Source organism: Haliotis rufescens, unplaced genomic scaffold, assembly GCF_023055435.1.
Source record: "Haliotis rufescens isolate VD_foot unplaced genomic scaffold, xgHalRufe1.0.p SCAF_14, whole genome shotgun sequence".
Taxonomy (NCBI): domain Eukaryota; kingdom Metazoa; phylum Mollusca; class Gastropoda; order Lepetellida; family Haliotidae; genus Haliotis; species Haliotis rufescens.
The window spans coordinates 2,655,332-2,799,510 of record NW_025963824.1 but is presented as its reverse complement, the minus strand read 5'-3'; the positions used below and the strand labels follow the sequence as shown (position 1 = coordinate 2,799,510).

The window sequence follows — 144,179 nt, the reverse complement described above, 5'->3', positions numbered from 1 at the left end:
CCAACAACTATCATCACCTCATCAGCAGCTACAGAAACATCCATCATCTTCATGCTGATAGTGATATCACCGTCGAAACATTCCTTGTCGCTGTCAAGGCGGCAGGAAAAGTCAACCATCGACTAATACCGACAATCTACCAAGGAGAACTAAACAGTAAGTTCTTAAACTGAATGTATTCTATTTCACAATATAGCGCAAAAGCGAATATATAAATAATACTTTTCTGTAATAAGTATATTTAGTTTACTGTCCTCCATTTGCAGGTTTTCATATCGTCTAAATGTATTTATAATGTTTACCCCTTGATAGTAACCATAAGGCTGAAATATTGAAGAGGACTTTAAATTTTACCTTACTCACTCATACCTCATTTTACCTCATTAATAAATAATTAATATAAATAAATCAACAAATTATATGTCTAATGTATAATAATAATATAATAGTTTTCAGTTAGACGATATAAAATGAGTACATGTTATTGATTATCATCTTAATTGTAGAACTACAATCCACCAAGGCAGATGTCCAAACCGACACTGTACAGCTTTCATGTCATTCTGTAACTGATTCTGAACAAGGATCTGCTACCACTACCGCATCAACGACATCTACAACAAAACAACAGACAGGGAAGGCTTCCTTCACCGTTTCGAAGACGAGAACAGACTGTTTACTATTTCTGCTTTGATCTGGAGCGGTCAGGTACCTAGTTGTAAAAGCGTTAGCTCGTAATGCCAAATAGCTGGATTTCCCTCGGGTACAATGTGTGAAGCTTATTTCTGATGTCCCCTCCAGTGATATTGCTGGCATATTCCTAAAAAACGGCATGAGACAGTGCTCACTCATTCTACTAAGATCTTGTTTTCACTGATTTTGAGATGGCAGCACAGAGCCGAGTTTCAGTGCCTGTCCAAGGGCCGTATGTTCCACTAACGACAGTCCATATAGAAAGGTGGCAATAGCTGTGGTCCCTCAACACTGCATTCCAAGACAACCAGCACCGCGTCCGTGGTCTAATGGTAAAGCGTCCGCCCTGAGAGCGGAAGGTCGTTAAAAGAAGACGTTAAAAGGTGGTACTTGTTGTCTGGCGCAAGGCATTAAGGGGCTAGAGGCTCGGAGTTAGTATACTATGTCTGAGTGGGGTATTCATGTTAATCTGGTATCTCAGTGGGCTAACAATCTAAATCAGCATCAGTCCGGACTAGTACAAGCAGCCACGCACAAGTGCATGCACCGTGCTATATAAGTGCAATTATCTTGGACATGACGTTGAACCCCATTTCACCTCACCAAGACAACCCAAACATCAACCATTTGGTTGCCCATGTTGCAGCTCTTTCACAATACAAGTCGGTAATATTGGAGACTCCTGTAATCTGAATTAATAAACTGGGTGGCAAAAGAAAGTATAGGTCGAGTTCCATTATCGATTAAAAAAAAACAAGAAGAGGTTTTGGTGTGAATTATTATATAATCTAGGGAGGGATAACAAATGATTGATCAACCACAGTTTGAATGAAATTGTGCAATCACAGGTAATGTAGGCTCAAGGTAAACAATGGTGGGGTAAGAAATTTCATTTTCAAAAGTCTGAAATTTCACAAAACAATTGTCAGACACACTACAAGTTCATTGTCGACACAGTTGCCTTCAATACCGTGTATGACCTCCAGCTGCCTCAATGCATGCATGCTCATCAATGACGTCGGTCTTCTAATGAGGTGAACTGGAATCCGTTGCCACTCGTCTCTCAGGGCCTGCTGCAATTCTTGTCTGTTGACGTGCTGATGGCGTGCTCTAATCTGTCTGTCAAAGATGGTCCCACAGATGTTCAATAGGATTCACATCGGGTGAGCGGGCAGGCCAGGGCAAAATGTCAACTTTCTGCTGGTTTAGAAAATTACGAGTCAGTATTGCATTTTGGGGCCTGGCATTGTCGTGTTGAAACAATGTCCCCTGCTGTTGGTTTTGCAACACTTGGTCTCTGTACTGCTCAGCGTTCAGGTTTCCCTGTATAATCACCAAATCAGTCTTCTGATCTCCACAAATACCGCCCCACACCATTACACCTCCCCCTGCCGAATGGTTGGACCTCTCGAAAACACGCCGGAGCCAAAAGTCCTCTCTGCGTCGATAAACTCGTTCTCTGCCATCATTTCGAATCAAGTTAAACCGACTTTAATCAGTAAACATCACTCGACGCCAATTTCTCACCTGCCAACATGGAACCTGCCTCGCCCATCGCAGTCTCAGGCTGTTGCTGCCGTCGCCGTCGCCGTTACGAATCTGTTTCGCATGTTAATGAGCCGTATCTGACCGTCTTCCAGTGGTGTTGTCACTCGGGGTTGTCCGGTTCTAGGCCTGTCCTGTGTCCTCCCTGTCTGCCTGTACCGTTGAATCAGCCTGGCTACTGTCAATGGTGTACAACAAAACCTTCTGGCAATTTGGACCTGTGTTGCCCCCATTTCGGCCATACCGATCTCTCTCTCTCTCTCTCTCTCTCTCTCTCTCTCTCTCTCTCTCTCTCTCTCTCTCTCTCTCTCTCTCTCTCTCTCTCTGCTCCTGTGACAGTCGTGGCATTTCTTTGTGTGCTTTCATCACGTGTGGTTATACCCTGCAGACGAACGCATTTAAACAGCTAACATGCACGTGCAGTTTATGCCATAGGCGGGAAACCTGTTTCACCATGTTTTTGTCACCGTCAAAGGTGTCACGCCGTCAAAATGGCGCGTTCGGGTGGGGTGTTTTTTGGTACCTGTTCCTGGACAGTCATATTGTCAATACCCACTTTCAACTAGTCATCTCTGTTATTAGGAAAATTACAAATTGCCAACCTATACTTTCCTTTGCTGCTTAGTTTATGTCATTTTATAAAATGAATAAATTGAATGTTTAAATATACATTATTTGTGTTACAGTTACAGGTATTGTTACATAGGTGAGTTCAGAAGTCCAGATTTTGTCCTTGTGTCTTGAATGAGGCACGTGTTTCATTCTTGAATCCAGGAAACAATTTTGTGAGCAGGCAGAAAAGTATCCCCTCTGCATTGGGCAAATCGATAACTCACAAGTCAGGCCACAGAAGGCCTCGAATCGGCCTCGTCTCGTTCTTAGGTGAGAAGTCTAAAAAATGTACTGAATGCAATTATACAAATATTGTAAAATCATGTAAGTATTGGCGAACAGCAGAATCATTTTGTAAACTTGTTGACCCTGTTGCTATGGATGTCATGGATAAGTAATTGGATGGCATATCTAACTTGGTGTTTCTTATTTCAGAAGGGGATATAATACTGGTTATATCATCTCTGTGTATCCGTATGGTATACTAGCTCTAACTGAGTTAGCCACGCAAGAGTCACCATCGCAGCACCCCTACAGACCTGTTACTGTATCATTTTACAGAAGAAGTTGACTCCGGTACCTCCCCGGATGTAAAGCATGTAGTATCCCAGTGGCTATACTAATCATAATAATTCCATTTTAATTATCAGTATTTTCTGAAAATGAATTGAATTTGTTATTGAGAACAGTCTCCATGTGTGGACGGATAATTTTGATAAATTTTAGGATGGGTTTAGAAACGGTTATTCATTGATGGATAACCGTACTGCAGTTATTCAGTCACATCTACATAAGACAAATGGTAAGCTTTATGTGGCGTTTAAAAGGTTTCTGACACGATGGGTTTTTCAATCCTGTTGTCGACCCGTGAAGATTCCGGGGTAGAATAGGTCTTCAGCAACCCGTGCTTGTCGTAAAAGGTGACTATGCTTGTCGTAAAAGGCGACTAATGGGATCGGGTGGTCAGGCTCGTTGATTTGGTTGATGCATGTCATCGATCCTAATTACGTGGATCGATGCTCATGATATTAATCACTGGATTGTCTGGTCCAGACTCGATTATTTACAGACCGCCGTCATATAGCTGGCATATTGCTGAGTGCGGCATTAAACAACAAACCAACCAACCAATCCTGTTGTCTCAGCAGGGTGCTCACTGTCCTCCTTGTTATGGGGCATGGGTTAACCCTGCAGAGTTGCGTCCTTTGGGCACGTCAGGAACCTATGTTTGTGGGTTCCAATCCAGGTTCGCCAGCACCATACCCGTGCTCGTCGGTTTCATGAAAGTGGTAAACGTCTGAGACCTGCATCACTTCAGGCTTTCCTCCCACATGAAGCTGACACGCCGTGATATAACTGGAATACTGTTTATAGCGGCGTTAAACCCAACGCACTCACTCACTCACTTTTAATAGTTTCTACAAGCAGAAACTGTAACCTATACCTGACCTTGTGAAAAGATGTTAGACACTCAAAGGGCGGTGAAGTGTTAAGCAGAAGTTCATGTTATGTTAATTAGTTGTTAAGTGTATAGTGTCGTTAACCGGAAGTCTTTTTACGTGTATTGTACCTCGTTTTCACTTGTTTATCAAATGTCCAGCTGGGAGTGTCGTATGGTATCTTTGTTCATTGATGTCATAGTCCCGTCTTTCGTCCAGTATGGTCGCGTATTGTCCAAATAATGAATACATTAATCTAAACACTACAGATAGAGAAATTCAATAATTCCGGAAATTCTCGTTGCTTCTTAGTGTTAAGAGGTTGGAGAATTTGTATGCTGCAATTGGAAACAATATAATTGTTTTGTTTGTTCCCTGATCTGAAAGTTCAAGTAAGCCTATGTCATTATTCAATGTCGCTCGCCTGTCCATCAGTCAACAGTAAATCTTCATGTTTGATGAAGCTGAAACTCTGCATGGGTGTCCCAATGATTATCTTCTATGACAAAGCATGAACGATTGCTGATTTGACTTGAAACATGGCCACCCGGACAACTAAGCTGTTGAAATGTTGAATTTCACCATGTTGAAATATGTGGTATGTACAACATCATATAAAATGCGTGCGGGTTTTCTTTCTATTTCACTCTAATCCGGGTGTTGTTCCAAAAAAATGGCTGCAACAGAATTCCGATCCATTCTTAACATGTCCATCCGGCGGTGAAAGTGATAATCCCTTTTCTGCATTAATATCTAAGAGTAATTATATGAATAGTCTCCGTCGCATCAGCAAATTCTCGTCCTAGAAAACACTTGATTAGTGAAATAATGCCTTACTTACAGAATATGTCCTAATAGTGGTATGAATTATTCTTATTGTAACACTAACACGTTCACAATGATTAGTCCGAGTGCGATGTCTGATCTCCGTTTGACCACGATTTGACGGATCACAATATCACCGCAAAAGTCAACAAGGCCCATTCCATAATCATAAGCAACATCTGAGTCGATTGTACGATTCCTGTATCTCATGAGCAGGTGTTTATAAATCAGTATCACATAGAGCCGATACCAGATGTTCACGAAATGGTGAGCTTATTCTGCCCCACCGGTGGCAGCCATCACAAACACATGCAAAGGCCAGTCAACTGTTCACCTAAAAAAACATGAACGTATGGTACAAGTCCACATAAACATTTGCATACGACATCATGTTTTGTCACTTAAGCATCAAATTGCACCCCCATTCTCTAGGTCTACCATAAATCTTTTTAAAAGCTTTACTAAGGCCTTCAATGTTGTAACCTTGATCAAACAACTTTTGAGCAGGAGATGTATGACGCTGTTTCAAGTATTCATAGACGGAGCATGCTCGAGACGCTTCTTTCACAAACCTAAGCCAAGTAGAAATACCGATTTGATTTTTTTTAAGTTGCAAGTTCTAGATTAAGTAAGACCAGTATTACCACATAATACAGAAAACTCGTACTGTGACGTTATATCTGACAAACCAGAATCACCTCTGTCAGATTCTAGGGCTCTACAAAGTCACACTATATCATAAGGAGGGGAGAGGAGAAAACAATAAAGATGCACAGCTAGAGCATCAAAAGAATGAATGTGTTAGACTGTCAGAGGATCACACTGCGTATTTCACAATGAAATATTTCCTTCCTGAATAATTTGCAGAAACTAAACAAGACTCACCCGACTCGTTACTCAGACACTAAAAATACAGACCTTTTGCTACTTACTTTGAATTAATTTCGACATTAAAGCTTAAAACTGAGGTAGTCCTTTAGTTTAGGTCTGGGTATGACAGACATGAAACTTTACAAATACCACTCGAGAGGAAATGTTCACACAGTGCTGTGGAGGTCACGATGATGCGTTCCTGTTCACGCATCGCCAACAGATCAAACTGTTTGACTACAGACCACAGGGCAAGGGACGAAACAGAAACCAGCCAACGAATTTCAACTATGTTTGAGGAAATCGTTCTTTTATGAATTTGTCAATAAAAGTTTTTTGGGACTGTACATTCCTGTTGTGTTTTCATCTTCCTCTTGTCTTTGTTAAACTGTTATAATCATGCAGTAAACAGACAGCTCGAGTCCCGTGTTCTTGTTCACAGAGCACTTTGAGGTTGTAGTGTACGTCTATACAGAGTCACAATCTGCCCTGTGTTTTGTTCATCTCCTTTGTATACTACACACACATAATTAAGCAGCAAGACGTTGTACCTCCCACGCGGTGAGTGCATGCAAATACCCTATACGTTGCACTTCAATGTACACCATACAAACCCCCCACACTGAAATGACAATAGCCACTGCGGTGATCATACAAGAATCAGTCCCGTGTTCTTGTTCACAGAGCACTTTGAGGTTGTAGTGTACTTCTATACAGAGTCACAATCTGCCCTGTGTTTTGTTCATCTCCTTTATATCCTACTAACATATAATTAAGCAGCCAGACGTTGCGTGCATGCACATATCCTAACGTTGCACTTCAATGCACACCAGAATTAACAGATATCTTTAAACTCTTCGTGCGCACCATACAAACCCCCCACGCTGAAATAACAACTGCCACTGTGCGATGATCATACAAGAAAGATTCAGTCACGTGTATGCAAGCCGGGCGCGATTAAAAGTGTGAAATGAAGTGCTTATTTCTTTGCAGGAGGACGTGTAACTTTAGGGAGCATCCATTTAATTTCTAGGGGAGGGTTTGTGTTTTGGCTTGGTTTGGTTGGTTTGTTGTTTAACGCCGCACTCAGCAATATTCCAGGCATAGGGCGGCGGTCTGTAAATAATTGAGTCTGGGCCAAACAATCCAGTGATTAATATCATGTGCATCGATCCACCCAACTTGGATCCATGACATGCATCAACCAAGTCAGCGAGTCTGACCACCCGATCCAATTAGTCGCCTCTTACAACAAGCATAGTCGCCTGTTATGGTAAGCATGGGTTGCTGAAGACCTATTCTACCCCGGATCTTCGCGGGTGAGGGGAGTGTTTACATGAATAGTTCAGCAATAAGTCCAAAATGAACAGTTTCTTGGCAGGGGTGAAAAACATTAATAGTTTGTCAAAACTTTTGTGTTGATGTGGAGATGAGGGAGTGAGTGAATGAGTTGGGTTTATCGCCGCTTTTAACAGTATTCCAGTTATATAGCGGCGTGTCAGCTTAATGTGGGAAAAAAGCCCGAAGTGATGCAGGTCTCAGACGTTTACCACTTTGGTGAAACCCATGAGCACGGGTATGGTGCTGACAAACCTAGAAACATAATCGGGGCGAACCGGGATTCGAACCCACAATCATAGGTTTCTGGCGTGCCCAAGGGACGCAACTCTGCACAGCGAATCGCGGCGCCTTAGAGGACTGGGCCACCCGTGCCCCCCATGTGGAGATGAAAGGATCGTGCTCAGTAAATACATATTTTGTTGGATACAACCAGGAAAAAATACATTGTTTAAATAAAGTCATCCCACCATAGTCAATTCAGCAGTAAGCCATATATTCAAGCTGTTACATGTAGCGTGGCGTTGTACCGGGGTGGTGTAGGTCGTTGCTCATAATATCAATCACTGGTCTGTTTGATCTAGATTCCATTATTTAAAATGTACTCCTCCCAACCTGTCATAAAAATAAGACTGTGGTCACTTGTTATTTGATGTGATATGATATACTAGTGGATTTTCAAAAGTTCCAAGGCTTTGATTGAATGTTTGCAATCTCAGAAAAGAACTTCAATTCCACACAAGAAACTCGAGGAAATACTATCAATATAAACTAAGCGGCAAAAGAAAGTATAGGTTGGCAATTTGTAATTTTCCTAACAACAGCGATAACTAGTGGAAACAACAGTGTTGGGACATCCCATCAGTCAACGTACAGTACTACGACGACTTCGTGCTGCTGGAATCCGAGCGTATCGTCCTTTCCGAGGAATGGTACTGACTGCTCAACATCGACGCCTGAGACTGCGATGGGCGAGGCATGTTCGACGCTGGCAAGTGAGAAATTGGCGTCGAATGCTGTTTACTGATTAAAGGCGGTTTAACTTGTTTCGAAATGACGGCAGAGAACGAGTTTGGAACGTTTGGCTCCGGCGTGTATTCGAGAGGTCCATCAAATCGGCGGGGGAGGTGTCATGGTGTGGGGCGGTATTTGTAGAGATCATAAGACTGATATACTGGTGAGCTATTTTTTTCTTGAGGCCTGAGTCCAAATGAACATCACACGCTACATACTAACTTAAGTCAGTAAGGTGCATAGTTTTATGGAAGACATGTGAAATACATTTCAAAATTTGACACATCTGGGAAATGCAATTTCCCATTTTGACTTGTACCATATGTTCCCGTGGTTTGTTTTCAGGTAAATAGCCGCCTCCGTGGTCTAGTGGTAGAGCGTCCGCCCGGAGAGCGGAAGGTCCGGGGTTCGATCTCCGGCCGCGTCATACCAAAAGACGTTAAAAGATGGTACTTGTTGTTACCCTGTCTGGCGCTCGACATTAAGGGGCTAAAACAAGGACTGGTCGGCTCGGAGTCAGTATACTGTGTCTGAGTGGGGTATTCATATTAAACTGCGGCATGGTATCTCAGTGAGCTAGCACTATAAATCGGCATCAGTCCGGACTAGTACAAGCAGCCACACACACACACGTGCACGCACGTCGCTATATAAGTGCAATAATCTTGGACGCGACGTTAAACCCAATTTCACCTCACGTCGCCTCAGGTAAATAATTGACTTTGCATTTGCCAGCGGTAGGGCAGGAAACGTTCCCCTATTCGCGGACACCTGGTATCGTCCCATTTTAATTGGGATTCAGAAACACAATGCTTATTATAGTGTCGAAATCGTACAATGTACTCATGGAAGCCACTATTCTCAAATACATCATCTGTGAGCAAGGCACGTATTACTCAGGTACGATGAAAGACTGTGGACCAGATAGAGACAGTCGAGAATACATAGATTTCACAGAGAAACTATACATTGTGTGATGGAATGTGCATCCAAGGCTGTTGATATATATATATATGGACCCGTGATGATCCGGTATCATTGTGTATTCAATGTCCTGAAATACGTTTTAAACCGTTAGTGTTACCCTGAAATCGTAAGGCTTTCTTGGCATCGCTGCTAGGCAACAGGCATCTGAACAATCTAGACTGTTAAGTACTGATACCAAGGAGACGTCTTCTTCCCGAGGCAAGGGAGATAACTGACTATAAAAGTTCAGTTTCCACCCTTGCCAAACTAGACTGGAAGTTCATGGCTCGATCGTAGCGTCTCCAGTGGCTACAACGAGTTATGTCCCTTCTATGTTCCTCCTATAGACCAATTAGATTCCATCTATCACATCACTTGCATTTGCTTCAAACAAAATGGCAGCGCCCAGTCAAGACGATCTGCTCAGTAATCAAGATCTATATTGTAATAAAACCGGTCTAACCCTGCGAAGTGCATCACATCACATAAGCACCTTGATTAAAAAGCATGGAAGAGATTTGCAAAATATCTGTCAACGCCCAGTTGGCGGTAAACATGCTTTGCAAATTCTGCAGTCGACCGAAATCTGCACTGGAAATCCATTTTATTTAGGTTTTTGATCGGGCTGTGCACAGACTCGTTAGTCCAGCCAAATTGTAACTCCATAATTGCAGCCTAGTTCGGCAAGGGTGGAAACTGGACTTTTATAGTCAGTTAACTGCCTTGCCTCGGGAAGATGAGGAGACGTATGCCATGACATTATGTTACTACATTGTAACATTCAGCACCACGCAGCCAAAGGAAACCCGCCAAAAGCAGAGTCAAAGGCACGATTCTACCATAGCACAAGAATGCGTCCTCTCCACCACACAGCAACGACAACCAGGCACCCGTCATAAACACACCCATCCGCCCCTCTGACGAGACACTCAAGAACACATGACACATGCCGAAACGTGGCACTGCACGGGACTATGCTTCTGCCTCTGACGCGCCACGAAAAGTAGTCCCCACACGCCCCCTCAAAACTCCCCGAATGTAGACTAACGCAACAGGTAGAGTGAGTGAGTGAGTGAGTGAGTGAGTATGGTTTAACACTGCTTTTAGCAATATTACAGCAATATCACGACGGGGGACACCAGAAATGGGATTCACACATTGAACCGATGTCGGGAATCGAACCCGGGTCTTCGGCGTGACGAGCGAACGCTTTAACCACTAGGCTACCCGACCGCCCCACACACACATTAGACCTGACATTAACTTAACCAAAGAAATCTGAAACATATCAACTTATTCATCAACAAAAAAATATAATGGATTATGATACACGTACTTACAAATCACTGTCATTGGATCAAGGACTATCTCATCCAGATTACGGGGCGGTCGGGTAGACCAGTGGTTAAAGTGCCCGCTCGTCACGCCAAAGACCCGGGTTCGATTCCCGACATGGGTACAATGTGTGAAGCCCATTTCTGGTGTCCTCCGCCGTGATATTGCTGGAATATTGCTAAAACCATACTCACTCACTCACTCACTCACTCATCCAGATTACCTGATTACCGCTCTGTTTTCACAACAGGAGTTAATGACATAGTATCGTCTCTAAAATATATCAGAAGTTTGTAATAGTCTCTTTGGTGCCACTTTTAATCGAAATTGTTGAACTGGATAATATTGCTACAGACCAATACGACATCATCAACTTGCTACTGGCCAATACATCATCTTTTGTTGGTTACCCTGCCATACTGGAATCACTGGTAACACAGTGGCTGATGCTACAGCTAACAAGTCCGTGACACCCCTTCTAATCCCATACGGGGCGGTCGGGTAGCCTAGTGGTCAAGGCGTTCGCTCGTCACGCCGAAGACCCGGGTTCGATTCCCGACATGGGTACAATGTGTGAAGCAAATTTCTGGTGTCCTCCGCCGTGATATTGTTGGAATATTGCTAAAAGCGGCGTAAAACCGTACTCAGTCAGTCAGTCTAATCCAATACATCCATATCAAACCTGTAATTATCTGTGTCACGTAGGTATGAATAAATGACATCAAATCAAACCAACTATCGGTTACGCCTATTTGGGTCGTCAGTCCAGATTCAAAGAGGTCATGTTACGACGATGCCATATTGGCCATTCTCGTTACACCAATGAGTATTTGTTGAAATGTGAGGATCCTCCGTTCTGCATCCCTTGTGATGAGAGAATCACAGTCAAGCATGTCATGCTTGACTGCTTTCATTTGTTCATTACAAGGAATAACTATTTCAAATCATCACCTCTTAAGGATCTATTTAATAGTATTAGTTCTCATTTATTTTAATTTTTTAAAGAGCGACGTTCGTGCTCGGGCGCCATTTTGTGGACTGAGGCGGTGAGGTGGTTCAAACCATGTAGGGATCTTTTAAATAGTATTAGTTCTCATTTATTTATATTTTTTTAAAGCGTCGACGCTCGTGCTCGGGCGTCATTTTGTGGACTGAGGCGGTGAGGTGGTTCAAACAATGTATTCTCTGTACAAGATATTGATCTTCAGATATTGATGTTCAGTCGAGGGAGCGAGAACGCCTTCCCTCGGTTGTGGCGTGACCAAAAGTGTCATGTGAAAGTGTTCACGTCACACAGGCCGCCTCCGTGATCTAGTGGCAGAGCGTCCGTCCGGAGACCGCCTCAGTGGTCTAGTGATAGAGCGTCCGCCCGGAGACCGCCTCCGTGGTCTGGTGATAGAGCGTCCGCCCGGAGACCGCCTCCGTTGTCTAGTGATAGAGCGTCCGCCCGGAGACCGCCTCCGTGGTCTGGTGATAGAGCGTCCGCCCGGAGACCGCCTCCGTGGTCTAGTGATAGAGCGTCCGCCCGGAGACCGCCTCCGTGGTCTGGTGATAGAGCGTCCGCCCGGAGACCGCCTCCGTGGTCTAGTGGTAGAGCGTCCGCCCGGAGAGCGGAAGGTCCGGGGTTCGATCCCCGGCCGCGTCATACCAAAAGACGTTAAAAGATGGTACTTGTTGTTACCCTGTCTGGCGCTCGACATTAAGGGGCTAAAACAAGGACTGGTCGGCTCGGAGTCAGTATACTGTGTCTGAGTAGGGTATTCATGTTAAACTGCGGCATGGTATCTCAGTGAGCTAGCACTATAAATCGACATCAGTCCGGACTAGTACAAACACACACACGTACATGCACGTCGCTATATAAGCGCAATAATCTTGGACGCGACGTTAAACCCAATTTCACCTCACCTCACCACGTCACACCCCTAGGTGTGTGACTGCACGAGATACCGCTGGAAGTCAACCAGGTGTAAGAGTGGGAGATGAAGCGCACGTAATAGGAAACAAAGATAACTCGTGAAATAGTAAAACATTTTAGTGAATGAGTGAGTGAGTTGGGTTTAACGCCGCTTTTAACAGTATTCCAGTTATATAGCGGCGTGTCAGCTTAATGTGGAGGAAAGCCCGAAGTGATGCAGGTCTTAGACGTTTACCACTTCGGTGAAACCCACGAGCACGGGTATGGTGCTGACAAACCTAGAAACATAATCGGAGCGAACCGGGATTCGAACCCACAATCATAGGTTTCTGGCGTGCCCAAGGGGCGCAACTCTGCACAGCGAATTGCGGCGCCTTAGACGACTGGGCCACCCGTGCCCCCTAAAACATTTTAAATATATCCGTCGACAAGAGAAATTCAAATTATTGATCATTTACTTTTTTTTTAAAGCATCGGTAGTCTTCAATATGTAACTTAGATGGTTAGTGGCTGTATCCTCAAAGGGGGTTAAAATAGTGTAAAATTTACCTCCTGACAGGATATGTCGGACCACATCATTCAAAGTACGTTTAACCTACCACAGCTTTAAAACATAGTATATTTGTGAATTTTAATTGATGGTTAAATTGCGTACCATCGCAAGGAGCAAAACGGATGACCGGCCAGCTTATCAGTAAACCTGACATTAAGTACACGCATCTGTCTTCGTCCAACGTTACGATGCTGATCAATGCTTGTAGAGGAGGCTCACTAGCGTAGGGTGTATCGGAAAACAAACGATCACATAATTAAATTTAAGGGATACTTAATGTAAGGCTTCCTTCTCAGAAAAAGAGATTCAACAAAGAAACAAACTATTCCTGGAAAAGACCTGTGAAGATTCGGGGTAGAATGGGTCTTCAGCAACCCATGCTTGCCCTAAAAGGCAACTATGCTTGTCGTAAGAGGCGACTGACGGGATCGGGTGGTCAGGCTCGCTAACCTGGTTAATGCATGACATGGATCCCAGTTGGGTGGATCGATGTGAGTCGAGGTATCCCGACTGCAGTGGGATCTGCTCCGTGTTCCCGGGCGTCGAATGCAGACTACAGGATGCGTACGTAGAATATCTGCATTGTCCCTTTCCCCATCCCGTCTGCCTACTTCCTGCTGGCGGGGAATATCGCGCGACTCCCCTATCCTTGCGTCACAGTATGTTTATTTGTTGTTTGTTGTTTTATGCTGCACTTAACAATATGTCGACAGTCTGAATCGAGTCTGGGCCAGACAATCCAGTGACTGACATCATGAGCATCGATCTACGCAAATAGGATACAGCGACATCAACCAAGTCGGCGAGCCAGAACACCCGATCCTGTTAGTCGTATCCTACGATAATCATAGGTTGCTGAAGACCAATTCTAACCCGGATCTTCACAGTTAACTAGGTTTACAAATCAAGGCTCGCTAAATACAATGTTTATTCCTAATGCAGGATATTTACCATCCCAAAACACACTCGCGTGATAACCTCTTTATCATATAATGTAATTCTATAATTCTGTGCTTGAAAATCGCTTTCCCTCTCTCACAAACATTACCTAAACATTGCGAGTTTTCCTGGAATGCGCGCATTAATATGTATTACGTCACAGGGTAAGTGATATGTCAGTCGGACAGTGACAGTACTCAATATAGTACCAACTGAAATCTGTTTCTTATACAGTGGCGAAGAAACATATACGCAAAACAACAATTGTTTTTACTTGCATTTCGCGGCAATCCATCGGTCTGTCAAAGGGAAGCTACTCTTACCCTAGTCTATGGGACGCCACGGCCACGGTCAGACGTTGTTGACAATCGGTCTGTCCTGTCATTACGTTAAGAAGTGCAATCGGATGTACACACATTCAAACATATTTCGGCCAAATCCAACTATTTTAATTTGTGGAAAAGGTTTCAAGCCGCAGAGGTCCTCAAGCACCGATATGGCTACAAATCCCGCTTGGCTAGGCCTATAGTTCCCTCGCAAAATTGTTTCGAAATTTATATTTCCAAAATTGCCAAAACTTATAAAATGCCTTAGCGACGTTAGACACTGATTTTAAGTATATTAGACTGTTCTTTTAATGTTGATGGCAATTATCTCTGTAGTTTATCCAGAATCCCGATAGTTAATTCTGACCCTACTTGACCTTTGATTTTTGCATATCTATCCGCATATGACCCCGACGGATATCGTTTTTATCCGTAGGCTTTATCCTGCCAAGAAACCTACCCATTATATGATAAATACACATTACCGCACAGCAATTACACTTGCAGTACACAATAGAGTGGCAGTGCAATTTTCCATGGCAGTATAAAATGTGAGAGCAGTGGAAATGACAAACAGTGGTCAGTCAAGCTTCCGAGATGGGCCTAGGCTAGGAATCCAGGGTGAAAAGTGATTTTCACACGAAAGCAGGTCTCGATGTAATGTGAGATGAAATGTGAGACAGGAACGCACCCTAATCAGCTTCCGTCACTTTCTACACAGTGCCAGGGTCCCGTTTCACAAAGCAATCGTAGCACTACGACAGTCTTGTAGTGGAGTTACGATCGTCTTAAAAGCTTAGCGCTACAATCGCTTTGTGGAACGGGGCCCAGGCCAGTCCAGTGTCATTTGAACATCACCTATATTGTCATGGACAAAGGCTCAAACATGTTTAGCAGCACAAGCGAGAAAAGCAGTATTCTCAATTAACAACTACCAGAAACGTTTTGGATATATTCGTCACAATGATCTTTTAACATTTTTTATGTGATCACAATTCTGGGCTGTGGATCTGAGATATGGGGAACCGCTTACCGTCACATCATCGAGAGTGTGCACACGAAGTTCTGTAAATCATTTCTGAGAGTAAACAAGAATACCAATAACAACATGGTCCTGGGAGGGTGTGGCAGAGTCTCACTGCAATACCATTACCGTATTCGACTTAATAAACGCCCAGGGCGCTCTCAAAATTAGACAAAGGGGGCTCTTATCAGAATATTATTAAAAGATAAATTTGGTTGTTTTATGCTGACAGCCTGAAATGTTTATGTACGACAGATATATTTTTCCAGAATTTAATTGCCAATAATTAAGGGTGCATGTAACACACGAGTGCGAATTATTCGCGAAAAAATAAGTCTTGTGTACATTGATCAATCGGAAGAGGCGCCAATTGGGATCGTTCACTAGCCAATATATTAGCAAATACCGCCGTGGGCGCTTATTAGAGCGGGGTGCTTATTACGTCGAATACGGTATACATGTACATCCAGGACAGTTAAGTCCTGGTGCAGACTGACCATAGTACCACAGCATAGACGACCAGAAGGAGGTCAACCAAGAGGTAATGGCTATCCAACGTATAGAGAATATAAAGCTTCAAAATCAGAGTTCCGGGCACAGATGCGAATAGCTAGTAAACAACACGTAACACAGACATTCCATGACCTGGAACAGTCTCATGAAATGAATATAAAAACATTCTGGAACAGAGTGTGATCATCAACGAGTACATCAAAATCAAAACTCAGCCCCATTATATCTAACGGATATGTACAATGTGAACCTGAATCAATACTAGACGCTTGGGCAAATCACTTTGAACACGTATACTCTTCTGTTGGCAACGAAAACTACAAAGCCGGTGGAGCCGACTCTATTGTGTATGAACATATCAAATAGGTGGGAAGACCCTGATGTTTCATTTATCATCCTTGTTCAACATCATCCTAGAAACTGGATATATCCCTGAAGCCTGGCGGGAAAGCATAATCGTCCCTCTGTTCAAAGGTGGGACTAAATCCATGAATGATCCGAACTCCTATCGGGTATATCCCTGTCGCCTGTACTGAGCAAGGTCTTTGAAACGCTGCTATTACCAAGGTTGGTTAGATCAATCTGACAAATCTCCCGACCCTAAACAAATGGCGTACCAGATCGGATTGCCTGCCCTTCACACATCATTCAACTTACAAGAGACCATCCACCACTATCATGAGCAGAATGAAGATGTCCATGTTGCCTTCTTAGATACGTGTAAGGCATTTGACACGGTGTGGCATGGTGGTCTTAAGTACAAGATATTCGAGTTTGGAATCAAGGGGTCTCTGTGGCTAGTGCTTAACAACATGTACACAGAGATGGTTAGCCGTGTGTGTGTGGACTCAATGTGCTCTAGACCCGTATCCATGAAACAGGGAATAAGACAAGGTGGTGTGTTGTCGGGGAAGTTGTACCTCTTGTACATTGACGCCCTCCTCCAGAAACTATCGAAGTCGAGACTTGGTGCTGTGGTTATGGATTTGAATACCTGTTCTCCGACGCAAGCCGATGATGTAGCCCTTGTTTCTACAAGAGTGTCAACATTGAAATTAATGTTCAAAACGGCTGAGGACTATAGCTGTGACAGGCGATACATATTGTCATCTTCCAAAAGTGAGATTGTATCATTCCCCTGCCGCAAGGGGACTCAACACATATCTGAACTGAAGCTGTACAGTGAACCCATTCCATGGACGAACACCATCAGACATGTTAGTTTGATACTCTCTGGCAACATGTCATCCCTTGAACATGTTACTCAAGCTTCAGTCAACCTCAGGTCAGGGGTAAGAATGCTGATTTCACGAGGTTTTCATCCTAGGTTCCTGAATCCTATAACCAGCTTGATTGTGGTAAATAATATGTACCTCCCAAAAACTCTGTATGGATCTGAACTGTGGTCAAATCTATCAAAGGTAGAATTGCTGATGCTGGACAGGTCGTTCAGATATGTCATAAAATCAATCCAAGACCTGCCGCGACTGACCCGTACTGATGTCTGCTTGCGTCTTCTTGGTGTTCTACCCATTGAATACCATATAGATCAAAGAAAGTTGTATTTCCTGGAGCGCATGATCAACATGAACCCGAAGTTCCTGCCTCATCAGCTGTTGCATTCACCAACTGACAACCTCATCATCAGGATTTGTTCCAGACGTCATCAGATTGTTATCCAAATACAATCTCATGGATCCTCTGCTGTCGTTCTTGCGGAATGGTATCTTCATAGGGAAACAGAGATGGAAACGATTAGTGAGTAAAGCACTAAAATCTCACCACGTCTCAGCCTGGAGGCAGAGACTTGCTGCTGATCCAGAACTCCAGATGTTTAGTCGAATCCATCGACTATATGATGTCCATCCAGCCTGGCAGATCTCCTTAGACGACCCAACTCTGAGACTGAACTCTAACTTTGTGATAAGGACGTGTGCCACCGCAAAGGACATGTCTGATACAGGACTGTGCCACAAATGTGGTCTTGTGTATCGTGATCCAGTGACACATACAGTTGTTGAGTGTGAATGTACATGTGATATTCGGGATCAGCTCTGGATGGAGTTGATCAATATCGGTGATGTTGACTTTGGCTGCTACCTGCATGGTATGGACTCAGCAAGGCTCACTGAATGCATGTTGTCTTGTAGAACAGATTACAGACTATGTGACAAAGATGCTGATGACTTTGCACGAGTGAGTGTTAAATATGTCAAGCCAATGTATAAAATGGTGTTCAACTTACTCTCAATACATCAGCATTACCATTCTGCATATTTAATGCAAAATAATATGTTGTTCTGATAAATGTTCATCTATTATTTTCTGCTTTTTTTGTACTCTTCTTTACGGGGGAATAAAAGGTTATTTATATATATATTAGCAAATATCGCCGTGGGCGCTTATTAGAGCGGGGTGCTTATTACGTCGAATACGGTATACATGTACATCCAGGACAGTTAAGTCCTGGTGCAGACTGACCATAGTACCACAGCATAGACTTCCCGATCAGGCATATAAAAGGATTAAAACTCTTGATGATAATGGTAAAATACTTGGGCATCTCATGTGAGAAATATTTTATTTCGATTTGGTTTTGGATATGGCTGTCCCATGACTATGGTTGCATATCTTCATTTATGGTAATTTTCAAACAGAGATTTGATGACTGCTTCTTTCAACATTGGCATCACTCCCTCCTAATTGTAATAAGTATTCTCAGTTTAAATCTTTACTCAATGTAGAAACCTATTTAACTTGTGATCTTCTCTCTTAACATATTAACCATGTGTCGATATAATCACATCAGACTTGCCGTTGAATGTGGCCGCCATACAAAGACTCCATATTGACCTTTCTCACACTTCGCTACTTCCGGTTTGAAAGGGAGGCTTGGAGAGCAGAAGGTGAAGGCTGGATAGCAAATGAAACACATGGAGATGTCAAAAGGCACCAAATCGGGACAAACTTTGAAAATTTAACCACTCCGGTACTATCACGGCAACATTTATCGTAAGTATTGAATATTATTCTTATTCTTATCATTGACAAAATATTCTACTTTTATCTGGTCTCCTTACTGATAAAAATTTAGCAAATGAGTCTGGCCGTTCTGTTGTGATTTCAATTTCAAATATCCATGACCACCCGGTAACTCTCAGTGCAGTTTCTGGTAGCTGAACAGACTTAATACAAATCCTACTGAGATCTGGTAAAGAATCATTCATTGTTTACACACCATTAACCTAAACTTCTTATTTATTTGTTTTACTCAAGGATGAAGGCTTGAGTTTGAATAACTTTGCGTGTTGTATTTGAAGTCGAGTAGAAAATATTGACCTTTTGACATATCCAGATAGATGTCAGAAACTAACTAAATTGATACGTTGATTCTATTTATCTTATTGCAACCTATTGAGCATTTACAATCATAAACAAAACAGCATTTTGCATCAGTTGTGTGTTTGATGTATATTGTAATGGACTCAAAAACATTCAAATAACATATTAGACCTCTAGATCTACTAGTACCGCAGTGATTGTTGAGAAATTAGATAGCATGAGGTTTGATATTTCAACTGAATTATTACATAAAGGGTGTGTACTAGGGCTGTTACGATTCAATCGCGTATTCCGTGAATCGAACCGTAACCATTCATGAATTGAATTCGTTATTCATGGCCACTAGAATCAAATATTTATGAATATGCTTTCATGTATATTTACATACCCTGTTCCTAAAAATATCCATAACAACATATTATATGCATAGATTTCTTTCAATGACAACACTCTAATAATATTTAATTTGAAAGTATTGTTTTCACTGGTCATTGTCGCATTTGAGCAGATACTAGTACCTGGATAAGTGCAGTATATAAATGTATAATTTATTAATAATTAACAAAACATGTCAAATAGATTATGTTGTTTTTGTTTCATTGAATATAATAAATAATACATAAACTGCTGACTTGATATTGTAATTGTGAATTAATATTCGTATTCGTTACCGTATATTCCTGATATGAATCGTATTCGCCTCATAGTGTATTCGTTGCAGCCCTAGTGTGTACACATTTAAAGTGAAGTACAGTTTGATCTGCAATTGTGTAAATAATATTTCTACCAAAATGATATTTACTTTTCTGTACCAAATTAATCATGTCATGAAATGAACAAAACCCCAACTAATTCATGGCCAGTAAATGTTCAATCTACATGTGATCTTTATGTAATGTACAGAAACAGATAAATCTTTTTACAGTCTGTTTTCAAATATTTCAAATTCATAAATTGAGATTGAGTGTGCAATAATTATATTGCCATGATGTAATATTTTGCTATAGTTAATTATTTTTTATGAATGTTGTGTAACTCCCATGGGTGTTGCAATCATAACTCTTTGTTTTTCCATTTGTTTAATTTTGAAATCCATCTGGTTTTATGTACACAAACATTTTTAGAAACTTTCAAAACAAAATAATTTCTTTTGTGCAAGCAAATGCCATGTAATGTATTATTGATTATTAATTATACTAATTTATTTATAAGATGATAATTGTGCTCTAATATTTTGCTATCTTAATACCCGTTAGAACTTCAGGTTTTTTTTATCAAGACGAGAAGTAAAAATAAGTATAAATTCATAGAGGAAATTTTTTTCCTTGTCAAATAGCAGTGATAGCTTGAGTCTATCGCGTCTTGTGATCTAAGATCTATGAAGTCTTATTCATATTATATTTTCTTTGTGATCTTCATAACCGCACTCAGAAAACCATAGTGTCAATGAGGCAGGCTGATTCTACATGGGACAAAACGTGATATTTCACCTGATTTTTATTATACAAATATGAAAACCTGTTTAAGTAAAAGAAGAGTGAATTTCTGTGTAACATTGATATAAAGAACCGTAGTACACTCTGTCATTAAAGTGATGCATCTGTTGGGTTTACACAGAATGTACTGTTTGAGTTTTAGACATATCAGATGAATTGATACCTTCAAGATTGTTCTAAAGTAGCATGTCATGGTATTCACTGTGATTAATTTTACTAAAATTTCTCTTTTTCAGAAGCAATATTTTGAGAAAAAGTGAATATTCATTGTTTTTAAAATAAAATCGTAGAAGTAAAAATATTATTACAATATTATTGAATTATTTATTTCAGGCTTTGTTTCCAGAGAGTCAACAATGAAGTCAACAATAAAGTATCCGGTGACGGATGTCTGGAGGACAGTAACACACTGGTTACGATGTGCTTCCTGTCACATTTCACTTAAATATAGGACGAGGAAGTGAAAAGCCATATTCACTCACTCAACAACATAGCCAATATTTATCTGACTTGTGATGTTTGAATAAAACTATTCTAAAAAAACACATTGAGCCATTTGTTTACAAGCAAGAAAATCATTTTCTCCTGGAATTTTATTAGGTTCTTTTGACTGACAAAGACACCCAGGCCATGTTAAGTTTTGAAAAGTCTGAATAACTGAAGTGGACGATAAACATGCTTATATTGTGAGAAATAAAGACATGACAAACTTGGTTTGATTTTCTTTGTAAAATATGTGAAATCCAGATTGTTAAATATGAGGGATCCAGATGATTTTAGATAGCTGCATATCAGGCTCTCACTAATATCCAACTATAAGATAAATCAGAATTATTTAATTGAATCAACACATTTTATTTGCCTGTTTTAGATATAAGAAATTGATTATAATTATTTGGTTTCCAGGTTGTCCAAAATGGAATAATAGCAATTCGTTAACTATATTGTTGGGTTTTGCAAACATGGAAAAAATAACAATGTTTGGGGATGAAATGACAGAGAGTTATTTCCCCGACCCACTTTGACATTTTATTACTGACTGAACAGACTGTGGGAACATAAGTAAAATGAATTCTTTTTCAATTTGTGGGGTAAAACTTGAGGATGGTATGTTCTTAGTTAAAATAAAACACCATTTTCATGTTTGCTTGCAGATAATATTATCATATTTTGGTAATATCTGGAAAAAACTAAACACCATGAACATGATGGATATATTTTAAGCATGTTGAACTTTTTGTGAGATATCTCAATGATTTAATAATTAAAATCATATTACAAGGACATAATTTCAATACTTCATTCGAAACTCAGATTTTCTTATCATTAATCTTGATAATCTACATGTATGATTTGGTATATAAATTATAATCAGTTTTGGATAATTCATAAGCAATGTAACATCCATTATTATCCAGCTTTCAAGATAGATTGAAAATAGACTGTACATATATATTGGTATATCTATTTTTGAAACTTTATGAAAAGAATACTTTGATATTTTTGTTTGGTCATAAGTATTATAAAATCATACATTTATCTGCATGAATGTCATTATTTAGACCAGAGACACTTACTGGTACATTTGAAAACCTATTTCTCTAACTCTCATCCTGGAGGTTGCCAAATGAAGTTTTGGTTAGTAGATTTGGTGTATGAATAGTTTGGTAGCCAGTGGTGTCATGACCAGAGTCAAAGAAAGAATACAGAAAAGTTTGAAAGAAGACAAGTTATATCTTTGTATGCAATTCCATATCATCATATAGGATCAGGTCAGGGTGTTCAAGAAGTTGATGGTGTATCAATTCTAATATTTCTTTTATTTCATGCAATATTTACATTTATTAATTTTAAGTTTCATTTTAACTTATTTTAAACATTTCATACATTATTACTTTTGACGTGCACGGTGCAATCTCGCCAATAATATATTAAATCAGGTAAAGTTCCATCTGTCATTGTACACACTAAATAGAGTTATCGCCCCTTCTGAATATTTATTTTGACACACGAGTTATTTTGTGAACTAATTTCATTTACATCGTAATATGTTTGGATGAAAATCATGGCAGACAAAGTGTCTTATGTCATCTGGACTCGTGACAAAACGATAGTGAGTGAGTGAGTGAGTGAGTATGGTTTTACGCCGCTTTTAGCAATATTCCAGCCATATCACGGTGGGGGACACAGGAAAATGGGCTTCACATTGTACCCATGTGGGTCTCCGGCGTGACGAGCCAACGCATTAACCACTAGGCTACCCCACCGCCCCTCAAGACGATAGTGCGTGGTGCAGCAAACACCATAATGAAACGTGAAGTACATGATCAACGATCTCGAGTTCGCCAAGCCACGCGTTGACTGAGCAAACCAGCAAAATACTGACGTGTTTCATGTTTCGCAGTTCATTTTAGATCCTAAACTTCTGCCATTGAGTAAACTATCACATTCTACCTATATTCCGACGAGGTTATGAAAAAAACAATCTATTTCGGAAATACGTATCTCGATGTGCACTTTTCGATTCACTTTCGGGATCCTGACAGCAAAATGCGAGTTCCAGAATATTACATGTATATTTTAGTTGGACCTCAGCTATGAGATACAGAGGATATCATTTTTTGTTTGAAATGTCCATCAGTAAAAGGCTATCAGCGGATGGGACTCACACTGCGTGGAGCTATGCTCTCCAAGCCTCGATTTCGATCCAAGATGGCGAAAGTGTGTTAAAGGTCAATAACCAACGCTTCTTTTTATTCTGCCATGCTAGATGTTCTGATTGTGTTGAGGATAAGAAGCACATCACCTATTCCTGTAACATAAATTGTACTTTCCTCCAGCCGTTTATTCAGCATGTACATTTATTTTTTTTATCCATACAGGGCCTAAAGTACTGAATAAAGTCTGTCTGTCTGTCCGTCTAAACATCACAGAATATTCCAAATGTTTGTATAACGCTTGGTATCAATCCATGCTATTACGGAGGTTACCAGATAATTCGAGCATCTGTGTATAATAACTTCCTCACCACTGCCTACATTAAATAGTACTACACTCCTGACAACAAATACAATGCATTGAACGTCTAATAAATCTTGGGCCAGTCGTCTAAGGCGCCGCGATTCGCTGTGATGAGTTGCGTCCCTTGGGCACGCCAGAAACCTATGATTGTGGCTTTGAATCCCGGTTCGCCCCCATTATGTTTCTAGGTTTGTCAGCACCATACCCGTGCTCGTGGGTTTCACCGCAGTGGTAAACGTCTGAGACCTGCATCACTTCGGGCTTTCCTCCCACATTAAGCTGACACGCCGCTGACACGCATATAACTGGAATACTGTTAAAAGAGGCCTTAAACACAACTCACTCACTCACTCTAATGATTCTCAACAGAAACAATGTGATATAGTTACAGTCATTGTTTAACAATAAATTACACTGCCATATAACAAAACTACTTAAAACAAGTTTAAGAAAATCCGATTCTTTACTATTACTATAATTAATCTGTCCAGCCATACCATTAACTATAGTGATTGGAGAGTATCGGGTGTTCATAAAGTTCTTGAGTACTATCAATGCAGCGTATTCCTTTTGTGAAAAGCTAGGGCTTCAATGTTTCACATATACAATATAAAAATAGGGTGTTTTTCACATTTAGAAGTAACGTTTGAAACTGGGATGATTACCAACAAATGTTCTGCTGCTGAGATAAGTATGTTTACGTCACAGGACATGTTTAAATACAACGCGTGACGGGTCGCCTCCATGGTCTGGTGGCTAGAGCGTCTGTCTGGAGAGCAGAAGGTCGGTGGTTCGATCCCCGAGCGTCATACCAAAAAACGTTAAAATATGGTACTTGTCGTTACCCTGCCTGGCACTCGGCTTTAATGGTCTAAAACAAGGACTCAGGGTCATTATACTGTGTCTGAGTAGGGTATTCATGTTAATCTGCGGCATGGTATCTCAGTGTGCTAGCACTATAAACCCAGCATTATTCCGACCAAGTACAAGCAGTCACGCACACATGCATGCATCGTTATATAAGTGCAATCATTTTGAACACGACGTTAAACCCTATTTCACCTTGTCACGTGTAGATTCTCAAATTGAAATCATATGTTAATACAGAAATCTGTACTGCTGTGAAACCAACCAACAAATCAACAAATGTATCACCAAATTCACTAGATTACAAATCAATACAAGATAGTGCACACCAATTACAATGACAGTACACAATAGAGTGGTAGTACAACATTCAATAGCAGTATATAATATGATGGCAGTGGTCAGTATCAAACACAAAATACAGTGATAATAATAATGTATATTCACCAAGCGGCGACAGCGGTCAGGCTTCCGAGAAAAGAATAGGCAGGAAATCAGTTGTGATGAGTGATCCTCACACGAAAGCTTGTCTTGATGTAACGAAATGTGTGAGAGATGCGAAAGTAATGCTCTTTTTCCCTCATATAGTCTAACTAGCTTCCTGAAATCTGCCATTTAAAAACCATGCATGGGAAGATATCGACGTGGCTGCTTCCCACGTGTAGCAAGTGTATTCATACGTTTGGCATTTATTGCATGTAGTATTTAAGTTTAAACCCACCCAAGCTTCTTGATTCCTACTCCGATATCCAACTCAGTGTGGTCCTGTTTGTTTACTATCCAGTCTTGTGATTCAGTCATATAGTCATATCTGGTGTCGGCCATACTCTACATTCACGGACTAGAGGCACGTCCATGCAACAATTTTAATCTGTTTTTGAAATAGGTCGACATAATAATATTCCACGCGAGAAAAACGCCTGAGAATAAATAGTACTGCAATTGAGGAGGGACATCACCCAGTCAATGTTGCCATACAGACTTATCCCGGAGGAAGGGTTAGGGTTAGGGTTAGGGTTAGGTTAGGGTTAGGGTTAGGGTTAGGGTTAGGGTTAGGTTAGGTTAGGTTAGGTTAGGTTAGGTTAGGTTAGGGTTAGGGTTAGGGTTAGGGTTAGGTTAGGGTTAGGGTTAGGGTTAGGGTTAGGTTAGGTTAGGTTAGGTTAGGTTAGGTTAGGGTTAGGGTTAGGGTTAGGGTTAGGTTAGGGTTAGGGTTAGGGTTAGGGTTAGGATAGGTTAGGTTAGGTTAGGTTAGGTTAGGTTAGGTTAGGTTAGGTTAGGTTAGGTTAGGGTTAGGTTAGGGTTACTATATTGAGCCTATGTAACAAATGTTATATTTGGGATAACACTTTCTGGCTTCTCGTACCTTTTTGGGTTGAGTCCCAAATATAACACTTGTTACATTTGACCACTTTCTAAATGGCATTGTGTGTTCATAGTTCTCGGTCATTGGAGCAGTGCCAGTTTACACTTGCCAGAGGGGTACATAAAGAACGTGATCTAGACTACCAGTTGTCGGACTTTCATTTTGTGGAAGAATCGTTAGCTGAGTGGGTTAGATCGCTGACTTTGTGTCTGACGTTTAGGTGCCTCACTCTGGCAGTGTGGGTTCAAATCCCAGACAGGACTAAACCCATACAATTACGAGAATCTATGCTTTACTCAGAAAGCTTATTCCAAATATAACATTTGTTACATTTGACCACTTTCTAAATGGCATTGTATGTTCGTATATTGAGCTTTATTAAATTATCATATTCCAACAATTGACAAATTTAAAAAGCTGCTACAGATAAAAGAAAAGATAAAAAAGAAAAAATGTCTGAGTGTAAACATGAAGTCACAAATAGAATGGGGGAACAGATCTAGGCCTACATCCTTTGGGGTAAGAAATTGTTATAAGAAATTATAAGAATTGACTTTCACTTTGTGTGAGTTCATTGGAGTATGAACCTTCACAGAGTGAGGGCCAAACTGTTTGAACGTCGGAGCTTGGGAACTCACATATAGTGAATGTCAATTCTTAAATATTCTCTCGAATAATCCGACATTCTCTGATCCTCCTCGACTGACAATGCAGCGTGTGCCCCAGTACAGGAGGGAAGTAGTATTCGTTGACGGATACACTTATCTCCTGTGTGTCTCCCACTTGTACGTTGTAGTGAGCAGTTCAGGGAAGTAGGAAGGGGGTGCGTACATGTAACGGCCATAAAATTTCCGAGTCCCGTGATGGGATTCGAACCACAGACCTTCTGATCACAGGTCGGACGCCTTGTCCACATGACCAAAGAGGTTAACCCCGTCAGCAAGCTGACAAGGTAAGGATGTCATCTGTGGGATGACTCCACGCCCTGCTACATACACATGCTGAAGATGACAGACATCACACAAATAGTCGGTGTTGGCGGGATGCTTTTCTGCTCTTTTGGAATTCTTTGAAAGTAACGACAATTCTATATATTTAAAACTGTCTTGGTTTTAAATCTAAAGCTGAATGAACGCCGTGCAGTGTGCATTAGTGTTGTTTTCCGAGAATTCTATTTTCTACAGTATCGATACGACAATTTCTAATGCTGCGTTTGCTCTTAGGTTTCCCGTCTCCTGTTATCTTAACGCTAACTTGATGTCACGGATAGGTTCCGTTGCCTGACACACGCAGGTGATTACCTCCTATCTTAAAATATCAATATTTGTCGGTTAAATGTGCACATGTGTCGAGATAAGATAACAGCTGCATCGCTAGAGATATATAACCTCGAGAGTGATATACAGGGTAGGGAATTTACCTGACATTTATACACCAGGGACATCACGTAGGGATATATAACATTGAGAATGATATACAGAGTAGTGAATTTACCTAACATAAATTCACCAGGGACATCACGTGGGGATATATAACATAGAGAATGATATACAGGGTAGTGAATTTACCTGACATATATACACCAGGGACATCTCTTGGGGATATATAACCTCGAGAATGATATACAGGGTAGTGAATGTACCTGACATATATACACCAGGGACATCACATGGGGATATATAACATCGAGAATGATATACAGGGTAGTGAATGTACCTGACATATATACACCAGGGTCATCACGTGGGGATATATAACCTCGATAATGATATACAGAGTAGTGACTTTACCTGTCATATATACACCAGGGACATCACATGGGGATATATAACCTCGATAATGATATACAGAGTAGTGAATTTACCTGACATATATACACCAGGGACATCACATGGGGATATATAACCTCGGGAATGATATACAGGGTAGTGAATGTACCTGACATATATACACCGGGGACATCACGTGGGGATATATAACCTCGATAATGATATACAGAGTAGTGTATGTACCTGACATATATACACCAGGGACATCACGTGGGGATATATAACCTCGGGAATGATATACAGGGTAGTGAATGTACCTGACATATATACACCAGGGACATCACGTGGGGATATATAACCTCGGGAATGATATACAGGGTAGTGAATGTACCTGACATATATACACCAGGAACATCACGTTGGGATATATAACCTCGGGAATGATATACAGAGTAGTGAATTTACCTGACATATATACACCAGGGACATCACATGGGGATATATAACCTCGATAATGATATACAGAGTAGTGAATTTACCTTACATATATACACCAGGGACATTACGTGGGGATATATAACCTCGGGAATGATATACAGGGTAGTGAATGTACCTGACATATATACACCAGGGACATCACGTGGGGATATATAACCTCGATAATGATATACAGAGTAGTGAATTTACCTGACATATATACACCAGGGACATCACATGGGGATATATAACCTCGGGAATGATATACAGGGTAGTGAATGTACCTGACATATATACACCGGGGACATCACGTGGGGATATATAACCTCGATAATGATATACAGAGTAGTGTATGTACCTGACATATATACACCAGGGACATCACGTGGGGATATATAACCTCGGGAATGATATACAGGGTAGTGAATGTACCTGACATATATACACCAGGGACATCACGTGGGGATATATAACCTCGGGAATGATATACAGGGTAGTGAATGTACCTGACATATATACACCAGGGACATCACATGGGGATATATAACCTCGGGAATGATATACAGGGTAGTGAATTTACCTGACATTTATACACCAGGAACATCACGTTGGGATATATAACCTCGATAATGATATACAGAGTAGTGTATGTACCTGACATATATACACCAGGGACATCACGTGGGGATATATAACCTCGGGAATGATATACAGGGTAGTGAATGTACCTGACATATATACACCAGGGACATCACGTGGGGATATATAACCTCGGGAATGATATACAGGGTAGTGAATGTACCTGACATATATACACCAGGGACATCACATGGGGATATATAACCTCGGGAATGATATACAGGGTAGTGAATGTACCTGACATATATACACCAGGAACATCACGTTGGGATATATAACCTCGGGAATGATATACAGAGTAGTGAATTTACCTGACATTTATACACCAGGGACATCACATGGGGATATATAACCTCGATAATGATATACAGAGTAGTGAATTTACCTTACATATATACACCAGGGACATTACGTGGGGATATATAACCTCGGGAATGATATACAGGGTAGTGAATTTACCTGACATATATACACCGGGGACATCACGTGGGGATATATAACCTCGATAATGATATACAGAGTAGTGTATGTACCTGACATATATACACCAGGGACATCACGTGGGGATATATAACCTCGGGAATGATATACAGGGTAGTGAATGTACCTGACATATATACACCAGGGACATCACATGGGGATATATAACCTCGGGAATGATATACAGAGTAGTGTATGTACCTGACATATATACACCAGGGACATCACGTGGGGATATATAACATCGAGAATGATATACAGGGTAGTGAATGTACCTGACATATATACACCAGGGACATCACGTGGGGATATATAACCTCGGGAATGATATACAGGGTAGTGAATGTACCTGACATATATACACCAGGGACATCACATGGGGATATATAACCTCAGGAATGATATACAGGGTAGTGAATGTACCTGACATATATACACCAGGGACATCACATGGGGATATATAACCTCGGGAATGATATACAGGGTAGTGAATGTACCTGACATATATACACCAGGGACATCACATGGGGATATATAACCTCGGGAATGATATACAGGGTAGTGAATGTACCTGACATATATACACCAGGGACATCACATGGGGATATATAACCTCGGGAATGATATACAGGGTAGTGAATGTACCTGACATATATACACCAGGGACATCACATGGGGATATATAACCTCGGGAATGATATACAGGGTAGTGAATGTACCTGACATATATACACCAGGGACATCACATGGGGATATATAACCTCGGGAATGATATACAGGGTAGTGAATTTACCTGACATTTATACACCAGGGACATCACGTGGGGATATATAACCTCGGGAATGATATACAGGGTAGTGAATGTACCTGACATTTATACACCAGGGACATCACATGGGGATATATAACCTCGGGAATGATATACAGGGTAGTGAATGTACCTGACATATATACACCAGGAACATCACGTTGGGATATATAACCTCGGGAATGATATACAGAGTAGTGAATTTACCTGACATTTATACACCAGGGACATCACATGGGGATATATAACCTCGATAATGATATACAGAGTAGTGAATTTACCTTACATATATACACCAGGGACATTACGTGGGGATATATAACCTCGGGAATGATATACAGGGTAGTGAATTTACCTGACATATATACACCAGGGACATCACGTGGGGATATATACCCTCCGAAATGATATACAGAGTAGTGAATGTACTTCTCTTATGTAAATCTAGGAGATCATGCGGAGGATATATAACCAGCCATGGCAACAAGGGATTTCCACATCTTTCCTAAAGTAAAAGAACACCTGTATGGAAAGCGCTATAACGACAACGATGACCTCAAAGCTGCAATTATTAATTTTTTTACAGGGTAGTTTCAGAAAACCTCTTCCTGACTGGAATTGAAAAGCTTCACTATCGATATGAGAAGTGTATTGAAAAGCGGGGAGATAATGTTGAAAAAGAAAATTAAAAATACTTTCACAATTGCTAGTTTTGTTGAGAACCTTTTTGAACAGCCCTCGTATGTCGATATTTCCAAAAGCTATAGGTGTCAGTTTTCAATGTATGAAAATAAAGAATGGGTGATGCTTAACATTTTTCTAACAGCATATATATACCTCTCGTCAACTATTACCCATCGGGTGGTCAGACTCGCTGACTTGGTTGATGCATATCGTATCCCAATTGTGTAAATCGACGCTCATGATGTCAATCACTGGATTGTCCGGTCCAGACTCGATTATTTACAGACCGCCGTCATATAGCTGGAATATTGTTGAGTGCGGCGTTAAACAAACAAACAAAAAACAACAAACAAACAAAAATAACATTACCCATTGGGATTCCATTTAAGAATATACGTCGCGTGCATCAAGCCATGCTTGTGAGAGTCGCTAGATGGATCGGGTGTCAGACTCGCGGGGAATCGTTTCATTTCATGTCACGTGAGACCGCCTCCGTGGTCTAGTGGTAGAGCATCCGCCCGGAGAGCGGAAGGTCCGGGGTTCGATCCCCGGCAGCGTCATACCAAAAGACGTTAAACGATGAAACTTGTTGTTGCCCTGTCTGGCGCTCGGCGTTAAGGGGCTAAAACAAGGACTGTTCGGCTCGGAGTCAGTATACTAAATTAAGTCCGAGTGGGGTATCTATGTTAAACTGCGGCATGGTATCTCAGTGGGCTAGCACTATAAATCGGCATCAGTCCGGACTAGTACAAGCAGCCACACAAACACACACATGTGCATGCACGTCGCTATATAAGGGCAATAATCTTGGACGCGATGTTAAACCCCATTTCACCTCACCTCACCATTTGAATCGATGCTCATGGTGTCAATCACTGGAATGACTGGTCCAGAGTCGATTATTTACAGATCACCGTTATATAGCTGGAATATTGCTGAGTGCGGCGTAAAACAACAACCCACCAGATATACAGTAAATCTCACCAGAGCGTCTTTTGATGTCATGCCGGGAAGTTTATTTTGCTCTTAACGACGCGTGCTGATATTAGGAATGAAAAGACATGAGAATTATTTTTTGTATTATATTGTATTATTGCATTTTGTATTAATTATGCAATTCTGAAGCAATAACTATGTTTGACAAGTTTACAATTTGTAAAGAAGTTTATGTTTCGCCCGAAAATGACCATTGATTGTGGATTTTTTGGAATTTCAAGTACAGCTATATTGGATAACGCATCAAATATATCACTGAAAATAGGGACGGTGTCCCGGTCATAATGAATTTATATCTTAGCATATTTTATTTGGTAACTGTACCTTCCATCCTAAAATAATTATAAGACATATATCACACCAAACAAATTTGAATGAAATGACTTTTTGTAACAAATACATGTACGGTTACTGTTGTAACTGAATTCAGAAATCTTATTAATCCTCGCAAACATTCGGTTTTAACACTAACTACGTAAAAGGGGCGGTCGGGTAGCCTAGTGGTTAAAGCGTTCGCTCGTCACGGCGAAGACCCAGGTTCGATTCCCGACATGGATACAATGTGTAAGCCCATTTCTGGTGTCCCCCGCCGTGATATTGCTGGAATATTGCTAAAAGCGGCGTAAAACCATACTCACTCACTCACTCACTAACTACGTAAAAACGGTCAACATATCCACGCGCGCCTCCAGCTCAGGCTGTCCGTTATACTCTGATTTAAGATCTAAAATATATTCCTTAATACAGGCTACGATTTGAAAATGGTATCAGTGTAATATCAGTGGCTAGAATATCATGGTGCAACCAAGTTTCTGTTAAACACCCCCACACATACAAGTAACTAAATGTATATTTAGATAAATATATAGCCCAGAAAAAATAAAGGAGAGAAAAAAATAAATAAAAAAGTACATAAACAAATAAACATTAAAACCTTGAGGAATATGAAAAATATGTGTAATGCTAATTATAAAGCACGAAGACACGATAAACTGTACCAACATTACAATGTTCCCCGATATGCATGTTTTACCTGGGTTACATACGGGTGATCTAAGTTAGAAATATATGACTGATCTAAATTCTTTAAACACGGTAATATCGCATATGCTTGGATTATTTTTAAACTTTTTTTTCAAATGTGCTCCATTCAAGAAAATTATATAGAATTATGTATTTACTCTCCCCCATGTATTTTTCTCATTTATGTAAAAGCTTTTTACACCTTACACATTTTAATTACAGATTCCTTTGTTCTGATTTTAATGCAAACAACCCAAGCTCTACAATGTATTTTGTTTCCACAGTTTTTTATATATAAATATATGAATGGGGATTGACAAACAAGCTTTACTGGCTTATGTAGGGGGATATTCAATATTCTGGGGGAGATTTTATTTCGTAGGGTGGGGGAGAGTTTATTTCGAGAGGGGCGAACTGTACCTGTATAAATTCGCCGGGGGGGAGATTTTATTCTGGGGGCGAATATATTTCGTGACAAATAATGTAATTTATTTACTGCTTTGCATGCAGAGAAGTACGTTAGTGTAAGAAATAAGATAGTGTCTATTCAACATTCTATTCCAAGCAACATGCACGCTCTTCAATAAAAACTTTACAATACATTCTGATTCGGGAATAATCATAATTCGTATGTATACAATAAGAGTTACGTTTTGTATCCAACCCTATAATGCACGAATTGGTGACGCGGCATTGCAGGTGCACAACAACAGATCGAGTGACGTACTTCACACCCCAGAAAAGCGGAAGTATTATGGCATCTTGTAACGTGATGGAGATATGAGACTAGGATATGTTGTTCATTCTGATACCGTGTGACTAGCGCCCTATGGATTTCATTCAGTAGAGTGTCGGCTCAACGAAAGGTAAGAAGAATATATCCTTCACGTGCTGAAGCAACAGTTGGACGAGAAGCCTGTCAGTGCACCCATCTCATTCAACAGGCGATCTGCCGGAGGCCTTTGACAGATCGTGGGCATTTCTCTACTGATTTTATCAAATATGATTTACGATTGTTATTTTATTCCTATGTTGTTGTGGGAGTAAAGGAGATAGTTGGGGCAGCTGAAAGTTAGGTCACGATACAGGTGTATTAAATAGATGTCCAATGAATGTTTTGAGAGTTGAAAATAAATTATTGTGAAATGAATAGATAAGATATTGACATTTCTGAATCAAGAGGTCAGCTGAAATAATATGCCGTCAAATTGTAATTTATTATGCTCGCAATAAATTTAAAGTGTGATATAATTTAGGTGTAAACAATAATCATTGTAAACACAAGCTGTACTTGTTTAAGTGCAGTGCACCTGGTGCATGAATATCTATCATTATTTCGTACAGTGCTCATGACTCAACGAAAAAAACACAATACACACGTTGTATATACTTTGTGAGTTGAAATAACTTGTTGCCATGGTGTATGTTCTTTTACAGTTGGCAATGTTACATCATGGCATCCCATATCATTGTAATAATATGTTTTCGGACATCTTGTGTTTTTGGACTGCCATGTTTATCGCAAGTACTCCTGCTACAACGAGGGTTATGGCGCCACACAAACATTGTAAATACTCAGATCATGGCTGGATTTTAAGATAAAGTTGTCTTAAATAACTAGTGAGAAAGTGTGATGAGTGTGAAAACTACGAAACTTTCTTAGGTGTTCAAAAACCCATAACACAGGGATGATATATACCCAGCAGGCATTACGATGAACAAACATCACCCTTCAGCGTTGAAACAACATTGCAAATTGGTTTCATATGAAAATTGAACTGATGTTGACACTTCAAATTTGAATTGGCAGGCTAACTGATCATGCTTGGGTTTCAACGCAGTGTTAAAACAGGTGAAACGGAGTGGAAAAGTAGGGTGATTTGTCGATATTCCTATAGGCGCACATCAAATTGAAATGATGTGCGTACGTCTTAAATTCAACATTGTTGTGACGTCAGTATCACAACCATGGCTCAACGTTTAAGATTTAGCATTGATACAGCGTTGCATTTTGGTTGATCAACGTCACAACCTAAAAGCAGCCAATTTTAAACGTTGATCCAACGTTGCGTGCCTGCTGTGATAATCTTGCCCATGTAGGCAAACAGTGTTTGAAAATATTGGTGTGTGATGACTGTCGTCATGTATAATGTCCCCCCCCCCCCCCCCCCCCCCAGTATTGAGAACACTGATCAGTATATTCATATCCTTGCATTAAGTATCCCATCTTCCAAAGGCAAGAGACTTAACTGACTATAAAAGTCCACTTTCCACCCTTGCCGAACTGGGCTGGCATTCCTGGGCTCGATCGTAGCGCAACCAGTGGCTATTACCAGTCATTGGTGGTTGAGAGGGGGTGGTGGCACAGAGGGGGTGGTGGCAGAGAGGGGGTGGTGGCACAGAGGGGGTGGAGGCTGAGAGTGGTAGGTGGCACAGAGGGGTAGGTGGCAGAGAGGGGGTGGTGGCACAGAGGGGTAGGTGGCACAGAGGGGGTGGTGGCACAGAGGGGTAGGTGGCACAGAGGGGGTGGAGGCAGAAAGGTGGTGGTTGCAGTGAGTGGATGGAGGACGAAACGGGGTGGAGGCCGTGATGGGGTGGTGGCAGATAAGGGGGGGAGGCCGAGAGGGGGTGGATGTCGAGAGTGGGAGGTGGTTGAGAGGGGATGGAGGCCGAAAGTGGGATGGTGGCAGAGAGGGGATGGAGGTCAAGAGGGGGAGGTGGTTGAGAAAGGATGGAGGTTAAGAAGGGGAGAGGGGGAGGTGGTTGAGAGGGGATGGAGGTCAAAAGGGGGAGGTGGTTGAGAGGGGTTTGAGGTCAAGAGGGGGAGGTGGTTGAGAAGGGAGGGGGGGGATGGTTGAGAGGGGATGGAGGTCAAGAGGGGGAGGTGGTTGAGAAAGGATGGAGGTTAAGAAGGGGAGAGGGGGAGGTGGTTGAGAGGGGATGGAGGTCAAAAGGGGGAGGTGGTTGAGAGGGGTTTGAGGTCAAGAGGGGGAGGTGGTTGAGAAGGGAGGGGGGGGATGGTTGAGAGGGGATGGAGGTCAAGAGGGGGAGGTGGTTGAGAAAGGATGGAGGTTAAGAAGGGGAGAGGGGGAGGTGGTTGAGAGGGGATGGAGGTCAAAAGGGGGAGGTGGTTGAGAGGGGTTTGAGGTCAAGAGGGGGAGGTGGTTGAGAAGGGAGGGGGGGGATGGTTGAGAGGGGATGGAGGTCAAGAGGGGGAGGTGGTTGAGAAAGGATGGAGGTTAAGAAGGGGAGAGGGGGAGGTGGTGGAGATGGGATGGAGGTCAAGAGGAGGGGGGGTTGAGAAAGGATGGAGGGTTAGAGGGGGGGAGATCAAGAGGGGGAGGGGGTGGAGAAGGGATGGAGGTCAAGAGGGGGGGTTGAGAGGGGGTGGAGGCCGAAAGTGGGATGGTGGCAGAGAGGGGGAGGTGGTTGAGAGGGGATGGAGGTCAAAAGGGGGAGGTGGTTGAGAGGGGTTTGAGGTCAAGAGGGGATGGAGGTCAAAAGGGGGAGGTGGTTGAGAAGGGATGGAGGTCAAGAAGGGGGGGGGGAAGGGGTTGAGAGGGAGTGGAGGCCGAAAGTGGGATGGTGGCAGAGAGGGGATAGAGGTCAAGAGGGGGAGGTGGGCTGGAGGTCAAGAGGGGGAGGAAATCTACACACCGTGAATTCACTGAAATTAATTCAAACTCACTGACGCAGATAGCCATGTAGTGGATCTATGTCACGCTTCAAAATCACTGCACGCACGCACATGGACATCACTAAATAAGTGCGATAATCTTGAACAAGACTTGAAACCCCATTTCACCCTCACCACACCTCACCTAACTTGTCCATATACATTGGGGACACTTGATAATGGGAAATTTTGGCGGGTCCTTGGGTAACCATGGTAACCACTGTAAATAATAAACAAAATATGTTAGATATACCCATAACCGGCCCTTGCTGACCGAACCCGCATCAGGTACCATCTGTAGGTCTCAAGCGTTGGGTACGGAATGTCTGATTATGAATTGCTTTACCGGAGCAGAAGGAATGTGTGTGTAGTGACTACACTAGTTGGAAAGAAATGCGAACATTATTGACTTGTGGCGTACACATTGATTCATAGTGATTTTTTGTCCTTAAACATTGTATCACATGACTTACTATGGGTCCGGGTAGTCCTGTGGGTACTGGGGTCCCACTCAGTACCCACCCGACCTGCGTTACCATGGTTACCCGTCCCAAACCTAATGCACTACGCTGATGATAAAAAGGTATTTTGCATCAAAACATAGCGATTGTTTGAAAAATATATTTCATAGACTCTCCAAAAATTGATTTTATCATACAGCATGTACAATGGACAACTTTATTGATGTTATAAACCAGTCTGTTGAACCAGATGATTACCAGTACCCCCTAATTTTTGCCAGTCCCAACTTCAACAATTAAAAAGACGTATGAAAATTATTTGGTTTTAATTCTTTCAACATCATGTTCAGTGCAAAGATGTCATCTCTGAAGTAACTTAGTTAGATCTATATGTCATTCACTCCAACTTCACTCACAATTTTCTCTTTCTCTGTTTTAATATTTCGAGACGAAGTCGCTACAAATGAATATTTAACCAAGTGATAGACAAGGGGAAACCCTGATGATAACAGACTGACTTTGTTCGAAAAATGTACTTATATGAATATCACCGATGTTTTGTTCAACATAGATTTATAAGGTACTTTATTTGCCGGTCGGTCCACAGAGACTGGCAGTCACATGAATTACCGGCCCAAGCCTAATTTTACTGGTAAACTGGTAATTAGAGGTAAAAAACTGGCAATTACTGGAAACGGGAACGCTGTGTGATAATACAATTTTATTGCTAGTATGTGATAATACAATTGGATTGCTAGTATGTGATAATACAATTGTATTGCTAGTATGTGATAATACAATTGTATTGCTAGTATGTGATAATACAATTGTGTTGCTAGTATGCGATAATACAATTGTATTGCTTTAAGTGATAATTCAATTGTATTGCTAGTATGTGATAATACAATTGTATTGCTAGTATGCGATAATACTATCGTATTGCTAGTATGTGATAATACAATTGTATTGCTAGTATGCGATAATACAATTGTATTGCTAGTATGCGATAATACTATCGTATTGCTAGTATGTGATAATACAATTGTATTGCTAGTATGCGATAATACAATTGTTTTGCTAGTATGTGATAATACTATTGTATTGCTAGTAAGTGATATTACAATTGTATTGCTAGTATGCGATAATACAATTGTATTGCTAGTATGTGATAATACTATTGTATTGCTAGTAAGTGATATTACAATTGTATTGCTAGTATGCGATAATACAATTGTATTTCTAGTATGTGATAATACTATTGTATTGCTAGTAAGTGATATTACAATTGTATTGCTAGTATGCGATAATACTATTGTATTGCTAGTAAGTGATATTACAATTGTATTGCTAGTATGCGATAATACAATTGTATTTCTAGTATGTGATAATACAATGGTATTGCTAGTAAGTGATTATACAGTTGTATTGCTAGTATGTGATATTTATGCCATGGAAGCACACTCAACTGATAATCTCTATATATTTATCAGGACAACTAGTAGATATCAGATACATGCTTCATTGTGGGTGTAAGACCTTCAGGGTAGAGTCTCTCACAAGGTCCTGCTCGCACCCATCTTGTTGTAGCGGCCATAAAATTTCCGAGTCCCGTGATGGGATTCGAACCACAGACCTTCTGATCAGAGGTCGGACGCCTTGTCCACATGACCAAAGAGGTTAACCCCGTAAGCAAGCTGACAAGGTGAGGATGTCATCTGTGGGATGACTCCATGCCCTGCTACATACTCCCCCGTCAACAGAAGGCACGTCCCGGGCCGCATAGTAGGGTACTGAGGCTTGTTTTGCTCAAATCTAATATGAACGTGCTCAGCCCCACGTTGGGCGCCAATGTAGCTGCCATAAAATTTCCGAGTCCTGTGATGGGATTCGAACCACAGACCTTCTGCTCAGAGGTCATTTGCCTTGTCCACATGACCAAAGTGGTTGACCCCGTCAGCAAGCTGACAAGGTAAGGATGTCATCTGTGGGATGACTCCACGCCCTGTATAGATGTGTCTGATCTGTTTCAGTTTCCCGATGGGGTTCGGCAGTGACCTTTAGGGGAGGGTGTCCCACGAGGGTCCTGCTTGCACCCATCTTGTCATGTATAGATGTGTCTGACCTGTTTCAGTTTCCCGATGGGGTTCGGCAGTGACCTCCAGGGGAGGGTATCCCACAGGGTCCTGCTTGCACCCATCTTGTCATGTATAGATGTGTCTGACCTGTTTCAGTTTCCCGATGGGGTTCGGCAGTGACCTCCAGGGGAGGGTATCCCACAGGGTCCTGCTTGCACCCATCTTGTCATGTATAGATGTGTCTGACCTGTTTCAGTTTCCCGATGGGGTTCGGCAGTGACCTCCAGGGAAGGGTGTCCCACAGGGTCTTGCTTGCACCCATCTTGTCATATATAGACGTGTCTGATCTGTTTCAGTTTCCCGATGGGGTTCGGCAGTGACCTCCAGGGGAGGGTTTGCTTGCACCCATCTTGTCATGTATAGACGTGTCTGATCTGTTTCAGTTTCCCGATGGGGTTCGGCAGTGACCTCCAGGGGAGGGTGTCCCATGAGGGTTTGCTTGGGATCCAGGATGCCGAGATTCGCCTGCTGGAGAACTTCAGGAAGTGCCTCATCTCGCGGTACGAAGCTGACCGGCAGTACGCCTCGTCACTCAACAAGTTCCTGCTGCAGGCGCAGAAGCTGGATCTCCGCGAAATGCTCGACTTCTCCGCATATTACGAGGTGAGCAGGGATTATTAACTTCCATACACAAGATAGGTAGAGATTATGTCGCTAACTTCCATACATAAGATAGGTAGAATTATCTCGCTAACTTCCATACGCAAGATGGGTAGAGATTATGTCACTTACTTCCATACGCAAGATAGGTAGAATTATCTCTCTAACTTCCATACATAAGATAGGTAGAATTATCTCGCTAACTTCCATACGCAAGATAGGTAGAATTATCTCTCTAACTTCCATACATAAGATAGGTAGAGATTATCTCGCTAACTTCCATACGCAAGATAGGTAGAGATTATCTCGCTAACTTCCATACGCAAGATAGGTAGAGATTATGTCGCTTACTTCCATACATAAGATAGGTAGAGATTATGTCGCTAACTTCCATACATAAGATAGGTAGAGATTATGTCGCTAACTTCCATACATAAGATAGGTAGAGATTATGTCGCTAACTTCCATACATAAGATAGGTAGAGATTATCTCACTAACTTCCATACGCAAGATAGGTAGAGATTATGTCGCTAACTTCCATACATAAGATAGGTAGAGATTATGTCGCTTACTTCCATACATAAGATAGGTAGAGATTATGTCGCTAACTTCCATACATAAGATAGATAGAAATTATCTCGCTAACTTCCATACATAAGATAGGTAGAGATAATCACAGAAACCAATGATTGTGGATTCAAATCTCGGTTCGCCCCGATCATGTTTCTAGGTTTGTCAGCACTATACCCGTGCTCGTGGGTTTCACCGAAGTGGTAAACGTCTGAGACCTGCATCACTTCAGGCTTTCCTCCCACATTAAGCTGACACGCCGTGATATAACTGGAATACTGTTAAAAGCAGCGTTAAACCCGACCCACTCATTCACTCACTCACCCATACACAAGGTAGGTAGAGATTATGTCGCTAACTTCCATACATAAGATAGGTAGAGATTATGTCGCTTACTTCCATACATAAGATAGGTAGAGATTATGTCGCTAACTTCCATACATAAGATAGGTAGAGATTATGTCTTACTTCCATACATAAGATAGGTAGAGATTATGTCTTACTTCCATACATAAGATAGGTAGAGATTATGTCTTACTTCCATACATAAGATAGGTAGAGATTATGTCTTACTTCCATACATAAGATAGGTAGAGATTATGTCTTACTTCCATACATAAGATAGGTAGAGATTATGTCTAACTTCCATACATAAGATAGGTAGAGATTATGTCTTACTTCCATACATAAGATAGGTAGAGATTATGTCGCTAACTTCCATACATAAGATAGGTAGAGATTATGTCGCTAACTTCCATACACAAGATAGATAGAGATTATGTCGCTAACTTCCATACATAAGATAGGTAGAGATTATGTCGCTATCTTCCATACATAAGATAGGTAGAGATTATGTCGCTAACTTCCATACATAAGATAGGTAGAGATTATGTCGCTAACTTCCATACATAAGATAGGTAGAATTATCTCGCTATCTTCCATACATAAGATAGGTAGAGATTATGTCGCTAACTTCCATACATAAGATAGGTAGAGATTATGTCGCTATCTTCCATACATAAGATAGGTGGGGGAAATTATGTCGCTAACTTCCATACATAAGATAGGTAGAGATTATGTCACTAACTTCCATACATAAGATAGGTAGAGATTATGTCGCTTACTTCCATACTTAAGATAGGTAGAGATTATGTCGCTAACTTCCATACATAAGATGGGTAGAGATTATGTCGCTTACTTCCATACATAAGACAGGTAGAGATTATGTCGCTAACTTCCATACATAAGATAGGTAGAGATTATGTCATGTATGTCACTAACTTCCATACATAAGATAGGTAGAGATTATCTCTCTAACTTCCATACACAAGATAGATAGAGATTATGTCGCTAACTTCCATACATAAGATGGGTAGAGATTATGTCGCTAACTTCCATACATAAGATAGGTAGAGATTATGTCGCTATCTTCCATACATAAGATAGGTAGAGATTATGTCGCTATCTTCCATACATAAGATAGGTAGAGTTTATGTCGCTAACTTCCATACATAAGATAGGTAGAGATTATGTCACTATCTTCCATACATAAGATAGGTAGAGATTATGTCGCTAACTTCCATACATAAGATAGGTAGAAATTATGTCGCTAACTTCCATACATAAGATAGGTAGAGATTATGTCGCTAACTTCCATACATAAGATAGGTAGAGATTATGTCGCTATCTTCCATACATAAGACAGGTAGAGATTATGTCGCTAACTTCCATACATAAGATGGGTAGAGATTATGTCGCTAACTTCCATACATTAGATAGGTAGAGATTATGTCGCTAACTTCTATACATAAGATAGGTAGAGATTATGTCACTAACTTCCATACATAAGATAGGTAGAGATTATGTCGCTTACTTCCATACTTAAGATAGGTAGAGATTATGTCGCTAACTTCCATACATAAGATGGGTAGAGATTATGTCGCTAACTTCCATACATAAGACAGGTAGAGATTATGTCGCTAACTTCCATACATAAGATAGGTAGAATTATCTCGCTAACTTCCATACATAAGATAGGTAGAGATTATGTCATGTATGTCGCTATCTTCCATACATAAGATAGGTAGAGATTATCTCTCTAACTTCCATACACAAGATAGATAGAGATTATGTCGCTAACTTCCATACATAAGATGGGTAGAGATTATGTTGCTAACTTCCATACATAAGATAGGTAGAGATTATGTCGCTTACTTCCATACATAAGATAGGTAGAGTTTATGTCGCTAACTTCCATACATAAGATAGGTAGAGTTTATGTCACTAACTCCATACATAAGATAGGTAGAGATTATGTCGCTTACTTCCATACACAAGGTAGGTAGAGATTATGTCGCTAACTTCCATACATAAGATAGGTAGAGTTTATGTCGCTAACTTCCATACATAAGATAGGTAGAGATTATGTCGCTAACTTCCATACATAAGACAGGTAGAGATTATGTCGCTAACTTCCATACATAAGATAGGTAGAATTATCTCGCTAACTTCCATACATAAGATAGGTAGAGATTATGTCGCTAACTTCCATACGCAAGATAGGTAGAGATTATGTCGCTAACTTCCATACATAAGATAGGTAGAATTATCTCGCTAACTTCCATAAATAAGATAGGTAGAGATTATGTCGCTAACTTCCATACACAAGATAGGTAGAGATTATGTCACTAACTTCCATACATAAGATAGGTAGAGATTATGTCGCTAACTTACATACACAAGATAGGTAGAGATTATGTTGCTAACTTCCATACACAAGATAGGTAGAGGTTATGTCGCTAACTTCCATACATAAGATAGGTAGAGATTATGTCACTAACTTCCATACATAAGATAGGTAGAATTATGTCGCTAACTTCCATACATAAGATAGGTAGAGATTATGTCGCTAACTTCCATACGCAAGATAGGTAGAGATTATGTCTTACTTCCATACGCAAGATAGGTAGAGATAATGTCGCTAACTTCCATGCGCAAGATAGGTAGAGATTATGTCGCTAACTTCCATACATAAGATAGGTAGAGATTATCTCGCTGACTTCAATACATGAGATAGGTAGAGATTATCTCGCTAACTTCCATACATAAGATAGGTAGAGATTATGTCGCTAACTTCCATACATAAGATAGGTAGAGATTATCTCGCTGACTTCAATACATGAGATAGGTAGAGATTATCTCGCTAACTTCCATACATAAGATAGGTAGAGATTATGTCGCTAACTTCCATACATGAGATAGGTAGAGATTATGTCACTAACTACCATACATAAGATAGGTAGAGATTATGTCGCTAACTTACATACATAAGATAGGTAGAGATTATGTCGCTAACTTACATACATAAGATAGGTAGAGATTATGTCGCTTACTTCCATACATAAGATAGGTAGAGATTATGTCGCTAACTTCCATACATAAGATAGGTAGAGATTATGTCGCTAACTTCCATACATAAGATAGGTAGAGATTATCTCGCTAACTTCCATACATAAGATAGGTAGAGATTATCTCGCTAACTTCCATACATAAGATATGCATCACTTCGGGCTTTCCTCCCACATTAAGCTCACACGCTGTGATATAACTGGAATACTGTTAAAAGCGGCGTTAAACCCAACTCACTCATTCACTCACTCACCCATACACAAGGTAGGTAGAGATTATCTCGCTGACTTCAATACATAGATGAATAGTGAGTGAGTGAGTTAAGATTTAACGTCACATCGCCAGTATTTCGAGTATATCGGGATGAGTCATAGATGAATAGAGATTATCTCACAAAGCTTTCTTACACAAGATAGGTAGAAATTATATTGATAACTTCCACGTAGTTCACACCATTTTAAGGGATTACTTATAATTCAGGATGTCGGGAGTATAGTTGTTGGTAAATGTGCATACGGCATATGGTGACCATTCGATGTAGATTCTTACATCATTTCCAGCTGAATGTGATGATGGTTTACAGAGCTCCAGATAAGCTGCGTATCTGCGTAAAATACACATAAAAAATGCAGAAATACGCAGTAAAATAAAATCCAAGCGTATCAAATACGCAACAAACATTACAGATTCGCTACAAAAATAAAACTTGTGCGTATCATCAAAATATTGTGAAGTAACCCTGCGTATTCGATTAGCAAATCAGCAACTTATTTTGAAATTATAAACAGACATTCTGTCAACCTTGCCAAACTCCACGGTGACAGTTACGTCATGATCATTTGCCATCACACTTTCTTGTGGAAGCATCGTGGTATTTTTGAGTCCTATAAAGCTCTCAAACCCACACGACACCAGCTTGCAGGGACTAGATGAGTGGTGTTTTTAAATATTTACTTAAATACCCACATGTGTAAAAACTAGTGGGTAACAGAAATTTGAATACCCAGATAGAATTACAGATACCCGATGATTTTAAAATGCATGGGTAAAATACCAAAAGCTTATCTGGAGCTCTAATGTAAGAATCAACATTGAAACTTCAAGTTAGAAACACACACATTGCCTATCTACATGCGTCACCTTATCTGCAAAATCCACTTGTGGTATGATCCCTAAAACACACAGCTTTTGGTAATCCCATATAACTACAAACTGCCTGCACAGTTACAAGGAGGTTGGATGTATGAGTGAAGAGTTGGATCGTCCCATGTTGCCCAGTAACGATGGGATGCTTTGTGAGAATGAAAGTGCATCACAATTGCCCAGTAATTTTAACCATTGCCCAGTCATGTTCATCATTGCCCAGTAATGTTCATCATTGCCCAGTAAAGTTCATCATTGCCCAGTCATGTTCATCATTGCCCAGTAATGTTCATTATTGCCCAGTAATGTTCATTATTGCCCAGTAATGTTCATCATTGCCCAGTCATGTTCATCATTGCCCAGTTATGTTCATCATTGCCCAGTAATGTTCACCATTGCCCAGTAATGTTCATTATTGCCCAGTAATGTTCATCATTGCCCTGTAATGTTCATCATTGCCCAGTAATGTTCATCATTGTCCAGTAATGTTCATCATTGCCCAGTGATGTTCATCATTGCCCAGTAATGTTCATCATTGCCCAGTGATGTTCATCATTGCCCAGTAATGTTCATCATTGCCCAGTAATGTTCATCATTGCCCAGTAATGTTCACCATTGCCTAGTAATGTTCATCATTGCCCAGTCATGTTCATCATTGCCCAGTCATGTTCATCATTGCCCAGTCATGTTCATCATTGCCCAGTCATGTTCATCATTGCCCAGTAATGTTCACCATTGCCCAGTAATGTTCATCATTGCCCAGTCATGTTCATCATTGCCAAGTAATATTTGTCATTAAAGTGATATTTCATATAAGTATATTTTTCAAACAAAGTCAGCTTGTTTGTTACCATCAGGGTTTTCCCTTGTCGCTTTTTAGTTCAAGGAAATGACATTTTGGTTTGCTTCAAGTTTAAAAATATATCTGTAGTGACTTGGTCTTGAAATATAAATGTAGTGTTGTATTGCTGTGGTGCTGTATTGTCGTAGTATCGTAGTGTTGTAGTGCTGTCGTACTATATGGGTCATGCACTCGTGAGCACAGGTCAGCCACACCAGGAAGCAATAGCACGCTAGTCTCACCTACGTGGTTATCAATGTACAATCATTGGTTCAAGGACTTTGAGTGTTCAGGAAATACAGATAAAATCAAATCTGTTGTTAATATTTCCATATTTGTCTGTAATAAACCCCCTGTTTGCTTGATGTCCTTCACAACATGCTGATAGGTATTGTCAGGTTGGGATCTGCCTATGTTTATACAGGCAGTATATTTACAGTCTGGCTTTTCCGCCTGTGTGTCAATGTATAAAACAGGGGAGACAAGAGCAATCTAGGGATTCTATTTTAATTGGATTATTACATTTTTCATTGGGTAACCGATATTTTTTCACTCATCTCCTCATGTCTCTATTGGGTTTTTCCCAAAATTAGTGAACATTTTAAGATTAAAATAAAAAAAATAATAATAATGTTTTAGATGTATATAACTGTTCTAACTATATAGGCTAGACTCGGAAAGTAAATTAGCTCGTAATTGTGTTTTGGAAATTAGCTCCTTTGTACGCATGCTGGAAAAGCTTCGTTTTTATACATTTGAGTTTTTCATTGCATGTAGTTTGGTTTTGAATATTTTTACGCAAATAAGCTGCTTATCTCATTCTGTATAGCTCTGGGAGAATATTGGAAGAGTCTGAGTGTCTGTGTACAGCCTGGGTGTTCTGCCTAACTGTGTGTCAGTGTATGTAATAGGGGAGACTATTGGAAGAGTCTGAGTGTCTGTGTACAGCCTGACTGTTCTGCCTAACTGTGTGTCAGTGTATGTAATAGGGGAGACTATTGGAAGAGCCTGAGTGTCTGTATACAGCCTGGGTGTTCTGCCTAACTGTGTGTCAGTGTATGTAATAGGGGAGACTATTGGAAGAGCCTGAGTGTCTGTGTACAGCCTGGGTGTTCTGCCTAACTGTGTGTCAGTGTATGTAATAGGGGAGACTATTGGAAGAGCCTGAGTGTCTGTGTACAGCCTGGGTGTTCTGCCTAACTGTGTGTCAGTGTATGTAATAGGGGAGACTATTGGAAGAGCCTGAGTGTCTGTGTACAGCCTGGGTGTTCTGCCTAACTGTGTGTCAGTGTATATAATAGGGGAGACTATTGGAAGAGCCTGAGTGTCTGTGTACAGCCTGGGTGTTCTGCCTAACTGTGTGTCAGTGTATGTAATAGGGGAGACTATTGGAAGAGCCTGAGTGTCTGTGTACAGCCTGGGTGTTCTGCCTAACTGTGTGTCAGTGTATGTAATAGGGGAGACTATTGGAAGAGCCTGAGTGTCTGTGTACAGCCTGGGTGTTCTGCCTAACTGTGTGTCAGTGTATGTAATAGGGGAGACTATTGGAAGAGCCTGAGTGTCTGTGTACAGCCTGGGTGTTCTGCCTAACTGTGTGTCAGTGTATGTAATAGGGGAGACTATTGGAAGAGCCTGAGTGTCTGTGTACAGCCTGGGTGTTCTGCCTAACTGTGTGTCAGTGTATGTAATAGGGGAGACTATTGGAAGAGCCTGAGTGTCTGTGTACAGCCTGGGTGTTCTGCCTAACTGTGTGTCAGTGTATGTAATAGGGGAGACTATTGGAAGAGCCTGAGTGTCTGTGTACAGCCTGGGTGTTCTGCCTAACTGTGTGTCAGTGTATGTAATAGGGGAGACTATTGGAAGAGCCTGAGTGTCTGTGTACAGCCTGGGTGTTCTGCCTAACTGTGTGTCAGTGTATGTAATAGGGGAGACTATTGGAAGAGCCTGAGTGTCTGTGTACAGCCTGGGTGTTCTGCCTAACTGTGTGTCAGTGTATGTAATAGGGGAGACTATTGGAAGAGCCTGAGTGTCTGTGTACAGCCTGGGTGTTCTGCCTAACTGTGTGTCAGTGTATGTAATAGGGGAGACTATTGGAAGAGCCTGAGTGTCTGTGTACAGCCTGGGTGTTCTGCCTAACTGTGTGTCAGTGTATGTAATAGGGGAGACTATTGGAAGAGCCTGAGTGTCTGTGTACAGCCTGGGTGTTCTGCCTAACTGTGTGTCAGTGTATGTAATACGGGAGACTGTGAGAAATGTGTATGAGACTGTGTTGTGTGTGAGACAGAGTGTGTTGTGTGTGAGACAGAGTGTGATGTGTGTGAGACAGAGTGTGATGTGTGTGAGACAGAGTGTGTTGTGTGTGAGACAGAGTGTGTTGTGTGTGAGACAGAGTGTGATGTGTGTGAGACAGAGTGTGATGTGTGTGAGACAGAGCGTGATTTGTGTGAGACAGAGTGTGTTGTGTGAGTGTGATGTGTGTGAGACAGAGCGTGATGTGTGTGAGACAGAGCGTGATGTGTGTGAGACAGTGTGATGTGTGTGAGACAGAGTGTGATGTGTGTGAGACAGTGTCATGTGTGTGAGACAGAGCGTGATGTGTGTGAGACAGTGTGTTGGGTGTGAGACAGAGTGTGTTGTGTGTGAGACAGAGTGTGATGTGTGTGAGACAGAGTGTGATGTGTGTGAGACAGACTGTGATGTGTGTGAGACAGAGTGTGTTGTGTGTGAGACAGAGTGTGATGTGTGTGAGACAGAGTGTGATGTGTGTGAGACAGAGCGTGATGTGTGTGAGACAGTGTGATGTGTGTGAGACAGAGAGTGATGTGTGTGAGACAGAGTGTGATGTGTGTGAGACAGCGTGATGTGTGTGAGACAGAGCGTGATTTGTGTGAGACAGTGTGATGTGTGTGAGACAGAGCGTGATGTGTGTGAGACAGAGTGTTGTGTGTGAGACAGAGTGTGATGTGTGTGAGACAGAGTGTGTTGTGTGTGAGACAGTGTGTTGTGTGTGAGACAGAGTGTGATGTGTGTGAGACAGAGCGTGTTGTGTGTGAGACAGAGTGTTGTGTGTGAGACAGAGCGTGATGTGTGTGAGACAGAGTGTGTTGTGTGTGAGACAGAGCGTGATGTGTGTGAGACAGAGTGTGATGTGTGTGAGACACTGTGACACACAATGACAAGGATTTATGGGGAGGGTCAAGGACAAACTGTTCCTTTACGGCGCCTGATAAACATAGGGCAATGTAGAGTAATAGGTCAAAATTGTCACTTCAACAGTGACCATGTTTTATGGTTGTACAACACCCACGAGCCAATAACCACCCAACTATGCAGGTTATCTGCTTGCCGGCCCGCGTCTGTGTTCACTTCAACAGTGACCATGTTTTATGGTTGTACAACACCCACGAGCCAATAACCACCCAACAATGCAGGTTATCTGCTTGCCGGCCCGCGTCTGTGTTCACTTCAACAGTGACCATGTTTTATGGTTGTACAACACCCACGAGCCAATAACCACCCAACAATGCAGGTTATCTGCTTGCCGGCCCGCGTCTGTGTTCACTTCAACAGTGACCATGTTTTATGGTTGTACAACACCCACCAGCCAATAACCACCCAACAATGCAGGTTATCTGCTTGCCGGCCCGCGTCTGTGTTCACTTCAACAGTGTCCATGTTTTATGGTTGTACAACACCCACGAGCCAATAACCACCCAACAATGCAGGTTATCTGCTTGCCGGCCCGCGTCTGAGTTCACTTCAACAGTGACCATGTTTTATGGTTGTACAACACCCACGAGCCAATAACCACCCAACAATGCAGGTTATCTGCTTGCCGGCCCGCGTCTGTGTTCACTTCAACAGTGACCATGTTTTATGGTTGTACAACACCCACGAGCCAATAACCACCCAACAATGCAGGTTATCTGCTTGCCGGCCCGCGTCTGTGTTCACTTCAACAGTGACCATGTTTTATGGTTGTACAACACCCACGAGCCAATAACCACCCAACAATGCAGGTTATCTGCTTGCCGTCCCGCGTCTGTGTTCACTTCAACAGTGACCATGTTTTATGGTTGTACAACACCCACGAGCCAATAACCACCCAACAATTCAGGTTATCTGCTTGCCGGCCCGCGTCTGTGTTCACTTCAACAGTGACCATGTTTTATGGTTGTACAACACCCACGAGCCAATAACCACCCAACAATTCAGGTTATCTGCTTGCCGGCCCGCGTCTGTGTTCACTTCAACAGTGACCATGTTTTATGGTTGTACAACACCCACGAGCCAATAACCACCCAACAATTCAGGTTATCTGCTTGCCGGCCCGCGTCTGTGTTCACTTCAACAGTGACCATGTTTTATGGTTGTACAACACCCACGAGCCAATAACCACCCAACAATTCAGGTTATCTGCTTGCCGGCCCGCGTCTGTGTTCACTTCAACAGTGACCATGTTTTATGGTTGTACAACACCCACGAGCCAATAACCACCCAACAATTCAGGTTATCTGCTTGCCGGCCCGCGTCTGTGTTCACTTCAACAGTGACCATGTTTTATGGTTGTACAACACCCACGAGCCAATAACCACCCAACAATGCAGGTTATCTGCTTGCCGGCCCGCGTCTGTGTTCACTTCAACAGTGACCATGTTTTATGGTTGTACAACACCCACGAGCCAATAACCACCCAACAATGCAGGTTATCTGCTTGCCGGCCCGCGTCTGTGTTCACTTCAACAGTGACCATGTTTTATGGTTGTACAACACCCACGAGCCAATAACCACCCAACAATGCAGGTTATCTGCTTGCCGGCCCGCGTCTGTGTTCACTTCAACAGTGACCATGTTTTATGGTTGTACAACACCCACGAGCCAATAACCACCCAACTATGCAGGTTATCTGCTTGCCGGCCCGCGTCTGTGTTCACTTCAACAGTGACCATGTTTTATGGTTGTACAACACCCACGAGCCAATAACCACCCAACTATGCAGGTTATCTGCTTGCCGGCCCGCGTCTGTGTTCACTTCAACAGTGACCATGTTTTATGGTTGTACAACACCCACGAGCCAATAACCACCCAACAATTCAGGTTATCTGCTTGCCGGCCCGCGTCTGTGTTCACTTCAACAGTGACCATGTTTTATGGTTGTACAACACCCACGAGCCAATAACCACCCAACAATGCAGGTTATCTGCTTGCCGGCCCGCGTCTGTGTTCACTTCAACAGTGACCATGTTTTATGGTTGTACAACACCCACGAGCCAATAACCACCCAACAATGCAGGTTATCTGCTTGCCGGCCCGCGTCTGTGTTCACTTCAACAGTGACCATGTTTTATGGTTGTACAACACCCACGAGCCAATAACCACCTAACAATGCAGGTTATCTGCTTGCCGGCCCGCGTCTGTGTTCACTTCAACAGTGACCATGTTTTATGGTTGTACAACACCCACGAGCCAATAACCACCCAACAATGCAGGTTATCTGCTTGCCGGCCCGCGTCTGTGTTCACTTCAACAGTGACCATGTTTTATGGTTGTACAACACCCACGAGCCAATAACCACCTAACAATGCAGGTTATCTGCTTGCCGGCCTTCGTCTGTGTTCACTTCAACAGTGACCATGTTTTATGGTTGTACAACACCCACGAGCCAATAACCACCCAACTATGCAGGTTATCTGCTTGCCGGCCCGCGTCTGTGTTCACTTCAACAGTGACCATGTTTTATGGTTGTACAACACCCACGAGCCAATAACCACCCAACTATGCAGGTTATCTGCTTGCCGGCCCGCGTCTGTGTTCACTTCAACAGTGACCATGTTTTATGGTTGTACAACACCCACGAGCCAATAACCACCTAACAATGCAGGTTATCTGCTTGCCGGCCCGCGTCTGTGTTCACTTCAACAGTGACCATGTTTTATGGTTGTACAACACCCACGAGCCAATAACCACCTAACAATGCAGGTTATCTGCTTGCCGGCCCGCGTCTGTGTTCACTTCAACAGTGACCATGTTTTATGGTTGTACAACACCCACGAGCCAATAACCACCCAACAATGCAGGTTATCTGCTTGCCGGCCCGCGTCTGTGTTCACTTCAACAGTGACCATGTTTTATGGTTGTACAACACCCACGAGCCAATAACCACCCAACAATGCAGGTTATCTGCTTGCCGGCCCGCGTCTGTGTTCACTTCAACAGTGACCATGTTTTATGGTTGTACAACACCCACGAGCCAATAACCACCTAACAATGCAGGTTATCTGCTTGCCGGCCCGCGTCTGTGTTCACTTCAACAGTGACCATGTTTTATGGTTGTACAACACCCACGAGCCAATAACCACCCAACAATGCAGGTTATCTGCTTGCCGGCCCGCGTCTGTGTTCACTTCAACAGTGACCATGTTTTATGGTTGTACAACACCCACGAGCCAATAACCACCCAACAATGCAGGTTATCTGCTTGCCGGCCCGCGTCTGTGTTCACTTCAACAGTGACCATGTTTTATGGTTGTACAACACCCACGAGCCAATAACCACCCAACAATGCAGGTTATCTGCTTGCCGGCCCGCGTCTGTGTTCACTTCAACAGTGACCATGTTTTATGGTTGTACAACACCCACGAGCCAATAACCACCCAACTATGCAGGTTATCTGCTTGCCGGCCCGCGTCTGTGTTCACTTCAACAGTGACCATGTTTTATGGTTGTACAACACCCACGAGCCAATAACCACCCAACTATGCAGGTTATCTGCTTGCCGGCCCGCGTCTGTGTTCACCTCAACAGTGACCATGTTTTATGGTTGTACAACACCCACGAGCCAATAACCACCCAACAATGCAGGTTATCTGCTTGCCGGCCCGCGTCTGTGTTCACTTCAACAGTGACCATGTTTTATGGTTGTACAACACCCACGAGCCAATAACCACCCAACAATGCAGGTTATCTGCTTGCCGGCCCGCGTCTGTGTTCACTTCAACAGTGACCATGTTTTATGGTTGTACAACACCCACGAGCCAATAACCACCTAACAATGCAGGTTATCTGCTTGCCGGCCCGCGTCTGTGTTCACTTCAACAGTGACCATGTTTTATGGTTGTACAACACCCACGAGCCAATAACCACCTAACAATGCAGGTTATCTGCTTGCCGGCCCGCGTCTGTGTTCACCTCAACAGTGACCATGTTTTATGGTTGTACAACACCCACGAGCCAATAACCACCCAACAATGCAGGTTATCTGCTTGCCGGCCCGCGTCTGTGTTCACTTCAACAGTGACCATGTTTTATGGTTGTACAACACCCACGAGCCAATAACCACCTAACAATGCAGGTTATCTGCTTGCCGGCCCGCGTCTGTGTTCACTTCAACAGTGACCATGTTTTATGGTTGTACAACACCCACGAGCCAATAACCACCTAACAATGCAGGTTATCTGCTTGCCGGCCCGCGTCTGTGTTCACTTCAACAGTGACCATGTTTTATGGTTGTACAACACCCACGAGCCAATAACCACCTAACAATGCAGGTTATCTGCTTGCCGGCCCGCGTCTGTGTTCACTTCAACAGTGACCATGTTTTATGGTTGTACAACACCCACGAGCCAATAACCACCTAACAATGCAGGTTATCTGCTTGCCGGCCCGCGTCTGTGTTCACTTCAACAGTGACCATGTTTTATGGTTGTACAACACCCACGAGCCAATAACCACCTAACAATGCAGGTTATCTGCTTGCCGGCCCGCGTCTGTGTTCACTTCAACAGTGACCATGTTTTATGGTTGTACAACACCCACGAGCCAATAACCACCTAACAATGCAGGTTATCTGCTTGCCGGCCCGCGTCTGTGTTCACCATTCGGGATCAGAGTCAAGGTCCCCCTGTTGTAAATCTAATGGTTATAATAATCAGTTTTAGAGGTCTCAAAATAAAAATGTTATAAATATATTTCAAGTGTTTAGGTGGCATTTGATAGGCTAATCAAGCAGTGTTTCTGGCGTTTCATGTTTTCATAATCATAAAAAACATTTAAGAGGCGATTAGCGGGATTGGATGATCAGGCTCGCATGTCATCGTATCTCAAATGCGTGGTATGATGCTCATGTTGTCAATCACTGGATTGTTTGGTCAATACATGATTATTTACAGACTGCCATCATATAGTTGAAATATTGCTGAGTGCGCTGTTAAACACCAAACAAACAAACAAACATACATGTTACTGAGATAGCCTCTGTCATTGGGAAACGGGTGTTGTCAGATAATATAAAATGCTATTTTTTAAATAATTTTCTGATTGCGTAAACAATGAAAATAAAAATAAATAGTTAGTTTATGTTATGAAATCTTTACAATTGGCGTCCGGTTGACTGGTGTTGAAAGAGTGAAGTAATTCATCCTTTAGTTTCCTGACCGATGTTCAGACCATACATGTAGACTGTGTCTGTCTCCTGTTGCGGGGGACCGCCTCCGTGGTCTAGTGGTAGAGCATTCGCCTGACTGGTGTTGAAAGAGTGAAGTATTTCATCCTTTAGTTTCCTGACCAATCTTCAGACCATACATGTAGACTGTGTGTGTCTCCTGTTGCGGGAGACCGCCTCCGTGGTCTAGTGGAAGAGCATCCGCCCAGAGAGTGGAAGGTCCGGGGTTCGATCCCCGGCCGCGTCATACCAAAAGACATTAAAAGATTGTACTTGGTGTTACCCTGTCTCGTGCTCGGAATTAAGGGGCTAAAACAAGGACTGGTAGGCTTGGAATCAGTATACTGTGTCTGAGTGGGGTATTCATGTTTAACTGCGGCATGGTATCTCAGTGGGCTAGCACTATAAATCGGCATCAGTCCGGACTAGTACAAGCAGCCACACACGTGCATGCACGTCGCTATATAAGAGCACTAATCTAAGACACGACGTTAAACCCAATTTCACCTCACCTCACCTCACCTCACCTCACCTCACCTCACCTCACCTCACCTCCTGTTGCAGGCAATAAACACTATAGTGAAGGAGACGGAGAATGTGGTGCTGCGGCTACGGCAGAACGCAGACACTCTGTCCACACGCACCCTCGACACTCTCAACTCTGTCATCAGTGAGAAGAAGGCTGTACGCAAACAGTACCTGGAGGAGAGGAACAGACTCGACTCTGACTTCAATAAGGTTAGATTTTATATAATATCCCTGGGATTTTATAAATACAACTTCTGTTAAGATTGTAATATGAATGTTTCTCGCTGCCAATTCATTTTGCAACAAATGTTATATTTGGGATACCGCATTCGACGTAATAAGCGCCCAAGGCGCTCTCAAAGTTAGAAATAGGGGCTCTTATTAGAATATTATTTTGGTGAACAAAAACAGAGTTGAAAGATAAATTTCTTGGTTTATGCTGATTTTTCCAGAATTTAATTGCCCATAATTAAGGGTGCATATAACACACGAGTGCGTATTATTTGCGAAAAAAAAGTCCATTGATCAATCGGAAAGGGTGCCAATTGGGATTGTTCACTAGCCAATATATTAGCAAATATTGCCGTGGGCACTTATTAGAGCTGGGTGCTTATTATGTCGAATACACAAAGTTAGCGATCTAACCCACTCAGCCACCGAGGCTTCCACAAAATCCGACAACTGGTAGTCATGTCCGCCATTGGAGGCGTGCCAATTTACACTTGTCAGAGGGGTACACAAAGTGCGTGATCTAGACTACCAGTTGCCCGACTTTCATTTTGTGGAAGTCTCGGTGGCTGAGTGGGTAAGTATGCTGACTTAGTGTGCTGGCGATTAGGTGCCTCACTCTGGCAGTGTGGGTTCAAATCCCAGACAGGACTCAACCCCAAAAAGTATGAGAATCTGTACTTTACAAAGAAAGTGTTATCCAAAATATACCCCAATTTGTAACATTTGACCACTTTCAAAATGGCATTGTGTGTTCACAATTTATTTTGCATTTGAATACAATGTAAAGAAATGTAAAATCAAATGACAAATGTTTTCATTATATTCCCGAGGATCGTACACGCATCTTAGTACACTGCTTTTAAGAACGTCTTCTTCTTCTCTGTCTGTTGCAGATGCAGGAGAACGTGCAGGGAAACAAGTCCGAATACATCCGCATGTCCGAGAAGTTGAAGCAGGAGCGAGCCAAGTACATGGACATACAGACGAAAGGTAGGCCCGACACTGGAGGCGAGTTCCGGAGCAGAACTAAAAGACCATGACAGATATCTTAATCAAACTTGGCACATAGGTCTAGTGGTGAATTGGTGCCTTTTGAAAGTTTTGGATTTTTTAAGAAATTATTAGACTGAAAATGGCGGTAGTACTCCTTTCCGGAGCAGCTCTTGAAAATCATACAATAATTCTTCACCAAACTTGTTACGTAGATAGGTCTAGTGGTAAACTAGTGCCTTTTGCTAGTTTGTGATTTTTAAATAATATGTTGTTTTATATAGCAATGACTTTGACTTAGACGGAAAATGACGGTAGTGTGCATTTCTGGAGGGCTAATACCTTGCACACAATCGGACATGTCATATTGGCGGGGGACATGCGATACCGGATGACTGTAATATTTATGTGGAGCATAGTTTAGGTGACCCTGACAGGGTCTGGCTGGATTACTGTGAAACATTCCATACCACCCTACTCACAACACAGCACCTCCTTCCACGGATCTGTGTCTGTCACCATACTGTTACTATGGTGATCTGTGTCTGTCACTGCGTGGCACCATACTGTTACCATGGTGATCTGTGTCCGTCACTGTGTGGCACCATACTGTTACTATGGTGATCTGTGTCTGTCACTGCGTGGCACCATACTGTTACCATGGTGATCTGTGTCCGTCACTGTGTGGCACCATACTGTTACTATGGTGATCTGTGTCTGTCACTGCGTGGCACCATACTGTTACTATGGTGATCTTTGTCTGTCACCGCATGGCACCATACTGTTACTATGGTGATCTGTGTCTGTCACTGCGTGGCACCATACTGTTACTATGGTGATCTGTGTTTGTCACTGCGTGGCACCATACTGTTACCATGGCAATCTGTGTCTGTCACTGCGTGCCACCATACTGTTACTATGGTGATCTGTGTCTGTCACTGCGTGCCACCATACTGTTACTATGGTGATCTGTGTCTGTCACCGCGTGGCACAATATTTTGTTACTATGGTGATCTGTGTCTGTCACCGCATGGCACCATACTGTTACTATGGTGATCTGTGTCTGTCACTGCGTGGCACCATACTGTTACTATGGTGATCCGTGTCTTTCACCGCGTGGCACCATACTGTTACTATGGTGATCTGCATCTGTCACTGCGTGGCACCATACTGTTACTATGGTGATCTGTGTCTGTCACCAGGTGGCACCATACTGTTACCATGGTGATCTGTGTCTGTCACTGCGTGGCACCATACTGTTACTATGGTGATCTGTGTCTGTCACCGCGTGGCACCCTACTGTTACTATGGTGATCTGTGTCACTGCATGGCACTATACTGTTACTATGGTGATCTGTGTCTGTCACCGCGTGGCCATATACTGTTACTATGGTGATCTGTGTCACTGCATGGCACCATACTGTTACTATGGTGATCTGTGTCTGCAGGTAAGATCGGCAGCAAGTTGGAGGACGCCCGGGCTCGGTACCACAAGACCACAGTGAAGCTGCACAAGCTGCATAATGACTACGTCGTGTCACTGAAGGACGCCACAGAGTTCCAGACCGGGTACCTCGGCACCACCCTCCCAGCCTTCCTGGACTCCCACCAGGCCGTGCAGGAGACTCTTCTCCATCAGAGGTCAGCAGCAGCAGCCGCACTCTTTAGTCTTGTAGTTAAAACATTGTCTTTCTACTCCTGTTCCTGGGTGTGTTAGTCTCGTAGTTAAAACATTGTCTTTCTACTGCTCCTGGGTGTGTTAGTCTCGTAGTTAAAACATTGTCTTTCTACTGCTGTTCCTGGGTGTGTTAGTCTCGTAGTTAAAACATTGTCTTTCTACTACTGTTCCTGGGTGTGTTAGTCTCGTAGTTAAAACATTGTCTTTCTACTGCTCCTGGGTGTGTTAGTCTCGTAGTTAAAACATTGTCTTTCTACTGCTCCTGGGTGTGTTTGTCTCGTAGTTAAAACATTGTCTTTCTACTCCTGTTCCTGGGGGTGCCAGCCTCGTGGTTGAAGAGTCACCTCTTCCATATATCCCTGGTTATGATTCTAAGTACCATTCCTCTGCTCATCGGTTTCACAAAAGTGACAAACGTCCAAGAACAGAATCAATCACCAACCCACCCACCACTCACCATCTCACCCATCAACTTACTTACTTACTCACTCATTCACTCAGACTCTCACTCACTCACTCACTCACTCTCCCACCCATTCACTCACTCACTCACGCACTCATTCACTCACTCATTTACCCAATCCCTCACTCATTTACCCAATCACTCACTTATTCACCCAATCACTCACTCACACTCACCCAATCACTCAATCACTCACACAATCACTCACTCACTCCAATCACTCAATCACTCACCCAATCACTCACTCACTCACTCACTCATTCACTCACTCACTCACTAACTCACTCAATCACTCACTCTTTCAACAGCCACCCAGCTACTCACTCACCCAATCACCTCAAAACTCACTCGCTCACTCACTCACCCATCAACTTACTCAATGAAGACACAACTATCTCACTCATGATGTCAATCACTGCATTGTCTGGTCTGGTCACTCACTCACTCACTCACTCACTCACTCACTGTTTCAGTAAGTTCATCCTTGAGGACTTTGTGAAGCTGACAAACCTGTCCAGCGAAGAATACCTGGCCATGCACCGCACGATGGAGGATACCGTCAACAAGATCGAACCGACCACGGAGTACACGCCAGGCTTTATCACCAAGTACAAGTGAGTAGCGAGTCATCCCATGGAGTGTGTTGGGCACAGGTAAAACAGGAGGACCTTCAGCCAGGCTTCATCACCAAGTACAAGTGAGTAGCGAGTCATCCCACCGAGTGTGTTGGGCACAGGTAAAACATGAGGACCTTCAGTCAGACTTCATCACCAAGTACAAGTGAGTAGCGAGTCATCCCACCGAGTGTGTTGGGCACAGGTAAAACATGAGGACCTTCAGTCAGACTTCATCACCAAGTACAAGTGAGTAGCGAGTCATCCCACAGAGTGTGTTGGGCACAGGTAAAACAGGAGGATCTTCAGTCAGACTTCATCACCAAGTACAAGTGAGTAGCGAGTCATCCCACCGAGTGTGTTGGGCACAGGTAAAACATGAGGCCCTTCAGTCAGACTTCATCACCAAGTACAAGTGAGTAGCGAGTCATCCCATGCAGTGTGTTGGGCACAGGTAAAACAGGAGGACCTTCAGTCAGACTTCATCACCAAGTACAAGTGAGTAGCGAGTCATCACGCCGAGTGTGTTGGGCACAGGTAAAACAGGAGGACCTTCAGTCATGGTTCCTGTGCCTGTCTTTGTAGGCATTTGTCTGGGCCTGGTTAGTGTTTGGTCTCAAGAGTGCCTCAGAGTTGCCGGGTTATCACCCTTGACCTGCCAGGATCCTAGTCATGCTACTGTGGTTATCTCCTGAGCCCTTATAGCTTGTTCCCCATGTGAGGTCGTGAAACCCTTGTTCCCCATGTTACAGGAGTGAGAAACCCTTGTTCCCCATGTTACAGGGGTGAGAAGTTGTGAAACCCTTGTTCCCCATGTTACAGGAGTGAGAAGTTGTGAAACCCTTGTTCCCCATGTAACAGGAGTGAGAAGTTGTGAAACCCTTGTTCCCCATGTTACAGGAGTGAAAAGTTGTGAAACCCTTGTTCCCCATGTTACAGGAGCGAGAAACCCTTGTTCTCCATGTTACAGGAGTGAGAAGTTGTGAAACCCTTGTACCCCATGTTACAGGAGTGAGAAGTAGTGAAACCCTTGTTCCCCATGTTACAGGAGTGAGAAGTAGTGAAACCCTTGTTCCCCATGTTACAGGAGTGAGAAGTAGTGAAACCCTTGTTCCCCATGTAACATGAGTGAGAAGTAGTGAAACCCTTGTTCCCCATGTTACAGGAGTGAGAAGTTGTGAAACCCTTGTTCCCCATGTTACAGGAGTGAGAAACCCTTGTTCCCCATGTTACAGGAGTGAGAAGTAGTGAAACCCTTGTTCCCCATGTTACCATGGTTACAGGAGTGAGAAGTACTGAAACCCTTGTTCCCCATGTTACAGGAGTGAGAAGTAGTGAAACCCTTGTTCCCCATGTTACAGGAGTGAGAAGTAGTGAAACCCTTGTTCCCCATGTTACAGGAGTGAGAAGTAGTGAAACCCTTGTTCCCCATGTTACAGGAGTGAGAAGTACTGGAACCGTTGTTCCCCATGTTACAGGAGTGAGAAGTAGTGAAACCCTTGTTCCCCATGTTACAGGAGTGAGAAGTTGTGAAACCCTTGTTCCCCATGTTACAGGAGTGAGAAGTAGTGAAACTCTTGTTCCCCATGTTACAGGAGTGAGAAGTTGTGAAACCGTTGTTCCCCATGTTACAGGAGCGAGAAACCCTTGTTCCCCATGTTACAGGAGTGAGAAGTAGTGAAACCCTTGTTTCCCATGTTACAGGAGTGAGAAGTTGTGAAACCGTTGTTCCCCATGTTACAGGAGCGAGAAACCGTTGTTCCCCATGTTACAGGAGTGAGAAGTAGTGAAACTCTTGTTCCCCATGTTACAGGAGTGAGAAGTTGTTGGCGGTGACGTTTGACTTTGATGACAAGCTGCTGGATGACTACAAGGGTGTCCTGAAACCTAGCAATCTGCAGCTGGACGACGCCACCTGTGAATCTCTACAGCACAAGTAAGTTGCTGACTCAGCAGGAATACAGTCAAGTCTCTTTAATCCGACACTCATTACTCCGACAATCGGCTTTATCTGATGCTTTGCGGTACCAGTTTCAAACTTGCGACATTCCAGACTATGCTTTTTAAAGTATTTTTAATCCGTAAAAGTTCTTAAGCTTTAGAGGTTACATGATTTTCATTTTTTATTACGTTTTGTATCATTTTCTATCATTTAGTTGTCAGATTTTCGTTCACAAACGTTGTGCTACTTAATTTCGTTTATCCGACATACTCGTAAATCCGACATAATCATATAAAACCAACCAATGGAGGGTGGTGTAAGATGGAGCAAGTTGCTGACTCAGCAGGAATACATGACCATATACACTGTGTTGGTGTTGGTACTCTCTGGGAAGGAGGGCTTGAGTAAGATGGTGTTGTGTAAGATGGAATTGTGTGTTGTGTAGGAAGTCGGAGTATGGGGATCAGTTGGCAGCCTCACAGTCGACAATGGACCAGAAGACGTCATTGCTGCAGGACGTAGCAGCAGAGGTGCATGGGCTGGAGGACAAGGTGGAGGAGGACCGCACCCTCGACACTATCACACAGTGAGTTACACACCCTTGACACTATCACACAGTGAGTCACACACCCTTGACACTATCACACTGTGAGTTACACACCCTTGACACTATCACACTGTGAGTTACACACCTTCGACACTATCACACAGTGAGTCACACACCCTCGACAGCATCACACAGTGAGTTACACATCCTCGACACTATCACACTGTGAGTTACACACCCTTGACACTATCACACTGTGAGTTACACACCCTTGACACTATCACACAGTGAGTTACACACCCTTGACACTATCACACTGTGAGTTACACACCCTTGACACTATCACACAGTGAGTCACACACCCTTGACACTATCACACTGTGAGTTACACACCCTTGACACTATCACACTGTGAGTTACACACCTTCGACACTATCACACAGTGAGTCACACACCCTCGACAGCATCACACAGTGAGTTACACATCCTCGACACTATCACACTGTGAGTTACACACCCTTGACACTATCACACTGTGAGTTACACACCCTTGACACTATCACACAGTGAGTTACACACCCTTGACACTATCACACTGTGAGTTACACACCCTTGACACTATCACACAGTGAGTTACACACCCTTGACACTATCACACTGTGAGTTACACACCCTTGACACTATCACACAGTGAGTCACACACCCTTGACACTATCACACAGTGAGTCACACACCCTTGACACTATCACACAGTGAGTCACACACCCTCTACACCATCACACAGTGAGTCACACACCCTTGACACTATCACACAGTGAGTCACACACCCTTGACACTATCACACAGTGAGTTACACACCCTTGACACTATCACACTGTGAGTTACACACCCTTGACACTATCACACAGTGAGTTACACACCCTTGACACTATCACACTGTGAGTTACACACCCTTGACACTATCACACAGTGAGTCACACACCCTTGACACTATCACACAGTGAGTCACACACCCTTGACACTATCACACAGTGAGTCACACACCCTCTACACCATCACACAGTGAGTCACACACCCTTGACACTATCACACAGTGAGTCACACACCCTTGACACTATCACACAGTGAGTTACACACCCTCTACACCATCACACAGTGAGTCACACACCCTTGACACTATCACACAGTGAGTCACACACCCTTGACACTATCACACAGTGAGTCACACACCCTCTACACCATCACACAGTGAGTCACACCCTCGACACCATCACACAGTGAGTCACACACCCTTGACACTATCACACAGTGAGTCACACACCCTTGACACTATCACACAGTGAGTCACACACCCTCTACACCATCACACAGTGAGTCACACCCTCGACACCATCACACAGTGAGTCACACACCCTTGACACTATCACACAGTGAGTTACACACCCTTGACACTATCACACAGTGAGTCACACACCCTTGACACTATCACACAGTGAGTCACACACCCTCTACACCATCACACAGTGAGTCACACACCCTTGACACTATCACACAGTGAGTCACACACCCTTGACACTATGACACAGTGAGTTACACATCCTCGACACTATCACACAGTGAGTCACACACCCTTGACACTATCACACAGTGAGTCACACAACCTTGACACTATTACAGAGTGAGTCACACACCCTCTACACCATCACACAGTGATTCACACCCTCGACACCATCACACAGTGAGTTACACACCCTTGACACTATCACAGTGAGTCACACCCTCTACACTATCACACAGTGAGTTACACACCCTCAACACCATCACACAGTGAGTTACACACCCTTGATACTATCACACAGTGAGTCACACCCTCTACACTATCACACAGTGAGTCACACCCTCAACACCATCACACAGTAAGTCACACACCCTCAACACCATCACACAGTGAGTCACATCCTCGACACTATCACACAGTGAGTCACACACCCTTGACACTATCACACAGTGAGTTACACCCTTGACACTGTCACACAGTGAGTCACACACCCTCGACACTATCACACAGTGAGTCACACACCCTCGACACTATCACACAGTGAGTCACACCCTCGACACCATCACACAGTGAGTTACACACCCTTGACACTATCACACAGTGAGTCACACACCCTTGACACTGTCACACAGTGAGTTACACACCCTCGACACTATCACACAGTGAGTTACACATCCTCTACACTGTCACACAGTGAGTTACACACCCTCGACACTATCACACAGTGAGTTACACATCCTCGACACTATCACACAGTGAGTCACACACCCTTGACACTGTCACACAGTGAGTTACACATCCTCGACACTATCACACAGTGAGTTACACCCTCGACACTATCACACAGTGAGTCACACACCCTTGACACCATCACACGATGAGTCACACACAGTGTAAACTCCTGCGAGTGATGACGCATGATGATGTGAGTCACACACAGAGTACACTCCTGTGAGTGATGACGCATGATGATGTGAGTCACACACAGTGTACACTCCTGCGAGTGATGACGCATGATGATGTGAGTCACACACAGTGTACACTCCTGCGAGTGATGACGCATGATGATGTGAGTCACACACAGTGTACGCTCCTGCGAGTGATGACGCATGATGATGTGTTGTAGGTACGTGGATAAACGGAAGCAGCAGGAGATTTTGAAGAAGGAGATTGCAGAGGAGAAGGTGCGGGTGGAGAGGTTGACGGAGATGCAGTCGTACATCGGGCGGGGTCTGGATGAGCTGGGAGACAACCCCCCTCCAGTGCTCACAGACTTGCAGGAGAACGGAGACCTGGTGAGTTGTGCCATTAAATAAACTAACCTCCATTCGCTGTGCCGAGTTGCGTCCCTTAGGCACGCCAGAAACCTATGATTGAGGGTTTGAATCCCGGTTCACACCGATTATGTTTCTAGGTTTGTCAGCATCATACCCATGCTCATGGGTTTCACCAAAGTGCTTAACGTCTGAGAACTGCATCACTTCGGGCTTTCCTCCCACATTAAGCTGACACGCAGCGATATAACTTGAATACTGTTAAAACGGCAGTAAACCCAACTCACTCACTCACTCACTCTCATCTGGTGGGTTCTGCTTGTTTATTCTGTTAATCCTGTTGACATGTTTCCTTTACACTGACCTTGACCCTTATCACTGACCTCGACCTTGCAGGAGACGTGTTCCAACACGTCCACATCCTCCACTGGGAAGAAGAAGAAGTTCTCCCTTCCCAACATTCCCGGACTGCGGAAGGCCAACCAGGGCCTCAAGTCTAGCCGGGATGATGTCGACAAGTCCAGCCGGGACGACCTCTTGGAGACAGGTCGGGGTGTCCGGGAGAGCTATGAGCAGACGGAGCCCGGCAGCTTCACTAATGGCCCCCGGGCCTCCATGAACGTGATGAGGGAGGCGGGACTCATGCAGGTGGGTGATGAGGGAGGCGGGACTCATGCAGGTGAGTGATGAGGGAGGCGGGGATTATGTAGGTGGGTGATGAGGGAGGCGGGGATTATGTAGGTGGGTGATGAGGGAGGCGGGGCTTAAGGAGGTGGGTGATGTGGGAGGCGGGACTCATGCAGGTGAGTGATGAGGGAGGCGGGGATTATGTAGGTGGGTGATGAGGGAGGCGGGGATTATGTAGGTGGGTGATGAGGGAGGCGGGGATTATGTAGGTGGGTGATGAGGGAGGCGGGACTCATGCAGGTGGGTGATGAGGGAGGCGGGGCTTATATAGGTGGGTGATGAGGGAGGCGGGGCTTATGTAGGTGGGTGATGAGGGAAGCAGGACTCGTGCAGGTGGGCGATGAGGGAGACAGGGCTTATGCAGGTGGGTGATGAGGTAGGTGGGACTCATGCAGGTGGGTGATGAGGGAGGCGGGGCTTATGCAGGTGGGTGATGAGGTAGGTGGGACTCATGCAGGTGGGTGATGAGGGAGACAGGGCTTATGCAGGTGGGTGATGAGTGAGGCGGGACTCATGCAGGTGGGTGATGAGGGAGGCGGGGCTTATGCAGGTGGGTGATGAGGGAGGCAGGACTCATGCAGGTGGGTGATGAGGGAGGCGGGGCTTAAGGAGGTGGATGATGAGGGAGGCAGGACTCGTGCAGGTGGGTGATGAGGGAGGCGGGGCTTAAGGAGGTGGGTGATGAGGTGGGTGATGAGGGAGGCAGGACTCGTGCAGGTGGGTGATGAGGGAGACGGGGCTTATATAGGTGGGTGATGAGGGAGGCGGGGCTTAAGGAGGTGGGTGATGAGGGAGGCTGGACTCATGCAGGTGGGTGATGAGGGAGGCGGGACTTAGGCAGATGGGTGATGAGGGAGGCAGGACTCATGCAGGTGGGTGATGAGGGAGGCAGGGCTTAAGGAGGTGGGTGATGAGGGAGGCAGGACTAAGCAGATGAATGTCTCCTTGAATATGATATTTCTACTGTATGCATTGCAGACTAACTGATGTTACTGACAATCTCATCCTCTTGTGTGCAGGGATATATAACTGCTGTTTGCATCGTAGACTTGCTGATGTTACTGACAATCTCATCCTCTTGTGTGCAGGACGTGGGGATCCCACAGCCAAAGTCGCGTCTAGAAGATGAGGAGTGGTTCCATGGAGTGCTGCCGCGGGAGGAGGTTCAGAGACTGCTGAATAATGACGGAGACTATCTTGTGCGCGAGAGTAAAAACAAACGAACAAATGAGACCCAATATGTGTTGTCTGTATACTGGTCTGGATATAAACACTTCATCATTCAGGGAGATGTAAGTATGTGTGTATTAATCAGGATATAAACACTTCATCATTCAGGCAGATGTAAGTATCTGTATTAATCAGGATATAAACACTTCATGATTCAGGGAGATGTAAGTATGTGTGTATTAATCAGGATATAAACACTTCATGATTCAGGGAGATGTAAGTATGTGTGTATTAATCAGGATATAAACACTTCATCATTGAGGGAGATGTAAGTATGTGTGTATTAATCAGGATATAAACACTTCATCATTGAGGGAGATGTAAGTATGTGTGTATTAATCAGGATATAAACACTTCATCAATCAGGGAGATGTAAGTATGTGTGTATTAATCAGGATATAAACACTTCATCATTCAGGGAGATGTAAGTATGTGTGTATTAATCAGGATATAAACACTTCATCATTGAGGGAGATGTAAGAATGTGTGTATTAATCAGGATATAAACACTTCATCATTCAGGGAGATGTAAGTCTCTGTGTATTAATCAGGATATAAACACTTCATCATTCAGGGAGATGTAAGTCTCTGTGTATTAATCAGGATATAAACACTTCATCATTGAGTGAGATGTAAGTATCTGTGTATTAATCAGGATATAAACACTTCATCATTGAGGGAGATGTAAGTATGTGTGTATTAATCAGGATATAAACACTTCATCATTGAGGGAAATGTAAGTATGTTTGTATTAATCAGGATATAAACACTTCATCATTCAGGGAGATGTAAGTATGTGTGTATTAATCAGGATATAAACACTTCATCATTCAGGGAGATGTAAGTATGTGTGTATTAATCAGGATATAAACACTTCATCATTGAGGGAGATGTAAGTATGTGTGTATTAATCAGGATATAAACACTTCATCATTCAGGGAGATGTAAGTATGTGTGTATTAATCAGGATATAAACACTTCATCATTCAGGGAGATGTAAGTATCTGTGTATTAATCAGGATATAAACACTTCATCAATCAGGGAGATGTAAGTATGTGTGTATTAATCAGGATATAAACACTTCATCAATCAGGGAGATGTAAGTATCTGTGTATTAATCAGGATATAAACACTTCATCATTCAGGGAGATGTAAGTATCTGTGTATTAATCAGGATATAAACACTTCATCATTCAGGGAGATGTAAGTATGTGTGTATTAATCAGGATATAAACACTTCATCATTCAGGGAGATGTAAGTATCTGTGTATTAATCAGGATATAAACACTTCATCATTCAGGGAGATGTAAGTCTCTGTGTATTAATCAGGATATAAACACTTCATTATTCAGGGAGATGTAAGTATGTGTGTATTAATCAGGATATAAACACTTCATCATTCAGGGAGATGTAAATATCTGTGTATTAATCAGGATATAAACACTTCATCATTCAGGGAGATGTAAGTATGTGTGTATTAATCAGGATATAAACACTTCATCGTTCAGGGAGATGTAAATATCTGTGTATTAATCAGGATATAAACACTTCATCGTTCAGGGAGATGTAAGTATGTGTGTATTAATCAGGATATAAACACTTCATCAATCAGGGAGATGTAAGTATCTGTGTATTAATCAGGATATAAACACTTCATCATTGAGGGAGATGTAAGTATGTGTGTATTAATCAGGATATAAACACTTCATCATTGAGGGAGATGTAAGTATGTGTGTATTAATCAGGATATAAACACTTCCTCGGTAAGGGAGATGTTGTTGTTAGATGTTGTTGTTGTTGCTGCTGGTGGAGATATTGCTGACTGGGATCCCCCTCCTGAGTGGTGTGGGCTGGGTTTCAGAACGGGGCGTGGAAGTTTGAGGGCATGTCGCACCCCACCATCCCAGAGCTGATCTTCCAGCAGCACTGCTCTGGCGAGCCAGTCACGACCAAGTCCCAGGCCATCCTGCAGACGCCCATCCTCCGCGAAGAGTGGGAGCTCATGAACGATGACATCTCACTCGAGATGAAGATTGGAAATGTGAGTCAAAAGAGGGTGTGCAAGTTGGATGACATTTTAGGTCAAGGTCTTTAGAGATCAAATTCAATAATATGCTTCAAATTTAAGAAATTTCAGATTAATTTATCAAATGTCTCCAAAGAATTAAGAAGGCCTACAATGATTATAATAATACCATAATTTCTAACTCCCTGACATACCATGGTATAACTGAGATACTGCTCAGTGTTGTTAAACTAACTCTGACATACCATGATATAACTGAGATACTGCTCAGTGTTGTTAAACTAACTCTGACATACCATGTTATAACTGAGATACTGCTCAGTGTTGTTATACTAACTCTGACATACCATGATATAACTGAGATACTGCTCAGTGTTGTTAAACTAACTCTGACATACCATGATATAACTGAGATACAGCTCAGTGTTGTTAAACTAACTCTGACATACCACGGTATAACTGAGATACAGCTCAGTGTTGTTAAACTAACTCTGACATACCATGGTATAACTGAGATACTGCTCAGTGTTGTTAAACTAACTCTGACATACCATGGTATAACTGAGATACTGCTCAGTGTTGTTAAACTAACTCTGACATACCATGTTATAACTGAGATACTGCTCAGTGTTGTTATACTAACTCTGACATACCATGATATAACTGAGATACTGCTCAGTGTTGTTAAACTAACTCTGACATACCATGTTATAACTGAGATACTGCTCAGTGTTGTTATACTAACTCTGACATACCATGATATAAGTGAGATACTGCTCAGTGTTGTTAAACTAACTCTGACATACCATGATATAACTGAGATACAGCTCAGTGTTGTTAAACTAACTCTGACATACCACGGTATAACTGAGATACAGCTCAGTGTTGTTAAACTAACTCTGACATACCATGGTATAACTGAGATACTGCTCAGTGTTGTTAAACTAACTCTGACATACCATGGTATAACTGAGATACTGCTCAGTGTTGTTAAACTAACTCTGACATACCATGTTATAACTGAGATACTGCTCAGTGTTGTTAAACTAACTCTGACATACCATGATATAACTGAGATACTGCTCAGTGTTGTTAAACTAACTCCCTGACATACCATGCTATAACTGAGATACTGCTCAGTGTTGTTAAACTAACTCTGACATACCATGCTATAACTGAGATACAGCTCAGTGTTGTTAAACTAACTCTGACATACCATGCTATAACTGAGATACTGCTCAGTGTTGTTAAACTAACTCTGACATACCATGGTATAACTGAGATACTGCTCAGTGTTGTTAAACTAACTCTGACATACCATGTTATAACTGAGATACTGCTCAGTGTTGTTATACTAACTCTGACATACCATGATATAACTGAGATACTGCTCAGTGTTGTTAAACTAACTCTGACATACCATGTTATAACTGAGATACAGCTCAGTGTTGTTATACTAACTCTGACATACCATGATATAACTGAGATACTGCTCAGTGTTGTTAAACTAACTCTGACATACCATGATATAACTGAGATACAGCTCAGTGTTGTTAAACTAACTCTGACATACCATGTTATAACTGAGATACTGCTCAGTGTTGTTAAACTAACTCTGACATACCATGATATAACTGAGATACTGCTCAGTGTTGTTAAACTAACTCCCTGACATACCATGCTATAACTGAGATACTGCTCAGTGTTGTTAAACTAACTCTGACATACCATGCTATAACTGAGATACTGCTCAGTGTTGTTAAACTAACTCTGACATACCATGGTATAACTGAGATACTGCTCAGTGTTGTTAAACTAACTCTGACATACCATGTTATAACTGAGATACTGCTCAGTGTTGTTATACTAACTCTGACATACCATGATATAACTGAGATACTGCTCAGTGTTGTTAAACTAACTCTGACATACCATGTTATAACTGAGATACTGCTCAGTGTTGTTATACTAACTCTGACATACCATGATATAAGTGAGATACTGCTCAGTGTTGTTAAACTAACTCTGACATACCATGATATAACTGAGATACAGCTCAGTGTTGTTAAACTAACTCTGACATACCACGGTATAACTGAGATACAGCTCAGTGTTGTTAAACTAACTCTGACATACCATGGTATAACTGAGATACTGCTCAGTGTTGTTAAACTAACTCTGACATACCATGGTATAACTGAGATACTGCTCAGTGTTGTTAAACTAACTCTGACATACCATGTTATAACTGAGATACTGCTCAGTGTTGTTAAACTAACTCTGACATACCATGGTATGACTGAGATACTGCTCAGTGTTGTTAAACTACCTCTGACATACCATGGTATGACTGAGATACAGCTCAGTGTTGTTAAACTAACTCTCTGACATACCATGGTATAACTGAGATACAGCTCAGTGTTGTTAAACTAACTCTGACATACCATGGTATGACTGAGATACAGCTCAGTGTTATTAAACTAACTGTCTGACATACCATGGTATAACTGAGATACAGCTCAGTGTTGTTAAACTAACTCTGACATACCATGGTATAACTGAGATACAGCTCAGTGTTGTTAAACTAACTCTGACATACCATGGTATGACTGAGATACAGCTCAGTGTTGTTAAACTAACTCTCTGACATACCATGGTATAACTGAGATACAGCTCAGTGTTGTTAAACTAACTCTGACATACCATGGTATAACTGAGATACAGCTCAGTGTTGTTAAACTACCTCTGACATACCATGGTATGACTGAGATACAGCTCAGTGTTGTTAAACTAACTCTCTGACATACCATGGTATAACTGAGATACAGCTCAGTGTTGTTAAACTACCTCTGACATACCATGGTATGACTGAGATACAGCTCAGTGTTGTTAAACTAACTCTCTGACATACCATGGTATAACTGAGATACAGCTCAGTGTTGTTAAACTAACTCTGACATACCATGGTATAACTGAGATACTGCTCAGTGTTGTTAAACTACCTCTGACATACCATGGTATAACTGAGATACTGCTCAGTGTTGTTAAACTGTTGTTATGTGCAGGGCAACTTCGGTGAGGTATACAAGGGCTTGTACACGCCCAAGAACCTGATCGTGGCGGTGAAGACGTGCAAGGACACGCTGTCAGAGGAGCAGAGGAAGAAGTTCCTGCAGGAGGGGAGAATACTGAAGCAGTATGACCACCCCAACATCGTCTGCTTCATTGGCATCGCAGCCCAGCGCCAGCCGGTCATGATCGTCATGGAGTTTGTGGCAGGTGAGTGATGAACCGCATGACTGTCGTCAGTCTGACAGTCGGGGTGGTGGGTTTTTGCTCATTTGTGACAGGTTCTATTCCTAAAAGGGTACAATGTGAAAAACCCTAATATTTTCCTTCCTTCTCTCCTTTCCCTTCTCTCCTTCCCTTTCTCCCCTTCCCTTCTCTCCTTTCCCTTCTCCCCTTCCCTTCTTCCTTTCCCTTCTCTCCTTTCCCTTCTCCCCTTCCCTTCTCTCCTTTCCCTTCTCTCCTTTCCCTTCTCCCCTTTCCCTTTCTCTCCTTCCCTTTCTCTCCTTCCCTTTCTCCCCTTCCCTTTCTCCCCTTCCCCTTCTCTCCTTTCCCTTCTCCCCTTCCCTTTCTCCCCTTCCCCTTCTCTCCTTCCCCTTCTCTCCTTCCCTTTCTCCCCTTCCCTTCTCCCCTTCCCTTTCTCTCCTTCCCCTTCTCTCCTTCCCCTTCTCTCCTTCCCTTTCTCCCCTTCCCTTTCTCCCCTTCCCTTTCTCCCCTTCCCCTTCTCTCCTTCCCCTTCTCTCCTTCCCTTTCTCCCCTTCCCTTCTCCCCTTCCCTTTCTCTCCTTCCCCTTCTCTCCTTCCCCTTCTCTCCTTCCCTTTCTCTCCTTCCCTTTCTCCCCTTCCCTTCTCCCCTTCCCTTTCTCTCCTTCCCCTTCTCTCCTTCCCCTTCTCTCCTTCCCTTTCTCCCCTTCCCTTTCTCCCCTTCCCCTTCTCTCCTTCCCTTTCTCCCCTTCCCTTTCTCCCCTTCCCTTTCTCCCCTTCCCTTTCTCTCCTTCCCCTTCTCTCCTTCCCCTTCTCTCCTTTCCCTTCTCCCCTTCCCTTTCTCCCCTTCCCCTTCTGTCCTTCCCCTTCTCTCCTTCCCTTTCTCCCCTTCCCTTCTCCCCTTCCCTTTCTCTCCTTCCCCTTCTCTCCTTCCCCTTCTCTCCTTCCCTTTCTCCCCTTCCCTTTCTCCCCTTCCCTTCTCCCCTTCCCTTTCTCCCCTTCCCCTTCTCTCCTTCCCCTTCTCTCCTTCCCTTTCTCCCCTTCCCTTCTCCCCTTCCCTTTCTCCCCTTCCCCTTCTCTCCTTTCCCTTCTCCCCTTCCCTTTCTCCCCTTCCCTTCTCTCCTTTCCCTTTCTCTCCTTCCCTTTCTCTCCTTCCCTTTCTCCCCTTCCCTTCTCTCCTTTCCCTTTCTCTCCTTCCCTTTCTCCCCTTCCCTTCTCTCCTTTCCCTTCTCCCCTTCCCTTTCTCCCCTTCCCTTCTCTCCTTCCCCTTCTCTCCTTCCCCTTCTCTCCTTTCCCTTCTCTCCTTCCCTTTCTCCCCTTCCCTTCTCTCCTTCCCCTTCTCTCCTTTCCCTTCTCTCCTTCCCCTTCTCTCCTTTCCCTTCTCTCCTTCCCCTTCTCTCCTTTCCCTTCTCCCCTTCCCTTTCTCCCCTTCCCTTTCTCCCCTTCCCTTCTCTCCTTTCCCTTCTCTCCTTCCCCTTCTCTCCTGTCCCTTCTCCCCTTCCCTTCTCTCCTTTCCCTTCTCCCCTTCCCTTCTTCCTTTCCCTTCTCCCCTTCCCTTCTTCCTTTCCCTTCTCCCCTTCCCTTCTTCCTTTCCCTTCTCTCCTTTCCCTTTCTCTCCTTCCCTTTCTCTCCTTCTCTTTCTCCCCTTCCCTTCTCTCCTTTCCCTTCTCCCCTTCCCTTCTCTCCTTCCCCTTCTCTCCTTTCCCTTCTCTCCTTCCCTTCTCTCCTTCCCTTTCTCTCCTTCCCTTTCTCCCCTTCCCTTCTCTCCTTTCCCTTCTCTCCTTCCCTGCTCTCCTTCCCCTTCTCTCCTTTCTTCCCTTCTCTCCTACCCCTTCTCTTCTTTCTTCCCTTCTCTCCTTTTTTCCTTTCTCCCCTTCCTCTTCTCTCCTTCCCCTTTTCTCCTTCCTTCCCCTTCTCTATCTCCCACTCCCTTCCTCACCCCCCAACCTCCCCAGTAACTTAACTTTTCTATCCCTTCCTCAAACCCGCCAACCCAGTAACCTCTCTTTCCCTTCCTCCCCCCCCCCCCCCCCCCAACTTCCCTGTAAAGCCTCCATGTTGTGTGTTGCAGGTGGGGCTCTGCTGGGGTTCCTACGGAAGCAGGGCAAGTCGCAGAACAAAGGTCAGCTGACGAGGATGTGCCTCGACTCTGCCAGCGGCATGGCCTACCTAGAGGCCCGCGGGTGTATACACAGGTCAGTGTCTACACTCACAGCAGCTCACAGCAGCTCACAGATCAGCAACCCATGTAAAGTGGTCAGGGGAAAGTCTGTGTGGTGTCAATGGCTGTTACAAGTCATGCCCTGTTACAAGTATGTGTCATGTCAATGGCTGTTACAAGTCTGTGTCATGTCAATGGCTGTTACAAGTCTGTGTCATGTCAATGGCTGTTACAAGTCTGTGTGGTGTCAATGGCTGTTACAAGTCTGTGTCATGTCAATGGCTGTTACAAGTCTGTGTCATGTCAATGGCTGTTACAAGTCTGTGTCATGTCAATGACTGTTACAAGTCTGTGTGATGTCAATGGCTGTTACAAGTCTGTGTGTTGTCAATGGCTGTTACAAGTCTGTGTCATGTCAATGGCTGTTACAAGTCTGTGTCATGTCAATGGCTGTTACAAGTCTGTGTCATGCCAATGGCTGTTACAAGTCTGTGTCGTGTCAATGGCTGTTACAAGTCTGTGTGATGTCAATGGCTGTTACAAGTCTGTGTGATGTCAATGGCTGTTACAAGTCTGTGTGATGTCAATGGCTGTTACAAGTCTGTGTCATGTCAATGGCTGTTACAAGTCTGTGTGATGTCAATGGCTGTTACAAGTCTGTGTGATGTCAATGGCTGTTACAAGTCTGTGTCATGTCAATGGCTGTTATAAGTCTGTGTCATGTCAATGGCTGTTACAAGTCTGTGTGATGTCAATGGCTGTTACAAGTCTGTGTCATGTCAATGGCTGTTACAAGTCTGTGTGATGTCAATGGCTGTTACAAGTCTGTGTCATGTCAATGGCTGTTGCAAGTCTGTGTGATGTCAATGGCTGTTACAAGTCTGTGTCATGTCAATGGCTGTTACAAGTCTGTGTCATGTCAATGGCTGTTACAAGTCTGTGTGATGTCAATGGCTGTTACAAGTCTGTGTCATGTCAATGGCTGTTACAAGTCTAGGTCATGTCAATGGCTGTTACAAGTCTGTGTGATGTCAATGGCTGTTACAAGTCTGTGTCATGTCAATGGCTGTTACAAGTCTGTGTGATGTCAATGGCTGTTACAAGTCTGTGTGATGTCAATGGCTGTTACAAGTCTGTGTCATGTCAATGGCTGTTACAAGTCTGTGTCATGTCAATGGCTGTTACAAGTCTGTGTGATGTCAATGGCTGTTACAAGTCTGTGTCATGTCAATGGCTGTTACAAGTCTGTGTCATGTCAATGACTGTTACAAGTCTGTGTCATGTCAATGGCTGTTACAAGTCTGTGTCGTGTCAATGGCTGTTACAAGTCTGTGTTGTGTCAATGGCTGTTACAAGTCTGTGTCATGTCAATGGCTGTTACAAGTCTGTGTCATGACAATGGCTGTTACAAGTCTGTGTCATGTCAATGGCTGTTACAAGTCTGTGTCATGACAATGGCTGTTACAAGTCTGTGTCATGACAATGGCTGTTACAAGTCTGTGTCATGTCAATGGCTGTTACAAGTCTGTGTGATGTCAATGGCTGTTACAAGTCTGTGTCATGACAATGGCTGTTACAAGTCTGTGTCATGTCAATGGCTGTTACAAGTCTGTGTGATGTCAATGGCTGTTACAAGTCTGTGTGATGTCAATGGCTGTTACAAGTCTGTGTCGTGTCAATGGCTGTTACAAGTCTGTGTCATGTCAATGGCTGTTACAAGTCTGTGTCATGACAATGGCTGTTACAAGTCTGTGTGTTGTCAATGGCTGTTACAAGTCTGTGTCATGTCAATGGCTGTTACAAGTCTGTGTGATGTCAATGGCTGTTACAAGTCTCTGTGTTGTCAATGGCTGTTACAAGTCTGTGTCATGTCAATGGCTGTTACAAGTCTGTGTCATGTCAATGGCTGTTACAAGTCTGTGTCATGTCAATGGCTGTTACAAGTCTGTGTCATGTCAATGGCTGTTACAAGTCTGTGTCATGTCAATGGCTGTTACAAGTCTGTGTCCTGTCAATGGATGTTACAAGTCTGTGTCATGTCAATGGCTGTTGCAAGTCTGTGTGATGTCAATGGCTGTTGCAAGTCTGTGTGATGTCAATGGCTGTTACAAGTCTGTGTCATGTCAATGGCTGTTACAAGTCTGTGTCATGTCAATGGCTGTTACAAGTCTGTGTCATGTCAATGACTGTTACAAGTCTGTGTGATGTCAATGGCTGTTACAAGTCTGTGTCATGTCAATGGCTGTTACAAGTCTGTGTCATGTCAATGGCTGTTACAAGTCTGTGTGATGTCAATGGCTGTTACAAGTCTGTGTCATGTCAATGGCTGTTACAAGTCTGTGTCATGTCAATGGCTGTTACAAGTCTGTGTCATGTCAATGGCTGTGGCAAGTCTGTGTCATGTCAATGGCTGTTACAAGTCTGTGTCATGTCAATGGCTGTTACAAGTCTGTGTCATGTCAATGGCTGTGGCAAGTCTGTGTGATGTCAATGGCTGTTGCAAGTCTGTGTGATGTCAATGGCTGTTACAAGTCTGTGTGTTGTCAATGGCTGTTACAAGTCTGTGTGATGTCAATGGCTGTTACAAGTCTGTGTGATGTCAATGGCTGTTACAAGTCTGTGTGATGTCAATGGCTGTTACAAGTCTGTGTGATGTCAATGGCTGTTACAAGTCTGTGTGATGTCAATGGCTGTTACAAGTCTGTGTGATGTGAATGGCTGTTACAAGTCTGTGTGATGTCAATGGCTGTTACAAGTCTGTGTGATGTCAATGGCTGTTACAAGTCTGTGTCATGTCAATGGCTGTTACAAGTCTGTGTCATGTCAATGGCTGTTGCAAGTCTGTGTGATGTCAATGGCTGTTACAAGTCTGTGTCATGTCAATGGCTGTTACAAGTCTGTGTGATGTCAATGGCTGTTACAAGTCTGTGTGATGTCAGTGGCTGTTACAAGTCTGTGTCATGTCAATGGCTGTTACAAGTCTATGTCATGTCAATGGCTGTTACAAGTCTGTGTCATGTCAATGGCTGTTACATGTCTGTGTCATGTCAATGGCTGTTACAAGTCTGTGTCATGTCAATGGCTGTTACATGTCTGTGTCATGTCAATGGCTGTTACAAGTCTGTGTCATGTCAATGGCTGTTACAAGTCTGTGTCATGACAATGGCTGTTACAAGTCTGTGTCATGTCAATGGCTGTTACAAGTCTGTGTCATGTCAATGGCTGTTACAAGTCTAGGTCATGTCAATGGCTGTTACCGCCTCCGTGGTCTTGTGGTAGAGCGTTCGCCCGGAGAGCGGAAGGTCCAGGGTTCGATCCCGGGTCGCGTCATACAAAAAGACGTTAAAAGATTGTACTTGTTGTTACCCTGTCTGGCGCTCGGCATTAAGGGGCTAAAACAAGGACTGGTCGGCTCGGAGTCAGTATACTGTGTCTGAGTGGGGTATTCATGTTAAACTGCGGCATGGTATCTCAGTGAGCTAGCACTATAAATCGGCATCAGTCCGGACTAGTACAAGCAGCCACACACACACATACACGTGCATGCACGTCGCTATATAAGTGCAATAATCTTGGACGCGACGTTAAACCCAATTTCACCTCACCTACAAGTCTGTGTGTTCTCACCTCAGGGATCTGGCGGCCCGGAACTGCCTCGTGGGTGACAACAACGTCGTGAAGATCTCCGACTTCGGGATGTCTCGGGAGGAGGAGGAGTACACAGTGTCCGAGGGCATGAAGCAGATCCCCATCAAGTGGACGGCGCCAGAGGCACTCAACTACGGTCAGTAGGCTGCCTCCTCATTGATACATGGGTTCACATTTATAATAGATCTCCCCTCAAAATGGTTTCACATTTATAATAGGTCTCACCTCAAAATGGTTTCACATTTATAAAATATCTCCTCTCAAAATGGTTTCACATTTATCAGGCATGTGAAATTTCCACGGAAACGCGGAAAATCGCGTTTTTTAAAACAGTAGTCCTCGGAAAAAATCGTCTTCCGCGTAAAAATATAATCAAACCGTCGCGGATTGTCCTATTTTCGATCAGAGCTTTCGGCAGCATAGGTTTTCGTACATCATACGTTTTCTATCACGAATACTTGCACTATAATGTAGGGTGTGGCGTCACACAGAAATTGTAAATACTCAGAGTCAGATGATAAAGTTGTATATTTTCACATTTATAATAGATCTCCCCTCAAAATGGTTTCACATTTATAAAATATCTCCTCTCAAAATGGTTTCACATTTATGATAAATCTCCCCTCAAAATGGTTTCACATTTAGTATAGATCTCGCCTTCAAAAGGGTTTCACATTTATTAATAGATTTCCCCCAAAAATTGTTTTACGTTGATGCATCCCCAAACAAAATGGTTTCACATTTATGATAGATCTCCCCGTCAAAATGGTTTCACATTTGTTATAGATCTCCCCGTCAAAATGGTTTCGCTTTTATATCTGTCCCCAACAAGATGGTTTTACATTTATACATCTCCCCAACAAGATGGTTTCACAATTATAAAGCTAAGGAAAGATTGAAGCTGTTTTCTTATCATGTGTTATACTCATCTAACATGAGATGTACACACAATATCACCATGGAAACGGCTTGGCAAGTTCTCCATGAAACAAGTTGATCCTTTGGGAATTCACGTTTCTCCTGTACAAGCCTACCAGAAATCTGTCATCTGTGTCTGTACCGAAATACAAACTCAGGTCATTCGGTGCTCGGTCCTTCCCTGATGGAGCTGCTTCACTGTGGGTCTCTCTTACCTGCAGCCTCCTAGTGCACCTGACCCGTGACACATCACCCCACGTCCTCCGTGACACATCACCCCTCGTCCTCCTTGACACATCACCCCACGTCCTCCGTGTCACATCACCCCACGTCCTCCGTGACACATCACCCCTCGTCCTCCTTGACACATCACCCCACGTCATCCGTGACACATCACCCCTCGTCCTCCGTGACACATCACCCCTCGTCCTCCTTGACACATCACCCCACGTCCTCCGTGACACATCACCCCACGTCCTCCGTGACACATCACCCCTCGTCCTCCTTGACACATCACCCCAGTCCTCCGAGAAGATCCGGGGTGGAATAGGTCGTCAGCAGCCCAGGCTTTACGTAAAAGGCAACTATGCTTGTCGTAAGAACCGACTCATGGGATCAGGCTCGCTGACTTGGTTGATGCATTTCATCGTATCCCAATTGTGTAGATCGATGCTCATGATGCCAATCACTAGACTGTCTTGTCCAGACTCGATTATTTACTGACCGCCGTCATATAGCTGGAATATCGTGTAGCTGGAATTTTGCTGAGTGTGGCGTTAAAGAACAAACAAACAATCATAGTGCACCTAGCATCACGGTGTTTAGTGCACCTAGCATCACAGTGTCTAGTGCACCTGGCATCACAGTGTTTAGTGCACCTAGCATCACAGTGTCTAGTGCACCTGGCATCACAGTGTTTAGTGCACCTAGCATCACAGTGTCTAGTGCACCTGGCATCACAGTGTTTAGTGCACCTAGCATCACAGTGTCTAGTGCACCTGGCATCACAGTGTTTAGTGCACCTAGCATCACAGTGTCTAGTGCACCTGGCATCACAGTGTTTAGTGCACCTGGCATCACAGTGTCTAGTGCACCTGGCATCACAGTGTTTAGTGCACCTGGTATCACAGTGTCTAGTTTACCTAGCATCACAGTGTTTAGTGCACCTGGCATCACAGTGTCTAGTGCACCTAGCATCACAGTGTCTAGTGCACCTGGCATCACAGTGTCTAGTTTACCTAGCATCACATTGTTTAGTGCACCTAGCATCACAGTGTCTAGTTTACCTAGCATCACAGTGTTTAGTGCACCTGGTATCACAGTGTCTAGTTTACCTAGCATCACAGTGTTTAGTGCACCTGGTATCACAGTGTCTAGTTTACCTAGCATCACAGTGTTTAGTGCACCTGGCATCACAGTGTCTAGTGCACCTAGCATCACAGTGTCTAGTGCACCTGGCATCACAGTGTCTAGTTTACCTAGCATCACATTGTTTAGTGCACCTAGCATCACAGTGTCTAGTTTACCTAGCATCACAGTGTTTAGTGCACCTGGTATCACAGTGTCTTGTTTACCTAGCATCACAGTGTTTAGTGCACCTGGTATCACAGTGTCTAGTTTACCTGGCATCACAGTGTCTAGTTTACCTAGCATCACATTGTTTAGTGCACCTGGTATCACATTGTTTAGTGCACCTGGCATCACAGTGTCTAGTTTACCTAGCATCACAGTGTTTAGTTCACCTAGCATCACAGTGTTTAGTGCACCTGGCATCACAGTGTCTAGTTAACCTGGCATCACAGTGTCTAGTTTACCTAGCATCACATTGTTTAGTGCACCTGGTATCACATTGTTTAGTGCACCTAGCTTCACAGTGTCTAGTGCACCTAGCATCACAGTGTTTAGTGCACCTGGTATCACAGTGTCTAGTTTACCTAGCATCACAGTGTTTAGTTCACCTAGCATCACAGTGTTTAGTTCACCTAGCATCACAGTGTCTAGTTTACCTAGCATCACAGTGTCTAGTTTACCTAGCATCACATTGTTTAGTGCACCTAGCATCACAGTGTCTAGTGCACCTGGAATCACAGTGTTTAGTGCACCTGGTATCACAGTGTCTAGTTTACCTAGCATCACAGTGTTTAGTGCACCTGGTATCACAGTGTCTAGTTTACCTAGCATCACAGTGTCTAGTTTACCTAGCATCACAGTGTTTAGTGCACCTGGCATCACAGTGTCTAGTGCACCTAGCATCACAGTGTCTAGTGCAACTGGCATCACAATGTTTAGTGCACCTAGTATCACAGTGTCTAGTTCACCTAGCATCACAGTGTTTAGTGCACCTGGCATCACAGTGTTTAGTGCACCTAGTATCACAGTGTCTAGTTCACCTAGCATCACAGTGTTTAGTGCACCTGGCATCACAGTGTTTAGTGCACCTAGTATCACAGTGTCTAGTTCACCTAGCATCACAGTGTTTAGTGCACCTGGCATCACAGTGTTTAGTGCACCTGGTATCACAGTGTCTAGTTTACCTAGCATCACAGTGTTTAGTGCACCTGGCATCACAGTGTCTAGTTAACCTGGCATCACAGTGTCTAGTTTACCTAGCATCACAGTGTTTAGTGCACCTGGCATCACAGTGTCTAGTTCACCTAGCATCACAGTGTTTAGTGCACCTGGCATCACAGTGTCTAGTTAACCTGGCATCACAGTGTCTAGTTTACCTAGCATCACAGTGTTTAGTGCACCTGGCATCACAGTGTCTAGTGCACCTAGCATCACAGTGTCTAGTGCACCTGGCATCACAGTGTCTAGTTTACCTAGTATCACAGTGTCTAGTGCACCTAGCATCACAGTGTCTAGTGCACCTAGCATCACAGTGTCTAGTGCACCTAGCATCACAGCGTCTAGTGCACCTGGCATCACAGTGTCTAGTGCACCTAGCATCACAGTGTCTAGTGCACCTGGAATCACAGTGTCTAGTGCACTTAGCATCACAGTGTTTAAGTCACAGAGGCCACAATCCCATAACAGGCAGCAAGCTCTCATGTTGCCATACACTGGTCGGGGAACAAATATGACCGCATTTGAGGAGATACTAGTACCAGGATACCACTCACTCTCGATGGTGGCATATCAAGTCTGTCCATTGTTGTCACTGTCCTCATGTGTGGCGTCTGTCTTCAGGTAAATACACAACAATCTGTGATGTGTGGAGCTACGGGATCCTGATGTGGGAGATCTTCTCCGGGGGAACCACACCCTACCCGGGGTGGACCAATGGACAGTCACGAGAGAAGATCGAGGATGGTGAGTATGTCGACCATAATATCATGTTTAGATGACACTAACCCACCACTAAGCCATCACTCACCCACCACTAACATGTCACTCTCCCACCACTAACCAACCACTCACCCACCTCTAACCCATCACTCTCCCACCACTAACCCATTACTAACCCATCACTCTCCCACCACTAACCCATCACTCTCCCACCACTAAGCCATCACTCTCCCACCACTAACCCATCACTCTTCCACCACTAACCCATCACTCTCCAACCAGTAAGCCATCACTCTCTCACCAGTAAGCCATCACTCTCCCACCACTAACCCAGCACTCTCCCACCACTAACCCATCACTCAACCACCACTAACCCATCCCTCTCCCACCACTCTCCCATCACTCTCCCACCACTTACCCATCTCTCACCCACCACTAACCCATCACTCTCCCACCACTAACCCGTCACTCTCCCACCACTAACATGTCACTCTCCCACCACTAACCCATCACTCTCCCACCACTGACCCATCACTCACCCACCAGTAACCCATCACTCTCCCACCACTTACCCATCACTCTCCCTCAACTAATCCATCACTCACCCACCAGTAACCCACCACTAACCATCACTCTCCCACCACTTACCCATCACTCTCCCTCCACTAATCCATCACTCTCCCACCACTAAACCATCACTCTTTGACCACTCTCCCATCACTGGCCCAGTACTAACATGTCACTCTCCCACCCCTAACCCATCACTCACCCACCACTAATCCATCACTCTCCCACCACTCTCCCATCACTCACCCACCACTAACATGTCACTCTCCCACCACTAACCCATCACTCTACCACCAGTAACCCACCACTAACCCATCACTCTCCCACCACTTACCCATCACTCTCCCTCCACTAATCCATCACTCTCCCACCACTAACCCATCACTCTCCCACCACTTACCCATCACTCTACCACCAGTAACCCACCACTAACCCATCACTCTCCCTCCACTAATCCATCACTCTCCCACCACTAAACCATCACTCTACCACCAGTAACCCACCACTAACCCATCACTCTCCCACCACTTACCCATCACTCTCCCTCCACTAATCCATCACTCTCCCACCACTAAACCATCACTCTCTGACCACTCTCCCACCACTAACCCATCACTCTCCCACCACTCTCCCACCACTAACATGTCACTCTCCCACCACTAACCCATCACTCTCCCACCACTCTCCCATCACTCACCCACCACTAACATGTCACTCTCCCACCACTAACCCACCACTCTCCCACCACTAACCCATCACTCACCCACCACTGACCCATCACTCACCCACCAGTAACCCACCACTAACCCATCACTCTCCTACCTTTTACCCATCACTCTCCCTCCACTAATCCATCACTCACCCACCACTAACCCATCACTCTACCACCAGTAACCCACCACTAACCCATCACTCTCCCACCACTTACCCATCACTCTCCCTCCACTAATCCATCACTCTCCCACCACTAAACCATCACTCTCTGACCACTCTCCCACCACTAACCCATCACTCTCCCACCACTCTCCCACCACTAACATGTCACTCTCCCACCACTAACCCATCACTCTCCCACCACTCTCCCATCACTCACCCACCACTTACATGTCACTCTCCCACCACTAACCCACCACTAACCCACCACTCTCCCACCACTAACCCATCACTCACCCACCACTCACCCACCACTAACCCATCACTCTCCCACCATTTACCCATCACTCTCCCTCCACTAATCCATCACTCACCCACCACTAACCCATCACTCTCCCACCACTCTCCCATCACTCACCCACCACTAACATGTCACTCGCCCACCACTAATCCATCACTCACCCACCACTAACATGTCACTCTCTCACCACAAACCCACCACTCTCCCACCACTAACCCATCACTCACCCACAACTAACATGTCACTCTCCCACCACTAACCCATCACTCTCCCACCAGTAACCCATCACTCTCCCACCACTCTCCCATCACTCTCCCATCACTCACCCACACAGGACCTAAACTCTCCCACCACTCACAAATAACTAGCCCATGCTACACCCATCACACGAACACAGGACCATCACTCTCCCACCACTCACTGACACAGGACCACCACTCTCCCACCACTCACTGACACAGGAACACCACTCTCCCATCACTCACCAACCACTACCCCATGCTACACCCATCACACTAACACAGGACCACCACTCTCCCACCACTCTCCCACCACTCACTGACACAGGAACACCACTCTCCCACCACTACCCCATGCTACACCCATCACACTAACACAGGACCACCACTCTCCCACTACACTCCCACCACTCTCCCACCACTCACTGACACAGGAACACCACTCTCCCACCACTCTCCCACCACTACCCCATGCTACACCCATCACACTAACACAGGACCACCACTCTCCCACCACTCTCCCACCACTCACTGACACAGGAACACCACTCTCCCACCACTCACTGACACAGGAACACCACTCTCCCACCACTACCCCATGCTACACCCATCACACTAACACAGGACCACCACTCTCCCACCACACTCCCACCACTCTCCCACCACTCACTGACACAGGAACACCACTCTCCCACCACTCTCCCACCACACTCCCACCACACTCCCACCATTCACCCACCACTAGCCCATGAACTCCCATGTGAACATGTTGGCTGAGCATGTGTTTTTGTTGCAGGTTACCGAATGCCGGCGCCGGTGGGGACGCCGTCTGAGGTGTACACGCTGATGCTGCGGTGCTGGGAGTACCATCCAGAGCGGAGGCCCAAGTTTGAGGAGATCTGTAAAGAACTGAAGCGAATAGGGAAACATATTTGACTATGGGGGTGATACAAGAGTTATATCCTTCTATGTAGCACTATGACAAGGTGCAATACGAGACTCTAGTGTGAATGTGTATAACATAGGACACTGTGTGATATTAATGTTGTGGGCGGGGGGATGTTGAATGAGTGAAGTTCCTAGATCTGTAGTGAAGGAAATGCATGGTGAAAACACAGCTTGACAATGCTTCACAGAATGTGGGGTGATGTGACACAGAGGACGTGGGGTGATGTGTCACGGAGGACGTGGGGTGATGTGTCACGGAGGACGTGGGGTGATGTGTCACGGAGGACGTGGGGTGATGTGTCTCGGAGGACGTGGGGGGATGTGTCGCGGAGGACGTGGGGTGATGTGTCGCGGAGGGCGTGGGGTGATGTGTCACGGAGGACGTGGGGTGATGTGTCACGGAGGACGTGGGGTGACGTGTCACGGAGGACGTGGGGTGATGTGACACGGAGGACGTGGGGTGATGTGTCACGGTGGGGTGATGTGTCGAGGAGGACGTGGGGGGATGTGTCGCGGAGGACGTGGGGTGATGTGTCGCGGAGGACGTGGGGTGATGTGTCACAGAGGACGTGGGGTGATGTGTCACGGAGGACGTGGGGTGATGTGTCACGGAGGACGTGGGGTGATGTGTCACGGAGGACGTGGGGTGATGTGTCACGGAGGACGTGGGATGATGTGTCACGGAGGACGGGGGGTGATGTGTCACAGAGGACATGGGGTGATGTGTCACGGTGGGGTGATGTGTCAAGGAGGACGTGGGGTGATGTGTCACGGAGGACGTGGGGGTGATGTGTCACGGAGAGGTGATTTGTCACGGAGGACGTGGGGTGATGTGTCACGGAGGACGTGGGGTGATGTGTCACGGAGGACGCGAGGTGATGTGTCACGGAAGACGTGGGGTGATGTGTCACGGAGGACGTGGGGTGATGTGACACGGAGGACGTGGGGTGATGTGTCACGGAAGACGTGGGGTGATGTGTCACGGAGGACGTGGGGTGATGTGTCACGGTGGGGTGATGTGTCACGGAGGACGTGGGGTGATGTGTCACGGAAGACGTGGGGTGATGTGTCACGGAAGACGTGGGGTGATGTGTCACGGAGGACGTGGGGTGATGTGACACAGAGGACATGGGGTGATGTGTCACGGAGGACGTGGGGTGATGTGTCACGGAAGACGTGGGGTGATGTGTCACGGAGGACGTGGGGTGATGTGTCACGGAGGACGTGGGGGGATGTAAAGGAGCTGCGCCTGTCTTGTATTCTGTGAGGAGGAAGATGCACTATTACCCAGAAGTTATTCAGTGATGCAGGAGACACTTGAAAGAGGTGGAAGGAGCATATCCAACTCACATTTCAGTTGTCCACTCAAAGCCGACTAATCCAGAGAATACAGTAACACATCTACAGCAGCACAGGACACAGGAGACATAACACGTGTCAAGCCTAACCCAAGCTGTGTACTGGCCCTTAACCTAACCCTAAACCTAACCCTAACCCTAAACCTAACCCTGACACAGGAGACAGAACACGTGTCAAGCCTAACCCAAGCTGTGTACTGGCCCTTAACCTAACCCTAAACCTAACCCTGACACAGGAGACAGAACACGTGTCAAGCCTAACCCAAGCTGTGTACTGGCCCTTAACCTAACCCTAAACCTAACCCTGACACAGGAGACAGAACACGTGTCAAGCCTAACCCAAGCTGTGTACTAACCCTAATCCTAACCATAACACTAACCCTAACCCTGACTAACCCTAACCCTAACCCTAACCCTACCCCAACCCTACCCCTAACCCTAACCCTAACCCTAACCCTAACCCAACCCTAACCCGACCCTAACCCTAACCCTAACCCTAACCCTACCCCAACCCTACCCCTACCCCTACCCCTAACCCTAACCCTAACCCTAACCCTAACACCAACCCTAACCCAACCCTAACCCTAACCCTAACCCTACCCCTACCCTACCCCTACCCTACCCCTAACCTGAAGACAGAAGTGTGCCGATTCTGGAGTAGTGGTGCAGTCGGCACAGCAAGACAGCAGCCATGAGAGTTTCTTGCATCAGTGGCCCAGCAGCAAGTGAAGCCCCTCTCTGACGAAGATGAAGATGAGGATGATAGCCTGTGCAGGAGACGGGAAGACATATTTTCTCTGCATCCAACCAGTGTCCATGAAAATGAAAGGGAAGTAAAAGTGACAACTGATTACTTGAGTTGTATAATGTGGCAGGAGACTGAGAGTTGAAGGAGTACTTGCGTCATTTCAATTTCCTTGTCAGCTCTACTCAAGGGATGACCCTATGCTGGGACAGATTTTCAGTAGATGTATGGACTTTTATTAGCAAAGCCTGAGAGAAATTCAACAAGATTCATGCTTCAGACAAGTAGCTATAGTGACAGACTAATGTAAAATCTACAACCATTTCACCCTGTGTTAGTTATCCGACAACAAGTGTGTTTTTGTTTACAATGTGACAAACGATATTCGCCGTATTAACGGCCCTGCTCCAATTAATGCCCCCTGCCCAAATGAAAATTTTTCTGACATCTACATGTTCTTGTGGCTGGGAAAGATTGTTTTACAGGAAAAAAGCAGCACAGAAGGGTATATGATTGTCTTGTAAATATCAGTGAAGGTGTTTCAGCTGTATCTACACTTGAACTAAATTTTATACACTTCACAATCTCGGAAAAAAACTTTCACTTGTGTAGATTGTTTATGATCTCCTTCCTTTATCAATTTTATATTTGTCCAGGACCCTTATTACGGTGACTACGGTACTGATAAATAAGTAGGGGAAACAAAATCTGTTATCTATACCGTATTCGACGTAATAAGCGCCAACGGCGACATTTGCTCAGATATTGGCTAATGAAAATCCCAATTGCACCCCTTCCGATTGAACAATGTACACAAGACTTATTTATTCGCGTATAATACGCACTTGAGTGTTATATGCACCCTTAATTATGGGCATTTAATTCTGGAAAAATATATCTGTCGTACATAAACATTTCAGGCTGTGAGCATAAACCACAAAATTTATCTTTCAACTGTTTTTTTCACCAAAATAACATTCTAATAAGAGACCCCTATTTCTAATTTTGAGAGCGCCCTGGGCGCTTATTAAGTCGAATACGGTAAAAGTGTTTACTCAGTACATAAGTGACAAAATGATGAACAGTGTCTACAATTTTTTCCAAAAGATACACAGAAATTTGGGATATTTAAGAAATTACTTCCATATTTTTTGCCTTTATTGAGCAATGAACATAAAAACTGATGTGTGAAGTGTAAATCTAAGCGCACACCACAAGCCCCACCCATTCTATTTTCAACCAATCAGGAAACGGTAGCCTGCTAGTGGGAGTGGCCTAAATTAGTTTCCCTTTTTGGAAACAAACAATTGCTTTGCTAGCCAGTATAATGTCATGGCATCATTGGCAGTTTATTTGTGTGTAAACACTACAGTAGGGGTGGTGCTTGACTTTTTTCAAGGTGTATATGTTGACTTGTCAAGTAGAATCCTGCTGATGTGAAGTGTAGGGCAGATTGATGCAGATGTGTGTGTGATGAGCACACTGGAATTATTATATAGAAAACTTAAACAGCTTGTCATTGTGATTCTGAAATATTTGACCACCATGTTTATTGTGTCTCACATATTGTCTGATTATGTCGACACAAGTTTGATCATAGCTATTGTCTGATCATTCTAACACCAGTTTGATCATCAGCTATTTGATAATGTTAACACAAGTTTGATCAACTATTGTCTTTCTCATGTTAACACCAGTTTGATCAACTATTGCCTTTAGCATGCCAACACAAATTTCATCTACCATCTTTTTGATGTCAACACAAGTTTGATCAACTATAGTCTGATCATGTGAACAGCAGTTTGATCAACTTTATTCTGATCATGTAAACATAATTTTCATCAACCATTGACTTTATTGTGTTAACACAAGTTTGATCAACTATTGTCTTTATCATGTTAACACAAGTTTGATCAACTGTTGTCTTTATAATGTTAACACAAGTTTGATCAACTTTTGTCTTTATCATGTTAACACAAGTTTGATCAACTTTTGTCTTTATCATGTTAACACAAGTTTGATCAACTTTTGTCTTTATCATGTTAACACCAGTTTGATAAACTTTTGTCTATCAAATTAACACAAGTTTGATCAACTATAGTCTTTATCATGTTAACACAAGTTTGATCAACTATTGTCTTTTCCATGTTAACACCAGTTTGATCAACTATTGCTGTGGCCCTTTACCAATAAATTCCAGTGTGTGACTGAAGGACTGAGCGTGTCCCCCCCCCTGCCCTGTTTGGACATTGTGTGTCCTTAACACTAAACACCGTCAGTTTGTGCAGTTTGGATTTAGCAAATTCCGACTTTTTAATGTTAATATTCCTCCTGTTTCTCCCGAAATCATTGTTTGAGCCCAAGCCCAAGTGAAGTCTAATTAAGTCATTTCTCGGGTATTTTGCAACTCATGTTTTCTACACACTGGAGATATTTGTTTGTGCAACCTTCACCCAGCCTCCATTGAAGGGAGATAATGTACGTTTACAGAGTTATGTCCCCTTGTCAGAACATTATGAGTGCTAAGACAATGAACTGGCAATGCAGTGTCAGCATTGTGGATATATTGTTTCTCTTCATTTTATCATGATTTTTACTGTTTGACATCAATTGTGAATTTGTACACGGAGTCCAGTGTGTCGATCTCTATAACAATGTAGTAGACCAGTAGACAGTAGACAGTAGACGAGCTACAGCTTGTAGTTACCACGGCTCATCAATTGTTTGACATCAATTGTGAATTTGTACACGGAGTCCAGTGTGTCGATCTCTATAACAATGTAGTAGACGAGTAGACAGTAGACAGTAGACGAGCTACAGCTTGTAGTTACCACGGCTCAGATAGATGGTGTCAACAAACTTTGATCTCTTTCTACTTTTTCTGGTCACCATGGTTACCATTTAATTGGTTGCTTTGGTTCTCGTTTGACGAGTTGCCATGGTTACAAATGGAATGGTCACCCTGGTTACAGAATGACCGGTTGTCATAATGCATAGTAAGTGTTTATACAACTGCATCATATACCTTGTGAGTTTACATGTTTTATTTTCAATTCTTTGGTGCCTTTGCTTGTAGAGTCATAATTTTAAAATGTGAAACATTTTGTCTATGTTAGAAATTGATATATAATATCAAATTTAGCATGTCATTGAAAACCTGATTGAAACTAGATACCATAGCAACAGTGATGGAAAATGATTCTCATATCTGTGGGTTGCCGTGGCAACAACGTGGTGTACTTGGTGGATGTGACAATGTAATGAAGGTTTATCCTCTAGCCACTCCAAGTCATCCTCCATTCAGAAGACAACACTGCTTTCATTGAGCAGGACACATTTTGCTCAGGCAGCAGACACTATCAGGGCAGCAGACGTCACACAAGCAGACGTCAACACATCTGTCCAATGAAGCAGACGTCACACATCTGTCCAATGAAGCAGACGTCACACATCTGTCCAATGAAATCAGATGTCACACACATCTGCCCAGTGAAAACAGACGTCACACATCTGCACAGTGAAATCAGACATCACACATGTCTGCCCAGGGCAGCAAACATCACACACATCTGTCCATATGAAGCAGACGTCATACGCCTGCCCAGTGAAAACAGATGTCACACACGTCTGCCCAATGAAGCAGACGTCACACATCTGCCCAGTGAAAACAGATGTCACACACGTCTGCCCAGTGAAAACAGACGTCACACATCTGCCCAGTGAAGCAGACGTCACACATCTGCCCAGTGAAAACAGACGTCACACACGTCTGCCCAGTGAAAACAGACGTCACACATCTGCCCAGTGAAGCAGACGTCACACATCTGCCCAGTGAAAACAAACGTCACACATCTGCCCAGTGAAAACAGACGTCACACACGTCTGCCCAGGGCCGCAGATGGCGATTGCCCCGAGATTTGCCCCGAGATGTGCCCCTGTGTCGTAGTTGTCCCTGTTTATCTTCATTTGTGTTGTCACCACAGAAAGTCTGAAGTCAGGGTCAGTCGGAAGCACATCACTTTTGTTTTGGGCCCGTGTGCGAAGAAGTCATAATATGCCTGTAATAATACACTCATTATCACTCGGATCACCCAGTGTCCTCGGGAGACAGGACCAGCCCCAAGCCTGTAAGACCAAGGTGCTATAATTCAATATCATGATGATTCCTGGTATTGAGATTTCACTCTGTCATTGCGTAGCTGAATAGTGCTCAGATTAATACACCCCATAAGGGCCAAAATGTGTTTTCTTGCAGCCCTGATCATGTATTCTGAACCAATAAGCTGAAGTCAGCCAGGGCACCTGCTTCTGTATCTCAGGCCCTGACTGTGAATAATCACTACACCAGGTTGTTACAATACTCATGTATATCTACACCTTATTACCGATCTTCCCGAAGCAAGTGAGTGAACTGACTATAAAAGTCCAGTTTCCACCCTTGCCAAACTAGGCTGGTATTATGGAGTTACAGTTTGGCTGGACTAACGAGTCCATGCATACTCCAATCAAAATCGCACTCCGAAATCGAAATCCGGTTCGTAAATTGTCATGCAAAATTTGGTCGATTGCAAGATTTGCAAAGCATGTGCACCACTAACTCATTATCAATAGATATTTTCTAAATCTTTTCATGTTTTTAATAAAGGTGCTCTCGTGATTTGATGCACTTCGCGGCGTAAGACTCGTTTTATCATAAGTTATGGATCTTGATTATCGATCAGATCGTCTTGACTGGGCCACTGTTTTGTTTGAAGCAAATGCAAGTGATACGAGAGGTGGAATATGATTGGTCTATAGGAGAGGCATAACTCGTAACAGCCACTGGTGGCGCTACGATTGAGCGCAGGAATTCCAGCCTAGTTCGGCAAGGGTGGAAACAGGACTTTTTAAGTCAGTTAACTCACTTGCCTCGGGAAGATGCTTATTACCCTGCTGTGGTATTGCGCACCATATTGCCAAGCTGTTGTATATATGCACGTATTCCCCAGTGTCTGCACCAAGCTCCGTGTCGTCCCCTGCAGCACTTGTGGAACGGATGCCACAGAGAAACAAGACCAATTCTATTTGAGAATGAAAGGTTTATATTAGGTTGTGTAGATTGTGTTACGGAGATTTCTAGGAAATAAGCATATCATTGTAGTACATAACAGCCCAAAGTTGCCCCTGGCTGTTTTTTCTGTTAGAGTTTTTCCTGACAGGACTAGGTTGGGGTGACCTAACATGACTGGGTCATGGTGACCTGACAGGACTAGGTTGGGGTGACCTAACACGACTGGGTCATGGTGACCTGACAGGACTAGATTGGGGTGACCTAACACGACTGGGTCATGGTGACCTGACAGGACTAGATTGGGGTGACCTAACATGACTGGGTCATGGCGATCTGACAGGACTAGGTTGGGGTGACCTAACACGACTTGGTCATGGTGACCTGACAGGACTAGGTCACAGTAACCTAATATTACTGGGTCATGGTGACCTGACAAGACTAGGTAGGGGTGACCTAACACGACTGGGTCATGGTGACCTGACAGGACTAGGTTGGGGTGACCTAACAAACTGGGGCATGGTGACCTGACAGGACTAAGTCACAGTTACCTAATATTACTGGGTCATGGTGACCTGACAGGACTAGGTTGGGGTGACCTAGTATGACTGGGCCATGGTGACCTTTCAGGACTAGGTCACAGTAACCTAACATGACTGGGTCATGGTGACCTTTCAGGACTAGGTCACAGTTACTTAACACGACTGGGTCATGGTGACCTGACAGGACATGTTTTCTGATATACTTGAGAACTCTTTGTTTGAGGAACCTTGAAAGTGTGTCAGTGTTGTCATTGATCCATTCCACGGTGTAGGTGAGCTGGTAGGACAGTAGCTGTAACAATGTAAGTTGCACCTGTCATTGTAGCAGTACATGATGTTGTAGCTGATGCAGGTGGCGAGGTCACTGTGCCTTCTCTGTCTGGCCTTACTGTCGTGTGATCTGTGATCTGTGATCTGTGATCTGTGTAACCTCCACTCATGCTTCCTGTGTTATTTGGTGCTGCATCAAAATTCAGCCAATCAGAAGCCTCAATTTCTACACCAGCCAATCAAATATCAACGGCAACTAATGATCATTTACGTTCCAGTTTGATAAATACAAAAACTTTCACATCAGCACTGTTTGATGCATCATAATTGAATACAAAATGTCAAACATTGAATCATGGAAACGTTTTTGGCACTAGCGTCTGGAATATTTTGGGTCACAGTGACCTAATACAACTGGGTCATGAAAGAACTCGTCAGGGTGACCCAACAGGACTGGGTCAGTGTGACCTACCATTACTGGGTCGGCATGACCCAACATGACTGGGTCGGTGTGACCTACCATTACTGGGTCGGCATGACCCAACACAGCTGTGTCAGTGTGACCTAACATTACTGGGTCGGCTTGACCCAACACAACTGGGTCGGCGTGACTGTACACTACTGGACCAGGGTGACCTAACATTACTGGGTCGGCGTGACCCAACACGACTGGGTCGGCGTTACCCAACACGACTGGGTCGGCATGATCCAACACGACTGGGTCAGGGTGACCTAACATGTTCTACTGAATCCAGGAAACTTGTGGGTTGCTGTGAAACTTGGCAGGTCAGATATTGTGTGTGACAACCATGTGTGTTTATGTATGCAGTGTATTGATAGATATTCACTTGACAGTGGATCCCATGTTGTGACACTGGCCGTGTCATCTGTACCATATAGAGTAGAAAATATCAGTGTGATCAGTTTACAATATCATGTTGATTGGTCAGTAGACAAAGTAGGTTTTTTAAATGTATAAACTACTACAACATTGATTTTAATACACTGTTTTCATTGTAGGACTTTTATAGTATAAACTGCTACAACACTGACTTAAATACACTGTTTTCATTGTAGGACTTTTATAGTATAAACTGCTACAACACTGACTTAAGTACGCTGTTTTCATTGTAGGACTTCTATAGTATTAACTGCTACAACACTGACTTAAATACACTGTTTTCATTGTAGGACTTTTATAGTATAAACTGCTACAACACAGACTTAAATACACTGTTTTCATTGTAGGACTTTTATAGTATAAACTGCTACAACACTGACTTAAATACACTGTTTTCATTGTAGGACTTTTATAGTATAAACTGCTACAATATTGACTGAATGTACTGTTTTCATAATTCTTTTACGTTTGCTACACTTTCCTGTAATGAATGTCAAATGACTAATTTAATTTTTTTTATGATTTTGCTTCAATACTGAAGACTATGATTGTTGCCATGGATACCTTAATTGTGCTTTCTTCTAGCAGCTATTACATGTTGATGTTGTGGTAGCTTGTCTGTCCTGTTGTCACCTATCACAGTGTTATCTTTAAAGTTTTCCAATTGTTGATACATTTTCAAATTTTATGACTGTGCAGGTGTTGAGGTCATGGCCTCTGGTATTGTTCCTGATCTCTTGCTGTGGATACAGAACGCAGCCTGTTAGGTTCTGGATGTTCTCAGCCTCAAGGAGAGCACCAGTAGTCTGTTCATCATAGCCCAGCTTCTAGTTTTCATGTTTTGTTGATATTTTTTTTAAATTTTATTTTATTAATAAAAATTAGAGAGGGGGTGTATTCAGTGTCAAAATAGTTTGTGTTGATATGTGGTGAATTCCTGAAAAAAACGCAAAGAAAAAACAGCATTTATGACTTATTTTTGTTAAATTTTGAAAACAATTTTGTCAATTATGTTCATAAAATAGAAAGGGATATTGCCTGGATCATTTAAGATGTAAAATTTACAAAAAATTGTGATGATATGAGATGATGCCCTAAAACCTACAAATTTTATGGTACAAAAAATGTTTTCACAGCATTTCTGAATATTTTTGTCAACTTTTGCTAAAATGTTGAAAAAAGGAATAATGTTGTTTGTTTTGAATCGACCTCCTGATGTGTGATGTGATGGATCTGTTTGTATGACCTGCTGTAATCTCCGCAGTGTTACAGAGTAACCTGTCTTAGATGCCTAGAAGTCACTGATGTGATGGTAACGAGTCTTTAGGACTTTAAAGTTTTGTAGTTCTCACAGAACGCTTCACTTGTCATCCCTAGCTTTTCCTCCTCAGGAGATATCGCTACAAGGGAATTGCCGACTAGTGGGACAGCATCAAATTACTTCTCTAATCTCTCTGTCACTGAAGCTGGTCAGCTGTAATGTTCACACTCTAGAGCCTTGTTAAAAACTTAAAAAGTTGGAAGAATGATTTTGGATGATAAATAGAATCTCATCCTTGTGTTATGATGCCAAATATGTGAACACTCATCCATGAAAGTTGAAACTCCTTGGAAAGCCCTTGGATGTTCAGCTTTTGTCTACTAGGGCTGGGACGGGTAACTCGGGTACCGGGGTAGTAAATTCGGACTCGTCCCAGCCCTAGTCTACTCGTGTTGATATATTTCTACCATGACGCTCGGGGAGATTCTGTATTTCCTCTTTTCCCCCATACATCACACCAAGACCTGGGTCTGATCCCCACAAGGTACAATGTGGGAAGCCCTACCGCCATAGCTGGAGTGTCAGCATTTGCAGAAATTGTGTAAAACTCGACTCCCACATTCTTGAGCTGTATTTCTTTACAAGGACTGTCAGTACCATTGTTGGCAAATTGCAAACTATTTTAATTCGGTTTGCCTGAGTTTAGCATGTATTTTCAAGGTGTAATGATCATACTGTGGCTGATCTACCGATTTGACCCGGTGGTGACCCCTGCACCTACCAACCACAGCCTGACAGTGTCTGCAGCATCTGCAGCATCTGCCCAGGAGCAAGTCTAGCAACATCTTCAACGCAGCGTGACTTGTAGCTTTAATCAATATCACCATACTGTTGTTACTTCTTCACCTAACGTTTAACCACGTCGGATAACATCCTTGTTTCATGTGTCGTTTGATTTGTCTGATTTAGTAATTTACGGCTTTTAGCTAGGTGGGTTTAACCCCTGCGGCCTGTGTGTGGTTCAGTGATGTAGATGTGGTAGATTCTACACCAGCTGTGTGCTGCATATGTACCATGTGATACGCACGTCTTGCTGTTACCTGTTGTATGTGTGTCACACTCAACCTAGACCTGGGTCACAGTGACCTGACAGGACTGTGTCAGGGTGACCTAACAGCTGGGTCATGGTGACATAACAATAAATGGCCATGGTGACTTAACAAGACTGGGTTATGATGACCTGACAGGTTTGTGTCAAAATGACCTTGACCACTCGGTGACCTAACAGGACGTTGTTTTGGGTAAATGAATAGGACTATTTGTGAGGGTAACTTTAACACAACTTGGTCACGGTGATCTCCTCCAGTGTCAGGTGACCTTGACCTAACACGACTGGGTCCTGTTAGATGCCCTGCAAGTCAGAGTTCTGATATTGAGGAATATGGTCTAGATTGAGTGAGACTACCTATTTTATCTGTTATTGGCTTGCAGAGTTTTATCCTATACATACATATATATATATGATACAGTGTTTATCCATCTACTTGTACAGCTTAGTATTGTGACTATATGTTTATATTCACTTGTATCATCCCTGTGTATGTGATACAGTGTTTATACATCTACTTGTACAGCTTAGCTCAGTGACTGTACTTCTATATTTGCTTGTATCATCCCTGTGTATATTCCCAGCTATTTTTCTACTCACTGTAAATACCCCACTATGTAATCTACATGAGAAAATCTACTGCAATAAATGCTTATAATAGACTGGTCTGTGTGTTGTGTAGACAGGTGCTTGTAGGGGGAGCGGAGGTATCTGTCTGTGTGTTGTGGGAGTGGAGGTATCTGTCTGTGTGTTGTGGGAGTGGAGGTATCTGTCTGTGTGTTGTGGGAGTGGAGGTATCTGTCTGTGTGTTGTGGGAGTGGAGGTATCTGTCTGTGTGTTGTGGGAGTGGAGGTATCAGTCTGTGTGTTGTGTATAGACAGGTGTTTGTAGGGGGAGCGGAGGTATCTGTCTGTGTGTTTGTGGGAGTGGAGGTATCTGTCTGTGTGTTGTGGGAGTGGAGGTATCTGTCTGTGTGTTGTGGGAGTGGAGGTATCTGTCTGTGTGTTGTGGGAGTGGAGGTATCTGTCTGTGTGTTGTGGGAGTGGAGGTATCTGTCTGTGTGTTGTGTATAGACAGGTGTTTGTAGTGGGAGCGGAGGTATCTGTCTGTGTGTTGTGGGAGTGGAGGTATCTGTCTGTGTGTTGTGGGAGTGGAGGTATCTGTCTGTGTGTTGTGGGAGTGGAGGTATCTGTCTGTGTGTTGTGGGAGTGGAGGTATCAGTCTGTGTGTTGTGTAGACAGGTGTTTGTAGGGGGAGCGGAGGTATCTGTCTGTGTGTTGTGGGAGTGGAGGTATCTGTCTGTGTGTTGTGGGAGTGGAGGTATCTGTCTGTGTGTTGTGGGAGTGGAGGTATCAGTCTGTGTGTTGTGTAGACAGGTGTTTGTAGGGGGAGCGGAGGTATCTGTCTGTGTGTTGTGGGAGTGGAGGTATCTGTCTGTGTGTTGTGGGAGTGGAGGTATCTGTCTGTGTGTTGTGGGAGTGGAGGTATCTGTCTGTGTGTTGTGGGAGTGGAGGTATCTGTCTGTGTGTTGTGGGAGTGGAGGTATCTGTCTGTGTGTTGTGTAGACAGGTGCTTGTAGGGGGAGCGGAGGTATCTGTCTGTGTGTTGTGTAGACAGGTGCTTGTAGGGGGAGCGGAGGTATCTGTCTGTGTGTTGTGTATAGACAGGTGTTTGTAGGGGGAGCGGAGGAATCTGTCTGTGTGTTGTGTAGACAGGTGCTTGTAGGGGGAGCGGAGGTATCTGTCTGTGTGTTGTGGGAGTGGAGGTATCTGTCTGTGTGTTGTGGGAGTGGAGGTATCAGTCTGTGTGTTGTGTATAGACAGGTGCTTGTAGGGGGAGCGGAGGTATCTGTCTGTGTGTTTTGGGAGTGGAGGTATCTGTCTGTGTGTTGTGGGAGTGGAGGTATCTGTCTGTGTGTTGTGGGAGTGGAGGTATCTGTCTGTGTGTTGTGGGAGTGGAGGTATCTGTCTGTGTGTTGTGGGAGTGGAGGTATCAGTCTGTGTGTTGTGTATAGACAGGTGTTTGTAGGGGGAGTGGAGGTATCTGTCTGTGTGTTGTGGGAGTGGAGGTATCTGTCTGTGTGTTGTGTGTGGACAGGTGCTTGAAGGGGGAGTGGAGGTATCCGTCTGTGTGTTGTGTGTGGACAGGTGTTTGTAGGGGGAGTGGAGGTATCAGTCTGTGTGTTGTGTGTGGACAGGTGCTTGTGGAGGTATCAGTCCGTGTGTTGTGTAGACAGGTGTTTGTAGTGGGAGTGGAGGTATCAGTCTGTGTGTTGTGTAGACAGATGCTTGTAGTGGGAGCGGGGGTATCAGTCTGTGTGTTGTGTAGACAGATGCTTGTAGGGGGAGTGGAGGTATCAGTCTGTGTGTTGTGTAGACAGATGCTTGTAGGGGGAGTGGAGGTATCAGTCTGTGTGGACAGGTACTTGTAGGGGGAGCGGAGGTATCTGTCTGTGTGTTGTGTGTGGACAGGTGCTTGTAGGGGGAGTGGAGGTATCCGTCTGTGTGTTGTGTGTGGACAGGTGTTTGTAGGGGGAGTGGAGGTATCAGTCTGTGTGTTGTGTGTGGACAGGTGCTTGTGGAGGTATCAGTCCGTGTGTTGTGTAGACAGGTGTTTGTAGTGGGAGTGGAGGTATCAGTCTGTGTGTTGTGTAGACAGATGCTTGTAGTGGGAGCGGAGGTATCAGTCTGTGTGTTGTGTAGACAGATGCTTGTAGGGGGAGTGGAGGTATCAGTCTGTGTGTTGTGTAGACAGATGCTTGTAGGGGGAGTGGAGGTATCAGTCTGTGTGGACAGGTACTTGTAGGGGGAGCGGAGGTATCTGTCTGTGTGTTGTGGGAGTGGAGGTATCTGTCTGTGTGTTGTGTGTGGACAGGTGCTTGTAGGGGGAGTGGAGGTATCTGTCTGTGTGTGGACAGGTGTTTGTAGGGGGAGTGGAGGTATCAGTCTGTGTGTTGTGTGTGGACAGGTGCTTGTGGAGGTATCAGTCCGTGTGTTGTGTAGACAGATGCTTGTAGTGGGAGCGGAGGTATCAGTCTGTGTGTTGTGTAGACAGATGCTTGTAGGGGGAGTGGAGGTATCAGTCTGTGTGTTGTGTAGACAGGTGCTTGTTTGTTGTTTAACGCCGCACTCAACAATATTCCAGCTATATGACGGCGGTCTGTATATAATAGAGTCTGGACCAGACAATCCAGTGATTGACATCATGAGCATCGATCCACTCTATTGGGATACAATGACATGCATCAAACACATCAGCGAGGCTGACACCTGATCCCGATAGACAGGCGTTTTTAGGGGGAGTGGAGGTCACGATGAGAACCTGTCAATAATAGGAGGCTTCTCATTCAGGTTGTTGTTCAACACCAGACGACAATATTCCTGCTTCATGATGACAGCCTGGACCAGACACTCCAGTGATTGACCTTGTGAGCAATCAACCAAGACGTCGAGCATGACCGTCCCATCCATTTACTTGCCTCAGTTCAGACAATGTTTCCAGGCAGGCTATCAGGTCTGAGACATCCAGGGGTTGACAAGAACAAACACGGACAGATTTACAAGCATTTACTTCCATCACAGCAGCTGACTACCTCATAGTATATGTACACCCAGTCTCTATTTACAGTGTAGAAGTCTACAGAGATATATACAAACATCCTACTGACAATAGCTCCACCATACATACAGTCTAACACTAGTGCTCATACAGTGGTGAGGATTCACACGCTGACATTATTCCATAGAGTTTATCTTGGTGATTATCATTCTCTTCAAATCATATTTGACATCAGTAATTGTTTCGTGAAGACTTTGAAGTTAAAGAAATATTAAATGACATTTTGAAATTATTGACAAGAGTTTGAATTAACTATATGAAGGGTTCTACATCAAAATACAAAAGTACAAAATGGGCGCTCCTGATGACAGGGTGAAGTGAGGGTGGGTCAGTGGCCACATCAAGGACAGCTACATCTGTGTCGTGGCAAAACATTCTGGACAGAGCCACATTTCAGTTTTGTCAGCCATGGCTGATAATGCATAGAAATACTGGACACGTGGAGCTTATACATAAGTCTGTGATAAATAAATCTTCAATGAAACAAGTTTAGAATAAAAACAAATCTGAAACATCTGGACGTAATAATTCAACAGAACAAAACGAATAAGTTACTTCCACTAAGAACTTGTCTTCCTTACATCGTGTTTGGAGGCCACATGCAGATGTGTTCACAGGGAAAATGAGACAGGAATTATTAGCATTACCACATGGCTGAAGAATCACATGAACATTTGTAAACACAAAGATAACGTGAAGAGTGCACAACTTGATGACAGTGTGGCCACTCCGTCGGTTGTGTCTGTATGTAAAAATGTTGGAGGGGGCGGGGCAGGGCGGGGCACTATCGGGCACTCTGGTCCCAGGCGGATTCATCAAAGGGGTCGATCTGCCTCTGTTTGTATGCGCCCTGGAACTCGGGGCCCAGCATCTGTAGGTCCTGGCTGTCCCGGATCACCCCCTGCAATACAAGCACCGGTTGTAGAGAAGCACATGCAACTGTGTCCTCAGTTGTTTCGATATCATACATTGTTATAGTTTTCCTTTGAATGCATGGTAGGGCTGTTACGATTCACTCACGTATTCGGTGAATCGAACCGTAACCATTCATGAATTGAATTCGTTATTCGTGGCCACTAGAATCAAATATTTATGAATATGCAATCATGTGTATTTACATACCCTGTACCTAAAAATATCCATAAGAACGTATTATATACATAGATTTCTTTCAATGACAACACTCTTACGATATTTAATTTGACAGTATTGTGGTCACTGGTCATTGTCGCATTTGAGCAGATACGAGTACCTGGATATGTGCAGTATATAAAAGTATAATATATTAATAATTAACAAACCATGTCAAATAATTTATGTTGTTATTGTTTCACTGACTATAATAATAATAAATCAACTGCTGACTTTTCATTGTATTTGTGAATTAATATTCGCATTCGTTACCCTATATTGGTGATATGAATCGTATTCGCCTCACAGTGTATTCGTCGCAGCCCTAATGCATGGACAGTCACATAAGAGTGAAACAAACAGTGAAAGGGGGACATTTTCATATCTTTCTGGCTAATGGATTCAACCGACCCTGGCAAGGTATTCCAACAGCCTGCCTGTGGGATATTGATCATACTGGACCTGACCTTAGCTGCCTATTGCTACTGACCTTGACCCCCCTCACAGATACTCCATGCTACTGACCTTGACCCCTTGATGCCCAATGCTACTGACCTTGGGTAGGTATCCCAGGAGTCTGCCTGTGTGACCCCTATTGCTACTGACCTTGACCCCCCTCACAGATACTCTATGCTACTGACCATGACCCCTCAATGCCCAATGCTACTGACCTTGGGCAGGTATCCCAGCAGTCTGCCTGCGTGTTCCTTCAGCAGCCTCTGCCTCTCCTCCTCGATGATCTGTCGCCGGAAGTCCTCCATCTTGACCTCCTCCTGCCTGGCCTCCACCTCCCGCTCCCTCTCCATGGCGTACTGCGCCCGCCGCTCGTCCAGCAGCGTCTCCACCGCACGCTTGTGCTCCAGCTGCTTCATGCGCCGCCGCTGGGCGTTCATCTGCTCGATGCGATCATCCTCCGCAAACTTGGCCAACATCTGAAAAAACAACACTTAGGATTCAGGTCCACTGAACATGAGTTAACATCAAATTGTTTACTTAAATTTGTGATAATTCATCCTGATATTATTATATTAGTGAACTTAGATATTTTGGTGGTAAAATGTGGGTATGTAGTACCTGTTGTCTGAAGACCTCCTCCTCGTCCTTCTCAGCCTGGAGCCGGAGAGCCTTGTAGTGCATCTGCTTGGAGTGGGTGGCCTGTAGGTCGATCCGCTGCCGCAGCTTGCGCTCCATCTCCGCCTGCACACACACACGTCACATCAGGTCAAAGTTCACAACCTTCTCCAGCATGTCAGCTCCATATTTCGTAGCACTTGTGATTACTATACCAGTGATTACTCTAACAGTGATTACTCTAACAGTGATTACTATACCGGTGATTACTCTAACAGTGATTACTCTAACAGTGATTACTCTAACAGTGATTACTCTAACAGTGATTACTCAACTGCAAGGGCAAAAGTAATTCAGGAAAAACTGAAACAAAAATAGGTAGCCAGCTCCCTGCAGTGTATGTACTCACTCGCTCCTGCTGTCGAGCCCGCTCCTCCTGTTCCTCGAGGTACAGCTCCATCCTGACCCGCTCCATCTCCTCGCGCTCCGCATCCTTCTGTGCTATCTGCTCCGACAGCTGCAACACAACATGGAACCCACCATCAGACATTGTATAGTATTGTTTTGTATTGCCCAGTCATAGTTATTAGCTTGAGTTATATACTCCATTACCCTAATCATCAGTCATGTACATCTCACTGAGAAAATAGTACTGATTTATGTGTCTATGCTCATTGTCTTGACGATAACAGAAAATAATTTAGTACATGTTCAAAATATGATTTGATTTGATTTGAAAGTTTGATTGTACAGGAAACTATTTCAAATTATTAAATTAAATTTAATTAAATTAAATAAAAAAATAAAATAAAATAAAATTAAATTAAATTAAATTAAATTAAATTAAATTAAATTAAATTAAATTAAATTAAATTAAATTAAATTAAATCTAATTGCTGGCCTCACTTCTTTCTGCATGCGATCCATGGCCTGCTCTTTCTCCATCTTCTGTTGGCGGAACTCATCCTCCCTCTCCTTCTGCACGTTGGCGAACTGCATGATGCGCATGTTCTCCTCCTCCATGCGCCGTCGCTCCAGGTCCTTCCACTCCTCCCGCGCCTGCTTGAACTCTGCGATGTACGCCTGCGTTGCCTTGCGCTTCTGTAGGTTCCTCTCTGTGTCCCTGCGACACAACCACAGATGTACACAAACCAAAACCAAACACAAGAGGAGGAACTTTAAATACCTACTGTGAAACCATCCCATTCAGACAACGTTTGTGTCTTGTCAGGCCCACAAAGCAATATTACTGTGCCTGTACTTAATCAATTCTAGACCACACAATCCAGTGATTGATACCATGAGCAACAATCCTCTGCTTGTCTGCTTGTTATACACACACATTTTACACCTGTTAATCACACACACTTTACACCTGTTAATCACACACATTTTACACCTGTTAATCACACACATTTTACACCTGTTAATCACACACATTTTACACCTGTTAATCACACACATTTTACACCTGTTAATCACACACATTTTACACCTGTCATTCACACACATTTTACACCTGTTAATCACACACATTTTACACCTGTCATTCACACACATTTTACACATGTTAATCACACACATTTTACACCTGTTAATCACACACATTTTACACCTGTCATTCACACACATTTTACACCTGTTAATCACACACATTTTACACCTGTTATACACACACACATTTTACACCTGTTATACACACACACATTTTACACCTGTTATACACACACACATTTTACACCTGTAATACACACACATTTTACACCTGTAATACACACACACATTTTACACCTGTTAATCACACACATTTTACACCTGTCATTCACACACATTTTACACCTGTTAATCACACACATTTTACACCTGTTAATCACACACATTTTACACCTGTTAATCACACATATTTTACACCTGTCATTCACACACATTTTACACCTGTTAATCACACACATTTTACACCTGTTATACACACACACATTTTACACCTGTTATACACACACACATTTTACACCTGTTATACACACACACATTTTACACCTGTAATACACACACATTTTACACCTGTAATACACACACACATTTTACACCTGTTAATCACACACATTTTACACCTGTTATACACACACATTTTACACCTGTAATACACACACATTTTACACCTGTTATACACACACACATTTTACACCTGTAATACACACACACATTTTACACCTGTTATACACACACACATTTTACACCTGTTATACACACACATTTTACACCTGTCATATACACACATTTTACACCTGTCATTCACACACATTTTACACCTGTTATACACACACATTTTACACCTGTCATACACACACATTTTACCATGCTGTAATACACACACATTTTACACCTGTAATACACACACATTTTACCATGCTGTAATACACACACATTTTACACCTGTAATACACACACATTTTACACCTGTACTACACACACATTTTACACCTGTACTACACACACATTTTACATCTGTCATACACACACATTTTACACCTGTAATACACACACATTTTACATCTGTAATACACACACATTTTACATCTGTCATACACACACATTTTACACCTGTAATACACACACACAATTTACACCTGTAATACACACACAATTTACACCTGTAATACACACACATTTTACCATGCTCTAATACACACACAGAGAGCTGTCTGTGACTTGAGCCATTAGTCTGAATCCCAAGTCTGGTAAAAATCTGTTCAGGCCAGTAAGCTCTGCCACTAGTAGTCTATACTTATACTAAATTGTCCAGAAAATGATGCTGAGAGACAAGTCACTCCAAGAGTGGAGTCACAGACAGTGGAGGTTGACTGATCACAGTACCTCTGGTCCTCCTCGTAGATCTTGCGTACGATCTCGTCGATCATGAGCTTCTCCTTGAGGAACTCCTCGTACGCCTGCTGCCGCCGCACTTCCTGTTCCTCCAGCTGCCGCTCCAGCTCCTGCTGGTACCGCACCTGCTCCTTGTAGCGCTCCATCTGACGCGCCTGCTCCGCCTCCGCAGCCCGGTCGTGCTGCTCCTTCATCTCCCTCGCGATCTGGCTGTCTCGTTTCTACAAACACATCAACAGTCAGGCATCAACACACGATCTGGCTGTCTCGTTTCTACAAACACACCAACAAATTTTATTAGAGAGTTTGTTTGTTTGTTTGTTGTTTAACGCCACACTCAGCAATATTCCAGCTATATGACGGCGGTCTGTAAATAATGGAGTCTGGACCAGACAATTCAGTGATTAATATCATGATCATCGATCCATGCAATTGGGATCGATAACATGCATCAACCAGGTCAGTGAGCCTGACCACCTGATCCCGTTAGTCGCCTTTTACGACAAGCATAATCAACTTTTACGGCAAGCATGGGTTGCTGAAGACCTATTCTACCCTGGATCTTCACGGGTCCTGTGTGCACGGAGGGAGCTACTCACCATCTGGTCAAACTTGAGGGCGTCTTTCTCGGCCAGCTGGGCAGCTCTCTCCTTGTTCATGTAGGCGGCCTTCAACTTGGCCTCCAGCTCACGCAGCTCCAGGCTGAAGAAGAAGATGTACAATGAGCAACGAGCTGCGAGGAGTCACAGACTGAAGGAGAAGACTACAACGAGCTGCGAGGAGTCACAGACTGAAGGAGAAGACGTACAATGAGCAACGAGCTGGGAGGAGTCACAGACTGAAGGAGAAGACGTACAATGAGCAACGAGCTGCTAGGAGTCACAGGCTGAAGGAGAAGATGTACAATAAGCAACAAGCTGCGAGGAGTCACAGGCTGAAGGAGAAGACGTACAATGAGCAACGAGCTGTGAGGAGTCACAGGCTGAAGGAGAAGACGTATAATGAGCAACGAGCTGCATGAGTCACAGGCTGAAGGAGAAGACGTACAATGAGCAACGAGCTGCGAGGAGTCACAGGCTGAAGGAGAAGATGTACAATGAGCAACGAGCTGCGAGGAGTCACAGGCTGAAGGAGAAGACGTACAATGAGCAACGAGCTGCATGAGTCACAGGCTGAAGGAGAAGACGTACAATGAGCAACGAGCTGCGAGGAGTCACAGGCTGAAGGAGAAGATGTACAATGAGCAACGAGCTGCGAGGAGTCAGGCTGAAGGAGAAGATGTACAATGAGCAATGAGCTGCGAGGAGTCACAGACTGAAGGAGAAGATGTACAATGAGCAACGAGCTGCGAGGAATCAGAGGCTGAAGGAGAAGATGTACAATGAGCAACGAGCTGCGAGGAGTCACAGGCTGAAGGAGAAGATGTACAATGAGCAACGAGCTGCGAGGAGTCAGAGGCTGAAGGAGAAGATGTACAATGAGCAACGAGCTGCGAGAAGTCACAGGCTGAAGGAGAAGATGTACAATGAGCAACGAGCTGCGAGGAGTCAGAGGCTGAAGGAGAAGATGTACAATGTGTAATGAGCTGCGAGGAGTCAGAGGCTGAAGGAGAAGATGTACAATGAGCTGCGAGGAGTCACAGAATGAAGAAGAAGATGTACAATGAGCAATGAGCTGCGAGGAGTCAGGCTGAAGGAGAAGATGTACAATGAGCAATGAGCTGCGAGGAGTCACAGACTGAAGGAGAAGATGTACAATGAGCTGCGAGCTGCGAGGAATCAGAGGCTGAAGGAGAAGATGTACAATGAGCAACGAGCTGCGAGGAGTCACAGGCTGAAGGAGAAGATGTACAATGAGCAACGAGCTGCGAGGAGTCAGAGGCTGAAGGAGAAGATGTACAATGAGCAACGAGCTGCGAGAAGTCACAGGCTGAAGGAGAAGATGTACAATGAGCAACGAGCTGCGAGGAGTCACAGGCTGAAGGAGAAGATGTACAATGAGCAATGAGCTGCGAGGAGTCAGAGGCTGAAGGAGAAGATGTACAATGAGCTGCGAGGAGTCACAGACTGAAGGAGAAGATGTACAATGAGCAACGAGCTGCGAGGAGTCAGAGGCTGAAGGAGAAGATGTACAATGAGCTGCGAGGAGTCAGAGGCTGAAGGAGAAGATGTACAATGAATGAGCAACAAGCTGCGAGGAGTCAGAGGCTGAAGGAGAAGATGTACAATGAGCAACGAGCTGCGAGGAGTCACAGACTTTCTGGTTAAATGAAGATGCAAATTGTGATTTGTTTTTGTTTGCTTGTTTAATGCTGCACTCAATATTCCAGCTATATGATGGTGGTCTGTAAATACAGCAGAACACAGATAAAACAAACACGGATAGAGCAAAAAAACACATACAACAAACTGTTACAAACTCCCTGATTTATCTCCTATATATCATAACATAAAATGTAAAATATAACAAACTCTCTACAGTGATTTGTTTGTTTGTTTGTTTGTTGTTTAACGCCGCACTCAGCAATATTCCACCTATATGATGGCGGTCTGTAAAATAATCGAGTCTGGACCAGGCAATCCAGTGATTGACATCATGAGCATTGATCTAAGCAATTGGGATCAATGACATGTATCAACCAAGTCAGCGAGCCTGACCACCCGATCCCGTTAGTCGCCTTTTACGACAAGCATAGTCGCCTTTTACTGCAAGTACGGGTTGCTGAAGACTTATTCTACCCCGGAATCTTCACAGATCTCTCTACAGTGAACTAACGGATATAGCGAACTGATATCTGATCACCGACAAGCCCATCTACCACTAATTAGTGACTTGTATAGCGATATAAACGGATATAACGAACTGATTTCTCTGGTCCCTTGTAGTTCTTTATATCCATGGTCCACTGTAATCGAATCTGGACCAAACAATCCAGTGATTGACATCATGAGCATCCATCTATGCAATTACCATGAACTGCATCAACCAACTCTGCGAACCTGACCCCCCAATCATGTTAGTCACCTCTTACGACAAGCATAGTCACCTCTTACGACGAGCATGGGTTGCTGAAGACCTAGTCTAACCCGGATTTTCACAGGTATAACGTGTGAAATGTCTACCCTACAGAGAAACTTCACTGAAGGCTGCCCAAAGGAAGACCTGGACAAGTGGAGACTGTCACCGAACACATCAGCATGAGTCGATAAAAGTTTAAACCTCCAAAGTTTTTTATACTGAAAGACACAAGGGCAAAATTCATTCTACCAACTTTTTCAGTTTATAAACTGTGTCTTGAGTGTAAAATGTACAGCAAGCCTGCTTCAGAGGCAGAGAGACAGGTGATGTCATGGCAACAGATGTCACCTCCAATACAACAGGGAAACTTAGGTACTGGACATGTCACATCTGGAGGTGGAGGGAGGCAGTTCACGCCTGACATCTGGAACCACTACGGCAACTGTGGTTATCTCATTACTGAAAGGTAGCACCACCAGATCACTCTAGTGAGTGTGTTTGATCTTACGCCGCTTTTAGCAATATTCCAGCAATATCACAGCGGGGGACACTAGAAATGGGCTTCACACATTGTACCCATGTCGGGAATCGAACCCGGGTCTTCAGCGTGACGAGCGAGCGCTTTTACCACCAGGCTACCCGAACCCCCTTTGATCACCGAACATCCCAAAGTGGTGCATGTATTCCAGAGAGAGCAGTCCAACTCGGAAGCAAACATCTTGAGATAGGACAGCCATCTTTCTGCACCTCCCTCTCAGTGACGTTATCGCCAGATCGACGCCCGCCCCAGACGACTGAGGGATGACCTCAGACATAATCTGTCTGACTACACCGTTGGGACGTCGGGACGCCGGGACTACTTTATTGCTATCAATATGTGTTAACATGCATTTACTCAAACATTAACTACAGTTCACTGACAAGGGCTGTAGCGCTCCTTTTCTTCCCATATTATGTGTCAGTGAACGGGTCTCAGCCCTTGTAGGTCTCGGAGCACTATGACGAGTTTTTCTCTTTATTATCAAATGTGGCACGCCTAACCCAATCTCATTAAAATCAAATCTTAGTTCCTGCTACCGCTAAACAATGATCTGAGGACATCCCATTACGGGTCACATTAGCACGACCTTTCATCCAACCAATCAGAGCGTCGCCTACCAGATCCTGAAAGTGACAGTCGAAATGTGTTTTCTAATCATGCATCCTCGAAACATTTAACAGAGGGTATTCCGAACGACAGTTACGGGTTTTATGATTATATCCATACAATTTAGGTCATCTATAAGTCATTCCAGAATGTTTTTTTGGTCAGTTTTAAAAATTTTTAATCGATAATACGTCAAAATATGTTTCGAAGCGTAGTCGCCAGTTTGAAACTAGTGCCGTAAAGCTCGAGATAGCTGCCTTCTGATTGGCTAATGTTGATTTCTTGTCATTCATTTCATTAGTCAATTCGTTCCGACGTGACCCATAATGGGATGTCCTCAGATCTTTCGTTTCTTGGTTGCGAAAACTAAGATCTGATTTTAATGAGATTGCACCTAACCTTGCTAACCTGGCACCGAAACTCCAGATAATTAAAATTCCTAGCAAACTTGATTGAAGTAAATGTCAACCCACAATTCAATAAAATAGATCAATCCACCAGGTCAAGGTCACAGAGTTATTTTCTCCTCAGCTAGGATGTCAAAGTGCTCTTACATGCAAACCAAACGGTGATCTGTGTCGTGTTGGGATGGAGTTACCTGGTTTCACGGATCTGCTGCCTCATCTTCTCATCCTTCGTCTTCTCCTGCTTCATCTTCTCCAGCTGCTGAGCCAGTTGTTCCTCTTGGGCGAGCTGCTGGTCCTTTAACAACCTGTCCCGCTCCGACTACAACGCAACATCACAACGGTGACACAGTGAAACAATGACACAGCATAGGACACCTCAACACTACTGACAGTGTAGGACATCTCACCCTACTGATACAGTGTAGGACATCTCACCCTACTGACAGTGTAGGACATCTCACCCTACTGATACAGTGTAGGACATCTCACACTACTGACAGTGTAGGACATCTCACCCTACTGATACAGTGTAGGACATCTCACACTACTGATACAGTGTAGGACACCTCACACTACTGACAGTGTAGGACATCTCACCCTACTGACAGTGTAGGACATCTCACACTACTGACAGTGTAGGACATCTCACTCTACTGACAGTGTAGGACATCTCACCCTACTGACAGCGTAGGATATCTCACCCTAATGATACAGTGTAGGACATCTCACCCTACTGATACAGTGTAGGACATCTCACCCTAGTGACACAGTGTAGGACATTTCACTCTACTGATACAGTGTAGAATATCTCACCCTACTGATACAGTGTAGGACATCTCACCCTAGTGACACAGTGTAGGACATTTCACTCTACTGATACAGTGTAGGATATCTCACCCTACTGATACAGTGTAGGACATCTCACCCTACTGACAGTGTAGGACATCTCACCCTAGTGACACAGTGTAGGACATTTCACTCTACTGATACAGTGTAGAATATCTCACCCTACTGATACAGTGTAGGATATCTCACCCTAATGATACAGTGTAGGACATCTCACCCTACTGATACAGTGTAGGATATCTCACCCTACTGACAGTGTAGGACATCTCACCCTACTGACACAGTGTAGGATATCTCACCCTACTGATACAGTGTAGGACATCTCACCCTACTGATACAGTGTAGGATATTTCACCCTACTGATACAGTGTAGGATATTTCACCCTACTGATACAGTGTAGGACATCTCACCCTAATGATACAGTGTAGGACATCTCACCCTACTGACAGTGTAGGACATATCTCACTCTAATGATACACTGTAGGACATCTCACCCTACTGATACAGTGTAGGACATCTCACCCTAATGATACAGTGTTGGACATCTCACCCTAATGATACAGTGTAGGACATCTCACCCTCAATATCGACTCCTCCATTTCTCGCTCCTTGTTTTCTATTTGTTGCCGCCGCAGGAAGCGCTTGTCCTCGATCCTCTCCTCGCTGCGCATGTTGGCATCCATTATCCTCTCCGTGGCGAGTCGTTTCAGCGTGTCCTCTCTCACCTCCTCCTGCCTGCGAGTCTGCTCCAGCATGTGGCCGCGCATGTTGCTGCGGATGTTGGTCTACAAAACAAGCATCTCCACTTACAGCTCACAAAACACAGCAAGTACTTTCAGCAACTCGGAGAGTGGGGTTTGTCAAGACAACAAAGTCAAAAGTTTGTGGAGTGACCCCCCAGGTTCAAAGTTAAAAGTTAAAGAGGTTGCATACGAAAAACAAACAAAATCAAGAAATGGGTATATTTGGTATCATTTTGTAGGAAAATATGTCCTGAATCAAATTACGCAATAAAAAAACCAAGTCACCACGGCATTTTTTGAATAAGTGGCGCCATCTAGAGGCACCGGATGATAAAATCATTTTGACAATAAAATGGTCATTTTAAAGTTTGATTATTAAATGAGTGTTTTTAAATAGACATTTTACAGTATTGATATGACACAAAACAGAAAAATGAAAATTCAAGTCAAAATATTTTTAATTTCACACACATCATTTGACTTTAAAAAAAGCACATTTTCCAAAAAAATTGATTCATCAGACAAAAAAGCACTTTACAAAATCAAGATATTTTTCAAACTGGCTTATTTCTAATGTTTTTTCATTGTAAAATAAAATTATAAAATAAAAACAACATGTTACCAGAGGATATTCAAATTATTTTCAATCAACACAGCATAACCCTAAAATAATGAATCAGGGGAGGTAATTCTTGCCCAAATCTACATTTCTATGAGTTCTTATGCAGACATTTTGGCGGAAGTACAATTAGCCGCGAGTCAAAGGGACGTAACTGCATTACAAATACTCGCCGTTACATGCGCATCCGGTATGCGCATGAACAATGGTATCCAACATCTTTAAAAGTTAAAAGAACACACACACGAGTTTACTCGGCTTTGGAAACAAATGAAAACACATGAATAGACCATGTATGAAGTGACGATGTGACAGATATATCAGAATTCTGGGTAGGAAAGTGATTGGCTTCATACTACCAGGACATATTTCTTATTGTAATCTTGACTTTGATGAACACTGGCTTATATAAATCAAGCTGGCAATTGGTATTTTGACTTTCTCTTCAATTTGCCTCTGATAAAAAAGATGACTGAAGCCAGTCTACTCTGCGCAGAGCTTGCATTGTCAGCTTCACTGTGCGGAGCTCTATTGTTTTGGTTCGAGAATCGAACCGGGCATGAGACGTCACACTCGGAAATAATTTCATGCATGATTTAAGGTGAGGTGAAATGGGGTTTAACGTCGCGTCCAAGATTATTGCACTTATATATAGCGACGTGCATGCACGTGTGTGTGTGTGTGTGGCTGCTTGTACTAGACCGGACTGATGCCGATTTATAGTGCTAGCTCACTGAGATACCATGCCGCAGTTTAACATGAATACCCCACTCAGTGAGTGAGTGAGTGAGTGAGTATGGTTTTACGCCGCTTTTAGCAATATTCCAGCAATATCATGCGGGGGACACCAGAAATGGGCGAATACCCCACTGAGACACAGTATACTGACTCCGAGCAAACCAGTCCTTGTTTTAGCCCCTTAATGCCGAGCGCCAGACAGGGTAACAACAATGCTTGATTTAAAAGCGCACAGCTCTATTGTTTTAGTTCAAGAATTGAACTGGGCATGAGACGTCACACTTGGAAATACATGTAATTTCATGCATGTTTTAAAAGCCCACAGAGCCATCGACTTACAGTGCCTTTAAACTGCGGCCTGGTATCTCAGGTGAGGTGAGGTGAAATTGGGTTTAACGTCGCGTCCAAGATTATTGCACTTATATAGCGACGTGTGGTATCTCAGAGGGCTAAGCACTATATATAAAATTTGCATTTGTCAAACACACGCACACACACTAATCTTGAACCCCATTACACCTCACCTCCCTTCTGCCAGATGAAACGGATGAATGGACTAGAGACACACAAACACAGAAGCAGGCTACTATGGCTATCTATGGTCAGATATTGAGTCACTATAGTCAGGGTATGAAACTCCCAAAATTTTCAGCCAGACCACAGGACTGGCTAGCTGAAATACTTGCCAGCCCTGACCAAAACCTGCCTGCCCACTATAATCATATGTTTTTCAGGATAATTTAATTAAAACTTTAAATCGGATTCATTGAACATGAAGTGATGCAAGAAAAGAAATAGCAAACACTTTTTAGGTCAGATTTGTATTTAATATCCTACAATACATCATGTAAATAATGCTTATCATCAGGAAATATTTAGAATATTTTTACATACGAAATATAACCCGACCGTCGGGCAGGGGGATTTGAAAATCTGGCAGCCCGAGTTGAAATCAACCCGTCTCGGATGGTCGGGCAGGCAGGTATTTCGAACACTGCTATAGAACTAGTAGACTCAAACATATCTGGCACAGACTGGAATGGTCAGCATCAGAAATTAGCTCTTATCCGATAGTCCCTGCCGTACTGCCCACTGGCTGAGGTAATATTAGGACCAGGGTTTCAGATGACCGTCGGTCATTGGTCATAGACCAAAAAAAATTCAATTTGTAGATGATTTGTTTAAGTAGATGATTTGTTTTTTGACCGATAGAAATGCTAAGCAAGGCGTTGAATGTTTCATAATTTCATGATTACAAGGAATATAGTAAGGATTATTCTTACTTACAGTATCGATTTTAATGACCAATGAAATGCTCTCAAAGTTTTGTGTCATTGTGAGAATATACAGTACAAATATCGTCCTGTTTTCAATCAGAGCTTTCAACACCAGGCCTTTATTACTGTTCATGACGTGATGATATTGTATGTCGTATTAATGTCTTACGTTGGCTATGTTGTCTTATTTTCCACCAAGTAGTAAGTACAAGGTAAGGTATGCTTGAACGTGGGGACTGGGTCAGACATTGCACGTTGGGCCAGTTGTCCTTGTGTCTGGGGGATGGGGGGTGAAGTTTATGGCAGTGCTGCCCCCAGACCTGGCGGGTAGCTGGGTGTACAGAAGCTATGCACGATTCTTTAAAAGTACTGATTTAACTTTGAGTTTTTACTGCAGTAAAAAAGACTGACAGATACACAGGAGTTTTAAACATGATGTTTGAACAAATATATTTGCAGCATTTTTATGTTTAAGGCGTCGAATTGACTATGTGCCCAACAATATCTATGAAAAGTGACACACTTTTCAAGGTCTATGGGCCCTAGGGCCCACCTTAATAAAATTCTGGGTTCATCAATGGATTAAAAAATAAAACAATGCAGTCATCAAAAATTGTAACTGAAATTCTGAGCAGCGTATGTCTTTGTACGTTTGGTCTGCATCAGTGGCAAATGCTGTCACGAGCCATAGCAACTTAGTCAAGGTTTTTCCTTATTGCAACGTTTATGGCCAGATCATATATATTCATCTAATCACAAACAGTATTGCACTGATTTCTTAAACTGATGGCTCATTCGCCATTTTTGTTTATTTGACTTATTGACTATTGACATTCTTGCCATGACTAATTTCATTTCTTGGGTCCAAGTCATTTACCTATGCACAACATTTTGTGTCAAAATCACTGAGTATTAGTAGACACCTGACATTATTACGGGTTTTGCAAAATTCGACGTAATAAGCGCCCTAGGCGCTCTCAAAATTAGAAACAGGGGGCTCTTATTAGAATATTATTTTGGTGAAAAAAACAGAGTTGAAAGATAAATTTTGTGGTTTAAGCTTACAGCCTGAAATGTTTATGTACGACAGATATATTTTTCCAGAATTTAATTGCCCATAATTAAGGGTGTGCATAACACACGAGTGTGTATTATATGCGAATAAATAAGTCTTGTGTACATTGTTGGGATTGTTAACTTGCCAATATATTAGGAAATATCGCTGTGGGCGCTTATTACGTCGATATTATATTATTATTGTAAAGACTGGTTGACTGAAAATGTTGGTGTCTATATCTGATGGCGTCTTCTCGTGTTGAATCAAAATGATCTGCTTCAAGCAGGGATAAATCTATGATTCCAAACTAAGTCCCCTTGGTAGGCAGACTGGGAAATATAGATGCAGAAACTGAACCACTACATCGCAGATCTCTGATGACTGTGTCCTGCTGTTACATAAATATTGTGGTAAAACGTAATAGGATGTGCACGTAATATTGAAGTACCTACAGTTTGATGACTTCAAGCCCAAGCAAGGATGACAAATTACACATAACACAGGGATGAGTGATGCTGAGAGTCAATGGTTGTTTCAAAATAAATACAAGGCAAGGAGACTACAGATGAACATGATTGTGTAGCCGTTGGTTTGTTAACAAGGGCCAATAGGTTGAAATAAATGACATTCATATTTCATGAGATGTCGAGGTGTGATTCGAACCGAGTGAGAAATCTTGAATATGGACCAAGATGGCGAGTGTCATTTGTCTATATCTATAGAAGGGTGTGATATTTTTCTTTACAGATATTTTATACTATACAAGTTATCATCGAGTTCCTGGGATTTTTATTTGTCCCAGCCTAATATAAACACTATAATGTCCTGGCCGTACATGCACCAAAAGTAGATCTATAAACAGGTGGTACATACATTATATATAGGCCTATCCCAGAGTCTAATGCACAGTGTGTTTTTATGTCAATATCTATCCATAGGATTTTTAATTTTTATGGTACATTTCTTCAAAACTGCAAAAACTATGTCAGTCTAAAATTGTGGCCCAATTGAACTATTAACATATAGAATTAACACAAGTAGCAAGCAGTACTTTCGAGGGTATTGGGACAACGGTAAGCATGTTAGTGGTGGCTCGAAATTAGGGGACAATGACTCTTCATTGCACTTTCAATACTGTGTAAATACTCCTTATAACAACAGTACGCTATTTACTTATGCCTTCATCATTAAACATTAAACATTGAAAATAGAACACTGAACACTCACCATCATCTTGCTTTTTTGCAAGTTCTACTCGATTTGTAACAGATTTATCTTCCCTCCTTTTTCACCGAATCTCTAATATGGCCACCTCAGTGTTATTGTATAGGGAAGTATCTACAAGCGTTGCTAGGGGTGACAGGAAACCAGTAATCTCAGAGAAAGAGCTCTCGTCGAATATCATTGAAATAATATTCACCACATTTCTCACAAACAGATTTTCATATTATTAAATTATTTACAGAAACATTGAAGAAACGTAATATTTCAAATAATAATACTTAGATTTGGAAGGAAGCATTATCATTTAACGTGTCACCCCTTTCCTCATTGAATAGACTCGACCATACAGTAGGCACGGGCAAAACTCTGTGGTTTATTTTTATTGCGTATAATTAGATGTGTAAACAAAAGTTAGAATTTTATTCGTTAATAGTGAAATGTACTAATTTGGATTTAAAGATGTATACGATAATTTTACAGGAATAAAGTGCAGAATTACTATTTAACATGAATCGAAGGTATTTGCTGCGGGCTGCTTGCGTCGTTGCCATTTTTAACGCGTCAGCAGAAGCCGGGAGAAATATTATCAAGTGAAACAATATCAGAGACATCATAACTCTGTATTTTGTGCAGAAGGTGTGTGAGTGTGTGTACTTGTGTTTGAATATGTTCCACAAATCCATTTCCTTCCTCTATTATGAAATAGATTCTGAATATCTGAAATAGGTCAACCGGTTTGCGGAATCCGAAACATTCCATCGGCATCCTTACATCGAGTCGACCTGCGAACCTTTTGTAATATTTTCATTTCCAACCTCAAATGCTTCGCCACTGAAACCCAGGTCAACAGTGTAAGATCAGGGGAGCACAGCGATAGAAACTAACTTATAGACCACTAGTCCTTATAATGATAACATATATAACCTGCGGGTGTTTATGGGCAAACCTTTAGTAATGGCAAATTCCAACCAGTCCTTATGATACATTAACTATTGGGCAGTTTGGCAAAAGCTACAGACAGTGCCATTTTTTACCGCTCCAAGCAGTAGCTAAACATTCTCCATGAGATAAGCAAGTTCTACAATGTTCTTGAATAGGCCTATTGACTGCTGAGATATGTACCTTTGAAGCCCCATCATATTCCCGCTAGTGTCATTATTTAGGGCTAAATTATTTAAATCTAAATCTTTTAGATTTACAACCATTATGACTCTTGACCCCTTGATTTTTGCTGCTAAGATTGCTGTAATGTTGGCAAATGGTTTGCTTTGTCTGGGACACAAACATGTGTACAGCAAAGATTTCAGTCGGTAGACACAAATGGTTTTCACAATTAAATATATTGTGTACTGGCACCCCAGCATTCATAGCGTTGTAGTACGCCTACAAAATAGCCAAATACCGGATCCCCATACACCATCTTTCTTTGTTTTGTAATATAGCTAACAGCCCGCCAATGTCACCGCGTTAGAAATTGTCACTAGCCCTGTAGTCCTTACCAAACTGCCCAATTGTAAAGATATCCTAAGGGCTAGTAGAAATTGGCCCATTTTAAGGGTTTTGCTATATGTTTTCATAATAAGGACTAGTGGACAAAAACTGTTAGTTTCTAACCCTGTGTGACCATTTTCATCATGGGGTATAAAGCTCACAATAAGCAGAACAAATTTCCACGCTTACATTTGTTTGGTTTGATATGATTAAACGTAAAAAAATTGCAAAGCAGTTCATAAACATAAAAAATTAGACATTTGAACATAGAAATGTAACTCGAAAATAAAAGTTCCATAATGGTGTGCAGTAACTTCATTTATAACATACTTTCGGACAACATTTTTAATTCACTTTGTAACTCAAAAAGCCATTGTCTTTTTTTCTGACAACATTTGTTTCAAGTCTTGGGAGCAAGGACCCCCAACTCCTCGTTATTTTAGCAAGGCGGTGAAAAAACGTTTGAAACCATTACCGTTATGCTAAGGAATGTGCTTGTGCATATCCTTTACCAATTTGGCAGAATGTATTCAGTATTCTAGCCTTTAATTCTTTCTGTTGCAGTGGTAGACAAGATGACGTCACAAGTCCCAGCAAAGATTGTGCTGAAAAGCACCACAAAGATGTCTCTCAATGATCGGTGAGGAATCCCAAGTGTTGCCACAACTACGGTTCATGGCTTCTGTTGTGACCAGCGCGGAAATGCTTGTGTGCAACATGTGTTCTCAGAGACAAAGTGGGAAGTGTTCTGAACTGAAAAAGGCTAATATCTCCTGGATATTTCCTAGATAGGACTTGCACCTCCCCCTGTGCTGTTTCATCGGCAAAGATTAAGCATGTTTACACCAAACGAGTCCAAAGCTCATGCCAAAATGGAAATATAAAATCCTAATGGATCGATATCTTAAATGAGCCCAGCTTCTTGAAAATCCTCACCTTTCAGTAAAATTCTTTGGATGAAGAAGAACAAATTTGATAGATAAAATACAAATGAGGATGGAAGGGTCACTGCTACCATGCCAGTCGGAGTCGTGAGAACGCTCGGTGGCTGTTTTATGTTTATTAACCCATGCTAGCTGATATACCGAAGGGTAAATATGGTGTGATGCTTCCTGACATCAGGAAGAGTAAGTAAGTTGAAACACCAGGGTACACCCACAGCGTGCCAGCTATCCCTCCAACACATGTTACTAATATGCATTTTGTTTGAATTCTCAACTCAATGCTTTCCATGTTTGAATGTATTATGAAGATGTTGATTCACAGCATGTCCAAATTTGCTAAAGCTGTAGTATGAGCTAAGGTTTGGCTGTAAGTTGATGTGATGTGAGGGATAGGTGTGGTCCTGGAGAGCTTCTGTGCAGTCACTGAGTGACTTATGGCATGCCATACACAAATACACGCCTTGCTCAGGCTGGCATAAACTATGCACCATGGTTTGAAAAAATATATATTCCTCTTGTGGGACCAGCTTCTTGGCATTTGACATTTCCTAAAGCAGCAGTGTCAAAAACTTTCGAGACTATTCGCTTTATCGTGGCTCTCAGAATCGTTTTCAGTCAAGTTAAGTGTTCTATGGACTTGCTAGCTGAGTTACTACACGAATAGACTTTCACTGGACACAGGCTTTAGACGAGTGGTTAAAGTCGCAGACAGCATAATGAAGTGACCTGTTGTCAGATTTTGGATTGTACCGGTAATTGCTGCTTCTTTGAGTATGGAGTTGAGATTCAATGTGGCATGTTTATGCCTTTCAATGTTTGGACAAGGATGTTTTTGTCCACTAGTCCTTATAATGATAACATGTAGCAAAACCCTTAAAATGGGCCAATTTCTACTCGTCCTTAGGATACCTTTACTATTGGGCAGTTTGGTAAGGACTACAGGACTAGTGCCAATTTCTAACGCTGTATAAGGATAAGTTTGGAAAGTACCAGTTCTTGGTGAAATGTTAGTTTTAAGCTAAGACAGTGTTTGAGATAGTTAGAAGTTACTTTTAAAGTTGCTATAGTTTGAATCATATGGTAATTAGTGTCTGATTAATTACAGGCAACAGTACAAATGGTAGTAATCATTATCAGTGTTGCTGTTAGCTGGGTGTCATGTCACCCAATATGGATAAGGCAATGTTTAGTATTCAGTATCCCCGCAGAAGATTAGCATCTTTGAAAGGCTGTTGTTGGAACTCCCTGAGATATTGTAGAGGACCTCCATGGAAGATGTGTCACCAGTTTGGTATTCGTGATAGTTTCCCTTGGTTTGAGGTATTCCACTCTTCCTTCCCATGAAATCTGACTTTACAATTCTTTACATGTAGGAAGTGAACACTTGTGATTAAATCCAAAGTCAACACTTGATTACAGTGGATATCTGTTTGTTGATGAGCAGGGATTGAGATTTTACATGTTCAGTGTCTTCATAGTAAAAGCATCCATGAATATTATGATTGGGTCATCTCAGTTAATGGTCATCATGCAGATCATCTTAAGTCCCTTAGACTGTTTTACTCAGTGGTGATAGGGACTAAGGAATCTTGTACTGGTTAAAAACCCACCAAACCATGTGTATAAGTGAATGAAAGTACAAAGCTCAGCGAAGGGACCACACAGCTACATGAGCATGGTAGAGGCATGGGCAGAAGGTGATGTGGTGCAGGAGGATGCTGCTACTGCTGCAGCCGCTGCCCAGTGTAAGTATGTTGTACTGCCCGCTATAACACCAGTGTTCTCTGCCTGTCCGTGAAGCTTCACCAACATACAGAAGACGCGCCCCCAAACCGTCGTGCCCAACATCCGCGCGAACATGGTGGCCCAGCAACAGGCGTCGGCCAAGAACAGGAGACTGGCCCAGCAGTTGGCCAACCGGCCTGGAGTTGGACCAATGATGAACCAACCACAGATCAGCATGCCAGGAACAGGGGTTGCCGTGGCGATGAGGCTCAAGAAGGTAGCGTGACTGAAGGGGTTTCCTGAACACTGGGATCGGGTGGTCAGGCTCGCTGACTTGGTTGATGCATATCATCGATCTCAATTGCGTGGATCAATGCTCATGATACCAATCACTGGAATCTCTGGTTCAGACTCCATTATTTATAGACAGTCGTCATATAGCTGGAATATTGCTGAGTGCGGCGTTAAACGAAAAACCAACCAACCAACTTGAACAGCACTTTTTAATACTATAGCAACATTTCAATAAGGCAATCTTGATAGTGCAGCCGATCATGTTTTTTTTATTGACATGGCCCGTGGGGTTTCAGGGTAAGAGTATAGATCCCCAGCAACAAGAGCTGACCACATTTATCCGGTGCTCAGACTCTCGGTGACTTGGTTGATAACATGTCCTCATACCTCTACGACGTTCATCGTTGCTCACAATATCGATCACTGGATTGTGTGGTCAGATTCCTATATTTACAGGTCGCTATGAATAAGCTGGGATAATGCTGCTTACGGCTTTAAACAACAAACAAGCAAATACAATATCCCGACAGTAGTTGACAGTGCGATAGAAATATTGAAATCAGGATAGGATGAAAAGAGCTGATAGTTAAAAACCTGACTAAGCATGTTAAGAATTCAACTTTGTTTACCCAAGATAATCCTCGCTTGAAGTTGAAAAGACATTCATATCTTTGTTGACAAATTTCGTGAAAATATTTAACAATTTGCCTACAGCGCAGTCTCCAGCAACGCTTGGGTCGGAGCAATGTGAAGGCCAGGCTGAACCTATCTGCCGTTGGGCGGGGCCAGCCTCGGGGAGGTGGCCAGCGGGGGAACCGACGTGGGGCCCGCGGGATGAGGCGTGGTCGGGGAGGGCCCCCTGGTGGCCAGATGAGTAGACAACAGTCGCAGGGATCAATTAGTGGAGACGGCAATATGGGCTTCAACCAGGGCTTTAACCAAAGCTTCAGTCCACGTGAGTTCATACAGCCAGTAGGAGCAGAATCATTGGTGGCCAGGGCCCTGTTCCACAAAGCCATCTTAGCACTGCGTTTTTCATAAGTCAATGTTAAAGTTGGGAAGCTGCAATCATCTTTGAGCTGATATCGGTTTGTGCAGTGGGGCCCTGGGCAATGGTGATGCAGCTGATACCATTTTGGTTTTACAAAGGTTGATGACCTCGTGTTTTGCTCAGATTTACTAGTGTTGCTGACTTTCAGGAACAAAGAGATCCATTCTTAGAATTTCCAAATGAAATTTGGCATCAAATACTCAATAACGCCCACAAATCTGAAAACATTGTATTTTGTCCTAACTCTCACAAATTTACTGAGGGTGGGGTGTTGCTCCGGACCCCACCACCCAGTGCTTTGTGTGTGTTGTCTACCGATGAACATGCGTTGGCTACTATGTCAACCACTGGCTTACCTGATATTTAGGTTGAAGCAGACAAGTTCATCTAAACTACGAGTGGAGACTGTAGTAGAGACCCGTGAAGATTCCAGGGTAGAATAGGTCTTCAGCAACCCATACTTGCCGTAAAAGGCGACTAAGCTTGTCGTAAAGGCGACTAACGGGATCGGGTGGTCAGGCACGCTGACTTGGTTGATACCAACCAATTGCGTGGTTCGATGCTCATGATATTAATCACTGGATTGTCTGGTCCAGACTTGATTATTTACAGACCGCTGTCATATAGCTGGAATATTGCTGAGTGCAGCGTTAAACAACAAACAAACCAACAAACCAACCAACTGTAGTAGATGTCAGTCCATCAGTTTCAGTGTTAAAGATATTGCTTGCTCGTAATACCCAGTATTTTGTATCAGGTCGAGGTGGGCGTGGCATGAGGAGGGGTGGATTCCAGCCTAGAGGTGGGCGTGGCAGTCCCAGTGGTTTCAGGTGAGTAACATGAACACTGTCTCGTGTGTAGGCAGGGCGTGTTTGGTTGTCTGTGAAGCCGACACAATCAGTGGCTTGTGATGCAGAGCTGCCAACCATGATGATTCGGATGTAAAAGTTCTGATATTGATCCTAATAAGGAAGAGAATTTATGGGTGTCATCTTTATGATGAGGAACACGTTGTGGAGTGTTTGCTTACTCTATCATCAGGTGAAGGAGTAAGCATATACTACGAAATGTTGTGTTCCTCATAATAAAGAAGTTGACATCCATGTATTCTCTTCCTTATGTGTTTCACTTCTAAATGCCTTTTGAAGACTTGATTGATCTTAATATTACAAAATTATGCTTGTTTTCTCCCAAATTCTGATTATTGACTTTTTTAACACATTATGTACGTGCATAAATATCACAGGAAATTGTTAATGCACCATAGACATGAAGCATTCTACAGTGTGGTAGCTGACGAATGAGAGCCAAGTTTTCATAAAAGTATCCATTACTCATTGGTGCAACATGTACATGGTGTCTGATTGGTTGTTACGTTGAAATACTCGAAAAACCACATTGTTTTTCTAAAAAACTTAATCAGTAGAATTTTGATGATATTTCACTTGCATCTCTGTCTAATGAAAATGTCGAAACAATAACCTCCGATTCTCTAGGGTGATTACCATGCTACAAAGGTCGACATGACACTTTTTCATAAATAATTCCTCCACATTTACCCCACTGATAACTGCAAGGCTTTAATTAGCATAAGGGTTGGCATCTCTGAGAGTACATCATTTCTACAGGTTAAATGTAATATCACTTATTTACTGTTATGTACTGAAATCTGTCCTTATTGCAGTATTTACCAGCATTACAAATAGGCACCGGTACTTTATTTCTTGCCAAACTGCCCAATAGTTATGTTATATGTTAATTTGTTATCATAATGAGCAGAGGACTAAAACTGTTAGTTTCTAATGCTGTGTACATGTCTGACTATGAGATGCAAAGAAAACTTTTACCAGTTTTAAACAAAGAAATGTCAGTTGACAGTGTGCGCCTACACATTGGTCATCCTGCAGTGCTTTGTACATGTACATGGAGGTGTTGTTGGTTCCTCCGGAGTCGGGCATCGGACTAGAGGCTGATGTCGCAGACTGCTGCACTATTTGGTTCACATGGTTAAAGTGACTGATCTCAAATGTTGCTACAACCCATATTATCATGACTATTTCAAATATGTTTGATAAATATCTAAGGATGTTTTTTTTATTGAATGAGACCAATTTAAAACTTGAAATGTAGATGTTGATTGTGAGACCTTGAGTCCAGAAAGGCCAGATGTGTCCACTGTCAGCTGTGTTCTGTTTGGTGTGTAGGGGGCGTGGTGGTGATGATGGGCGGCCATATTACCGAGGTGGTGGTGGGAGCCGCCGTGGGCGGGGTTTCCAGTCTCGTGGCTACGATTGGGGCCAGTAAGCTGTTGCTAGGTGTTAGCATGTTGGCTTCTCCCCTCTCTCTCTCTCTATCTCTCTCTGCCAGCCTTCCCCTCCAGCTAACCAAGTGCATACATCTTGGCTGCTCACAGTTAGGACCTGTGAAGTATTTGTTTCAAAACAATTTGTGCAGCCACTACCAGTTCTTTAAGTGTTTGTATGTGAGTCCAGGATTTATCTTGGTGTCCTCGGAGGCCCAATGGCCACAACAGATGTCAAAACAGATTCACAAATTAGAAAGAAAATATACAAATTCAAGTTATAATTATCCTTGCAAAAGTGTATTTCCCTGTTCAATAACGATAAAAAACTTTATATTTCTTATATAATTTATATCACAATTCAGCAAAATCTAAGGAAATAAAAAAAATCCTAATTTTAGTTTAAATTTTTAGTTTTGTCCAATTTGACTCCCCAACAAATATCAACATATCCAAGATAATCCCGACTGGCTGTAACATATCTGTAACGTATCTGTAACACTAAGAAAGCATATGAAGTTATCAGACATGGTTCACTTTCCTGTGTGTACTGATTTCAATATTTTTCTTCTTCCTTCACCATGCAGCTCTCCATTGGCTGGTTGTTTGTGTGGGAGATGTGTTTCTGTTGTTTATTCCCCCATCATACATGTCTGATAACATCATGTGTTTCAACCACGACAAGATACCGCTGAGACAATAGTGAAGAACTTAAAGCTTTCGGAGCTTACATGAGTTGTAAACTGTAATTCGTAAGCCATTAACAGATTGAGAAAGAACATTCTGAAAATGTATGCACTTGTGAGGTTTGCTCGTCAACTATTTTTGCTAGTGATTGACTAGATGTGGATGTGGTGTTGTCTTGACCGGGGACGGGTTGTGGTTCTTACCAGGTGACATAGTGTTACGTTTCTGAAGTGAGTTGGGGGCACGGGTGGCCCAGTCGTCTAAGGCGCTGCGATTCGCTGTGCAGAGTTGCGTCCCTTGGGCACGCCAGAAACCTATGATTGTGGGTTCTAATCCCGGTTCGCCCCGATCATGTTTCTAGGTTTGTCAGCACCATACCCGTGCTCGTGGGTTTCACCGAAGTGGTAAACGTCTGAGACCTGCATCACTTCGGGCTTTCCTCCCACATTAAGCTGACACGCCGTGATATAATGGAATAGTGTTAAAAGCGGCGTTAAACACAACTCACTCACTCACTCTGAAGTGAGTTGGGATGGTGGTTCTATGTAGCAGGGAGGGGACAGTGTCAGGGGATGTAGGTTTTGGTCCCGGTCACTGGTGTGGGGTGTCCTTATTGTGAGGGGTCATGTCTATCAGGGGAGGGGAGGCATGTCTTCTCAGGGGAGGGGGGGCATGTTTTAATCATGGGTAGGGGTTGTGTCCTTAGGACTATCAGGAAAGGAGGGTGTCATTGTCAGGGGGAGAGGTGTCCTTGTCAGGGGGAGAGGTGTCCATGTCGGAGATGGTCTGTCAGTCCACCAGCCCGAGTCAAGGTGGTTGTGATCCATGCCAAGGAGACTTTGGGCAAAGTAATGTTTTCTGGATGTTTTGCCCTTATCAACTTAGGTGTAGGTAGGTCTCCTTCTGTGCTGGAGATTGCCACTCCCCTGCAAGAATGGCCTGGATTGTGAGTTGTGGCTAGTTCACGAGTGTGGTTCTCTGTCCTGCAGAGAGGATTAATGCCGGATTTTTGTTTTCTAACCGCATACAGTACATGTTGTGTCCACTCTTTGCATCATTGTAATACTAGGGGCTTGTTTCACTCCATGTTGCTGGTCCGTGCGTTCAAAGGTCATTTTGACCCGGGAAGATTCCAGGGTAGAAAAGGTCTTCAGCAACCCATGCTTGCCGTAAAAGGTGACTAACGGGATCGGGTGGTCAGGCTCGCTGACTTGGTTGATGCATGTCATCAATCCCAATTGCGTGGATCGATGCTCATGATCTCAATCACTGGATTGTCTGGTCCAGACTCGATTATTTACAGACCGCCTTCATATAGGTGGAATATTGCTGAGTGCGGCGTTAAACAACAAACCAACCAACCAATCAAAGGTCATTTTGAATTAAGTATGTTGGTTGTCCTCCATTATGAGAGATTTATAGTGCCACTGAATCATTGACATCAACTTGCTGCTGTCCACAACAGCACAACGTCACAGGTTTGGTTGCCCTGATGCCAAGTTAAATCTGCTGCATTGTCCATCATCTGTGAAATAACTTCCAGTGCAAACAACCATACAGTGTATTCTGTAATAACGTGTGCAGAAACAATTGTACAGGAAATCCATACTTTGTTATGTATCAGAGCTCCAGATAAGCTGCGTATCTGCGTAAAATACGCATCAAAAATGCAGAAATATGCAGTAAAATAAAATCCAAGCGTAACAAATACGCAATGAACATTACAGATTCCCTACAAAAATAAAACTTGTGCGTATCATCGAAATATTGTGAAGTAACCCTGCGTATTCGATTAGCAAATCAGCACCTTATTTTGAAATTATAAACAGACATTCCGTCAACCTTGCCAAACTCCACGATGACAGTTACATCATGATCATTTGCCATTACACTTTCTTGTGGAAGTATCGTGTGTTGTTTAGTCCTATAAAGCTCTCGAACCCACACGACACCAGTTTGCAGGGACTAGATGAGTGGTGTATTTAAATATTTAACTTAAATACCCACATGTGTAAAAACTAGTGGGTAACAGAAATTTGAATACCCAGATAGAATTACTGATACCCAAAGATTTTAAAATGCATGGGTAAAATACCCACAACACCAAAAGCTTATCTGGAGCTCTGATGTATATTGCAACATACTGGGTGAAAATAAACATTCAAATAATATTTTCTGTTCTTTGCAATGTAATCAGATCCACTAATGTATTATTTCATGTGCTATAGATATATATTGTATAGGTTAGGTTTGTTGTTTAACGCCGCACTCAGCAATATTCCAGCTAAATGACGGCTGTCTGTAAATATCAAGTCTGGACCAGACCATCCAGTGATTAATATCATGAGCATCGATCCACACAATTGGGATCGATGACATGCATCATATGTAGAAGTATTCTCCATCATTTGGACTGAAGTAAATGGTGAAAATATTCATAATTTGATTATGAAATGGAAAGGAATTCTATCTTAACTGCTTTTTGAAGTAATTATCTATGTATTGTACAGCATATGTCCTGGTAGTGATCATTCTATGTGTTCAACTTATAGTTAGATACAGGAGTTATCTAAAAGATGTCCTAAATGCTGAAATTTATGTCACTGCCAGACTAATTGTGTACTATTTAGAACTCCAACTAAACGTAATTGGCTCAAATAAATGTTACTAAACTTGGGCTTCAGCGTGGTGATAGATTTTGCTCTACAAACAGTATTACTTGTGTGCTGTATTAGTGTGGTAGTGTGTTCCAAGCATGTCAACTCTCTGTAGAAGATCACTAGATTCAATGCTCTTTCCTTGTTATGAATGTTCTCATAGTTATTTATTCTTGTTACTAATTTCTCTTTTGATGGTGTTGATAAAACAATATGCCTCTCGGGCTAAAAGTTTGGTGGTAAAACTATTGCCAGCTGGTGGTTGAACAACAACTATCGCCAGCTGGTGGTTGAACGACAACTATCGCCAGCTGGTGGTTGAACAACAACCATTTCCAGCTGATGGTTGAATGACAACTATCGCCAGCTGCTGGTTGAACGACAACTATCGCCAGCTGCTGGTTGAACGACAACTATCGCCAGCTGGTGGTTGAACGACAACCATTTCCAGCTGATGGTTGAACAACAACCATTTCCAGCTGATGGTTGAACAACAACCATCGCCAGCTGCTGGTTGAACGACAACTATCGCCAGCTGCTGGTTGAACGACAACTATCGCCAGCTGCTGGTTGAACAACAACTATCGCCAGCTGCTGGTTGAACGACAACTATCGCCAGCTGGTGGTTGAACGACAACTATCGCCAGCTGCTGGTTGAACGACAACTATCACCAGCTGCTGGTTGAACGACAACTATCGCCAGCTGGTGGTTGAACGACAACTATCGCCAGCTGCTGGTTGAACGACAACCATTTCCAGCTGCTGGTTGAACAACAACTATCGCCAGCTGCTGGTTGAACGACAACTATCGCCAGCTGCTGGTTGAACGACAACTATCGCCAGCTGGTGGTTGAACGACAACTATTGCCAGCTGGTGGTTGAACGACAACCATTTCCAGCTGATGGTTGAACGACAACCATTTCCAGCTGGTGGTTGAACAACAACTATCGCCAGCTGCTGGTTGAACGACAACTATCGCCAGCTGCTGGTTGAACGACAACTATCGCCAGCTGCTGGTTGAACGACAACTATCGCCAGCTGCTGGTTGAACGACAACTATCGCCAGCTGCTGGTTGAACGACAACTATCGCCAGCTGCTGGTTGAACGACAACTATCGCCAGCTGCTGGTTGAACAACAACTAAAGTACTCACGGAAATGGAAAAAAACTGGGTTTTTTTTCGACCTCCGATCTTAAATAAATGCAGTTAATATACAAAATATGTAAATATTCAAACAACTCAATTAGTTCTAATTGGGCCTTCGCACAAATACAGCGTATCAAAGGTTTTTATGCCTTTTTACAAGTAAAAGTGTGTAAAAATGTGAATAAAACAGACTATTGTGAAACAGGGCATAACCAGGTGTAAGTAGATCAAGGTGACCTGTGACACCTTGATGACAGGTGAGAACAGGTGCATAATGCCTATAGTCTGTTTCTGCCTATAGTTTTATTTTTGAATGTTGAAAGTGCCGACAAATTACCTCCTGTAAAGTACATTTTGTATTGTTCACTGAGATCAAACTAGTAAATCCAGACTAGTACTTTTCGAGTTGTTTTGTTATTTCGTATTTACTGCGACGTAACACTTTGTGTCGATTTTTAATTGAGAAAAACAGGGTTTTTTTCATTTCCATGAGTACTTTAATGCCAGCTGGTGGTTGAACAACAATGGGATGACTGCGGTCTTCCAGGCCCTGTTATACTTGGTAGAAGGAGGGTGTTTAGCTGGTATACTATTGGCGTCTACTACTGGGATGACTGCGGTCTTCCAGGCCCTGTTATACTTGGTAGAAGGAGGGTGTTTAGCTGGTATACTACTGGCTTCTACTACTGGGATGACTGCGGTCTTCCAGGCCCTGTTATACTTGGTAGAAGGAGGGTGTTTAGCTGGTATACTACTGGCGTCTACTACTGGGATGACTGCGGTCTTCCAGGCCCTGTTATACTTGGTAGAAGGAGGGTGTTTAGCTGGTATACTACTGGCGTCTACTACTGGGATGACTGCGGTCTTCCAGGCCCTGTTATACTTGGTAGAAGGAGGGTGTTTAGCTGGTATACTACTGGCGTCTACTACTAGGATGTCAGTTGACATGAGGAGACTGCCCCAATGATGTTGCATCTGGTACAAGCTGCTTTTAGGTTCCCTGTTTTTACTGTACCATTTTTCATTCAGTAGATTTAGATTTTACATTTGGAATTTTCTGTCCAACCCCATACAAGTCACTGGAGTTGCACCAAGGTGTAATAGGAAATGAAGTAGTAGTTTGGAAGGTGGTCATGTTCTGCCTGCTTTCTGTGGGCAGGAACATTCATCCTTCTACAGATACCATCAATACAAGATGTGAAAGCAGTCCCTGGCTGTATTGATGTGCAACTAGAGTACTGATTGACAGTTGTTTGCTACCTGACAGTGTGTTGGTGTTGTCCTAACATTGTGATGTCAGCACAGTAGTACTAATAGTCTGATGTTGATGAAGTGTAAACCTTGATGTAACTCCGCCAGACAGCTTGGCCATGTGTTCCTGCAGCCTTCCCAGTCAGTTCCTCTTTTGCTTCTTGAGGTTTGATTTGCTTCATGTGGTGATAGAATGAAAAACAGATCAATTCTTGACATTTATTTTTGATAATGATTTTCTTGCTGATTTCGTATTGATCTATTATGTAAGTTAAGACTAGATGTGTAGAAGACATGAGGTGTTAATGTTCTGTGTGCTCTGTATGCCTAAATGAAAGTTTTCTGTCAGACATCTAAGTTTGTTGTATCTGTTAAGATCGCTATTCACTATATTACAAAGTTTTAGTTACCATGGTTACAGTTCCTATCCATTTCCAGGGGGCGCGGAGGGAGGGGAGTTAACCGGAGTCGAGGAAGAGGACGTTTCCAGCGAGGTGGAAGGTTCCAAGGTCGTGGTGGTCGTGGCAGGGGTCAAGGTCGTGGCGCAGGTCGTGGAGCAGGTCAGACCCCGATGTCCCGGGAGGAGCTGGACAACCAGCTAGAGGAGTACATGTCCAAGACCAAGACTCACCTGGACACAGAGCTGGATGCTTACATGGCCGAGGCCAGCTGAGGTGGACAGTGCTTCGAGACTAGAGACTTATAATGACTTGGGTGGTTGGGGATGAAGTGGAACCTGCACAGAACACGTCCATGCTGATACACCTCAAGTATCTCAATAAAACCATGATGGAGCTTTCTTCACGTGGGACAGTGCATTGTGTGGGCACGGTGTGAAGGGCGGCAAGGCCGGCTATAGTGTTGTAACAAGTAGCTATTATCTTAATTTCCATTGAGTTGCTGACAGTCTTCTGTTTGTGTGTTCCCGTGTGCTGAGGCCTGTGTCCCTGTTGGGTTGGAGGGGAGGGAGCCAAGAGGAAATGAACAAACCAGTAAATAAACGGCAGCAATTGCCTTGACATTTAAGTATTCATGTGACATTGACCAACTACTGCTGTGTGTGCACTCGACAGAATCAACTGAGTGATGGGCTAAACAGGGAGTCTATTAGCACGTCTTTGCTTAGATCCTTTGAACATTTATAAGGAAATATTGGGATGTTTGTAACTAATTACTTATGATTAGATGTGTGAAAACCATGTCGCACTGTCAAGCAAATGTATTGTGTTGTAACCATCCTCACTGCCATCATTTATATTGTTTAAACCTGCATGAAATATTGGCTGAATGTCAACTATTTAGTGATTAGTTGGAAGATGATACTGTAATCAACATTAAACAAGTTCTGTAGTGATCACGTCAGTTTGAAGTATAGCAGTACCTGGAGTTCCTCTGCGGCGGACCCTTGTAATCCAACCAGCTGTGGAACAACTCACACAGTTTTATATCTTTGTTTCCCTGTCAGTGTCGGTGTTGTCATTTGTATTCATAATACATCATGTATTTATTGCCATTTGATTTTATATATGTTTATTCTGTAGCTGGTGAAGCTGTGTGTCAAGGAAGCATTTGTTTTTTAATACAATCACTTAGGAGTGAAACCTTTTTTTAATTTTACATGTTGGTGTCAGTGATAGTTTAGTTGTAAACTTTCTCTAGTTCAGTGGTGTTATGTTAAAGTCAGGAGTGGAATTTCCCACTTATTACACTTGGGACTAGTCTTTCATGCAGCATAAACTGTTTCTGGATAGAGAACTAGTCCTCACTGTTTTTCGCTTGTCTTGAACTGGTGGCTGTTGAGCACTGGTTGTTCTATGCTTTCTTAAGCTAAACATGTACTTACTTTGATAACGGTCAGAATCACCATCTGAATCTATGAACACATGTATGTCTTGTAAATGTGTTCACGAAGCCACAATATTTCGGTCTTGTATAGCGAATATGAGGAGTGGTTGCTATATCTTGACTAACTTCATAGATTAGCTCTCAACTGCAGTCACCAGACAGATAAGCAGAAAGGTAACTGAAATATTAAAATGTTCCCCCTTGTGGTTTTGAGCAGACTGAACAAACTCCTGCTACATCACAAGCAACAGTCGTCTGCCAGGCAGCCAGCCCACAGTCTGGTTGTGAAGTGTAGGACTTGCGTGACTGTGTACGTTCACTGTTCAGAGACCTTGTTTTACATACATACTCTTCCTGTTTGTAGATAATGTACAGAAATCATCATTTCTTAAATAAAGGAAAACATGAATGCCTAATGTGACATGTCGACACTTGTTGGTTTATTATTGCTGCGTCACCATGAAGACAAATGGACCATGCTACTGCAGGAACAGTCTCTTCATCCTTTTCAGATGCTGTTTCCTGATGCTCAACAAGTATCAGTGTGAGAAAGTGAATAATTATTAAACAGCTACACCGCATTTATCTTTCAAACAACTCGGCCTAATCTTGCCTGGTACAGAGATACTTGTTTCTGATTTGTTCAGTATGGGCATGTCTTTCCATGTATTGTGAAAGGCGACTATACTTGTCGTAAAACGCGACTAAAGGGATCGGGTGGTCAGGCTCACTGACTTGGTTGATACATGTCATCAATCCCAATTGCGTGGATCGATGCTCATGATATTAATCACTGGATTGTCTGGTCCAGACCTGATTATTTTACAGACCGCCGTCATATAGCTCGATTATTGCTGTGTGTGGCATTAAACAACAAACCAACCAACAAACCATGTATTGTGCCTACAGATTAGAAAACCAATTCATAATCTCTGCTGGGAAATGCCGAGCTTCTCAAAATGGACACAATTATGTTATCACATTATCTTGAAACGGAAAACCTATGAAATGCATGTTGGTGAACTAAATCCAGAATAGGCGATTGTGAAGCAAGCGCCGATAACTCTGAATGTGTTTACGTTGTCTGTCTTCTGACAGGATGTGACAACATTTTAGATAAACGAGCTAAACATGTGGGCAATATAAATTTCTCAGTGTATCCCTCAGGGTATATGGTGTGATATTCCCATTGTGTGATAATCACCATTTTCAATGACACCAGGCATTGTGACCAAGTGATCACCATTTTCAATGACACCAGACATTGTGACCAAGTGATCACCATTTTCAATGACACCAGGCATTGTGACCAAGTGATCACCATTTTCAATGACATCAGACATTGTGACCAAGTGATCACCATTTTCAATGACATCAGACATTGTGACCAAGTGGTCACCATTCCCAATGACACCAGGCATTGTGACCAAGTGATCACCATTTTCAATGACATCAGACATTGTGACCAAGTGATCACCATTTTCAATGACATCAGACATTGTGACCAAGTGATCACCATTTTCAATGACATCAGACATTGTGACCAAGTGATCACCATTTTCAATGACATCAGACATTGTGACCAAGTGGTCACCATTCCCAATGACACCAGGCATTGTGACCAAGTGATCACCATTTTCAATGACATCAGGCATTGTGACCAAGTGATCACCATTTTCAATGACATCAGACATTGTGACCAAGTGATCACCATTTTCAATGACATCAGACATTGTGACCAAGTGATCACAATTTTCAATGACATCAGACATTGTGACCAAGTGGTCACCATTCCCAATGACACCAGGCATTGTGACCAAGTGATCACCATTTTCAATGACATCAGACATTGTGACCAAGTGATCACCATTTTCAATGACATCAGACATTGTGACCAATTGATCACCATTTTCAATGACATCAGACATTGTGACCAAGTGATCACCATTTTCAATGACGTCAGACATTGTGACCAAGTGATCACCATTTTCAATGACATCAGACATTGTGACCAAGTGATCACCATTTTCAATGACATCAGACATTGTGACCAAGTGGTCACCATTCCCAATGACACCAGACATTGTGACCAAGTGATCACCATTTTCAATGACATCAGACATTGTGACCAAGTGATCACCATTTTCAATGACATCAGACATTGTGACCAATTGATCACCATTTTCAATGACATCAGACATTGTGACCAAGTGATCACCATTTTCAATGACACCAGGCATTGTGACCAAGTGATCACCATTTTCAATGACACCAGACATTTTGACCAAGTGATCACCATTTTCAATGACATCAGACATTGTGACCAAGTGATCACCATTTTCAATGACATCAGACATTGTGACCAAGTGATCACCATTTTCAATGACACCAGACATTGTGACCTAGTGATCACCATTTTCAATGACGTCAGACATTGTGACCAAGTGATCACCATTTTCAATGACATCAGACATTGTGACCAAGTGGTCATCATTTCGTGGGTTCTTATGACAAGCAACGAGGAGTCGCTAGGATGTGTAAATTAAAGTCATCACCTATAACTGAGTAGCGTAAGGGAGAGTTCCACTGATTGACGGTGTCTCCAAAGTGAGTGAAAACCTTCGCTACACCGGGAAAGAGAAGAGAACTCACGAACAAACTATATTCAAATGCTGGTAACTGACCTGTTACAGAGGGCACGGGTGGCCCAGTCGTCTAAGGCGCCGCAAATCGCTGTACAGAGTTGCGTCCCTTGGAAACGCCAGAAACCTATGACTGTTGGTTTGACTCCCTGTTTGCCCCGATCATGTTTCTAGGTTTGTCCGCACCATACCCGTGCTCGTGGGTTTCACCGAAGTGGTGAACATCTGAGACCTGCATCACTTCGGGGTTTCCTCCCCCATTAAGCTGACACGCCGTGATATAACTGTAATACTGTTAAAAACGGCGTTAAACACAACTCACTCACTCACTCACTCACTCACTCACTCACTCACTCACTCACTATCATGACAATGTTCAATGTTATATCAAGTCTGGGCCAGACCATCCAGTGATAAATATCATGAGCATCTCCTCCCACATCAACGCCAGAGAACAGATTCCATTGGGCGTAAAAGACAAAATAGCGATGAAAATTATATAAATGGATCACTGAATATCAGTTCGACGTAGAACTATGATAAGGCGAGAAACATTTAAGCATACCGCTGCCTGAATCTGAAAGTAAACCTATTGGACATCAACACAGATGTAACCTGTGAAGATGCAGGGTAGACTAGGTCTTCAGCAACTATTCTTGTCGTAAGAGGCGACTTACGGGATCGGGTGGTCAGGCTCGCTGACTTGGTTGATGCATGTCACCGTATTCCCATTGCGTGGATCAATGCTCATGATATAATTTCCCATCGGCCTGTTTCTATTCGTAGTTTGTGCTTACCAGTTCCAGAAACAGTAAAAGTTTAGAGATATGATCAGGGAAAAGTAAATATTATATATTATCCTGTTCAAAAGAACAACACTAAATATTGGAAACATTTGGACACTTTTAATTTAGTCTTGCAAATGTACAGACATCTATCACATGACAAATGATTTCAAATAGTTCATTTCTGTAATTCATTTTCAATGTACAATACAAAAAGACATGCTTAATGATATCATGAGCTACAATTCTACATCGACATTCCCTAGATTCTATATTTATCCCAGCCGTACAAGATGAGGCAGGTTTTGGAACTGTTCCTGACGTTCAAGTGCAAGCAGCCAGAGTCTGTGTTCTTTATCATTACGAAGCGAGACATATCTATTTAAGTTAAGTCTAGATAGCAGCTTAGAGCATACAGCTTCCTGGTCTGCAGAAATAATCCTTTCCTTAACAACATCAGACCATGCCTTTTTAAGCTACATTTAATTAGATAATCTTCTATTTCTGCATAGAGATTGTATCTTTTGACAAGTCTACGCATGTTATATACAGGTGACAAAGCACATCGTTTTCTGAAGTTATCCAACGCTATTTCGTATCTAAACTGCCCAAGGCGAGTAATGAATACCTTTTTAAAAACATAGCTGTAACGTTGAATAACTTCCAGCATATCGTATTCTTTGAGGGTTAATAGTCCCCAGACATTACACCCATAGAGCCCGCATGGGAGTATCACTCGTTCCCAGATCCTTTTTGCTGGGATTGGATTCATGCCTCCAAACTTTAGTCCAGTATCATTATTACTATTTATTAACATTTTTAACTTTTCACAAGCTAATTGTGTTCGTTCTAAGGAAGACTTAACAGAGCTAATCCTGACACCTGCATATATTATAGATTGCTGAAGTGGAACACACATACTGCCCAAGTACAGTGATTGAGAGCAGGTAAATTTACGCTGCACATCAAACATTAGAACAGTAGTATTCGTCATGTTTTACCCGTGATACCAAGGTCATAAAGTTTTAGAAAAAGTCCATCTAGCCATAACCTGTCGGAGGCTTTTTGATTATCTAGAAATGCACAGTAGACTGGAGAACTTCTTTCATTGTAATATGCTATTGCTTCTAATAGTGTGAGGGCCGCAGTGTCTGCACCTGCATTCTTGCGAAAGCCAAATTGGAGAAGATGTGGGAAATTACAGTTGTACATTATTGCTGCATTTTGAAGGGCTGAGGTGATGTATTCATTGTAATATAAGGGTAACGCTGTTTTTCAGGGCATAATCATTTGCAGAAGCCTGAGGTCTTCCATAACAGCCCGACGAAGGAGGGCTGTTGAAAAGACCGAAGGCTTCTGCAAATGATAATGCCCTGAAAAATAGCGTTACCGTTATTATAGCTAAAATGGATGGGATTTGTTATGAAATAAAAGGAAACAACAATATCGATTTTGAAACATTTACTGCAATCAACACGATGTCACTGACCCCATTTTACAAATATGGAAATGTCATAGAACAAACCAGATGACATCACTATTGAACGTTACGTCACCTATCCGTATCCTATGACCTCACCCAACAACGGGCGTGATAATGGCCCGTCGTCAAGTAGTATGAGGGCATTATCAAGTTACAGTGGCCCGCTCATTTCTGATAACATGCGGGCGTTTTTATGATAATTCTATCCATTTTAGCTATAATATTGAATAAAGTCTACTGGCGTCTGGTAGTCTGAAATTGCAAAAACAGTATCACGAAGCCAGTTTTCTGTTTCATAACGATAAAGCATTAGATCCGTCTCAGTTGCTTTGCGCCAGTTAAGTTTATCACCTCCATATTGGCTAATAGTATAAGGGTAACGCTCTTTTTCAGGGCATTATCATTTGCAGAAGCCCGAGGTTTTCCATTAACTGCCCGACGAAGGAGGGCAGTTGAAAAGACCGAGGGCTTCTGCAAATGATAATGCCCTGAAAAAGAGCGTTACCGTTATTATAGCTAAAATGGATGGAATTTGTTATTAAGTAAAAAGAAACAACAACATCGGTTTTGAAACATTTACTGCAATCAACACGAATGTCACTGACCTGATTTTACAAATATGGAAACGTCATAGAACAAACCAGATGACGTCACTATATAATTTTCTCTACCCTATGACGTCACCTAACAACGGGCTTGATAATGGCCCGTCGTCAAGCAATATGAGGGCATTATCAAGTTACAGTGGCCCGCTCATTTCTGATAACGTGCGGGCGGTTTAATGATAATTCTATCCATTTTAGCTATAAGTGTTGTTATAGTTAGACAGGCAAGAATAGGCAAATGATCTGATACAGAGTAAGATACATTTGTATCAATGACAAATCCGACAACATTAGGTGTAAAATCAACATTTACAAAAATGTAATCCAGCATAGTCTTAATATTTCCAGTTTGGGTGAAATATGTATACCTAGTGACGTCATCAGTGGGGATCACAGAGTACAGAGATCTCTCATTCAATACTCTGCTTAAGTACTTGGAACAAGTATATAAAACCTAATGTTGCATGACAACATTGTAGTAGCTTGAACTACTGTGCTGCTTGTTCATTGATATTCTGTTTCATTGCTGTAATGTTTTATTGAATAACAGATTCACCGTGAACTGATGTCGTCCATTGAAATTGAGGATGGATTATAACGGGAACGTCAATATGTATGACGTCAACGTCAATATGTATGACGTCAACGTCAATATGTATGACGTCAACGTCAAAGAATCACGAGTCTTAATCATCTGCGGAAAAACTATTTTCGGCGCAATAGCGGTAAAACAAATATATGAATGGATCACTGAAAATAAGTGACCTGGTGTTCGCGAAAGGGTTAAGCATGTTCTGCCATTTACACAATTTGCATAAAAAAGAAAGTATTTGTTTGCTGCTTGACGCCGCACAGCAGTAGTCCTGCATGCGACGGCGTCCCTACATTAAATTGGTGGACCAGAAAATCCAGTGACAACAGGGCATTTACTAATTTTGCTGCGTACCAGTGCAGAAATTCTGCTCGTTATAATGCTATGTGGCAGTTGGTCTCTTGTTGGCAGAGTGAGTGAGTTGGGTTTAACGCCGCTTTTAACACTATTCCAGTTATATCGCGGCGTGTCAGCTTAATGTGGGAGGAAAGCCCGAAGTGATGCAGGTCTCAGACGTTTACCACTTCGGTGAAACCCACGAGCATGGGTATGATGCTGACAAACCTAGAAACATAATCGGGGCGAACCGGGATTCGAACCCACAATCATAGGTTTCTGGCGTGCCCATGGTACGCAACTCTGCACAGCGAATCGCGGCGCCTTAGACGACTGGGCCACCCGTGACCCCTTGTTGGCAGAAGTGTTCCTTGTAAGTGGCACCAAATTGATTGAGGCGCTCGTACAATATCGAGTCGTGGGAGGGACCTTGACGGCTACTACTTTGAAGTAACCTCGCTCGGGTAACTTTGATTACAGTCCAAACTCCGTCTCAGAATTACCCTCCCGATATAGAGAGATCCGTTGTAAGGAGCTCGCTTACAATCTAATCTACAGTTGTTCACTTCCGGGACTAGGTACATTGTTCGGGACGCTTCGAGGTGGCAGTTTCAAGAAGACTGGTTCTATCTATGTTAGAGTGAGTGAGTGAGTGAGTTTGGTTTTACGCCGCTTTTAGCAATATTCCAGCAAAATCACGGCGGGGGACACCAGAAATGGGCTTCACACATTGTACCCATGTCGGGAATCGAACCCGGGTCTTCGGCGTGACGAGCGAACGCGTTAACCACTAGGCTACCCGACCGCCCCTTTCTATGTTAGAGCGTGCTGAGGGCGAGTCGGGGCGACCTGCTACGACTTGACCTGTGTCCATCTACTAGCCCTACACGGAAGTAACCACGGACTTTTCTGCCTGCTTCCAACACTACTTCCTGGTGTCAAGAATGGAGCACGTTTCATTCAAGACATTCAACTGTGACAAATTCTGTGACATATCTGTTCATCTTTGAAATCAACTCACATTTATTCAGTCAACCACAAAGCATATTAATCCATCTTATTGTAATTCATACCAAGATTTATCAGAGCATTTTCATTTGAATAATATTTTATCGAAATTGATCACTGGAACCTTTTTATACGCACAGAACACATCAACATAGAACACATAAACAGAGAACACATTAACATTGAACACATAAACACAGAACACATACAAAGAAAACACATAAACATATCAACAGAGAACACTTTAACATAGAACACATAAACGCAGAACATTTTAACATAGAACACATAAACAGAGAACACTTTAACATAGAACACATCAACAGAGAACACTTTAACATAGAACACATAAACAGAGAACATTTTAACATAGAACACATAAACAGAACATTTTAACATAGAACACATAAACAGATAACATTTTAACATAGAACACATAAATAGAAAACATTTAACATAGAACATATAAACACAGAACAGTTTAACATAGAACACATATACACAGAACACCTCAACATAAAACACACCTGCAGTATGTCCACACATGCAGTATGTCTACACCTGCAGTATGTCTACACCTTCAGTATGACTACACCTGCGGCATGTCTGCACCTGCAGTATGTCTCCACCTGCAGTATTACACCTGTGGCTTGTCTCCACCTGCAGTATGTCTCCACCTGCAGCATGTCTCCACCTGCAGCATGTCTACAAATGCCGTATGTCTACACCTGCAGTATTACACCTGCATTATGTCTCCACCTGCAGTATTACACCTGCAGTATTACACCTGCAGTATTACACCTGTGGTATGTCTCCACCTGCAGTATAACACCTGCAGTATGTCTCCACCTGCAGTATTACACCTGCAGTATTACACCTGTAGTGTTACACCTGTGGTATGTCTCCACCTGCAGTATTACACCTGTGGTATGTCTCCACCTGCAGTATTACACCTGCAGTATGTCTCCACCTGCAGTATTACACCTGCAGTATTACACCTGCAGTATTACACCTGCAGTATTACACCTGTGGTATGTCTCCACCTGCAGTATGTCTCCACCTGCAGTATTACACCTCTGGTATGTCTCCACCTGCAGTATTACACCTGCAGTATGTCTCCACCTGCAGTATTACACCTGCAGTATTACAACTGCAGTATTACACCTGTGGTATGTCTCCACCTGCAGTATTACACCTGTGGTATGTCTCCACCTGCAGTATTACACCTGCAGTATGTCTCCACCTGCAGTATTACACCTGCAGTATTACACCTGCAGTAATACAACTGCAGTATTACACCTGTGGTATGTCTCCACCTGCAGTATGTCTCCACCTGCAGTATGTCTACACCTGCAGTATTACACCTGTGGAAAGTCTCCACCTGCAGTATTACACCTGTGGAATGTCTCCACCTGCAGTGTGTCTATACCTGCAGTATGTCTACACCTGCAGTATTACACCTGTGGTATGTCTCCACCTGCAGTATTACACCTGTGGTATGTCTCCACCTGCAGTATTACACCTGTGGATTGTCTCCACCTGCAGTATTACACCTGTGGAATGTCTCCACCTGCAGTATTACACCTGCAGTATTACACCTGCAGTATGTCTCCACCTGCAGTATTACACCTGCAGTATTACACCTGCAGTATTACATCTGCAGTATGTCTCCACCTGCATAATTACACCTGTGGTATGTCTCCACCTGCAGTATTACACCTGCAGTATGTCTCCACCTGCAGTATTACACCTGCATTATTACACCTGTGGTATGTCTCCACCTGCAGTATTACACCTGCAGTATGTCTCCACCTGCAGTATTACACCTGTGGTATGTCTCCATCTGCAGTATTACACCTGCAGTATGTCTCCACCTGCAGTATTACACCTGTGGTATGTCTCCACCTGCAGTATTACACCTGCAGTATGTCTCCACCTGCAGTATTACACCTGCAGTATGTCTCCACCTGCAGTATTACACCTGCATTATTACACCTGTGGTATGTCTCCACCTGCAGTATTACACCTGCAGTATGTCTCCACCTGCAGTATTACACCTGTGGTATGTCTCCATCTGCAGTATTACACCTGCAGTATGTCTCCACCTGCAGTATTACACCTGTGGTATGTCTCCACCTGCAGTATTACACCTGCAGTATGTCTCCACCTGCAGTATTACACCTGCAGTATGTCTCCACTGCAGTATTACACCTGCAGTATTACACCTGTGGTATGTCTCCACCTGCAGTATTACACCTGTGGTATGTCTCCACCTGCAGTATTACACCTGTGGTATGTCTCCACCTGCAGTATTACACCTGCAGTATGTCTCCACCTGCAGTATTACACCTGCAGTATTACACCTGTGGTATGTCTCCACCTGCAGTATTACACCTGTGGTATGTCTCCACCTGCAGTATTACACCTGTAGTATTACACCTGTGGTATGTCTCCACCTGCAGTATTACACCTGTGGTATGTCTCCACCTGCAGTATTACACCTGCAGTATGTCTCCACCTGCAGTATTACACCTGCAGTATTACACCTGTGGTATGTCTCCACCTGCAGTATTACACCTGTGGATTGTCTCCACCTGCAGTATTACACCTGTGGAATGTCTCCACCTGCAGTATTACACCTGCAGTATTACACCTGCAGTATGTCTCCACCTGCAGTATTACACCTGCAGTATTACACCTGCAGTATTACATCTGCAGTATGTCTCCACCTGCATAATTACACCTGTGGTATGTCTCCACCTGCAGTATTACACCTGCAGTATGTCTCCACCTGCAGTATTACACCTGCATTATTACACCTGTGGTATGTCTCCACCTGCAGTATTACACCTGCAGTATGTCTCCACCTGCAGTATTACACCTGTGGTATGTCTCCTCCTGCAGTATTACACCTGCAGTATTACACCTGTGGTATGTCTCCACCTGCAGTATTACACATGTGGTATGTCTCCACCTGCAGTATTACACCTGTGGTATGTCTCCACCTGCAGTATTACACCTGTGGTATGTCTCCACCTGCAGTATTACACCTGTAGTATTACACCTGTGGTATGTCTCCACCTGCAGTATTACACCTGTGGTATGTCTCCACCTGCAGTATTACACCTGCAGTATGTCTCCACCTGCAGTATTACACCTGCAGTATTACACCTGTGGTATGTCTCCACCTGCAGTATTACACCTGTGGTATGTCTCCACCTGCAGTATTACACCTGTAGTATTACACCTGTGGTATGTCTCCACCTGCAGTATTACACCTGCAGTATTACACCTGTGGTATGTCTCCACCTGCAGTATAACACCTGCAGTATGTCTCCACCTGCAGTATTACACCTGGAGTATTACACCTGCAGTATTACAACTGCATTATTACACCTGTGGTATGTCTCCACCTGCATTATTACACCTGTGGAATGTCTCCACCTGCAGTATTACACCTGCAGTATGTCTCCACCTGCAGTATTACACCTGCAGTATTACACCTGCAGTATTACACCTGCAGTATTACACCTGCAGTATTACACCTGTGGTATGTCTCCACCTGCAGTATGTCTCCACCTGCAGTATTACACCTGTGGTATGTCTCCACCTGCAGTATTACACCTGCAGTATGTCTCCACCTGCAGTATTACACCTGCAGTATTACAACTGCAGTATTACACCTGTGGTATGTCTCCACCTGCAGTATTACACCTGTGGTATGTCTCCACCTGCAGTATTACACCTGCAGTATGTCTCCACCTGCAGTATTACACCAGCAGTATTACACCTGCAGTAATACAACTGCAGTATTACACCTGTGGTATGTCTCCACCTGCAGTATGTCTCCACCTGCAGTATGTCTACACCTGCAGTATTACACCTGTGGAAAGTCTCCACCTGTAGTATTACACCTGTGGAATGTCTCCACCTGCAGTATGTCTATACCTGCAGTATGTCTACACCTGCAGTATTACACCTGTGGTATGTCTCCACCTGCAGTATTACACCTGTGGTATGTCTCCTCCTGCAGTATTACACCTGCAGTATTACACCTGTGGTATGTCTCCACCTGCAGTATTACACATGTGGTATGTCTCCACCTGCAGTATTACACCTGTGGTATGTCTCCACCTGCAGTATTACACCTGTGGTATGTCTCCACCTGCAGTATTACACCTGTAGTATTACACCTGTGGTATGTCTCCACCTGCAGTATTACACCTGTGGTATGTCTCCACCTGCAGTATTACACCTGCAGTATGTCTCCACCTGCAGTATTACACCTGCAGTATTACACCTGTGGTATGTCTCCACCTGCAGTATTACACCTGTGGTATGTCTCCACCTGCAGTATTACACCTGTAGTATTACACCTGTGGTATGTCTCCACCTGCAGTATTACACCTGCAGTATTACACCTGTGGTATGTCTCCACCTGCAGTATAACACCTGCAGTATGTCTCCACCTGCAGTATTACACCTGGAGTATTACACCTGCAGTATTACAACTGCATTATTACACCTGTGGTATGTCTCCACCTGCATTATTACACCTGTGGAATGTCTCCACCTGCAGTATTACACCTGCAGTATGTCTCCACCTGCAGTATTACACCTGCAGTATTACACCTGCAGTATTACACCTGCAGTATTACACCTGCAGTATTACACCTGTGGTATGTCTCCACCTGCAGTATGTCTCCACCTGCAGTATTACACCTGTGGTATGTCTCCACCTGCAGTATTACACCTGCAGTATGTCTCCACCTGCAGTATTACACCTGCAGTATTACAACTGCAGTATTACACCTGTGGTATGTCTCCACCTGCAGTATTACACCTGTGGTATGTCTCCACCTGCAGTATTACACCTGCAGTATGTCTCCACCTGCAGTATTACACCAGCAGTATTACACCTGCAGTAATACAACTGCAGTATTACACCTGTGGTATGTCTCCACCTGCAGTATGTCTCCACCTGCAGTATGTCTACACCTGCAGTATTACACCTGTGGAAAGTCTCCACCTGTAGTATTACACCTGTGGAATGTCTCCACCTGCAGTATGTCTATACCTGCAGTATGTCTACACCTGCAGTATTACACCTGTGGTATGTCTCCACCTGCAGTATTACACCTGTGGTATGTCTCCACCTGCAGTATTACACCTGTGGATTGTCTCCACCTGCAGTATTACACCTGTGGAATGTCTCCACCTGCAGTATTACACCTGCAGTATTACACCTGCAGTATGTCTCCACCTGCAGTATTACACCTGCAGTATTACACCTGCAGTATTACACCTGTGGTATGTCTCCACCTGCATAATTACACCTGTGGTATGTCTCCACCTGCAGTATTACACCTGCAGTATGTCTCCACCTGCAGTATTACACCTGCAGTATGTCTCCACCTGCAGTATTACACCTGTGGTATGTCTCCACCTGCAGTATTACACCTGTGGTATGTCTCCACCTGCAGTATTACACCTGCAGTATGTCTCCACCTGCAGTATTACACCTGTGGTATGTCTCCACCTGCAGTATTACACCTGCAGTATGTCTCCACCTGCAGTATTACACCTGCAGTATGTCTCCACCTGCAGTATTACACCTGCAGTATTACACCTGTGGTATGTCTCCACCTGCAGTATTACACCTGTGGTATGTCTCCACCTGCAGTATTACACCTGTGGTATGTCTACACCTGCAGTATTACACCTGCAGTATGTCTCCACCTGCAGTATTACACCTGCAGTATTACACCTGTGGTATGTCTCCACCTGCAGTATTACACCTGTGGATTGTCTCCACCTGCAGTATTACACCTGTGGTATGTCTACACCTGCAGTATTACACCTGCAGTATGTCTCCACCTGCAGTATTACACCTGTGGTATGTCTCCACCTGCAGTATTACACCTGTGGTATGTCTCCACCTGCAGTATTACACCTGTGGTATGTCTCCACCTGCAGTATTACACCTGCAGTATGTCTCCACCTGCAGTATTACACCTGTGGTATGTCTCCACCTGCAGTATTACACCTGTGGTATGTCCCCACCTGCAGTATTACACCTGCAGTATTACACCTGCAGTATTTCTATACCTGCAGCATGTCTACACCTGCAGTATTACACCTGTGGTACGTCTCCACCTGCGGGGCGGTCGGGTAGCCTAGTGGTTAAAG

At 43.3% G+C, this 144,179-nt stretch overlaps 4 protein-coding genes and 1 long non-coding RNA gene across 6 annotated transcripts; 4 read left to right on the top strand and 1 right to left on the bottom strand.

The window, feature by feature from the left end:
• Positions 1-33,596: 33,596 nt before the first annotated feature.
• On the top strand, positions 33,597-84,204 carry LOC124120991 (tyrosine-protein kinase Fer-like). Its single transcript, XM_048395637.1, has 17 exons — positions 33,597-33,741; positions 39,531-39,750; positions 54,715-54,888; positions 55,803-55,899; positions 57,348-57,540; positions 58,514-58,654; positions 60,468-60,590; positions 61,042-61,182; positions 63,828-63,996; positions 64,372-64,623; positions 65,751-65,954; positions 67,756-67,935; positions 70,986-71,199; positions 73,261-73,384; positions 76,983-77,134; positions 81,106-81,228; positions 83,981-84,204. Exons 2-17 carry the CDS (start codon positions 39,538-39,540, stop codon positions 84,118-84,120), a joined length of 2,640 nt encoding a protein of 879 aa, XP_048251594.1. The 5' UTR covers positions 33,597-33,741; positions 39,531-39,537; the 3' UTR covers positions 84,121-84,204.
• A 105-nt stretch (positions 84,205-84,309) lies between these two features.
• LOC125379329 lies at positions 84,310-85,536 on the top strand. The gene is made up of 2 exons (XM_048395638.1): positions 84,310-84,917; positions 84,961-85,536. The coding sequence occupies exons 1-2, from the start codon at positions 84,310-84,312 to the stop codon at positions 85,397-85,399; spliced, it is 1,047 nt and encodes a 348-aa protein (XP_048251595.1). The 3' UTR covers positions 85,400-85,536.
• Positions 85,537-91,032: 5,496 nt separating this feature from the next.
• Positions 91,033-96,026, top strand: LOC125379328. The gene is made up of 2 exons (XR_007220680.1): positions 91,033-91,679; positions 91,728-96,026. It is a non-coding gene; the product is annotated as an uncharacterized LOC125379328 (long non-coding RNA).
• A 2,891-nt stretch (positions 96,027-98,917) lies between these two features.
• Positions 98,918-115,301, bottom strand: LOC124120992 (meiosis-specific nuclear structural protein 1-like). The gene is made up of 10 exons (XM_048395636.1): positions 115,148-115,301; positions 110,065-110,271; positions 108,831-108,958; positions 104,667-104,769; positions 104,059-104,288; positions 102,091-102,307; positions 101,594-101,701; positions 101,188-101,310; positions 100,785-101,045; positions 98,918-99,883 (listed from the first exon to the last, which is right to left on the bottom strand). The coding sequence occupies exons 1-10, from the start codon at positions 115,151-115,153 to the stop codon at positions 99,767-99,769; spliced, it is 1,500 nt and encodes a 499-aa protein (XP_048251593.1). The 5' UTR covers positions 115,154-115,301; the 3' UTR covers positions 98,918-99,766.
• Positions 115,302-115,666: 365 nt separating this feature from the next.
• On the top strand, positions 115,667-130,966 carry LOC124120999 (chromatin target of PRMT1 protein-like). 2 transcript variants are annotated; one of them, XM_046483942.2, is made up of 7 exons: positions 115,667-115,780; positions 117,200-117,275; positions 119,380-119,581; positions 120,313-120,553; positions 121,407-121,479; positions 122,854-122,949; positions 129,133-130,966. In XM_046483942.2, exons 2-7 carry the CDS (start codon positions 117,211-117,213, stop codon positions 129,365-129,367), a joined length of 912 nt encoding a protein of 303 aa, XP_046339898.1. In that variant the 5' UTR covers positions 115,667-115,780; positions 117,200-117,210; the 3' UTR covers positions 129,368-130,966. The 2 variants fall into 2 exon arrangements, with proteins under 2 accessions (XP_046339898.1, XP_046339899.1); XM_046483943.2 differs by lacking the exon at positions 122,854-122,949.
• The last annotated feature ends 13,213 nt before the right edge of the window (positions 130,967-144,179 follow it).

What these genes read in the sequence shown, in the direction of transcription:
- LOC124120991 (XM_048395637.1), top strand. Translation starts at nt 39,538, where the DNA reads ATGGGGTTCGGCAGTGACCTCCAGGGGAGGGTGTCCCATGAGGGTTTG. An exon ending in TGTGAATCTCTACAGCACAA is followed by an intron (nt 60,591 to 61,041) that starts GTAAGTTGCTGA and finishes TGTGTTGTGTAG; the next exon opens with GAAGTCGGAGTATGGGGATC. An exon ending in TCGAGATGAAGATTGGAAAT is followed by an intron (nt 67,936 to 70,985) that starts GTGAGTCAAAAG and finishes TGTTATGTGCAG; the next exon opens with GGCAACTTCGGTGAGGTATA.
- LOC125379329 (XM_048395638.1), top strand. Translation starts at nt 84,310, where the DNA reads ATGCTTCACAGAATGTGGGGTGATGTGACACAGAGGACGTGGGGTGAT. An exon ending in GTGTCACGGAGGACGTGGGG is followed by an intron (nt 84,918 to 84,960) that starts GTGATGTGTCAC and finishes GAGGACGTGGGG; the next exon opens with TGATGTGTCACGGAGGACGT.
- LOC124120992 (XM_048395636.1), bottom strand. An exon ending in TGGAGGAGTCGATATTGAGG is followed by an intron (nt 108,959 to 110,064) that starts GTGAGATGTCCT and finishes GTTGCGTTGTAG; the next exon opens with TCGGAGCGGGACAGGTTGTT. An exon ending in GGGCTCGACAGCAGGAGCGA is followed by an intron (nt 101,311 to 101,593) that starts GTGAGTACATAC and finishes GTGTGTGTGCAG; the next exon opens with GCGGAGATGGAGCGCAAGCT.
- LOC124120999 (XM_046483942.2), top strand. Translation starts at nt 117,211, where the DNA reads ATGACGTCACAAGTCCCAGCAAAGATTGTGCTGAAAAGCACCACAAAG. An exon ending in GGCAGTCCCAGTGGTTTCAG is followed by an intron (nt 121,480 to 122,853) that starts GTGAGTAACATG and finishes TTTGGTGTGTAG; the next exon opens with GGGGCGTGGTGGTGATGATG. An exon ending in CGTGGCTACGATTGGGGCCA is followed by an intron (nt 122,950 to 129,132) that starts GTAAGCTGTTGC and finishes ATCCATTTCCAG; the next exon opens with GGGGCGCGGAGGGAGGGGAG.